Source organism: Stigmatopora argus, chromosome 19, assembly GCF_051989625.1.
Source record: "Stigmatopora argus isolate UIUO_Sarg chromosome 19, RoL_Sarg_1.0, whole genome shotgun sequence".
NCBI classification, from domain to species: Eukaryota; Metazoa; Chordata; class Actinopteri; order Syngnathiformes; family Syngnathidae; genus Stigmatopora; species Stigmatopora argus.
This window is the reverse complement of record NC_135405.1, coordinates 4,354,951-4,499,129: the sequence shown is the minus strand read 5'-3', so window position 1 is coordinate 4,499,129 and position 144,179 is coordinate 4,354,951. Positions and strand designations below refer to the sequence as shown.

Below are 144,179 nucleotides of genomic sequence, written 5' to 3'. Positions count from 1 at the left end.
ACACACAATTAAAACCATATTATTCATTGCATCACTTTCTTCCCCTTACTTATAATTTGTTTTTAATGTGTCCTGATGTATTTGAGTGTGTTTTAAGAGAGAATAAAAATAAGAGAAACATGAAACAAGGCAAAGAGACACATTATATACAAAATATGATAAGAAGCAAAGAGCCGCATTCATTTTGTCCAGGAGCCGCTTGTTCGCAACCCCTGTTCTAATTTATTGAGCAGATGCAGTTCATTATCTTGTGAATACACATGAATTAGGCGCTCTCGACTATAAGCTGCAGCATTAGAAGGAGGGCGAAAAAGTATACATTATTGTCCCTGAGCAGATCAGTTCATTATCTTGTGAATATTGTAGAAGATGCTATTTTTTGTGTGCTCTGCAATGAACAGCTAGGCTTCTTCTCTTCGCAAATTCTTTAATTCTCTCAAGTGGAAAAAAGAAGGTACAAACTTGATTCCAAGGCAATAACACAAAGTGAAAACAGAACATAGAACAATAACACAAATTAAAACACACAGACAGAACATTTAGACAATACAGACCATATCTGTCCCCAAAAATACCATACACTTCACCTAAAGCAATATAAGAGACAAAGCAATTTTAATTTTTGCTGCTGAATCATTTTAGACATTTAAAAGAGAGAAAAAAAACATTTAAAAGATTTATGATTGATGTGTTATGGTAAAAAATATTTAAGTGGATTGGTGCGGAGCTTAATATATATCTAGTAGCAGTAGTTAGATATTAGATATAAACATTTTTTTGGACAAATGTTTCGAACAGCTGCCTTCCAATTCCTGCTCAGATTATTTTCTTCGTTTGCTATTTCACACTTGGCAACGATAAATTAGTATTCAATGTAAGCAAGCATGTTTCATATTTTTCAGGAGTTGACACAAGAACAAGAATCCAATAATCATGTCAGAAAGAAAAGAAATGGTGAGGGATGTTTTAGTGGACTTGTTGTTTTGTAGTAATGAATTATTAATCACTTAATGTGGCTACTAAGAATGTACTTAGTACACTTACTATGTTTTACTATGATTGAAATGTGATCACTAAGAAATCATTGTGTATTTTAGCCACCAGTGGATTTACGTTCTCAACTGTAGGAAATTGCTCTGAAGCAGATTGCATCAATTTGTCAGTGAATGCTGTCATCTTACTGGAAACTTCAGATGACATTGAGCCAACAGAATTAATCAAACTACTGAGGGATGCTACGTTAAATATCTCATCTTTTGACATCACTGAAAATGTAACGCTGGCAAGCTTAAATTTGACCACAGGTGAGAGTTTAGCTCTGAGTTAAAATTTAAATTAATCTTAATGTTTTAGTCACTGCTGTCCATTTCATTTCAGCCTGCTATCAAAATGCTACCAGAGGATATCAATGCCATTGTGAGGATCAGTTTTCATGGTCAAGTGAGATTTGTGACACTTATGGCGCATGCGGAAATGCCAGTACACAAACCTGCAACTGCCTTAATGGAATTCCATCGGGAAATTTCTGTTCCTCAAGTAAGTGGAGCTCATATTAAAGTGTTTCATTAGTAGCTACATTTGTCATGTGAAAACGAAAGTGAAGATTTTACATTTGTTAAAAAAAGAAAGATTAGAAACATCTAGATAATAAAAACACACTTAATATGATGCCCCCTAAATACCTAGCTAAATTGGTCAGACTAACAAAATCACAAGACATTCTATCAAGTTTAGAAGAAAATGGGATGGGGTTTATACTAGGAAGCCATTGCCAAGCCATTTGAATAGTTACAGTATTTACAATACCTTGTAAGGTATACAGTACTTGTGCTTTAAAACAATACTTGGTCAATGAAATTCAGACTTCTATTCTGTCATTTTAATCTGAATATTTTCCTCAACACTGTTTTGACCAAGCGACAAATGACGTGTGGCCAATGAGCTAGATTGTTTATAAGATAAAACTCCAGTAGACTGTACGTACCTGTGTTAGATGTTTAGCAGCCACTGGCATGGGAACCAAAACAACAGCTGGCATTTTGCCCCGGAAGTGTGGCTTCAATTCCTGTAAATGGTTGCCTGTCTCTCTGTGTACCCTATTGCTGACTGGCAAACAGTCTAGAGTCTAGACTCTAGACTCTAGAGCAGGGGTCTCGAACTCAATTTACCTGGGGGCCGCTAGAGGCCGAGTCTGGGTGAGACTGGGCCGCATCAGGATTTCCACAAGAAAAGCACTGATAAAACATTCCAACGTTATCAAATATCTTTATTTTTTAACAAAAAATAATGAATTAAATAAATTAACTTAAAGATGAATAAAAAATAAATCAATCAGTAATACAAAACCAAATAATACTAATGAGCATACAGTAGATATACACTGGCTGGCTAAGTAGAGAAAATGAATTATTTTTATTCCGTTTCAAATGTCTGTATTAACAGCTCTTTAACCTTTAACTTTCTGAACTTGAATGGAACATTGAACATGAAATATTCTGAACACGGCTTCTCTTGCCTACTCCTTGCTGCTAGAGACCTGGCAGCGCTTCTTCTCACATAGTCACATTTGGCTTGAGGGAGGAAGCAGTGGAGACCCTCAGTCGAGCTTGAAGATGCTCATCAGTAAGTCTGGACCTGTACTTGGACTTATTGAAGTTCAAAGTGGAGAAGAGCTTCTCACACAAGTATGTGCTCCCAAAAAGGCACATGGTCCGCTTGAACCTTCGGGAAAGTTCAGGGAAGCTGGGGGTCAACTCTCTCAAAAATTGCCCAAGCTTGTCTGCTTCTCCACTCACCTCCCTGAACTTGGCTTTGAGTGCAGAGTTGCACTGCAGGTCAATGAGCTCCATTTGAAGCTCAGGAGGGGCATCTTGCACATCAAAGGAGAAGGGGTCCGCAAAAATTTGAAATGTGGCTTTGTGTGTCTTGAAGTCTGCAAATCTGTGATCAAATTCCTCCTGTAGCTTCGAAATGGCCTCAACATACTTCTCACCACTGAATGGTGTACCTGCATCCACGAGAGCCTTGCATGCTGGGAAATGGCAAAGGTTTGTCTGAGAGAGCTGGGCTTTCCATAACACAAGTTTAGTGCAGAATGCTCTCACGTTGTCATAGGCAGCACTGACAAGTTGCCCCTGGCCTTGTAGCTTCTTGTTCAGTACATTAAGCTCATGTGTGATATCAACAAGAAAAGCCAAGTCCATGAGCCATTTGGGATCACTTAGCACAGGATCAATCAACTCACAAATGGCGTAGCTAGCTTTGACTGCTGCATTACTGTCTTTGGTAGCCTTCTTGAAGAGATCCTGTTGCCTCAGAAGACGTGTTTTAAGACTGGCAACCTGGTTGGCTCTCTCATCTCCCTGGTATTTTTCGTACCCCTCAGCATGTCTCGTAGTACAATTACGTTTCAAATTGTATTCCTTGTGCACCGCAACTTTTTCAGTGTAAATGAGACACGTCGGGGTGCCCCTGTGTTCAACAAAGAAATATTGCACTCCCCACTTTTCTTGAAACTGTCTGTGCTCATCATCGACCTTTCTCTTCACGGCAGGCTTTGAAAGAGACATCTCTGGGGCTCTGTAATATGTTTTTCCACTTGGAATGAGTCTCGGGTTGATCTTTCACATTCAGTCGCGTGGGTTTGTGGCGCATGTGCACTTTCGCTCTCCGTTTCAATCGCGGAGATGGCTACAGACACTGACACAGGCTGGATCACGGATCATAGCGCCTCATTCAGTTCTATGCTGAGAGCAGCGGAGGAGTGTGCGCGCCGAGCGGAGTGATCGGCCTCACGGCTTCTCCTCCGCCCAGCTGATTGGAGGAATGAATGAGTGAGTGAGCGAGGCACTGGACAGCCCGGCCGATGTCCCGCCCTCCAGAGCCGTATACCTCACCGTGATTGGTTTATTCATCTCCGAACCAAAGTTCCCTCTAAGTTTTTGTTGGTCTGAGCAGAAAGACAACCTCCCTGAGCGCACTGAGTACCAGTGTGAGCGACATCATCGGTATTCGGATGATTCGCCTAAAGACGTTTCGCCGACGGACGTTTGACAGACGGACAGGTCGCCGAATGGACGTTCCACCGAACGTTCATTCGGCCGAACGGAGGTTTCGCCGAAACGGGATTCGAACGCTCGCCCCGCCGGATCGTGTGTGTACAAGTTTTTCAACCTCGGCCCGCGGGCCATATACGGCCCGTTAGGATTTTTAATCCGGCCCGCCGCCGGTGTTGTCCAAATTATAGTAAAAATCAATGTTCGTCTACCATCAATGGCAGTCCGGGAATAAGCACTCTTGGGCAGGCAGATGTAGCAGAACCGAGCCGTAAAATGACAGCAATCGGGTCAAATCCATCCTAAAACAGCATTTAATGATTAAATACAAATACTGGATGATATCGCGATGGAGGCAAAAAAACGTCTACAGACGTCCATTCGCCAAACGGCTCAAAATGCTCTCAAATTCGGTCAAATCCAGCTGAAAACAGCGTTTAATGATTAAATACAAATACTAGTATTTGTATTTAATCATTAAACTAACAAATACTAGTACGACCTGTCCGTCTGTCAAACGTCCGTCGGCGAAACGTCTTTAGGCGAATCATCCGGTCACGACATCATCATTGCTCGCTATCGGCACACCAGTATCACACCTGCCACAAGCAGGTGCATGTCAATGTTCCCTCTAATTTTTCATGTAAAACATGCTGTAAAAGAAGAAAAACATGAGTGGACAGAGCTACTGCCACTGGCTGCCACTTAAACGGCGCCATCATGGGGAAAGGGGTAAAAAAATAAAAAAATAAAAAAAAATAAAAAAAAAAAAATAATAAAATAAAAAAAAAAAAATCGATCTTTCATATTGAGACGGGGGCCGCAAATTATCGTCCCGAGGGCCGCAGTTGGCCCGCGGGCCGCAAGTTTGAGACCCCTGCTCTAGAGTGTAGTCTGCCTTTCACCTGCTGGGATAGGCTCCAGCAAAACCCCAACACCCTCGTGAGTATACACGGTACGGAAGATGGATGGAAGTAGCCCTGGCCAGCATTGCTAAAAAAGCATCAGTAAAAAATATTTGTTTTAATTTCAGATAATAACTTATTCAAATTTTAATCGTCTGGTTTGCTTGTAGAGTCGAGGGTTGTAAATATGAGACTTTTGTGGGATTTACCATTCAGTAGATCCAATGTGAATCCAGCCCAAGATGCATCCGTGCCCAAACTGTGTCTCTCTGGGATGGGAAGTTAAAAATGCAATAAAGATAACTCAGACATTGATTGCAATTTCTTCCAGGTGTATTTGATTCCAGATTTACTGACATACACACTACAAGATCCTGGCTGATATTATCTTGCCCTTGACCAGTGTAAAGTCTAGTTACAGGAAAATATCAGTACTTCCCGTCAGCTAGGCTAAGATGTATATACTCCAAAAGTGTGACATCTCAAATGCCTTCCGGTTTGATGTAAAAAAAATATGGAATTGTCTCGGGCGGTCTTGTAATGCTCCTTCCAGCCGGTCTTTCGATGTCCATATCAGGCTGTCACAATCCTCTGTCGGGTGCAGGTCACACCATCATCACCTTGGCTTTTGTTACAGCAGAAAATTCATATTTGCAAAACAATACATCACTGCATTCTTCCCCGTACAGATATGTTCTCCTCCGCATAGGCCCAAGGACCTTGATCTTTTCATCTATGGCCCTGTTAGTAATATGCAATGACACATTTTATAGACTATCTTAGATTTTGCACTTCTAAAGCTATTCTTTCTTACTGATTTTGCCTGTAATTTGCCCTTTATTTATTCTGTTAGTATTTTACTCAACTGATGACCCATTAAGCCGCCTCGTGGTGGAGAGCACGGGTCCCAGACCACCGGGCCGGGGACCGCTACCGGTCCACGAGCCACCTGGTACCGGTCCGTCAGAGAAATAAATATTAAGATTTTCAACCTCGCCGTCCGACTTGAAATGAGAAAAGCTGTTATAATAATAATAATAATAATAATAATAATAATAATAATAATAATAAATAATAATCTTATGCTTGGGACTTATTTTTTGCCGTCGTGGACGTCATCCGTGGAACATACAGCCCCCTCCACCTCAATACTTCTGTCAAAGTCATCTGTCACCCTTTGTAGGATGCGCGGTACAGATGATGAATGAATGACAGGTGACAGCTGCCTCCCCTGACTGCACGTCATTGCTTTTAAGTATACAGTAGAAATAAACTAACCTTTGACTAATATGCTAGATAAACGTCCAGATGAGCTTCTCACTGGCACTAGGCTATGTGGTTTTCACTGTAGCTAAAAAATGACAACACAGGACACTCAAAGGCGGGCACCTTACGGAGGCTCATCAAATGCCGTAAAAACTACAGGACATAAAAGTTAACACACTTACAAGGTAAAGGTGACATGTGCTGAACAACAAATAAAGTTAACCTCGTGGCCGCCTGCCGTAATTTAAGTCAGATTTGTGCATATTCTAGTGACTTTTATTAAGATGTCTTATTTATGGATATTAATCATTAAATTTCATTATGACTAGATCATTTATGGGTAGTAAAAACACACCTGCTGATAGCAAGTGTAATACTGGTGTGTGGCCATAGTAAGCACTTCTGATGTTGCTCACAGTGGTCCTCACTGCTCAGGAAAGTTGTCTGTATGCCCAGACAGATGAAAAATTAGAGGGAATATTGGTGCCAGGTTATCACATTTGACCAGGATAGCAGAAAAAGAATGAATGAATGGATGGATGGTTGGATGGATTGAATCTACTAAAGACATTGTTTTACCCCTCTCATGAGATTGTTTAATTTTTATTGCTCTTTGTTTTTCAATCCAACACAAACAGAAGGTATTATAAAAAAGAATAAAATGTTAAAGAAAATCCTAATCAATAGGTTGAATTGTAGTCTTGTGATGTCATATGTGAGATCTTGTCCCTCAAATATTTGGTTTGAATTCATCTTTGTTTTTCCATATTCTCCACAGAAGTGGTACCGTGCCCACCACAAACAGAAGGTATTTTTAAAAATAATGTGATACGCCTACTTCTCTTTAGATTGAAAACATTTTTGAGCGCTTAATACCAATCTAACAGCTAATTTTTAAAAATAGGAAAGAAACGTTAGTTAAGCTTAATGCATTCTTTTGTCTCTTTTGTTTGTCCTCTGAAATAGTCGAGATTTTCTTTTCGGTGGACACTCCTACTGATATCGAGCCATCAGAAATTGTTCATCTAATTAGGCAAGCAGTGAAAAATATCTCCGTCCCATTCGAAATTGCAGATGATTTAAAGATGAGTCGCCTGGATTTGACAACAGGTTAGTTTATACGATGCGTTTGCTGCTAAAATTGAATGGGAATAACAATCATATGTTTTTTAATCTTTCCATTCAACTTTGTGTCACCAATGTTTTCGTAGCCTGTTATTTAAACTCTCCTGAAGGACATCAATGTCAGTGTGAGGATTCCTTCGGTTTGTCTTGTGACACCTGTGATACATACGGAGCATGCAGCACAGACAATTATTCCAATTGTGACTGCATTTGTGGAATCCCTCCAATTTGGAATTTCTGTAAACCAACTCTGGGTAAGTAGTTCTTATTTAGATGTTGAAACAACAATCACGTAACTCGTTGGTTTATCCATTATTTTTTTGCACTTCTTGGATTTTGTTGGAACAGATCCTAATAGGGAAGTGCAAACTAGCCCATATTTGACCTTTTTATTTAAGATCCACTGTAGTCTTGTGATGTCAGATGTAAGATCTTGTCCCTCTACCATCGTTTATGTATTTCCTTTGACAACCTTTAGTTGGACATACCTGGAACATCACACGGGAATATATCGTACAACTAGTTTACCTTGACCATTGAGACACCTCCTCTGGATTTTTTGAGTTTTTCTTCTCAACTCATTCTATGTTAAAGAATATTAATCATTTCATTGGGCTGAGCCAAGCCACCTTGCGGCAAAACCTAATTTTGAGCCACTTTTCTCAGCAATATAGTCATTGAAAACCTTGGTTTACCAATGTTCAGAAAATATTTGGTTTGAATTTATCTTTGCTTTTCCATATTCTCCACAGAAGTGGTACCGTGCCCACCACCAACAGAAGGTAATTTTTAAAATAATGTGATACGCCTACTTCTCTTGAGATTGAAAACATTTTTGAGCGATTAATACCAATCTAAGAGCTATTTTTTTTAAAAGGAAAGAAAAGTGAGTTAAGCTTAATGCATTCTTTTGTCTCTTTTGTTTGTCCTCTGAAATAGTCGAGATTTTCTTTTCGGTGGACACTCCTACTGATATCGAGCCATCAGAAATTGTTCATCTAATTAGGCAAGCAGTGAAAAATATCTCCGTCCCATTCGAAATTGCAGATGATTTAAAGATGAGTCGCCTGGATTTGACAACAGGTTAGTTTATACGATGCGTTTGCTGCTAAAATTGTATGGGAATTACAATCATGTGTTTAAATCTTTCCATTCAACTTTGTGTCACCAATGTTTCCGTAGCCTGTTATTCAAACTCTCCTGAAGGACATCAATGTCAGTGTGAGGATTCCTTCGGTTTGTCTTGTGACACCTGTGATACATACGGAGCATGCAGCACAGACAATTATTTCAATTGTGACTGCATTCGTGGAATCCCTCCAATTTTGAATTTCTGTAAACCAACTCCGGGTAAGTAGTTCTTATTTAGATGTTGAAACTAAAATCACGTAACGCTTTGGTTTATCCATTCATTTTTTGCACTTCTTGGATTTTGTTGGAACAGATCCTAATAGGGAAGCGCAAACTGTTGGAATAATGATTCAAACCTTTTAAATCATTATTAGTAATATTTAATTAAAATAGGAAAACATCTTTCAACATAGCTGCTTGCAACTTCGAAGGAGATACCTTGTGACGTCGTCTCAGTCCACAAAGCATTCTGAATTGCAGTAACTGAATCATTGTATTTAATCGCGACATTCTTTCCGAACACCCAAAACAATGGTGTGAGGAATTGCATAATATTTTCATTATAAGGTAAACAAAGTAGTATTATAATGTAAACAAAGCTGTATTTTCAAATCTGCTGCTGGAGTCTTGTCATAACAGTCTCATTGGGTCCTGCCGGAGAAGTGCCCGAAACAATGTGTCCTCAAGCTTTGGCCTTGAGGAGACGATGATGTGGAGGAAAAATGTCCATGTTCCCATGACTGTTTATAGCCTTACTACTTATTAAAAAATGCTTACAACACATATAGAATATTCCATAATAATTCTAACATTCCCTCCTTTTACTATATGTTTGTTATTCATTTTATGACAAATCCAAAAAGAGACAGGGATATCTCCGTTGGCTGTTTTAATTTTACCCGCTTAGGCTCTACTCGTTCGGCAGGTCTGAAAAGCAGAAAACAAGATCATTTTCGCCCAATTCATCCTCGGAATTACCATGCTCCTGGAATTCACTGCTGCTTCAGCACGTTTCATCAGTAGGGGATATAATTAATGCCATTTAGAATTTGTAGGGGCAATCGCAGTGGTTATAAGTCGGCTTATCAAAGATCTTAAGCAGGGAATAATACAACACCCACATAATGTCAAAATCGTAGCAAAAAGGGCTACGGAAAATGCCACAAATTAGGCCAAATCATTATTAGTATGGCCACAAATCTGTCAAGCGGATAATATTCTACTCCAGGATGCTTTTTCATCTAGCGGTTTAGGGTCTGCAGGCCATCGTTGGCCCTGGTGTGGGACCCAGTGGGGGGCGTGTTGTTGAGTGCAACATTTTCAAACATTGCATACGCCCCCTGCTCCTTCAAGAAGCATTTCAACCGCTGCACGATCCTGGAACGCCATCAGACTAGTGGCTGCCAGTTGTTCCTTTATCGCCACAAATCCCTGTTCAGTATAATTTCCAAGTTTTTGGACATTGTAATGCAGGTAATTTATCCAATCAACATTTTTGTTTGGAGTAATTAAAAGAAAAATATACTCCCAACCTGCTGCGATCTGATTAGCCAACTTATACTCATCTGGTACGCCCCGTGGATGCCAATCGCATCAATGTATGTCGGATCACCCTCTCTCCATGCCGATCGACGCCGTCGCGAGGGGCCCGCCATCATACCGGATTTCTGTGCAGCCAATTGTATCTCCTCTACTGTAGATGGAAAAACAGACACTGGTAATAGCAGTGAGACCAAGGCACAAAGTCCTGCTGCATTTTGGCAGGCGTCGTATAATTTGTTTTGGCCGCACCACCACCATAGGTCAGAACGTGGTATCAGGGGTGCAGTCTGTTTTAGGACGTAGGCACACCACGTCACATTTATCGCTCCCAGTGCCGGACCGTGCCCTGTGAGGACTAAACAGGTAAAATGATTAAACGCGACATGTGTTGAAAAGTTAGGCTTGTCCTTCGCTGCCGTTGTAACTGGGTAGACATTATTCCATTTCATACATTTTGGGCTTACATCTTCTTTTGTCATTATCTCCTTTACACAATCAGGGGTAATTTGCGCGGGTACTACTCTTAAGAGAGGTCGGCCCCCTACATGTTATACAGGTTTGATTTATAATAGCTGCATTTTCCATCAACAACAACCAATTATTTCTTACCGCCTCCCGTTTGGGAACTCCCCGTTGCAGAAATGAATTCTCTGGTTATCTCAGATTTTAATTTTACTATGGCGGATCTGGGTGTTTCCATCTCTGACGACTTTCCCACCGTCTCCATAGACATGGTTCTCCACCTGCCCATGGACTTAGGAAAAACGTCAGACAAGGATCCACAAGTTAATTTGTCAGTCTGAATTATGATTTGTAATGCCCCCACCGTATGGGTTAATTTTATCGAAGGCCTGATGGTTTTTTTTTTTTCGCACGCGTGTGTCATCCAAGCTTGCCAATCTAGACCAGTTTCTGCAACAAGGTTTCCCCAATCTGTTTTAGGACTGTTATGTACCACACATATTCTATAAAATCCATATGTATCCTTTGCAATGGATATGTAGCTTTTGTAGCTTGACATAAGGGGGAATCGCCCGTGTTTTGGCCATATATCTGCATATAGATTGAATATATAACCTCCCCCTTTTTTGAGGCATGAAATTTACCATGACTCAAAATGGTAGCCCTCCTAGATAAGTCTTTTGTTTTTGTTTAGTCCCCCAGGTTCCCAAAATTTCCCATTGCAGAAATCAAAAAATTTCATTTGGCGAAATTCTTTTCTTTTTGTTTCTGTCCTACTCTGCCACCGCCGTCCTCGAAAGGCTTATCAGCGATTTCAGAAATATTCCACCTTGATATTAGAATATTGATATATCTTGGTAGCCAGCCAATTAAAACACAAAAGACAGACACTCATCCACGCTCGCACTCATAATCAAGGAATTTGCTTTGAGTGCTCCCCCAATCATCCATAATTTTGGTTTGTTGGAGTAAAACTGGAGTACCCAGAGAAAACCTACGAATTCTTGAGGACACCAGGAATACTCCACACTCCGGAAGGTCTGGATCCACTCCGCATTAGTAGATCCTCGAACCGCAAGATTGATGCCTGAAGAAACTAGATAATTAATGTATTAGATTCACATGCCACATATCTAAAAATAGAAATTTGTTCAATTGCCACCGCCCCTTACCCCAGTCAGTCAGCATGTAGACTGCCATGCGAGTGGCTGTGATTAACTATCTATTCGCCAATAATGCAATAACGGAAAAGTTGTGACACATTGAAACACACACACCCCCTTTTAGTATTTTAACCGTTTGTAAAGACTTTATCTCCATGTTCTGCATTAAGTTACACCCCCTTTCAACGCTATTGAATTTTGCCGATTCTAGTCAACCCATCTACTTAAAGCATTTCTCCAAGGTTGATATTTTATAACTTGGAGATGTTATTTTTAAAACATAGACATTATTTCATCACTTGTTTCACACCATGAAAGGCCCCACCTGAATTTAGATTTTTTTTGTAGATATTCCCCTTTATCTAAGCTTGTTATTGCCAATCGTTATCACCGTAACATTCAGGTGTATTAACCCCATAATTGCAATGCAGTAAGTTTTGGCTAAATTCTTAATTTGTATGCCCCTAAAGTAATAGACAGTAATAACGTCCCAATAGTCATCAATATGACCTATACCAAAGCATATTCCCCCTTTAGGCCAAACAGGGAACGCCTTTTGTGCACTTAAAGACGCTCCATGTTTCTTCTAGGGAAACTATGCCTATCCTTAACCAATTATCTTATCTACCCCAGCCAGGTTCAATTTACCTAACAATTTGGACGAATGCCATGAAATTTCTCATTTCTGCATTGTTAATTTCATGTCTGATCTCTTTAACAACCAAATAACTCTTAATACCTAAGACATAAATTGCAAATCACCCCATACTATGTTTACTTAAGATAAGAGCCATTTCTTATAGCTCCTTGTTACCACAAGAAAAATCTACAATAATTAAATGAGAGAAATCCACCTTTTACTAGGCATTTCCTAATTACAATTTTCAATGCTTAATAAAGGACCCACAAATTGTCACCAATATGCCATAATATTGTAAAAAAAATCCAATCATTTTTTTCTTAACCAGCCAATCTCCTATATTAAAGTATTTTGAACAATCCAACCATTCAAAAACAGTAATAATCTCGTTTTATCCTCCAAAAACTAGCTCTCTTCAATTAAGAGCCCTTTGAACTTCACAAAACAAAAAATAAAATAATAATAATAGTATTATTCCCAATTCCAAAGCTTTTACCAAATCAATCTTTGCCAACCAGATTTTCTATCACCTCGAAAGACATTTCTGATTAAATCCCAAAAATAAATGCGAAGATAATCGCGGAACCTTGCATCCCTTGCAGACTATGTTTTGTTCTTATTCTGAAATGTTTAAACGGAAGCGCGCCCTTAGCCGCTGACTGTGACCTTCACGCTCGCTGCAGAAGCAGCATTCTTATCTTTTGTTTACAAATTCCAAAACGCTCTCTTTTCTTTTTGTGCACAATGCTTCGCCTCCTGTGCCCAATCTGTTAACCAAAATATTCCCGCTAGCAGACGGGAACGAAACCAGGATAAGCCACAATAAGCCATTTCATTCCAGTACATTGACAGTACATTTAGTTACTATTAACAGTATGCCTAGCATTTGGAAATAACCATTTTAATTGCCATTTTACAACTTTCAGCATCACACAAAAAATTCCAATTGAATTCATTCATAAAGAATGTGATCTCTGGTTTAAAATTAGCTCAACATCCTCATGTTCAAAATCCTCATTCAAATCATTTTGAGCAGGCCTGTCTTGTTTTTAGAGACCTTTTTGTCCAGGCAATCACGCGATATATGCCCCAATTCTCCACAAACCCAGCACATAGCACTTTTGAAAACCCGATTTCTATTCTGTCCCCGTCAGCCGAGGAGGCCGCGCTATCTTTTATTTTTTCACACAACGGACCTGTTTTATCACTCTTCTTTTTTAAAACCTCTTCAGCATGGACCGCCTGATTTACGTATTGTTCAAGCGTGCCCGTAGGCCTATCTATCCAGTGTTTTTCAATCCATTCCCTGAGCGTATAATTTGAATGAGCATGCAACACATTTTTTAGCTGCTCCTGATAAAGGCTGCCCACCGCGTGGTCTTCAGCGATGCCGCTGTTGGCCTTAAAACAAGCCGTCATCCTGATTTGATATTCTGCAAAAGGCTCACCATCCCTCTGCTTAGCTCTGCTGATCACGGTATAATTAGCTTTTGTTTTAAACTTCCCCGTAACCCGATCAATCAGTTCATGCACTCTCAAATTCAAATCACGACCGTCATGACACAACGGGCCACCATCAGCTTTTGGATTCCAATCACCTCTAACAGCATGCCAATCACCTTTTAACGCGAACATCCAAATTTGCTGCGTTTCCACCCCATTCAGGTGATAAGATCTAATGTCTTCCATTTGCAAGACAAACTCCCCCACATCAACCTTATGCGACGTGATGCCTTCTACGGCCTTTTTCACGTCGTCCTGCGTCCAAGTCCTGTGAACCAGGATAGTAGGAGCCGGCTCCTTGCCCACATTAGGATTAGCAACTTCGATCATGGGATATTGTTCAATAAACACATCACTCATTGGCGGCGCCCCAGGCTGGGGAGATAGCGTTTCTCCCCATGTCTTTGACCATTCCCCCACGGGCCCTCCCGACCTGGTCAGCCGGTCGTTCATATTTGTCGGAGGGGGCCTCGGCAATATCTCCTCCTTTTTAACAACAACAACACACTTCTTCCCCACCGGGCCAGTCTCATCGTCCTGTTTTCTGTGGAATAACACAGCCTCAGTGTTTCCAGTCCCACCGTTATCAACTGATTTAACCCATCCATTACTCCGTTTCCTTGCCATCATAAACCAATAATAGGTATCATTATATCCCTCCTGCTCCATTTTGTTAAGGTTTCCCCCATGCTTAGCACGTATTTTATCCTGCAGTATCAATATCTTATGCATATTAAGCTGGCCAGCAAATCCATATTTATTTATCCATAAGTTTAGGTGTTTAACCCTTGTAGCGCTTTGATTTTCAACAATCCAATCTTTACACGGCAGACGCATCTTTGGATCGTCGTCAATAGCCGCTTTACTGTTTGCGCCACCCATTTTTGGAGTGGATTTGTGTGTATCCCCGTAGTACCTTTTTTTCAGTTTCTCCTTAGGCTTTAACAACTACGCACACACAACCAACGTCGACCACCACATTTTTATAGACCCCACCGTGTCTACCTGCTAGTGACTAGTATCCGCAGGGTTTTAAAATCGCCATCCCCAGGACGCGAGCCTTACTTCTCAAAATAAGGCCATCGCGTGTGATGCCCTTCGCGCATTTGGATCCCGTCAACAATATGCAGCCATCACACGCGGACTCGGCAGAAATGTCGATAGATGCTTACCCAGAGGATAGTCGTCAACCGATTAGAATACAGGCGCTGCTGAGAAATAATCCAGCCTGGAAAAGGGATTCTCGCCGTGCACGGTCACTCCAGATATTGAACTGCAGCGTCTGGATTCCTTATCGGTGTGTTGACCCCGGCTACTCGAAGGACCAAATGTTGGAATAATGATTCAAACCTTTTAAATAATTATTAGTAATATTTAATTAAAATAGGAAAACATCTTTCAACATAGCTGCTTACAACTTCGAAGGAGATACCTTGTGACGTCGTCTCAGTCCACAAAGCATTCTGAATTGCAGTAACTGAATCATTGTATTTAATCGCGACATTCTTTCCGAACACCCAAAACAATGGTGTGAGGAATTGCATAATATTTTCATTATAAGGTAAACAAAGTAGTATTATAATGTAAACAAAGCCGTATTTTCAAATCTGCTGCTGGAGTCTCGTCATAACAGTCTCATTGGGTCCTGCCGGAGAAGTGCCCGAAACAATGTGTCCTCGAGCTTTGGCCTTGAGGAGACGATGATGTGGAGGAAAAATGTCCATGTTCACATGACTGTTTATAGCCTTACTACTTATTAAAAAATGCTTACAACACATATAGAATATTCCATAATAATTCTAATATTTGACCTTTTTATTTAAGATCCACTGTAGTCTTGTGATGTCAGATGTAAGATCTTGTCCCTCTACGATCATTTATGTATTTCCTTTGACAACCTTTAGTTGGACATACCTGGAACATCACACGGGAATATATCGTACAACTAGTTTACCTTGACCATTGAGACACCTCCTCTGGATCTTTTGAGTTTTTCTTCTCAACTCATTCTATGTTAAAGAATATTCATCATTTCATTGGGCTGAGCCAAGCCACCTTGCAGCAAAACCTAATTTTGAGCCACTTTTCTCAGCAATATAGTCATTGAAAACCTTGGTTTACCAATGTTCAGAAAATATTTGGTTTGAATTTATCTTTGCTTTTCCATATTCTCCACAGAAGTGGTACCGTGCCCACCACCAACAGAAGGTAATTTTAAAAATAATGTGATACGCCTACTTCTCTTGAGATTGAAAACATTTTTGAACGCTTAATACCAATCTAAGAGCTATTTTTTTTTAAAAAGGAAAGAAAAGTGAGTTTAGCTTAATGCATTCTTTTGTCTCTTTTGTTTGTCCTCTGAAATAGTCGAGATTTTCTTTTCGGTGGACACTCCTACTGATATCGAGCCATCAGAAATTGTTCATCTAATTAGGCAAGCAGTGAAAAATATCTCCGTCCCATTCGAAATTGCAGATGATTTAAAGATGAGTCGCCTGGATTTGACAACAGGTTAGTTTATACGATGCGTTTGCTGCTAAAATTGTATGGGAATTACAATCATGTGTTTAAATCTTTCCATTCAACTTTGTGTCACCAATGTTTCCGTAGCCTGTTATTCAAACTCTCCTGAAGGACATCAATGTCAGTGTGAGGATTCCTTCGGTTTGTCTTGTGACACCTGTGATACATACGGAGCATGCAGCACAGACAATTATTTCAATTGTGACTGCATTCGTGGAATCCCTCCAATTTTGAATTTCTGTAAACCAACTCCAGGTAAGTAGTTCTTATTTAGATGTTGAAACTAAAATCACGTAACGCGTTGGTTTATCCATTCATTTTTTGCACTTCTTGGATTTTGTTGGAACAGATCCTAATAGGGAAGCGCAAACTAGCCCATATTTGACCTTTTTATTTAAGATCCACTGTAGTCTTGTGATGTCAGATGTAAGATCTTGTCCCTCTACCATCGTTTATGTATTTCCTTTGAGAACCTTTAGTTGGACATACCTGGAACATCACACAGGAATATATCGTACAACTAGTTTACCTTGACCATTGAGACACCTCCTCTGGATCTTTTGAGTTTTTCTTCTCAACTCATTCTATGTTAAAGAATATTAATCATTTCATTGGGCTGAGCCAAGCCACCTTGCGGCAAAACCTAATTTTGAGCCACTTTTCTCAGCAATATAGTCATTGAAAACCTTGGTTTACCAATGTTCAGAAAATATTTGGTTTGAATTTATCTTTGCTTTTCCATATTCTCCACAGAATTGGTACCATGCCCACCACCAACAGAAGGTAATTTTAAAAATAATGTGATACGCCTACTTCTCTTGAGATTGAAAACATTTTTGAATGCTTAATACCAATCTAAGAGCTATTTTTTTTTTAAAAGGAAAGAAAAGTGAGTTTAGCTTAATGCATTCTTTTGTCTCTTTTGTTTGTCCTCTGAAATAGTCGAGATTTTCTTTTCGGTGGACACTCCTACTGATATCGAGCCATCAGAAATTGTTCATCTAATTAGGCAAGCAGTGAAAAATATCTCCGTCCCATTCGAAATTGCAGATGATTTAAAGATGAGTCGCCTGGATTTGACAACAGGTTAGTTTATACGATGCGTTTGCTGCTAAAATTGTATGGGAATTACAATCATGTGTTTAAATCTTTCCATTCAACTTTGTGTCACCAATGTTTCCGTAGCCTGTTATTCAAACTATCCTGAAGGACATCAATGTCAGTGTGAGGATTCCTTCGGTTTGTCTTGTGACACCTGTGATACATACGGAGCATGCAGCACAGACAATTATTTCAATTGTGACTGCATTCGTGGAATCCCTCCAATTTTGAATTTCTGTAAACCAACTCCGGGTAAGTAGTTCTTATTTAGATGTTGAAACTAAAATCACGTAACGCGTTGGTTTATCCATTCATTTTTTGCACTTCTTGGATTTTGTTGGAACAGATCCTAATAGGGAAGCGCAAACTAGCCCATATTTGACCTTTTTATTTAAGATCCACTGTAGTCTTGTGATGTCAGATGTAAGATCTTGTCCCTCTACGATCATTTATGTATTTCCTTTGACAACCTTTAGTTGGACATACCTGGAACATCACACGGGAATATATCGTACAACTAGTTTACCTTGACCATTGAGACACCTCCTCTGGATCTTTTGAGTTTTTCTTCTCAACTCATTCTATGTTAAAGAATATTCATCATTTCATTGGGCTGAGCCAAGCCACCTTGCGGCAAAACCTAATTTTGAGCCACTTTTCTCAGCAATATAGTCATTGAAAACCTTGGTTTACCAATGTTCAGAAAATATTTGGTTTGAATTTATCTTTGCTTTTCCATATTCTCCACAGAAGTGGTACCGTGCCCACCACCAACAGAAGGTAATTTTAAAAATAATGTGATACGCTTACTTCTCTTGAGATTGAAAACATTTTTGAACGCTTAATACCAATCTAAGAGCTTTTTTTTTTTTAAAAAGGAAAGAAAAGTGAGTTTAGCTTAATGCATTCTTTTGTCTCTTTTGTTTGTCCTCTGAAATAGTCGAGATTTTCTTTTCGGTGGACACTCCTACTGATATCGAGCCATCAGAAATTGTTCATCTAATTAGGCAAGCAGTGAAAAATATCTCCGTCCCATTCGAAATTGCAGATGATTTAAAGATGAGTCGCCTGGATTTGACAACAGGTTAGTTTATACGATGCGTTTGCTGCTAAAATTGTATGGGAATTACAATCATGTGTTTAAATCTTTCCATTCAACTTTGTGTCACCAATGTTTCCATAGCCTGTTATTCAAACTCTCCTGAAGGACATCAATGTCAGTGTGAGGATTCCTTCGGTTTGTCTTGTGACACCTGTGATACACACGGAGCATGCAGCACAGACAATTATTTCAATTGTGACTGCATTCGTGGAATCCCTCCAATTTTGAATTTCTGTAAACCAACTCCGGGTAAGTAGTTCTTATTTAGATGTTGAAACAAAAATCACGTAACGCGTTGGTTTATCCATTCATTTTTTGCACTTCTTGGATTTTGTTGGAACAGATCCTAATAGGGAAGCGCAAACTAGCCCATATTTGACCTTTTTATTTAAGATCCACTGTAGTCTTGTGATGTCAGATGTAAGATCTTGTCCCTCTACCATCGTTTATGTATTTCCTTTGAGAACCTTTAGTTGGACATACCTGGAACATCACACGGGAATATATCGTACAACTAGTTTACCTTGACCATTGAGACACCTCCTCTGGATCTTTTGAGTTTTTCTTCTCAACTCATTCTATGTTAAAGAATATTAATCATTTCATTGGGCTGAGCCAAGCCACCTTGCGGCAAAACCTAATTTTGAGCCACTTTTCTCAGCAATATAGTCATTGAAAACCTTGGTTTACCAATGTTCAGAAAATATTTGGTTTGAATTTATCTTTGCTTTTCCATATTCTCCACAGAATTGGTACCATGCCCACCACCAACAGAAGGTAATTTTAAAAATAATGTGATACGCCTACTTCTCTTGAGATTGAAAACATTTTTGAATGCTTAATACCAATCTAAGAGCTATTTTTTTTTTTAAAGGAAAGAAAAGTGAGTTTAGCTTAATGCATTCTTTTGTCTCTTTTGTTTGTCCTCTGAAATAGTCGAGATTTTCTTTTCGGTGGACACTCCTACTGATATCGAGCCATCAGAAATTGTTCATCTAATTAGGCAAGCAGTGAAAAATATCTCCGTCCCATTCGAAATTGCAGATGATTTAAAGATGAGTCGCCTGGATTTGACAACAGGTTAGTTTATACGATGCGTTTGCTGCTAAAATTGTATGGGAATTACAATCATGTGTTTTAATCTTTCCATTCAACTTTGTGTCACCAATGTTTCCGTAGCCTGTTATTCAAACTATCCTGAAGGACATCAATGTCAGTGTGAGGATTCCTTCGGTTTGTCTTGTGACACCTGTGATACATACGGAGCATGCAGCACAGACAATTATTTCAATTGTGACTGCATTCGTGGAATCCCTCCAATTTTGAATTTCTGTAAACCAACTCCGGGTAAGTAGTTCTTATTTAGATGTTGAAACTAAAATCACGTAACGCGTTGGTTTATCCATTCATTTTTTGCACTTCTTGGATTTTGTTGGAACAGATCCTAATAGGGAAGCGCAAACTAGCCCATATTTGACCTTTTTATTTAAGATCCACTGTAGTCTTGTGATGTCAGATGTAAGATCTTGTCCCTCTACGATCATTTATGTATTTCCTTTGACAACCTTTAGTTGGACATACCTGGAACATCACACGGGAATATATCGTACAACTAGTTTACCTTGACCATTGAGACACCTCCTCTGGATCTTTTGAGTTTTTCTTCTCAACTCATTCTATGTTAAAGAATATTCATCATTTCATTGGGCTGAGCCAAGCCACCTTGCAGCAAAACCTAATTTTGAGCCACTTTTCTCAGCAATATAGTCATTGAAAACCTTGGTTTACCAATGTTCAGAAAATATTTGGTTTGAATTTATCTTTGCTTTTCCATATTCTCCACAGAAGTGGTACCGTGCCCACCACCAACAGAAGGTAATTTTAAAAATAATGTGATACGCTTACTTCTCTTGAGATTGAAAACATTTTTGAACGCTTAATACCAATCTAAGAGCTATTTTTTTTTAAAAAGGAAAGAAAAGTGAGTTTAGCTTAATGCATTCTTTTGTCTCTTTTGTTTGTCCTCTGAAATAGTCGAGATTTTCTTTTCGGTGGACACTCCTACTGATATCGAGCCATCAGAAATTGTTCATCTAATTAGGCAAGCAGTGAAAAATATCTCCGTCCCATTCGAAATTGCAGATGATTTAAAGATGAGTCGCCTGGATTTGACAACAGGTTAGTTTATACGATGCGTTTGCTGCTAAAATTGTATGGGAATTACAATCATGTGTTTAAATCTTTCCATTCAACTTTGTGTCACCAATGTTTCCGTAGCCTGTTATTCAAACTCTCCTGAAGGACATCAATGTCAGTGTGAGGATTCCTTCGGTTTGTCTTGTGACACCTGTGATACATACAGAGCATGCAGCACAGACAATTATTTCAATTGTGACTGCATTCGTGGAATCCCTCCAATTTTGAATTTCTGTAAACCAACTCCGGGTAAGTAGTTCTTATTTAGATGTTGAAACAAAAATCACGTAACGCGTTGGTTTATCCATTCATTTTTTGCACTTCTTGGATTTTGTTGGAACAGATCCTAATAGGGAAGTGCAAACTAGCCCATATTTGACCTTTTTATTTAAGATCCACTGTAGTCTTGTGATGTCAGATGTAAGATCTTGTCCCTCTACCATCGTTTATGTATTTCCTTTGACAACCTTTAGTTGGACATACCTGGAACATCACACTGGAATATATCGTACAACTAGTTTACCTTGACCATTGAGACACCTCCTCTGGATCTTTTGAGTTTTTCTTCTCAACTCATTCTATGTTAAAGAATATTAATCATTTCATTGGGCTGAGCCAAGCCACCTTGCGGCAAAACCTAATTTTGAGCCACTTTTCTCAGCAATATAGTCATTGAAAACCTTGGTTTACCAATGTTCAGAAAATATTTGGTTTGAATTTATCTTTGCTTTTCCATATTCTCCACAGAAGTGGTACCATGCCCACCACCAACAGAAGGTAATTTTAAAAATAATGTGATACGCCTACTTCTCTTGAGATTGAAAACATTTTTGAATGCTTAATACCAATCTAAGAGCTATTTTTTTTTTAAAAGGAAAGAAAAGTGAGTTTAGCTTAATGCATTCTTTTGTCTCTTTTGTTTGTCCTCTGAAATAGTCGAGATTTTCTTTTCGGTGGACACTCCTACTGATATCGAGCCATCAGAAATTGTTCATCTAATTAGGCAAGCAGTGAAAAATATCTCCGTCCCATTCGAAATTGCAGATGATTTAAAGATGAGTCGCCTGGATTTGACAACAGGTTAGTTTATACGATGGGTTTGCTGCTAAAATTGTATGGGAATTACAATCATGTGTTTAAATCTTTCCATTCAACTTTGTGTCACCAATGTTTCCGTAGCCTGTTATTCAAACTATCCTGAAGGACATCAATGTCAGTGTGAGGATTCCTTCGGTTTGTCTTGTGACACCTGTGATACATACGGAGCATGCAGCACAGACAATTATTTCAATTGTGACTGCATTCGTGGAATCCCTCCAATTTTGAATTTCTGTAAACCAACTCCGGGTAAGTAGTTCTTATTTAGATGTTGAAACTAAAATCACGTAACGCGTTGGTTTATCCATTCATTTTTTGCACTTCTTGGATTTTGTTGGAACAGATCCTAATAGGGAAGCGCAAACTAGCCCATATTTGACCTTTTTATTTAAGATCCACTGTAGTCTTGTGATGTCAGATGTAAGATCTTGTCCCTCTACCATCGTTTATGTATTTCCTTTGACAACCTTTAGTTGGACATACCTGGAACATCACACGGGAATATATCGTACAACTAGTTTACCTTGACCATTGAGACACCTCCTCTGGATCTTTTGAGTTTTTCTTCTCAACTCATTCTATGTTAAAGAATATTAATCATTTCATTGGGCTGAGCCAAGCCACCTTGCGGCAAAACCTAATTTTGAGCCACTTTTCTCAGCAATATAGTCATTGAAAACCTTGGTTTACCAATGTTCAGAAAATATTTGGTTTGAATTTATCTTTGCTTTTCCATATTCTCCACAGAAGTGGTACCGTGCCCACCACCAACAGAAGGTAATTTTAAAAATAATGTGATACGCCTACTTCTCTTGAGATTGAAAACATTTTTGAACGCTTAATACCAATCTAAGAGCTTTTTTTTTTTTAAAGGAAAGAAAAGTGAGTTTAGCTTAATGCATTCTTTTGTCTCTTTTGTTTGTCCTCTGAAATAGTCGAGATTTTCTTTTCGGTGGACACTCCTACTGATATCGAGCCATCAGAAATTGTTCATCTAATTAGGCAAGCAGTGAAAAATATCTCCGTCCCATTCGAAATTGCAGATGATTTAAAGATGAGTCGCCTGGATTTGACAACAGGTTAGTTTATACGATGCGTTTGCTGCTAAAATTGTATGGGAATTACAATCATGTGTTTAAATCTTTCCATTCAACTTTGTGTCACCAATGTTTCCGTAGCCTGTTATTCAAACTCTCCTGAAGGACATCAATGTCAGTGTGAGGATTCCTTCGGTTTGTCTTGTGACACCTGTGATACATACGGAGCATGCAGCACAGACAATTATTTCAATTGTGACTGCATTCGTGGAATCCCTCCAATTTTGAATTTCTGTAAACCAACTCCGGGTAAGTAGTTCTTATTTAGATGTTGAAACTAAAATCACGTAACGCGTTGGTTTATCCATTCATTTTTTGCACTTCTTGGATTTTGTTGGAACAGATCCTAATAGGGAAGCGCAAACTAGCCCATATTTGACCTTTTTATTTAAGATCCACTGTAGTCTTGTGATGTCAGATGTAAGATCTTGTCCCTCTACGATCATTTATGTATTTCCTTTGACAACCTTTAGTTGGACATACCTGGAACATCACACGGGAATATATCGTACAACTAGTTTACCTTGACCATTGAGACACCTCGTCTGGATCTTTTGAGTTTTTCTTCTCAACTCATTCTATGTTAAAGAATATTCATCATTTCATTGGGCTGAGCCAAGCCACCTTGCGGCAAATCCTAATTTTGAGCCACTTTTCTCAGCAATATAGTCATTGAAAACCTTGGTTTACCAATGTTCAGAAAATATTTGGTTTGAATTTATCTTTGCTTTTCCATATTCTCCACAGAAGTGGTACCGTGCCCACCACCAACAGAAGGTAATTTTAAAAATAATGTGATACGCCTACTTCTCTTGAGATTGAAAACATTTTTGAACGCTTAATACCAATCTAAGAGCTATTTTTTTTTTAAAAGGAAAGAAAATTGAGTTTAGCTTAATGCATTCTTTTGTCTCTTTTGTTTGTCCTCTGAAATAGTCGAGATTTTCTTTTCGGTGGACACTCCTACTGATATCGAGCCATCAGAAATTGTTCATCTAATTAGGCAAGCAGTGAAAAATATCTCCGTCCCATTCGAAATTGCAGATGATATAAAGATGAGTCGCCTGGATTTGACAACAGGTTAGTTTATACGATGCGTTTGCTGCTAAAATTGTATGAAAATTACAATCATGTGTTTAAATCTTTCCATTAAACTTTGTGTCACCAATGTTTCCGTAGCCTGTTATTCAAACTCTCCTGAAGGACATCAATGTCAGTGTGAGGATTCCTTCGGTTTGTCTTGTGACACCTGTGATACATACGGAGCATGCAGCACAGACAATTATTTCAATTGTGACTGCATTCGTGGAATCCCTCCAATTTTGAATTTCTGTAAACCAACTCTGGGTAAGTAGTTCTTATTTAGATGTTGAAACAAAAATCACGTAACGCGTTGGTTTATCCATTCATTTTTTGCACTTCTTGGATTTTGTTGGAACAGATCCTAATAGGGAAGCGCAAACTAGCCCATATTTGACCTTTTTATTTAAGATCCACTGTAGTCTTGTGATGTCAGATGTAAGATCTTGTCCCTCTACGATCATTTATGTATTTCCTTTGACAACCTTTAGTTGGACATACCTGGAACATCACACGGGAATATATCGTACAACTAGTTTACCTTGACCATTGAGACACCTCCTCTGGATCTTTTGAGTTTTTCTTCTCAACTCATTCTATGTTAAAGAATATTCATCATTTCATTGGGCTGAGCCAAGCCACCTTGCGGCAAAACCTAATTTTGAGCCACTTTTCTCAGCAATATAGTCATTGAAAACCTTGGTTTACCAATGTTCAGAAAATATTTGGTTTGAATTTATCTTTGCTTTTCCATATTCTCCACAGAAGTGGTACCATGCCCACCACCAACAGAAGGTAATTTTAAAAATAATGTGATACGCCTACTTCTCTTGAGATTGAAAACATTTTTGAACGCTTAATACCAATCTAAGAGCTATTTTTCTTTTTAAAAGGAAAGAAAAGTGAGTTTAGCTTAATGCATTCTTTTGTCTCTTTTGTTTGTCCTCTGAAATAGTCGAGATTTTCTTTTCGGTGGACACTCCTACTGATATCGAGCCATCAGAAATTGTTCATCTAATTAGGCAAGCAGTGAAAAATATCTCCGTCCCATTCGAAATTGCAGATGATTTAAAGATGAGTCGCCTGGATTTGACAACAGGTTAGTTTATACGATGCGTTTGCTGCTAAAATTGTATGGGAATTACAATCATGTGTTTAAATCTTTCCATTCAACTTTGTGTCACCAATGTTTCCATAGCCTGTTATTCAAACTCTCCTGAAGGACATCAATGTCAGTGTGAGGATTCCTTCGGTTTGTCTTGTGACACCTGTGATACATACGGAGCATGCAGCACAGACAATTATTTCAATTGTGACTGCATTCGTGGAATCCCTCCAATTTTGAATTTCTGTAAACCAACTCCGGGTAAGTAGTTCTTATTTAGATGTTGAAACAAAAATCACGTAACGCGTTGGTTTATCCATTCATTTTTTGCACTTCTTGGATTTTGTTGGAACAGATCCTAATAGGGAAGCGCAAACTAGCCCATATTTGACCTTTTTATTTAAGATCCACTGTAGTCTTGTGATGTCAGATGTAAGATCTTGTCCCTCTACCATCGTTTATGTATTTCCTTTGAGAACCTTTAGTTGGACATACCTGGAACATCACACGGGAATATATCGTACAACTAGTTTACCTTGACCATTGAGACACCTCCTCTGGATCTTTTGAGTTTTTCTTCTCAACTCATTCTATGTTAAAGAATATTAATCATTTCATTGGGCTGAGCCAAGCCACCTTGCGGCAAAACCTAATTTTGAGCCACTTTTCTCAGCAATATAGTCATTGAAAACCTTGGTTTACCAATGTTCAGAAAATATTTGGTTTGAATTTATCTTTGCTTTTCCATATTCTCCACAGAAGTGGTACCATGCCCACCACCAACAGAAGGTAATTTTAAAAATAATGTGATACGCCTACTTCTCTTGAGATTGAAAACATTTTTGAATGCTTAATACCAATCTAAGAGCTATTTTTTTTTTAAAAGGAAAGAAAAGTGAGTTTAGCTTAATGCATTCTTTTGTCTCTTTTGTTTGTCCTCTGAAATAGTCGAGATTTTCTTTTCGGTGGACACTCCTACTGATATCGAGCCATCAGAAATTGTTCATCTAATTAGGCAAGCAGTGAAAAATATCTCCGTCCCATTCGAAATTGCAGATGATTTAAAGATGAGTCGCCTGGATTTGACAACAGGTTAGTTTATACGATGGGTTTGCTGCTAAAATTGTATGGGAATTACAATCATGTGTTTAAATCTTTCCATTCAACTTTGTGTCACCAATGTTTCCGTAGCCTGTTATTCAAACTATCCTGAAGGACATCAATGTCAGTGTGAGGATTCCTTCGGTTTGTCTTGTGACACCTGTGATACATACGGAGCATGCAGCACAGACAATTATTTCAATTGTGACTGCATTCGTGGAATCCCTCCAATTTTGAATTTCTGTAAACCAACTCCGGGTAAGTAGTTCTTATTTAGATGTTGAAACTAAAATCACGTAACGCGTTGGTTTATCCATTCATTTTTTGCACTTCTTGGATTTTGTTGGAACAGATCCTAATAGGGAAGCGCAAACTAGCCCATATTTGACCTTTTTATTTAAGATCCACTGTAGTCTTGTGATGTCAGATGTAAGATCTTGTCCCTCTACCATCGTTTATGTATTTCCTTTGACAACCTTTAGTTGGACATACCTGGAACATCACACGGGAATATATCGTACAACTAGTTTACCTTGACCATTGAGACACCTCCTCTGGATCTTTTGAGTTTTTCTTCTCAACTCATTCTATGTTAAAGAATATTAATCATTTCATTGGGCTGAGCCAAGCCACCTTGCGGCAAAACCTAATTTTGAGCCACTTTTCTCAGCAATATAGTCATTGAAAACCTTGGTTTACCAATGTTCAGAAAATATTTGGTTTGAATTTATCTTTGCTTTTCCATATTCTCCACAGAAGTGGTACCGTGCCCACCACCAACAGAAGGTAATTTTAAAAATAATGTGATACGCCTACTTCTCTTGAGATTGAAAACATTTTTGAACGCTTAATACCAATCTAAGAGCTTTTTTTTTTTTAAAGGAAAGAAAAGTGAGTTTAGCTTAATGCATTCTTTTGTCTCTTTTGTTTGTCCTCTGAAATAGTCGAGATTTTCTTTTCGGTGGACACTCCTACTGATATCGAGCCATCAGAAATTGTTCATCTAATTAGGCAAGCAGTGAAAAATATCTCCGTCCCATTCGAAATTGCAGATGATTTAAAGATGAGTCGCCTGGATTTGACAACAGGTTAGTTTATACGATGCGTTTGCTGCTAAAATTGTATGGGAATTACAATCATGTGTTTAAATCTTTCCATTCAACTTTGTGTCACCAATGTTTCCGTAGCCTGTTATTCAAACTCTCCTGAAGGACATCAATGTCAGTGTGAGGATTCCTTCGGTTTGTCTTGTGACACCTGTGATACATACGGAGCATGCAGCACAGACAATTATTTCAATTGTGACTGCATTCGTGGAATCCCTCCAATTTTGAATTTCTGTAAACCAACTCCGGGTAAGTAGTTCTTATTTAGATGTTGAAACTAAAATCACGTAACGCGTTGGTTTATCCATTCATTTTTTGCACTTCTTGGATTTTGTTGGAACAGATCCTAATAGGGAAGCGCAAACTAGCCCATATTTGACCTTTTTATTTAAGATCCACTGTAGTCTTGTGATGTCAGATGTAAGATCTTGTCCCTCTACGATCATTTATGTATTTCCTTTGACAACCTTTAGTTGGACATACCTGGAACATCACACGGGAATATATCGTACAACTAGTTTACCTTGACCATTGAGACACCTCGTCTGGATCTTTTGAGTTTTTCTTCTCAACTCATTCTATGTTAAAGAATATTCATCATTTCATTGGGCTGAGCCAAGCCACCTTGCGGCAAATCCTAATTTTGAGCCACTTTTCTCAGCAATATAGTCATTGAAAACCTTGGTTTACCAATGTTCAGAAAATATTTGGTTTGAATTTATCTTTGCTTTTCCATATTCTCCACAGAAGTGGTACCGTGCCCACCACCAACAGAAGGTAATTTTAAAAATAATGTGATACGCCTACTTCTCTTGAGATTGAAAACATTTTTGAACGCTTAATACCAATCTAAGAGCTATTTTTTTTTTAAAAGGAAAGAAAATTGAGTTTAGCTTAATGCATTCTTTTGTCTCTTTTGTTTGTCCTCTGAAATAGTCGAGATTTTCTTTTCGGTGGACACTCCTACTGATATCGAGCCATCAGAAATTGTTCATCTAATTAGGCAAGCAGTGAAAAATATCTCCGTCCCATTCGAAATTGCAGATGATATAAAGATGAGTCGCCTGGATTTGACAACAGGTTAGTTTATACGATGCGTTTGCTGCTAAAATTGTATGAAAATTACAATCATGTGTTTAAATCTTTCCATTAAACTTTGTGTCACCAATGTTTCCGTAGCCTGTTATTCAAACTCTCCTGAAGGACATCAATGTCAGTGTGAGGATTCCTTCGGTTTGTCTTGTGACACCTGTGATACATACGGAGCATGCAGCACAGACAATTATTTCAATTGTGACTGCATTCGTGGAATCCCTCCAATTTTGAATTTCTGTAAACCAACTCTGGGTAAGTAGTTCTTATTTAGATGTTGAAACAAAAATCACGTAACGCGTTGGTTTATCCATTCATTTTTTGCACTTCTTGGATTTTGTTGGAACAGATCCTAATAGGGAAGCGCAAACTAGCCCATATTTGACCTTTTTATTTAAGATCCACTGTAGTCTTGTGATGTCAGATGTAAGATCTTGTCCCTCTACGATCATTTATGTATTTCCTTTGACAACCTTTAGTTGGACATACCTGGAACATCACACGGGAATATATCGTACAACTAGTTTACCTTGACCATTGAGACACCTCCTCTGGATCTTTTGAGTTTTTCTTCTCAACTCATTCTATGTTAAAGAATATTCATCATTTCATTGGGCTGAGCCAAGCCACCTTGCGGCAAAACCTAATTTTGAGCCACTTTTCTCAGCAATATAGTCATTGAAAACCTTGGTTTACCAATGTTCAGAAAATATTTGGTTTGAATTTATCTTTGCTTTTCCATATTCTCCACAGAAGTGGTACCATGCCCACCACCAACAGAAGGTAATTTTAAAAATAATGTGATACGCCTACTTCTCTTGAGATTGAAAACATTTTTGAACGCTTAATACCAATCTAAGAGCTATTTTTCTTTTTAAAAGGAAAGAAAAGTGAGTTTAGCTTAATGCATTCTTTTGTCTCTTTTGTTTGTCCTCTGAAATAGTCGAGATTTTCTTTTCGGTGGACACTCCTACTGATATCGAGCCATCAGAAATTGTTCATCTAATTAGGCAAGCAGTGAAAAATATCTCCGTCCCATTCGAAATTGCAGATGATTTAAAGATGAGTCGCCTGGATTTGACAACAGGTTAGTTTATACGATGCGTTTGCTGCTAAAATTGTATGGGAATTACAATCATGTGTTTAAATCTTTCCATTCAACTTTGTGTCACCAATGTTTCCGTAGCCTGTTATTCAAACTCTCCTGAAGGACATCAATGTCAGTGTGAGGATTCCTTCGGTTTGTCTTGTGACACCTGTGATACATACGGAGCATGCAGCACAGACAATTATTTCAATTGTGACTGCATTCGTGGAATCCCTCCAATTTTGAATTTCTGTAAACCAACTCCGGGTAAGTAGTTCTTATTTAGATGTTGAAACTAAAATCACGTAACGCGTTGGTTTATCCATTCATTTTTTGCACTTCTTGGATTTTGTTGGAACAGATCCTAATAGGGAAGCGCAAACTAGCCCATATTTGACCTTTTTATTTAAGATCCACTGTAGTCTTGTGATGTCGGATGTAAGATCTTGTCCCTCTACGATCATTTATGTATTTCCTTTGACAACCTTTAGTTGGACATACCTGGAACATCACACGGGAATATATCGTACAACTAGTTTACCTTGACCATTGAGACACCTCCTCTGGATCTTTTGAGTTTTTCTTCTCAACTCATTCTATGTTAAAGAATATTCATCATTTCATTGGGCTGAGCCAAGCCACCTTGCGGCAAAACCTAATTTTGAGCCACTTTTCTCAGCAATATAGTCATTGAAAACCTTGGTTTACCAATGTTCAGAAAATATTTGGTTTGAATTTATCTTTGCTTTTCCATATTCTCCACAGAAGTGGAACCATGCCCACCACCAACAGAAGGTAATTTTAAAAATAATGTGATACGCCTACTTCTCTTGAGATTGAAAACATTTTTGAACGCTTAATACCAATCTAAGAGCTATTTTTCTTTTTAAAAGGAAAGAAAAGTGAGTTTAGCTTAATGCATTCTTTTGTCTCTTTTGTTTGTCCTCTGAAATAGTCGAGATTTTCTTTTCGGTGGACACTCCTACTGATATCGAGCCATCAGAAATTGTTCATCTAATTAGGCAAGCAGTGAAAAATATCTCCGTCCCATTCGAAATTGCAGATGATTTAAAGATGAGTCGCCTGGATTTGACAACAGGTTAGTTTATACGATGCGTTTGCTGCTAAAATTGTATGGGAATTACAATCATGTGTTTAAATCTTTCCATTCAACTTTGTGTCACCAATGTTTCCGTAGCCTGTTATTCAAACTCTCCTGAAGGACATCAATGTCAGTGTGAGGATTCCTTCGGTTTGTCTTGTGACACCTGTGATACATACGGAGCATGCAGCACAGACAATTATTTCAATTGTGACTGCATTCGTGGAATCCCTCCAATTTTGAATTTCTGTAAACCAACTCCGGGTAAGTAGTTCTTATTTAGATGTTGAAACAAAAATCACGTAACGCGTTGGTTTATCCATTCATTTTTTGCACTTCTTGGATTTTGTTGGAACAGATCCTAATAGGAAAGTGCAAACTAGCCCATATTTGACCTTTTTATTTAAGATCCACTGTAGTCTTGTGATGTCAGATGTAAGATCTTGTCCCTCTACCATCGTTTATGTATTTCCTTTGACAACCTTTAGTTGGACATACCTGGAACATCACACGGGAATATATCGTACAACTAGTTTACCTTGACCATTGAGACACCTCCTCTGGATCTTTTGAGTTTTTCTTCTCAACTCATTCTATGTTAAAGAATATTCATCATTTCATTGGGCTGAGCCAAGCCACCTTGCGGCAAAACCTAATTTTGAGCCACTTTTCTCAGCAATATAGTCATTGAAAACCTTGGTGTTGGAATAATGATTCAAACCTTTTAAATCATTATTAGTAATATTTAATTAAAAAAGGAAATACATCTTTCAACATAGCTGCTTACAACTTCGAAGGAGATGCCTTGTGACGTCGTCTCAGTCCACAGTGCATTCTGAATTGCAGTAACTGAATCATTGTATTTAATCGCGACATTCGAAAAACTTGTTTATGTAATCAGTACCATAACACCCTCGCTGGTTAGAAAAACAACAGTGTGAGGAATGCATTATAAGGTAAACAAAGTAGTATTATAATGTAAGCAAAGCCGTATTTTCAAATCTGCTGGTGGAGTCTCGTTATAACAGTCTCATTTGGTCCTGCCGGGAGAAGTGTTCGTAACGCCGTGTCCTCCTTTTTCTTTGCCCTTGAGGAGTCGAATGTGGAGGAAAAAGTCCATCTTCCCACGACTTGATTTATAGCCTTACTACTTATTTAAAAAAATGCTTACAACACATATAGAATATTCCATAATAATTCTAACACTTGGTTTACCAATGTTCAGAAAATATTTGGTTTGAATTTATCTTTGCTTTTCCATATTCTCCACAGAAGTGGAACCATGCCCACCACCAACAGAAGGTAATTTTAAAAATAATGCAATACGCCTACTTCTCTTGAGATTGAAAACATTTTTGAACGCTTAATACCAATCTAAGAGCTATTTTTTTTTAAAAGGAAAGAAAAGTGAGTTTAGCTTAATGCATTCTTTTGTCTCTTTTGTTTGTCCTCTGAAATAGTCGAGATTTTCTTTTCGGTGGACACTCCTACTGATATCGAGCCATCAGAAATTGTTCATCTAATTAGGCAAGCAGTGAAAAATATCTCCGTCCCATTCGAAATTGCAGATGATTTAAAGATGAGTCGCCTGGATTTGACAACAGGTTAGTTTATACGATGCGTTTGCTGCTAAAATTGTATGGGAATTACAATCATGTGTTTAAATCTTTCCATTCAACTTTGTGTCACCAATGTTTCCGTAGCCTGTTATTCAAACTCTCCTGAAGGACATCAATGTCAGTGTGAGGATTCCTTCGGTTTGTCTTGTGACACCTGTGATACATACGGAGCATGCAGCACAGACAATTATTTCAATTGTGACTGCATTCGTGGAATCCCTCCAATTTTGAATTTCTGTAAACCAACTCCGGGTAAGTAGTTCTTATTTAGATGTTGAAACAAAAATCACGTAACGCGTTGGTTTATCCATTCATTTTTTGCACTTCTTGGATTTTGTTGGAACAGATCCTAATAGGGAAGTGCAAACTAGCCCATATTTGACCTTTTTATTTAAGATCCACTGTAGTCTTGTGATGTCGGATGTAAGATCTTGTCCCTCTACGATCATTTATGTATTTCCTTTGACAACCTTTAGTTGGACATACCTGGAACATCACACGGGAATATATCGTACAACTAGTTTACCTTGACCATTGAGACACCTCCTCTGGATCTTTTGAGTTTTTCTTCTCAACTCATTCTATGTTAAAGAATATTCATCATTTCATTGGGCTGAGCCAAGCCACCTTGCGGCAAAACCTAATTTTGAGCCACTTTTCTCAGCAATATAGTCATTGAAAACCTTGGTTTACCAATGTTCAGAAAATATTTGGTTTGAATTTATCTTTGCTTTTCCATATTCTCCACAGAAGTGGAACCATGCCCACCACCAACAGAAGGTAATTTTAAAAATAATGTGATACGCCTACTTCTCTTGAGATTGAAAACATTTTTGAACGCTTAATACCAATCTAAGAGCTATTTTTCTTTTTAAAAGGAAAGAAAAGTGAGTTTAGCTTAATGCATTCTTTTGTCTCTTTTGTTTGTCCTCTGAAATAGTCGAGATTTTCTTTTCGGTGGACACTCCTACTGATATCGAGCCATCAGAAATTGTTCATCTAATTAGGCAAGCAGTGAAAAATATCTCCGTCCCATTCGAAATTGCAGATGATTTAAAGATGAGTCGCCTGGATTTGACAACAGGTTAGTTTATACGATGCGTTTGCTGCTAAAATTGTATGGGAATTACAATCATGTGTTTAAATCTTTCCATTCAACTTTGTGTCACCAATGTTTCCGTAGCCTGTTATTCAAACTCTCCTGAAGGACATCAATGTCAGTGTGAGGATTCCTTCGGTTTGTCTTGTGACACCTGTGATACATACGGAGCATGCAGCACAGACAATTATTTCAATTGTGACTGCATTCGTGGAATCCCTCCAATTTTGAATTTCTGTAAACCAACTCCGGGTAAGTAGTTCTTATTTAGATGTTGAAACAAAAATCACGTAACGCGTTGGTTTATCCATTCATTTTTTGCACTTCTTGGATTTTGTTGGAACAGATCCTAATAGGAAAGTGCAAACTAGCCCATATTTGACCTTTTTATTTAAGATCCACTGTAGTCTTGTGATGTCAGATGTAAGATCTTGTCCCTCTACCATCGTTTATGTATTTCCTTTGACAACCTTTAGTTGGACATACCTGGAACATCACACGGGAATATATCGTACAACTAGTTTACCTTGACCATTGAGACACCTCCTCTGGATCTTTTGAGTTTTTCTTCTCAACTCATTCTATGTTAAAGAATATTCATCATTTCATTGGGCTGAGCCAAGCCACCTTGCGGCAAAACCTAATTTTGAGCCACTTTTCTCAGCAATATAGTCATTGAAAACCTTGGTGTTGGAATAATGATTCAAACCTTTTAAATCATTATTAGTAATATTTAATTAAAAAAGGAAATACATCTTTCAACATAGCTGCTTACAACTTCGAAGGAGATGCCTTGTGACGTCGTCTCAGTCCACAGTGCATTCTGAATTGCAGTAACTGAATCATTGTATTTAATCGCGACATTCGAAAAACTTGTTTATGTAATCAGTACCATAACACCCTCGCTGGTTAGAAAAACAACAGTGTGAGGAATGCATTATAAGGTAAACAAAGTAGTATTATAATGTAAGCAAAGCCGTATTTTCAAATCTGCTGGTGGAGTCTCGTTATAACAGTCTCATTTGGTCCTGCCGGGAGAAGTGTTCGTAACGCCGTGTCCTCCTTTTTCTTTGCCCTTGAGGAGTCGAATGTGGAGGAAAAAGTCCATCTTCCCACGACTTGATTTATAGCCTTACTACTTATTTAAAAAAATGCTTACAACACATATAGAATATTCCATAATAATTCTAACACTTGGTTTACCAATGTTCAGAAAATATTTGGTTTGAATTTATCTTTGCTTTTCCATATTCTCCACAGAAGTGGAACCATGCCCACCACCAACAGAAGGTAATTTTAAAAATAATGCAATACGCCTACTTCTCTTGAGATTGAAAACATTTTTGAACGCTTAATACCAATCTAAGAGCTATTTTTTTTTTAAAAGGAAAGAAAAGTGAGTTTAGCTTAATGCATTCTTTTGTCTCTTTTGTTTGTCCTCTGAAATAGTCGAGATTTTCTTTTCGGTGGACACTCCTACTGATATCGAGCCATCAGAAATTGTTCATCTAATTAGGCAAGCAGTGAAAAATATCTCCGTCCCATTCGAAATTGCAGATGATTTAAAGATGAGTCGCCTGGATTTGACAACAGGTTAGTTTATACGATGCGTTTGCTGCTAAAATTGTATGGGAATTACAATCATGTGTTTAAATCTTTCCATTCAACTTTGTGTCACCAATGTTTCCGTAGCCTGTTATTCAAACTCTCCTGAAGGACATCAATGTCAGTGTGAGGATTCCTTCGGTTTGTCTTGTGACACCTGTGATACATACGGAGCATGCAGCACAGACAATTATTTCAATTGTGACTGCATTCGTGGAATCCCTCCAATTTTGAATTTCTGTAAACCAACTCCGGGTAAGTAGTTCTTATTTAGATGTTGAAACTAAAATCACGTAACGCGTTGGTTTATCCATTCATTTTTTGCACTTCTTGGATTTTGTTGGAACAGATCCTAATAGGAAAGTGCAAACTAGCCCATATTTGACCTTTTTATTTAAGATCCACTGTAGTCTTGTGATGTCAGATGTAAGATCTTGTCCCTCTACCATCGTTTATGTATTTCCTTTGACAACCTTTAGTTTGACATACCTGGAACATCACACGGGAATATATCGTACAACTAGTTTACCTTGACCATTGAGACACCTCCTCTGGATCTTTTGAATTTTTCTTATCAACTCATTCTATGTTAAAGAATATTCATCATTTCATTGGGCTGAGCCAAGCCACCTTGCGGCAAAACCTAATTTTGAGCCACTTTTCTCAGCAATATAGTCATTGAAAACCTTGGTGTTGGAATAATGATTCAAACCTTTTAAATCATTATTAGTAATATTTAATTAAAAAAGGAAATACATCTTTCAACATAGCTGCTTACAACTTCGAAGGAGATGCCTTGTGACGTCGTCTCAGTCCACAGTGCATTCTGAATTGCAGTAACTGAATCATTGTATTTAATCGCGACATTCGAAAAACTTGTTTATGTAATCAGTACCATAACACCCTCGCTGGTTAGAAAAACAACAGTGTGAGGAATGCATTATAAGGTAAACAAAGTAGTATTATAATGTAAGCAAAGCCGTATTTTCAAATCTGCTGGTGGAGTCTCGTCATAACAGTCTCATTTGGTCCTGCCGGGAGAAGTGTTCGTAACGCCGTGTCCTCCTTTTTCTTTGCCCTTGAGGAGTCGAATGTGGAGGAAAAAGTCCATCTTCCCACGACTTGATTTATAGCCTTACTACTTATTTAAAAAAATGCTTACAACACATATAGAATATTCCATAATAATTCTAACACTTGGTTTACCAATGTTCAGAAAATATTTGGTTTGAATTTATCTTTGCTTTTCCATATTCTCCACAGAAGTGGAACCATGCCCACCACCAACAGAAGGTAATTTTAAAAATAATGCGATACGCCTACTTCTCTTGAGATTGAAAACATTTTTGAACGCTTAATACCAATCTAAGAGCTATTTTTTTTAAAAGGAAAGAAAAGTGAGTTTAGCTTAATGCATTCTTTTGTCTCTTTTGTTTGTCCTCTGAAATAGTCGAGATTTTCTTTTCGGTGGACACTCCTACTGATATCGAGCCATCAGAAATTGTTCATCTAATTAGGCAAGCAGTGAAAAATATCTCCGTCCCATTCGAAATTGCAGATGATTTAAAGATGAGTCGCCTGGATTTGACAACAGGTTAGTTTATACGATGCGTTTGCTGCTAAAATTGTATGGGAATTACAATCATGTGTTTAAATCTTTCCATTCAACTTTGTGTCACCAATGTTTCCGTAGCCTGTTATTCAAACTCTCCTGAAGGACATCAATGTCAGTGTGAGGATTCCTTCGGTTTGTCTTGTGACACCTGTGATACATACGGAGCATGCAGCACAGACAATTATTTCAATTGTGACTGCATTCGTGGAATCCCTCCAATTTTGAATTTCTGTAAACCAACTCCGGGTAAGTAGTTCTTATTTAGATGTTGAAACTAAAATCACGTAACACGTTGGTTTATCCATTCATTTTTTGCACTTCTTGGATTTTGTTGGAACAGATCCTAATAGGGAAGCGCAAACTAGCCCATATTTGACCTTTTTATTTAAGATCCACTGTAGTCTTGTGATGTCAGATGTAAGATCTTGTCCCTCTACGATCATTTATGTATTTCCTTTGACAACCTTTATTTGGACATACCTGGAACATCACACGGGAATATATCGTACAACAAGTTTACCTTGACCATTGAGACACCTCCTCTGGATCTTTTGAGTTTTTCTTCTCAACTCATTCTATGTTAAAGAATATTCATCATTTCATTGGGCTGAGCCAAGCCACCTTGCGGCAAAACCTAATTTTGAGCCACTTTTCTCAGCAATATAGTCATTGAAAACCTTGGTGTTGGAATAATGATTCAAACCTTTTAAATCATTATTAGTAATATTTAATTAAAAAAGGAAATACATCTTTCAACATAGCTGCTTACAACTTCGAAGGAGATGCCTTGTGACGTCGTCTCAGTCCACAGTGCATTCTGAATTGCAGTAACTGAATCATTGTATTTAATCGCGACATTCGAAAAACTTGTTTATGTAATCAGTACCATAACACCCTCGCTGGTTAGAAAAACAACAGTGTGAGGAATGCATTATAAGGTAAACAAAGTAGTATTATAATGTAAGCAAAGCCGTATTTTCAAATCTGCTGGTGGAGTCTCGTCATAACAGTCTCATTTGGTCCTGCCGGGAGAAGTGTTCGTAACGCCGTGTCCTCCTTTTTCTTTGCCCTTGAGGAGTCGAATGTGGAGGAAAAAGTCCATCTTCCCACGACTTGATTTATAGCCTTACTACTTATTTAAAATAATGCTTACAACACATATAGAATATTCCATAATAATTCTAACACTTGGTTTACCAATGTTCAGAAAATATTTGGTTTGAATTTATCTTTGCTTTTCCATATTCTCCACAGAAGTGGAACCATGCCCACCACCAACAGAAGGTAATTTTAAAAATAATGCGATACGCCTACTTCTCTTGAGATTGAAAACATTTTTGAACGCTTAATACCAATCTAAGAGCTATTTTTTTTTTAAAAGGAAAGAAAAGTGAGTTTAGCTTAATGCATTCTTTTGTCTCTTTTGTTTGTCCTCTGAAATAGTCGAGATTTTCTTTTCGGTGGACACTCCTACTGATATCGAGCCATCAGAAATTGTTCATCTAATTAGGCAAGCAGTGAAAAATATCTCCGTCCCATTCGAAATTGCAGATGATTTAAAGATGAGTCGCCTGGATTTGACAACAGGTTAGTTTATACGATGCGTTTGCTGCTAAAATTGTATGGGAATTACAATCATGTGTTTAAATCTTTCCATTCAACTTTGTGTCACCAATGTTTCCGTAGCCTGTTATTCAAACTCTCCTGAAGGACATCAATGTCAGTGTGAGGATTCCTTCGGTTTGTCTTGTGACACCTGTGATACATACGGAGCATGCAGCACAGACAATTATTTCAATTGTGACTGCATTCGTGGAATCCCTCCAATTTTGAATTTCTGTAAACCAACTCCGGGTAAGTAGTTCTTATTTAGATGTTGAAACAAAAATCACGTAACGCGTTGGTTTATCCATTCATTTTTTGCACTTCTTGGATTTTGTTGGAACAGATCCTAATAGGGAAGCGCAAACTAGCCCATATTTGACCTTTTTATTTAAGATCCACTGTAGTCTTGTGATGTCAGATGTAAGATCTTGTCCCTCTACGATCATTTATGTATTTCCTTTGACAACCTTTAGTTGGACATACCTGGAACATCACACAGGAATATATCGTACAACTAGTTTACCTTGACCATTGAGACACCTCCTCTGGATCTTTTGAGTTTTTCTTCTCAACTCATTCTATGTTAAAGAATATTCATCATTTCATTGGGCTGAGCCAAGCCACCTTGCGGCAAAACCTAATTTTGAGCCACTTTTCTCAGCAATATAGTCATTGAAAACCTTGGTTTACCAATGTTCAGAAAATATTTGGTTTGAATTTATCTTTGCTTTTCCATATTCTCCACAGAAGTGGAACCATGCCCACCACCAACAGAAGGTAATTTTAAAAATAATGCGATACGCCTACTTCTCTTGAGATTGAAAACATTTTTGAACGCTTTCTAAGAGCTATTTTTTTTAAAAGGAAAGAAAAGTGAGTTTAGCTTAATGCATTCTTTTGTCTCTTTTGTTTGTCCTCTGAAATAGTCGAGATTTTCTTTTCGGTGGACACTCCTACTGATATCGAGCCATCAGAAATTGTTCATCTAATTAGGCAAGCAGTGAAAAATATCTCCGTCCCATTCGAAATTGCAGATGATTTAAAGATGAGTCGCCTGGATTTGACAACAGGTTAGTTTATACGATGCGTTTGCTGCTAAAATTGTATGGGAATTACAATCATGTGTTTAAATCTTTCCATTCAACTTTGTGTCACCAATGTTTCCGTAGCCTGTTATTCAAACTCTCCTGAAGGACATCAATGTCAGTGTGAGGATTCCTTCGGTTTGTCTTGTGACACCTGTGATACATACGGAGCATGCAGCACAGACAATTATTTCAATTGTGACTGCATTCGTGGAATCCCTCCAATTTTGAATTTCTGTAAACCAACTCCGGGTAAGTAGTTCTTATTTAGATGTTGAAACTAAAATCACGTAACACGTTGGTTTATCCATTCATTTTTTGCACTTCTTGGATTTTGTTGGAACAGATCCTAATAGGGAAGCGCAAACTAGCCCATATTTGACCTTTTTATTTAAGATCCACTGTAGTCTTGTGATGTCAGATGTAAGATCTTGTCCCTCTACGATCATTTATGTATTTCCTTTGACAACCTTTATTTGGACATACCTGGAACATCACACGGGAATATATCGTACAACTAGTTTACCTTGACCATTGAGACACCTCCTCTGGATCTTTTGAGTTTTTCTTCTCAACTCATTCTATGTTAAAGAATATTCATCATTTCATTGGGCTGAGCCAAGCCACCTTGCGGCAAAACCTAATTTTGAGCCACTTTTCTCAGCAATATAGTCATTGAAAACCTTGGTGTTGGAATAATGATTCAAACCTTTTAAATCATTATTAGTAATATTTAATTAAAAAAGGAAATACATCTTTCAACATAGCTGCTTACAACTTCGAAGGAGATGCCTTGTGACGTCGTCTCAGTCCACAGTGCATTCTGAATTGCAGTAACTGAATCATTGTATTTAATCGCGACATTCGAAAAACTTGTTTATGTAATCAGTACCATAACACCCTCGCTGGTTAGAAAAACAACAGTGTGAGGAATGCATTATAAGGTAAACAAAGTAGTATTATAATGTAAGCAAAGCCGTATTTTCAAATCTGCTGGTGGAGTCTCGTCATAACAGTCTCATTTGGTCCTGCCGGGAGAAGTGTTCGTAACGCCGTGTCCTCCTTTTTCTTTGCCCTTGAGGAGTCGAATGTGGAGGAAAAAGTCCATCTTCCCACGACTTGATTTATAGCCTTACTACTTATTTAAAATAATGCTTACAACACATATAGAATATTCCATAATAATTCTAACACTTGGTTTACCAATGTTCAGAAAATATTTGGTTTGAATTTATCTTTGCTTTTCCATATTCTCCACAGAAGTGGAACCATGCCCACCACCAACAGAAGGTAATTTTAAAAATAATGCGATACGCCTACTTCTCTTGAGATTGAAAACATTTTTGAACGCTTAATACCAATCTAAGAGCTATTTTTTTTTAAAAGGAAAGAAAAGTGAGTTTAGCTTAATGCATTCTTTTGTCTCTTTTGTTTGTCCTCTGAAATAGTCGAGATTTTCTTTTCGGTGGACACTCCTACTGATATCGAGCCATCAGAAATTGTTCATCTAATTAGGCAAGCAGTGAAAAATATCTCCGTCCCATTCGAAATTGCAGATGATTTAAAGATGAGTCGCCTGGATTTGACAACAGGTTAGTTTATACGATGCGTTTGCTGCTAAAATTGTATGGGAATTACAATCATGTGTTTAAATCTTTCCATTCAACTTTGTGTCACCAATGTTTCCGTAGCCTGTTATTCAAACTCTCCTGAAGGACATCAATGTCAGTGTGAGGATTCCTTCGGTTTGTCTTGTGACACCTGTGATACATACGGAGCATGCAGCACAGACAATTATTTCAATTGTGACTGCATTCGTGGAATCCCTCCAATTTTGAATTTCTGTAAACCAACTCCGGGTAAGTAGTTCTTATTTAGATGTTGAAACTAAAATCACGTAACACGTTGGTTTATCCATTCATTTTTTGCACTTCTTGGATTTTGTTGGAACAGATCCTAATAGGGAAGCGCAAACTAGCCCATATTTGACCTTTTTATTTAAGATCCACTGTAGTCTTGTGATGTCAGATGTAAGATCTTGTCCCTCTACGATCATTTATGTATTTCCTTTGACAACCTTTATTTGGACATACCTGGAACATCACACGGGAATATATCGTACAACTAGTTTACCTTGACCATTGAGACACCTCCTCTGGATCTTTTGAGTTTTTCTTCTCAACTCATTCTATGTTAAAGAATATTCATCATTTCATTGGGCTGAGCCAAGCCACCTTGCGGCAAAACCTAATTTTGAGCCACTTTTCTCAGCAATATAGTCATTGAAAACCTTGGTGTTGGAATAATGATTCAAACCTTTTAAATCATTATTAGTAATATTTAATTAAAAAAGGAAATACATCTTTCAACATAGCTGCTTACAACTTCGAAGGAGATGCCTTGTGACGTCGTCTCAGTCCACAGTGCATTCTGAATTGCAGTAACTGAATCATTGTATTTAATCGCGACATTCGAAAAACTTGTTTATGTAATCAGTACCATAACACCCTCGCTGGTTAGAAAAACAACAGTGTGAGGAATGCATTATAAGGTAAACAAAGTAGTATTATAATGTAAGCAAAGCCGTATTTTCAAATCTGCTGGTGGAGTCTCGTCATAACAGTCTCATTTGGTCCTGCCGGGAGAAGCGTTCGTAACGCCGTGTCCTCCTTTTTCTTTGCCCTTGAGGAGTCGAATGTGGAGGAAAAAGTCCATCTTCCCACGACTTGATTTATAGCCTTACTACTTATTTAAAATAATGCTTACAACACATATAGAATATTCCATAATAATTCTAACACTTGGTTTACCAATGTTCAGAAAATATTTGGTTTGAATTTATCTTTGCTTTTCCATATTCTCCACAGAAGTGGAACCATGCCCACCACCAACAGAAGGTAATTTTAAAAATAATGTGATACGCCTACTTCTCTTGAGATTTAAAACATTTTTGAACGCTTAATATTAATCTAAGAGCTATTATTTTTTTAAAAGGAAAGAAAAGTGAGTTTAGCTTAATGCATTCTTTTGTCTCTTTTGTTTGTCCTCTGAAATAGTCGAGATTTTCTTTTCGGTGGACACTCCTACTGATATCGAGCCATCAGAAATTGTTCATCTAATTAGGCAAGCAGTGAAAAATATCTCCGTCCCATTCGAAATTGCAGATGATTTAAAGATGAGTCGCCTGGATTTGACAACAGGTTAGTTTATACGATGCGTTTGCTGCTAAAATTGTATGGGAATTACAATCATGTGTTTAAATCTTTCCATTCAACTTTGTGTCACCAATGTTTCCGTAGCCTGTTATTCAAACTCTCCTGAAGGACATCAATGTCAGTGTGAGGATTCCTTCGGTTTGTCTTGTGACACCTGTGATACATACGGAGCATGCAGCACAGACAATTATTTCAATTGTGACTGCATTCGTGGAATCCCTCCAATTTTGAATTTCTGTAAACCAACTCCGGGTAAGTAGTTCTTATTTAGATGTTGAAACAAAAATCACGTAACGCGTTGGTTTATCCATTCATTTTTTGCACTTCTTGGATTTTGTTGGAACAGATCCTAATAGGAAAGTGCAAACTAGCCCATATTTGACCTTTTTATTTAAGATCCACTGTAGTCTTGTGATGTCAGATGTAAGATCTTGTCCCTCTACCATCGTTTATGTATTTCCTTTGACAACCTTTAGTTGGACATACCTGGAACATCACACGGGAATATATGGTACAACTAGTTTACCTTGACCATTGAGACACCTCCTCTGGATCTTTTGAGTTTTTCTTCTCAACTCATTCTATGTTAAAGAATATTCATCATTTCATTGGGCTGAGCCAAGCCACCTTGCGGCAAAACCTAATTTTGAGCCACTTTTCTCAGCAATATAGTCATTGAAAACCTTGGTTTACCAATGTTCAGAAAATATTTGGTTTGAATTTATCTTTGCTTTTCCATATTCTCCACAGAAGTGGAACCATGCCCACCACCAACAGAAGGTAATTTTAAAAATAATGTGATACGCCTACTTCTCTTGAGATTTAAAACATTTTTGAACGCTTAATATTAATCTAAGAGCTATTATTTTTTTAAAAGGAAAGAAAAGTGAGTTTAGCTTAATGCATTCTTTTGTCTCTTTTGTTTGTCCTCTGAAATAGTCGAGATTTTCTTTTCGGTGGACACTCCTACTGATATCGAGCCATCAGAAATTGTTCATCTAATTAGGCAAGCAGTGAAAAATATCTCCGTCCCATTCGAAATTGCAGATGATTTAAAGATGAGTCGCTTGGATTTGACAACAGGTTAGTTTATACGATGCGTTTGCTGCTAAAATTGTATGGGAATTACAATCATGTGTTTAAATCTTTCCATTCAACTTTGTGTCACCAATGTTTCCGTAGCCTGTTATTCAAACTCTCCTGAAGGACATCAATGTCAGTGTGAGGATTCCTTCGGTTTGTCTTGTGACACCTGTGATACATACGGAGCATGCAGCACAGACAATTATTTCAATTGTGACTGCATTCGTGGAATCCCTCCAATTTTGAATTTCTGTAAACCAACTCCGGGTAAGTAGTTCTTATTTAGATGTTGAAACTAAAATCACGTAACGCGTTGGTTTATCCATTCATTTTTTGCACTTTTTGGATTTTGTTGGAACAGATCCTAATAGGGAAGCGCAAACTAGCCCATATTTGAACTTTTTATTTAAGATCCACTGTAGTCTTGTGATGTCAGATGTAAGATCTTGTCCCTCTACCATCGTTTATGTATTTCCTTTGACAACCTTTAGTTGGACATACCCGGAACATCACACGGGAATATATCGTACAACTAGTTTACCTTGACCATTGAGACACCTCCTCTGGATCTTTTGAGTTTTTCTTCTCAACTCATTCTATGTTAAAGAATATTCATCATTTCATTTGGCTGAGCCAAGCCACCTTGCGGCAAAACCTAATTTTGAGCCACTTTTCTCAGCAATATAGTCATTGAAAACCTTGGTTTACCAATGTTCAGAAAATATTTGGTTTGAATTTATCTTTGCTTTTCCATATTCTCCACAGAAGTGGAACCATGCCCACCACCAACAGAAGGTAATTTTAAAAATAATGTAATACGCCTACTTCTCTTGAGATTGAAAACATTTTTGAACGCTTAATACCAATCTAAGAGCTATTTTTTTTTTTAAAGGAAAGAAAAGTGAGTTTAGCTTAATGCATTCTTTTGTCTCTTTTGTTTGTCCTCTGAAATAGTCGAGATTTTCTTTTCGGTGGACACTCCTACTGATATCGAGCCATCAGAAATTGTTCATCTAATTAGGCAAGCAGTGAAAAATATCTCCGTCCCATTCGAAATTGCAGATGATTTAAAGATGAGTCGCCTGGATCTGACAACAGGTTAGTTTATACGATGCGTTTGCTGCTAAAATTGTATGGGAATTACAATCATGTGTTTAAATCTTTCCATTCAACTTTGTGTCACCAATGTTTCCGTAGCCTGTTATTCAAACTCTCCTGAAGGACATCAATGTCAGTGTGAGGATTCCTTCGGTTTGTCTTGTGACACCTGTGATACATACGGAGCATGCAGCACAGACAATTATTTCAATTGTGACTGCATTCGTGGAATCCCTCCAATTTTGAATTTCTGTAAACCAACTCCGGGTAAGTAGTTCTTATTTAGATGTTGAAACAAAAATCACGTAACGCGTTGGTTTATCCATTCATTTTTTGCACTTCTTGGATTTTGTTGGAACAGATCCTAATAGGAAAGTGCAAACCAGCCCATATTTGACCTTTTTATTTAAGATCCACTGTAGTCTTGTGATGTCAGATGTAAGATCTTGTCCCTCTACCATCGTTTATGTATTTCCTTTGACAACCTTTAGTTGGACATACCTGGAACATCACACGGGAATATATCGTACAACTAGTTTACCTTGACCATTGAGACACCTCCTCTGGATCTTTTGAGTTTTTCTTCTCAACTCATTCTATGTTAAAGAATATTCATCATTTCATTGGGCTGAGCCAAGCCACCTTGCGGCAAAACCTAATTTTGAGCCACTTTTCTCAGCAATATAGTCATTGAAAACCTTGGTTTACCAATGTTCAGAAAATATTTGGTTTGAATTTATCTTTGCTTTTCCATATTCTCCACAGAAGTGGAACCATGCCCACCACCAACAGAAGGTAATTTTAAAAATAATGCGATACGCCTACTTCTCTTGAGATTGAAAACATTTTTGAACGCTTAATACCAATCTAAGAGCTATTTTTTTTTAAAAGGAAAGAAAAGTGAGTTTATCTTAATGCATTCTTTTGTCTCTTTTGTTTGTCCTCTGAAATAGTCGAGATTTTCTTTTCGGTGGACACTCCTACTGATATCGAGCCATCAGAAATTGTTCATCTAATTAGGCAAGCAGTGAAAAATATCTCCGTCCCATTCGAAATTGCAGATGATTTAAAGATGAGTCGCCTGGATTTGACAACAGGTTAGTTTATACGATGCGTTTGCTGCTAAAATTGTATGGGAATTACAATCATGTGTTTAAATCTTTCCATTCAACTTTGTGTCACCAATGTTTCCGTAGCCTGTTATTCAAACTCTCCTGAAGGACATCAATGTCAGTGTGAGGATTCCTTCGGTTTGTCTTGTGACACCTGTGATACATACGGAGCATGCAGCACAGACAATTATTTCAATTGTGACTGCATTCGTGGAATCCCTCCAATTTTGAATTTCTGTAAACCAACTCCGGGTAAGTAGTTCTTATTTAGATGTTGAAACTAAAATCACGTAACGCGTTGGTTTATCCATTCATTTTTTGCACTTTTTGGATTTTGTTGGAACAGATCCTAATAGGGAAGCGCAAACTAGCCCATATTTGACCTTTTTATTTAAGATCCACTGTAGTCTTGTGATGTCAGATGTAAGATCTTGTCCCTCTACCATCGTTTATGTATTTCCTTTGACAACCTTTAGTTGGACATACCCGGAACATCACATGGGAATATATCGTACAACTAGTTTACCTTGACCATTGAGACACCTCCTCTGGATCTTTTGAGTTTTTCTTCTCAACTCATTCTATGTTAAAGAATATTCATCATTTCATTTGGCTGAGCCAAGCCACCTTGCGGCAAAACCTAATTTTGAGCCACTTTTCTCAGCAATATAGTCATTGAAAACCTTGGTTTACCAATGTTCAGAAAATATTTGGTTTGAATTTATCTTTGCTTTTCCATATTCTCCACAGAAGTGGAACCATGCCCACCACCAACAGAAGGTAATTTTAAAAATAATGTAATACGCCTACTTCTCTTGAGATTGAAAACATTTTTGAACGCTTAATACCAATCTAAGAGCTATTATTTTTTTAAAAGGAAAGAAAAGTGAGTTTAGCTTAATGCATTCTTTTGTCTCTTTTGTTTGTCCTCTGAAATAGTCGAGATTTTCTTTTCGGTGGACACTCCTACTGATATCGAGCCATCAGAAATTGTTCATCTAATTAGGCAAGCAGTGAAAAATATCTCCGTCCCATTCGAAATTGCAGATGATTTAAAGATGAGTCGCTTGGATTTGACAACAGGTTAGTTTATACGATGCGTTTGCTGCTAAAATTGTATGGGAATTACAATCATGTGTTTAAATCTTTCCATTCAACTTTGTGTCACCAATGTTTCCGTAGCCTGTTATTCAAACTCTCCTGAAGGACATCAATGTCAGTGTGAGGATTCCTTCGGTTTGTCTTGTGACACCTGTGATACATACGGAGCATGCAGCACAGACAATTATTTCAATTGTGACTGCATTCGTGGAATCCCTCCAATTTTGAATTTCTGTAAACCAACTCCGGGTAAGTAGTTCTTATTTAGATGTTGAAACAAAAATCACGTAACGCGTTGGTTTATCCATTCATTTTTTGCACTTCTTGGATTTTGTTGGAACAGATCCTAATAGGAAAGTGCAAACTAGCCCATATTTGACCTTTTTATTTAAGATCCACTGTAGTCTTGTGATGTCAGATGTAAGATCTTGTCCCTCTACGATCATTTATGTATTTCCTTTGACAACCTTTAGTTGGACATACCTGGAACATCACACGGGAATATATCGTACAACTAGTTTACCTTGACCATTGAGACACCTCCTCTGGATCTTTTGAGTTTTTCTTCTCAACTCATTCTATGTTAAAGAATATTCATCATTTCATTGGGCTGAGCCAAGCCACCTTGCGGCAAAACCTAATTTTGAGCCACTTTTCTCAGCAATATAGTCATTGAAAACCTTGGTTTACCAATGTTCAGAAAATATTTGGTTTGAATTTATCTTTGCTTTTCCATATTCTCCACAGAAGTGGAACCATGCCCACCACCAACAGAAGGTAATTTTAAAAATAATGCGATACGCCTACTTCTCTTGAGATTGAAAACATTTTTGAACGCTTAATACCAATCTAAGAGCTATTTTTTTTTAAAAGGAAAGAAAAGTGAGTTTAACTTAATGCATTCTTTTGTCTCTTTTGTTTGTCCTCTGAAATAGTCGAGATTTTCTTTTCGGTGGACACTCCTACTGATATCGAGCCATCAGAAATTGTTCATCTAATTAGACAAGCAGTGAAAAATATCTCCGTCCCATTCGAAATTGCAGATGATTTAAAGATGAGTCGCCTGGATTTGACAACAGGTTAGTTTATACGATGCGTTTGCTGCTAAAATTGTATGGGAATTACAATCATGTGTTTAAATCTTTCCATTCAACTTTGTGTCACCAATGTTTCCGTAGCCTGTTATTCAAACTCTCCTGAAGGACATCAATGTCAGTGTGAGGATTCCTTCGGTTTGTCTTGTGACACCTGTGATACATACGGAGCATGCAGCACAGACAATTATTTCAATTGTGACTGCATTCGTGGAATCCCTCCAATTTTGAATTTCTGTAAACCAACTCCGGGTAAGTAGTTCTTATTTAGATGTTGAAACAAAAATCACGTAACGCGTTGGTTTATCCATTCATTTTTTGCACTTCTTGGATTTTGTTGGAACAGATCCTAATAGGAAAGTGCAAACTAGCCCATATTTGACCTTTTTATTTAAGATCCACTGTAGTCTTGTGATGTCAGATGTAAGATCTTGTCCCTCTACCATCGTTTATGTATTTCCTTTGACAACCTTTAGTTGGACATACCTGGAACATCACACGGGAATATATCGTACAACTAGTTTACCTTGACCATTGAGACACCTCCTCTGGATCTTTTGAGTTTTTCTTCTCAACTCATTCTATGTTAAAGAATATTCATCATTTCATTGGGCTGAGCCAAGCCACCTTGCGGCAAAACCTAATTTTGAGCCACTTTTCTCAGCAATATAGTCATTGAAAACCTTGGTTTACCAATGTTCAGAAAATATTTGGTTTGAATTTATCTTTGCTTTTCCATATTCTCCACAGAAGTGGAACCATGCCCACCACCAACAGAAGGTAATTTTAAAAATAATGCGATACGCCTACTTCTCTTGAGATTGAAAACATTTTTGAACGCTTAATACCAATCTAAGAGCTATTTTTTTTTAAAAGGAAAGAAAAGTGAGTTTAGCTTAATGCATTCTTTTGTCTCTTTTGTTTGTCCTCTGAAATAGTCGAGATTTTCTTTTCGGTGGACACTCCTACTGATATCGAGCCATCAGAAATTGTTCATCTAATTAGGCAAGCAGTGAAAAATATCTCCGTCCCATTCGAAATTGCAGATGATTTAAAGATGAGTCGCCTGGATTTGACAACAGGTTAGTTTATACGATGCGTTTGCTGCTAAAATTGTATGGGAATTACAATCATGTGTTTAAATCTTTCCATTCAACTTTGTGTCACCAATGTTTCCGTAGCCTGTTATTCAAACTCTCCTGAAGGACATCAATGTCAGTGTGAGGATTCCTTCGGTTTGTCTTGTGACACCTGTGATACATACGGAGCATGCAGCACAGACAATTATTTCAATTGTGACTGCATTCGTGGAATCCCTCCAATTTTGAATTTCTGTAAACCAACTCCGGGTAAGTAGTTCTTATTTAGATGTTGAAACAAAAATCACGTAACGCGTTGGTTTATCCATTCATTTTTTGCACTTCTTGGATTTTGTTGGAACAGATCCTAATAGGAAAGTGCAAACTAGCCCATATTTGACCTTTTTATTTAAGATCCACTGTAGTCTTGTGATGTCAGATGTAAGATCTTGTCCCTCTACCATCGTTTATGTATTTCCTTTGACAACCTTTAGTTGGACATACCTGGAACATCACACGGGAATATATCGTACAACTAGTTTACCTTGACCATTGAGACACCTCCTCTGGATCTTTTGAGTTTTTCTTCTCAACTCATTCTATGTTAAAGAATATTCATCATTTCATTGGGCTGAGCCAAGCCACCTTGCGGCAAAACCTAATTTTGAGCCACTTTTCTCAGCAATATAGTCATTGAAAACCTTGGTTTACCAATGTTCAGAAAATATTTGGTTTGAATTTATCTTTGCTTTTCCATATTCTCCACAGAAGTGGAACCATGCCCACCACCAACAGAAGGTAATTTTAAAAATAATGCGATACGCCTACTTCTCTTGAGATTGAAAACATTTTTGAACGCTTAATACCAATCTAAGAGCTATTATTTTTTAAAAGGAAAGAAAAGTGAGTTTAGCTTAATGCATTCTTTTGTCTCTTTTGTTTGTCCTCTGAAATAGTCGAGATTTTCTTTTCGGTGGACACTCCTACTGATATCGTGCCATCAGAAATTGTTCATCTAATTAGGCAAGCAGTGAAAAATATCTCCGTCCCATTCGAAATTGCAGATGATTTAAAGATGAGTCGCTTGGATTTGACAACAGGTTAGTTTATACGATGCGTTTGCTGCTAAAATTGTATGGGAATTACAATCATGTGTTTAAATCTTTCCATTCAACTTTGTGTCACCAATGTTTCCGTAGCCTGTTATTCAAACTCTCCTGAAGGACATCAATGTCAATGTGAGGATTCCTTCGGTTTGTCTTGTGACACCTGTGATACATACGGAGCATGCAGCACAGACAATTATTTCAATTGTGACTGCATTCGTGGAATCCCTCCAATTTTGAATTTCTGTAAACCAACTCCGGGTAAGTAGTTCTTATTTAGATGTTGAAACAAAAATCACGTAACGCGTTGGTTTATCCATTCATTTTTTGCACTTCTTGGATTTTGTTGGAACAGATCCTAATAGGAAAGCGCAAACTAGCCCATATTTGACCTTTTTATTTAAGATCCACTGTAGTCTTGTGATGTCAGATGTAAGATCTTGTCCCTCTACCATCGTTTATGTATTTCCTTTGACAACCTTTAGTTGGACATACCTGGAACATCACACGGGAATATATCGTACAACTAGTTTACCTTGACCATTGAGACACCTCCTCTGGATCTTTTGAGTTTTTCTTCTCAACTCATTCTATGTTAAAGAATATTCATCATTTCATTGGGCTGAGCCAAGCCACCTTGCGGCAAAACCTAATTTTGAGCCACTTTTCTCAGCAATATAGTCATTGAAAACCTTGGTTTACCAATGTTCAGAAAATATTTGGTTTGAATTTATCTTTGATTTTCCATATTCTCCACAGAAGTGGAACCATGCCCACCACCAACAGAAGGTAATTTTAAAAATAATGCGATACGCCTACTTCTCTTGAGATTGAAAACATTTTTGAATGCTTAATACCAATCTAAGAGCTATTTTTTTTTAAAAGGAAAGAAAAGTGAGTTTAGCTTAATGCATTCTTTTGTCTCTTTTGTTTGTCCTCTGAAATAGTCGAGATTTTCTTTTCGGTGGACACTCCTACTGATATCGAGCCATCAGAAATTGTTCATCTAATTAGGCAAGCAGTGAAAAATATCTCCGTCCCATTCGAAATTGCAGATGATTTAAAGATGAGTCGCCTGGATTTGACAACAGGTTAGTTTATACGATGCGTTTGCTGCTAAAATTGTATGGGAATTACAATCATGTGTTTAAATCTTTCCATTCAACTTTGTGTCACCAATGTTTCCGTAGCCTGTTATTCAAACTCTCCTGAAGGACATCAATGTCAGTGTGAGGATTCCTTCGGTTTGTCTTGTGACACCTGTGATACATACGGAGCATGCAGCACAGACAATTATTTCAATTGTGACTGCATTCGTGGAATCCCTCCAATTTTGAATTTCTGTAAACCAACTCCGGGTAAGTAGTTCTTATTTAGATGTTGAAACAAAAATCACGTAACGCGTTGGTTTATCCATTCATTTTTTGCACTTCTTGGATTTTGTTGGAACAGATCCTAATAGGAAAGTGCAAACTAGCCCATATTTGACCTTTTTATTTAAGATCCACTGTAGTCTTGTGATGTCAGATGTAAGATCTTGTCCCTCTACCATCGTTTATGTATTTCCTTTGACAACCTTTAGTTGGACATACCTGGAACATCACACGGGAATATATCGTACAACTAGTTTACCTTGACCATTGAGACACCTCCTCTGGATCTTTTGAGTTTTTCTTCTCAACTCATTCTATGTTAAAGAATATTCATCATTTCATTGGGCTGAGCCAAGCCACCTTGCGGCAAAACCTAATTTTGAGCCACTTTTCTCAGCAATATAGTCATTGAAAACCTTGGTTTACCAATGTTCAGAAAATATTTGGTTTGAATTTATCTTTGCTTTTCCATATTCTCCACAGAAGTGGAACCATGCCCACCACCAACAGAAGGTAATTTTAAAAATAATGCGATACGCCTACTTCTCTTGAGATTGAAAACATTTTTGAACGCTTAATACCAATCTAAGAGCTATTATTTTTTAAAAGGAAAGAAAAGTGAGTTTAGCTTAATGCATTCTTTTGTCTCTTTTGTTTGTCCTCTGAAATAGTCGAGATTTTCTTTTCGGTGGACACTCCTACTGATATCGTGCCATCAGAAATTGTTCATCTAATTAGGCAAGCAGTGAAAAATATCTCCGTCCCATTCGAAATTGCAGATGATTTAAAGATGAGTCGCTTGGATTTGACAACAGGTTAGTTTATACGATGCGTTTGCTGCTAAAATTGTATGGGAATTACAATCATGTGTTTAAATCTTTCCATTCAACTTTGTGTCACCAATGTTTCCGTAGCCTGTTATTCAAACTCTCCTGAAGGACATCAATGTCAATGTGAGGATTCCTTCGGTTTGTCTTGTGACACCTGTGATACATACGGAGCATGCAGCACAGACAATTATTTCAATTGTGACTGCATTCGTGGAATCCCTCCAATTTTGAATTTCTGTAAACCAACTCCGGGTAAGTAGTTCTTATTTAGATGTTGAAACTAAAATCACGTAACGCGTTGGTTTATCCATTCATTTTTTGCACTTTTTGGATTTTGTTGGAACAGATCCTAATAGGGAAGCGCAAACTAGCCCATATTTGACCTTTTTATTTAAGATCCACTGTAGTCTTGTGATGTCAGATGTAAGATCTTGTCCCTCTACCATCGTTTATGTATTTCCTTTGACAACCTTTAGTTGGACATACCCGGAACATCACATGGGAATATATCGTACAACTAGTTTACCTTGACCATTGAGACACCTCCTCTGGATCTTTTGAGTTTTTCTTCTCAACTCATTCTATGTTAAAGAATATTCATCATTTCATTGGGCTGAGCCAAGCCACCTTGCGGCAAAACCTAATTTTGAGCCACTTTTCTCAGCAATATAGTCATTGAAAACCTTGGTTTACCAATGTTCAGAAAATATTTGGTTTGAATTTATCTTTGCTTTTCCATATTCTCCACAGAAGTGGAACCATGCCCACCACCAACAGAAGGTAATTTTAAAAATAATGCGATACGCCTACTTCTCTTGAGATTGAAAACATTTTTGAACGCTTAATACCAATCTAAGAGCTATTTTTTTTTAAAAGGAAAGAAAAGTGAGTTTAGCTTAATGCATTCTTTTGTCTCTTTTGTTTGTCCTCTGAAATAGTCGAGATTTTCTTTTCGGTGGACACTCCTACTGATATCGAGCCATCAGAAATTGTTCATCTAATTAGGCAAGCAGTGAAAAATATCTCCGTCCCATTCGAAATTGCAGATGATTTAAAGATGAGTCGCCTGGATTTGACAACAGGTTAGTTTATACGATGCGTTTGCTGCTAAAATTGTATGGGAATTACAATCATGTGTTTAAATCTTTCCATTCAACTTTGTGTCACCAATGTTTCCGTAGCCTGTTATTCAAACTCTCCTGAAGGACATCAATGTCAGTGTGAGGATTCCTTCGGTTTGTCTTGTGACACCTGTGATACATACGGAGCATGCAGCACAGACAATTATTTCAATTGTGACTGCATTCGTGGAATCCCTCCAATTTTGAATTTCTGTAAACCAACTCCGGGTAAGTAGTTCTTATTTAGATGTTGAAACAAAAATCACGTAACGCGTTGGTTTATCCATTCATTTTTTGCACTTCTTGGATTTTGTTGGAACAGATCCTAATAGGAAAGCGCAAACTAGCCCATATTTGACCTTTTTATTTAAGATCCACTGTAGTCTTGTGATGTCAGATGTAAGATCTTGTCCCTCTACCATCGTTTATGTATTTCCTTTGACAACCTTTAGTTGGACATACCTGGAACATCACACGGGAATATATCGTACAACTAGTTTACCTTGACCATTGAGACACCTCCTCTGGATCTTTTGAGTTTTTCTTCTCAACTCATTCTATGTTAAAGAATATTCATCATTTCATTGGGCTGAGCCAAGCCACCTTGCGGCAAAACCTAATTTTGAGCCACTTTTCTCAGCAATATAGTCATTGAAAACCTTGGTTTACCAATGTTCAGAAAATATTTGGTTTGAATTTATCTTTGCTTTTCCATATTCTCCACAGAAGTGGAACCATGCCCACCACCAACAGAAGGTAATTTTAAAAATAATGTGATACGCCTACTTCTCTTGAGATTGAAAACATTTTTGAATGCTTAATACCAATCTAAGAGCTATTTTTTTTTAAAAGGAAAGAAAAGTGAGTTTAGCTTAATGCATTCTTTTGTCTCTTTTGTTTGTCCTCTGAAATAGTCGAGATTTTCTTTTCGGTGGACACTCCTACTGATATCGAGCCATCAGAAATTGTTCATCTAATTAGGCAAGCAGTGAAAAATATCTCCGTCCCATTCGAAATTGCAGATGATTTAAAGATGAGTCGCCTGGATTTGACAACAGGTTAGTTTATACGATGCGTTTGCTGCTAAAATTGTATGGGAATTACAATCATGTGTTTAAATCTTTCCATTCAACTTTGTGTCACCAATGTTTCCGTAGCCTGTTATTCAAACTCTCCTGAAGGACATCAATGTCAGTGTGAGGATTCCTTCGGTTTGTCTTGTGACACCTGTGATACATACGGAGCATGCAGCACAGACAATTATTTCAATTGTGACTGCATTCGTGGAATCCCTCCAATTTTGAATTTCTGTAAACCAACTCCGGGTAAGTAGTTCTTATTTAGATGTTGAAACAAAAATCACGTAACGCGTTGGTTTATCCATTCATTTTTTGCACTTCTTGGATTTTGTTGGAACAGATCCTAATAGGAAAGTGCAAACTAGCCCATATTTGACCTTTTTATTTAAGATCCACTGTAGTCTTGTGATGTCAGATGTAAGATCTTGTCCCTCTACCATCGTTTATGTATTTCCTTTGACAACCTTTAGTTGGACATACCTGGAACATCACACGGGAATATATCGTACAACTAGTTTACCTTGACCATTGAGACACCTCCTCTGGATCTTTTGAGTTTTTCTTCTCAACTCATTCTATGTTAAAGAATATTCATCATTTCATTGGGCTGAGCCAAGCCACCTTGCGGCAAAACCTAATTTTGAGCCACTTTTCTCAGCAATATAGTCGTTGAAAACCTTGGTTTACCAATGTTCAGAAAATATTTGGTTTGAATTTATCTTTGCTTTTCCATATTCTCCACAGAAGTGGAACCATGCCCACCACCAACAGAAGGTAATTTTAAAAATAATGCGATACGCCTACTTCTCTTGAGATTGAAAACATTTTTGAACGCTTAATACCAATCTAAGAGCTATTATTTTTTAAAAGGAAAGAAAAGTGAGTTTAGCTTAATGCATTCTTTTGTCTCTTTTGTTTGTCCTCTGAAATAGTCGAGATTTTCTTTTCGGTGGACACTCCTACTGATATCGTGCCATCAGAAATTGTTCATCTAATTAGGCAAGCAGTGAAAAATATCTCCGTCCCATTCGAAATTGCAGATGATTTAAAGATGAGTCGCTTGGATTTGACAACAGGTTAGTTTATACGATGCGTTTGCTGCTAAAATTGTATGGGAATTACAATCATGTGTTTAAATCTTTCCATTCAACTTTGTGTCACCAATGTTTCCGTAGCCTGTTATTCAAACTCTCCTGAAGGACATCAATGTCAATGTGAGGATTCCTTCGGTTTGTCTTGTGACACCTGTGATACATACGGAGCATGCAGCACAGACAATTATTTCAATTGTGACTGCATTCGTGGAATCCCTCCAATTTTGAATTTCTGTAAACCAAGTAAGTAGTTCTTATATAGATGTTGAAACAACAATCATGTACAGTGTTGGTTATCCATTTATTTTTTGCACTTCTTGGATTTTGTTGGAACAGATCCTAATAGGGAAGCGCAAACTAGCCCATATTTGACCTTTTTATTTAAGATCCACTGTAGTCTTGTGATGTCAGATGTACGATCTTGTCCCTCTACCATCGTTTATGTATTTCCTTTGACAACCTTCAGTTGGACATACCTGGAACATCACACGGGAATATATCGTACAACTAGTTTACCTTGACCATTGAGACACCTCCTCTGGATCTTTTGAGTTTTTCTTCTCAACTCTTTCTATGTTAAAGAATATTCATCATTTCATTAGGCTGAGCCAAGCCACCTTGCAGCAAAACCTAATTTTGAGCCACTTTTCTCAGCAATATAGTCATTGAAAACCTCGGTTTACCAATGTTCAGAAAATATTTGGTTTGAACTTATCTTTGCTCTTCCATATTCTCCACAGAAGTGGAACCATGCCCACCACCAACAGAAGGTAATTTTAAAAATAATGTGATACGCCTACTTCTCTTGAGATTGAAAACATTTTTGAGCGCTTAATACCAATCTAAGAGCTTTTTTTTTTTTTTAAAGAAAAGTGAGTTAAGCTTAATGCATTCTTTTGTCTCTTTTGTTTTTCCTCTGAAATAGTCGAGATTTTCTTTTCGGTGGACACTCCTACTGATATCGAGCCATCAAAAATTGTTCATCTAATTAGGCAAGCAGTGAAAAATATCTCCGTCCCATTCGAAATTGCAGATGATTTAAAGATGAGTCGCCTGGATTTGACAACAGGTTAGTTTATACGATGCGTTTGCTGCTAAAATTGTATGGGAATTACAATCATATGTATTTAAATCTTTCCATTCAACTTTGTGTCACCAATGTTTCCGTAGCCTGTTATTTAAACTCTTCTGATGGACATCAATGTCAGTGTGAGGATTCCTTCGGTTTGTCTTGTGACACCTGTGATATGTACGGAAGATGCAGCACAGACAATTATTCCAACTGTGACTGCATCCAAGGAATCCCTCCAATTTTGAATTTCTGTAAACCAAGTAAGTAGTTCTTATATAGATGTTGAAACAACAATAATGTACAGCGTTGGTTCATCCATTCATTTTTTGCAGTTCTTCGATTTTGTTGGAACAGATCCTAATAGAGAAGCACAGACTAGCCCATCTTTGACCATTTTATTTAAGATCCACTGTAGTCTTGTGATTTTAGATGTGAGATATTGTCCCTCTACCATGTTTTAACCATTTCCTTTGACAACCTTCAGTTGGACATACCTGGAACATCACACTGGAATATATCGTACAACTAGTTTACCATGACCATTGAGACACCTTATCTGGATCTTTTGAGTTTTTCTTCTGAAATCATTCCATGTTAAAGAATATTCATCAATACGTCGGGCTGGGCCAAGCCACCTTGCGGCAAAACTTCTTTTTGAGCCACTTTTCTCAGCAATATAGTCATTGTAATCTTTACACAAATTCTATTACCATCAGCGTGATTAGGTAAATAGTTGGAAACATGAATTAGTTGAATGCTAAAATTTTGAATTTCTATGATACAACTCCAGGTAAGTGCCGTTCTTATATAGATGTTGTAACAACTGTGAAACCTATGGTGCATGTAGCAATTACACTCTGCAAAGTTGTGACTGCCTTGATTCAATTCCCTCAAAGGGGCATTTCTGTGAGCTCAGTACGTGCAGCTTCCCACGACCTAAAGAAAGATTTTCGTCCAGTGTTTGTTTTTGATTTTCCAATTTATATTGTGATTTACAATTTGCTTAACAGATGTTACCATCCCATGTCCACCACCCACGCCTCCACCCACGCCTCCACCCACGCCTACACCCACGCCTCCGCCTCCATCCACGCCTACACCCACGCCTCCGCCGCCATCCACGCCTCCAGACACGCCCCCAACCACGCCTCCAGCCACGCCTACAGCCACGCCTCCGAACACGCCCCCAAACACGCCTCCAAACACGCCTCCAAACACGCCTCCAACAACGCCTCCAACAACACTAACAACAATAACACCACAACTACAAAGTAAAGTATCTGTGCTATATGTAACACTTGCATTCTTTCATCTTAGATCTTAATTATAAAAACATTTACGAATCTGAGCACAATTTCAAAATTCCCCCTTATGACAATAATTACATTTTATAACCTTTTCTTGCACCATTTCCCACAGCTCCTTGTTTGCCACTCTCATCTTTCTTTTTACTTCCTTCGTTCATGTCTTATTCATGTGTACCCCTTTAAGAGAAAGCAACATTATATTTCAGTTCATCAGCTTACAAATGTTTTTTTCCTCTTGGGCAGCTTGCTATTTATATAGGCTATAGTTATCTAAAAAAAACTCTTAAGTTAACAAATGGTTATTTAGCCCATTGTTCTACATATTTACTATTGTTACCTTGACGTCGATTTGTTCTGGGTTTCTGATAAAATATAAACTTGAATGAAAGTCAGCATTTACCGAAAAGGAAACACAAGTGCTTTAAAAATAAGAGAAGGAAAAATCCTAGCAGGCAGTAGGGGACTGGGCACTTAATAAGGAACTAGCTCAAACATGTAAATTAAAAAAAATGTACACCACTGGAACTGTCACTCCTGTTAACACTTGTTAACACCCACTGGCCAATTGGCGCAAAGAGATTAAATGTAAAAATTAAATATTTAAATTCGAACCAGTTAGCCACATAATGAGAATCCATTTCTCTTCAGGGCCAAGCAAAAATTAACCATTAAAATTGATAGGAAAAAATACTGGCATTATTAGTTGTCTTGCACACCTAAAATGTCAAAGGTTATTTATTATACATATGTAGTGGTATTTAAAACAAACAAATTGCAATTTCATATTTAACACATTTTCCTTTATTTTTACATGGACAATGATGGTCTACTTAGGGTTAAATTAGCAGGCAAATATTCAAATGTATGCTTTTTGTTTTTCAGATACATTGATAGATTTGACAATAAACAGTAAATAAATTCCTCAATAACCCAAGTTACATTTATTTCAGGGAGGGAGCTGTCATTCACAATGGAGATAGACTTTGATGAATCATTCAACAATGAAAACAATGATGTTTTCCAGAGATGTTTAGGTTCTGTAAGTTATAATTTTTAAATAATTATTTCTGAGAATACTTGTAATATTTGTCATAATAATGTATTAACTATTGAAAACGTTTCTTCCTCACTGTCTCAAAAAGATCCAAATAAATTCTCAAAGACTTATCCCAGGTCTACTACCAGTGGATCGTGTGGCGTTCAGGTAAATTTCTATTCTACTTATGTACTTTTTTTTTTTATTTAAAAAAATATATTTATTATTTTTAATTTTTCCCTCTGTGTAGCCCACAACAATGTATAACAACAACATTTCGACTCATCTCATTTTCTGAACTGCTTTATCCTCACAAGGGTTGCTGGGGGTGCTGGAGCCCATCCCAGCTGACTTCGGGCCGGAGGCGGGGGACACCCTGAATTGGTGGCCAACCAATCACAGGGCACAAGGAGACAAACAACCATTCACGCTCACACTCATACTCAAACAGCCTACCATGCATGTTGCATGTCTTTGGAATGTGGGAGGAAACCGGAGTACCTGGGGAAAACCCACGCAGGCCGGGGAGAACATGCAAACACCACACAGGTGGACCGACCCGGATTTGAACCCAGTTCTCCCACTGTGAGGCCGACGCGCTAACCACTCCTCCGCCGAGCTGCCTAACAACAACATTTAAAGTCAGAATGTTTCCACATGTTTTATAACCTTTTAAATGATTTTCATCAAGGTCTGGTAGCACCATTGCTGATTTTGATATCATCGCTCCCTCAATTACTGACTCACAAGTTGACGCACTTTTAGTGGCAATATTTAATGACCTGAGGACCACATTTCCAATGGTGTTTGAGAGTAAGTATCTTTTATAATGTTCACGAAGAAACAATCTTATTACAGTGGTACCGCTACTTACAAATTCTTCTAGATACGATATCCTCAGGTTACAATTTACTGTTCTAATATACGATAACAAGATCCAAGTTACATAATCTCCCAAAACGTCAATACATTCTTGTAGCCTTTATTTTATTTTGAAATTGTTGCGGTAGCATTGTCTCCTGCTTGACAATCTCCCTACAATCTGCTTGCCTCCCATTGGCTGTCTCACAAAAACAGTTGTACATTTTTTTTGTTCTTTATTTAAAATTACTGGTGCAAATAAATTGAAAAAGGGGGCCCTGTTATCCATCCATGACTGATTTTAAACAGCAATATGGCCGTAACCCACATATCAGAGCTACGATACTAAAACAAAAGAAAGCATTGAAGCGACGACTCTTTGGTATGGCCTATTTGTACTGAAAAAAAAGGACGGATAGACTGTTACTCCTTTGAATAAACGAGGAAGAAATTGGAATAGAGTGACGTAGTCGATTATTTTTGACAAAGCAGATATTTAATGCTAAATTGTTTTTAAATTCATAATTTGAAGTTCTTTACTTGTGTTTAATAAACACATATAAACAAAGCACATGAACACATGCACGTTAATAATCCTTATGTGCATGTTTGGTTTGTCTGTTGACGTTAGCCTGGCCTTACACTTATAAACCTGCATGAATAGAAAATGTTTTTGCATGCTCATTATTCATTTTAATTTATTATTAAATCATTTTCTTATAATTTTCTTTCATTGTGTTTCTCACATCTTTCATGCAAATCTGTGACTCTAATCATTTTTAAAGGTTTTAGTTGGAATTTTTTTTTTTTAGTAGTACGTCACGAATTATTGGATTTACATAAAAAATACTGCTCTATTTACAAAAATTCCGAGTTCTGGAACCCTTTAATTTCTTAAGTACTGGTACCACTGTATGTATTTTAATATCATTTTACCCCATGGCCTTTGCTGACAAATTATGATATTATTTGTCCACCATCTCTATTTTTCCTCATTCAAGGTCGAAGAAACTTAATAATTCAACCACCTACTTTTTTTTTGGGAAGGAGCTTAACTATAACATGTGGACCACCACCTGCGGGTCTAGTGTTTGTTAAAATGTCATCAATTTGGACACTGGATGATGTTTTAATAATTGAAGACAGTGAACATGTTTTTTCAACTGATGGAGATGAAGAAGCGGAAACACTAACAATCAAGAATTTCTTTTTTTCTGACAGTGGTAAGAAATGTGCATTATGAAGGTTTGTTGTTTCAAAAATACACTTTTAATCCTTGCTAGGTAATTTTGAAGAAAAGCAACTCAACTTAAGAATTTTTACAGTTTGAAATTCATTTCCCTTTATTGTCATCTACCTTTATTAGTCGTGACAACTTAAATTTAGAAAACTTACTTTTTCACTTTACATTTATTTTTAGGACGCTATGAATGTAAACTGATTGATGGGAATTCAAGTTTTCAGCAAGACTTCACTGAAAGACTCAGTCCTTCAGAAACACCCACAATTCAGATTGTTCCGCTCCAAAGCACTATTTTTTGTGAAGTTGGGCAGCGAGTTCCTCTACGGTGTGTTGTCCAGGACACCTACCAAGTGGAGTTTACAAACACAAATAATCCAGGTAAAAATAAGCATAATCAAAAGGATATTTTGAATGTCTAAATCTATACAGATCTATAGTTGTGCTTGAAAAGATAATTGCCATTGCCAAATTGTAAAGTCCTACTGTTAAGAGTTCAAAGAGCATTAACGAATAAATTATCCATACCCACACAGGTCAACAACTATTGAAACTGTATAATAAAAATAATTTATGTATGAGTTTTCCACTGCATAGTTGTAACCAATGACATAAAGTAAGATAAGAATTGGGAGGTGACTCAATGGAAAACAGCAGTTGAGACTCATCTTCATTGTGTGACGAGTTGGAATACGAAAGTGGAGGAAGCAATTCCTGAAGATCATGATTCCAGGGAAATTTTACCATTCATTCATCATCCATACTCGCAAGGGATGTGGGGTTGCTAGAGCGTATCCCTTCGAGAGAAAGGCAGACTACACCCTAGACTAGTCGCCAGTCAGTCATAGGACATACAGAGAGCAATTGACAACCATTCGCACTCAATCATACCGCCACTGAGCGGGAATCAATCCCACTCTTATCCGCACTAAAGTCAGACGAGTGAAACACTACAACATCAGGTGCCCTGTGATTTTACCATAAAACCTCAAACCAGAGGTGGAATTACCACAACATAGTGCAAGTGTGTGAGAGAGAATGACAAGACTAAAGAGGGCGCATCTTCTGCTATATCGCTTCCAGGTAACAACTCTGGATTTCTGACCAACAGTAAAATGGAATTAAGACTGTGTTTTCGGATTTTTTCGTTTATTTTATAAAGAAAATAACTCCATGAAGTCCAATCTATCAAATTTGGTACAGTACCCCTGACGTGATGGTGGGACTTCAAAGTGACTGTAATGTTTTTAATTTACAGTATACTCTCTTGTAGTGGTAAATGTGAAACTGAGAACATTTTGCCTATTACAGCACCAGATTCTTTGTGGAGTTAATGTTATTATATAATCAAATACGGGATGTTATTCAATTCCAGAAAACAATTTTTAATTTTCTACATAACCGTATGTGAATTATTCCAGTCAGCGTTTCTTTGATTTTTTTTGTCCATGTTATTATATAATCAAATACGGGATTTTATTCAATTCCAGAAAACATTTTTTAATTTTCTACATAACCGTATATGAATTATTCCAATCAGTGTTTTTGTGATTTTTTTGTCCATATTTAGAAAGAAGCAGTGAAATTGAACGAGAGATAATCCTCACGCAGGAAATCTGTGATAATGGAGAGTTAATAGTTTCTTGTCAAGTGGTTGGCTTTCCTCAGTTCACACGGAATGCAACATTCATAATGATCCAAGTTGGTAAGTATTGAGCCAGCATTTACAAACATTTGGTAGTATATTTTATTGCTCCTCCCTGAGCGCAGGTAGCTGGTAGCTAAGTTTTTTTTAGGCTATGTACCCATGGTATGGTCACACATGGCAAAAGCTCCTAGGTCAGGGGTAGGCAAACTATTCCACAAAGGGCCACACTGAGTGCGTGTTTTCATTCCAACCTATCAAGCAGACACCTTTTCACTAATCTGGTGTCTTACAAGTGCAGTCATTGGATTGGAGTTAGGTGATTCTTGTTTCTGCAGAAACCTCATTGGTTTTACTGTCTGTGCTGGATCAGTTGGAGCAAAGACCAGGACTCGCTGTGGCCCTTGAGGACCCCTTCCTTAGGTGACGGACCAGCACAAGCATGGTTTTAATGACCCCCTTTGATAAGTAAAATAAAGGGATTGACATTTCCCTGTTCCAAACAATGGTCACCATGCTCACTCAGGACCCAGGCCAGGAGGTTAGAGCGAACGCGGGATGTTCAGGCCTGACCATAGCACCCGGGTGGACATAGGCTTTGAGGGCAATGTGCAACCATCTTTCCGTGTTTCTTATGGGAGTGGCCAAACAGGAAAAGTGCATAAAGAGATGGGTAGCAGCCAACGTGGGACCTTGGTGGTCCAATCAAAAGCTGGCTCTATGGATAGAATCTCGGTGAGCTTCCTGAGCAAGGGTTCCGGGCTCTGCCTTATGCTAAAAGCAACCTTTTTTAAGATCTACAAAATAAAAGTGAAATGAGAATTAGCTCTTTTTATGATTGTATAAATGAGTAAACTGTAAATATTGGGAAAAATGTGCCAATGAAAATACATTGTTCTATTTTGGGTAAAATCAACCAAACCTTTGAAATAGATCATTACATAATGATTATTATAGTTGACAAATTTTTAGTCACTGTCTGGTGACCAAGGGGTTAGTGCATCGGCCTCACAGTTATGAGTTCAAAGGTTCGATAGGTGGGTTCTGACCTTTATAGTTGGAGTTTGCATGTTGTCCCTGGGCTTGTGTGGGTTTTCTCTGGGTTGTCTGTGTTCTTATGTCCTGCAATTACCAGACCAAAAATTCAGGTTATCCCACACCTGGTGCCCATACTTGTGACTGCTCCGCCCATTTAGTGCTGGACCCAATCAACAGCCAAAAACAACTAAGCACACACCCACTGAAAAGTTAAAGTTTTAAGGACTGTTGTGCTATTTTGATTTACAATGTAATCTCAGGGTGGCCTGGTGCCGCAAGTGGTTAGCGCGTCGGCCTCACAGCTCTGGGGTCCTGGGTTCAAGTCCAGGTCGGTCCACCTGTGTGGATTTTGCATGTTCTCCCCCGGTTTCCTCCGGGTACTCCAATTTCCTCCCACATTCCAAAAACATGCATGGTAGGCTGATTGGACACTCTAAATTGCCCCTAGGTATAAGTGTGAGTGTGCATGGTTGTCCGTCTCCTTGTGCCCTGTGATCGGCTGGCCACCGATTCAGGGTATCCCCTGCCTCTGGCCCAGAGACAGCTGGGATTAACTCCAGCACCCCCCATGACCCTAATGAGGATAAAGTGGTTCAGAAAATGGGATGAGAGAATGTAATCTCAACAAATTACAGATTCCTATAAAATAGAATACTAGCCCCTATGCAGCTAAAATGACATTAAAGAGGGATCATAAATTACTATTTTCAAAAATCATGTTTGTGTAGAGAGAGAGTGAGAAGCTCAGTCATCTGTAGGGGACTCAAAGTCATTGCCCCTGCTCTGCTTTGAGAGGAGCAGGTTTGGGTGGCTGGAGCATCTAATAAGTGTGTCTTCTCTGCTGAGGGTATCATCATGGGAATGGCATCATAAGGAGTGTCATGGTGGCCTCTAACGCTACTGCTACCATGATTTTTCTCCAAAAAAATGTATGATGGATGTACATGTTTATCAGTGTTTTTCCTCCTTCTGCCATTCCTCATGTATATATGCTGTGTTGACAGATGATTTTATATGTGTGGCTGATCCAGACTTTGGAAATGGATTCTTGAATGACATAGGCAGAGCTTCATGTGAAATAAATGAGGCAGGAGAGAAAACTGCTACTTGCAGAGAAAGTGGAGAATGGGAAGATCGAGAAGACACCTGCATCCTGCAGAGGATTTTTGACCTACTTGTCCAGTCTGCGGTGAGCTAAATGACATATTTTGTCAGGCAACTGAAACTGCAAGAAAAGTTGAAGTGATTAGAGAGGCATTTTCTAATTATAGGTTGTCTGGATTTACATAAAATCAAGGCAAGAAAAAAAAATCAAAATTTGTGGTATTTAATGGGTCATTCCATAATTGAATGGAAGCTCAGTTAGGCTCCAACACTCACGCAAGTTTTGTGAGGATAAGCAAAATGGAAAATGAACCAATTCCATATTTGGTTGACACTTTCTGAATAAAGTTACTCGTCTTACTAGACCAAATCTAAAAAAAAGTCCTTGGGGAGTCCCCCTCGTCGACGTTTGTATACATTTTAACATCCTCATTTTGCTTTAAGTTGTACACCTCTGTTATACCTCTGGTTAGCTGCTTGTGCATAGTAATGAGGCAGTAATGGTTCATCTTTCAAAATGTAGTAGCGGTCAATACAACATATCCAGTTTGGGTTTTGCCCATTCCATTTATTCTTAGATGACATGTCAACATAAAGAATTTTGCCATACTCAGAGGTTGAGATTGATGTTTCCCTCCAGTCCAAGGCGTGTTGGCTTCTCTTTGTTTAGTCTAACCGAGGTTTTCAGGAGTAAAGCTTTTATTTCGTTGCAAGCAAGTATGAAGCTAAAATGGTGAGCGAAGCAAGTTTTATAGTAAGGCCAACCGTATTCTTTGTTGCAAGCAAATGTATGATAATATGAAATAAAAATCCTAACAGTCAGCTTTTCCAAAAGAATGACGACCCCCTGCGACCCTTGTGAGGATGAATGGTACAGAAACTATTTTTTTTATTTACAGAAAAGAGTCTGTCCTTTGGATGAGCAAAAACAGCTAGATAAATTGGCTAGCTTCTATTCCTGAAGAAAAAGTAAACATTAGTTCAAATTTGCAAGTGTATTATGCCAAATATTGTAAATCTTAAACAATGTATTTAATAAAAACTTTATCATTGATCTGTAAGCTTTTGATATCTTATCATGGCTATTACTATATCTAATAGATCTATTGATGAATTAATTCAATATTGTAATATGAATATAGAATAACATATAATCTATATAGACCAGTCTCGGGTGTAGTCTGCCTTTCGCCCAAAGTCAGGTGGGATAGGCTCTAGCAACCCCTGCCCACCCTTATGAGGATATGCGGTAATGGAAGATGAAGGAATTTAATATGAATATGACAGAACAATATTTTTGAAGTCAAAATATGCTCCAATGCTGTAATGACCAATATGTGAGCCATTCCACCAATCCCCGTGTCAAAATGATGTGTCTATTTTATCACAAAAGTATAGTATTAGTTATTTACAAATAAATGTTTCCCTCATAAACATTCACTTCAAGATTTGCGTCCTAAAAACACAAAAGGCAATCCAACATAAATTGTTTCTTTGATTATTGTCTTAAATTGTTTGATTTTTGAGTTGAGTTGAAGCTTTTAGTTTGGAGTCATTGGCTCACATTTGGAGTATACAAAATTGGGCTTGTGGAAAATTTTGATATACAACATCTGACTTGGATTTTAAGGTTTGGTTTTGAAACATCATGATCATGTTCCATGTATAGGTTGTAACCTTTTTTTTACTGAACATTCAGTTTCAGAATAATAGGACTTTACCACCATTCCTGCAAGAACTCCGCAACACCACTGTTGATCTATCTCAGGAAGTTGCTGAATCCCCTAACAACATTGAGGCCATTGTAAGAATACTCGATAATGTGGCAAACTTAGTAACAGATTCCTCCATCGACATAAATCCGGACTCTATGGAGGTATGAGCATATGTCAATAATTCACCAAACAATAACTGTCAAGATAAATAATGACTGTTTTTCTTTTTCCCATTTTACATTTTGGCGTAAATTTTAGAACATCCTATTCACCACTGATGTCCTGACCAGAAATGAGGCAAGGGATTCATGGGAGATTCTGAATATCCAAGCTGTCATTGAGGTTTTCGGAACAAGAACTGTAATTCCCAAAAATGAGAGTACCAGCTCATTATTATTGTTTGCCCTTGAGGGTTTAACAAGTCGTCTTATCAATGACTCTATTACAATTGAAACACCTTTGATTCTCTTGAACAAAACAACATTCAACAACAGCTTCAACGGAGATTTTAATTCTTCAGTGGAGATAGATATAGAGGGATCTAATGGAGCAACAATCCTCACTGTGATAACCTTTGAATCCTTGGACAATGTACTTCCTCCAAGAGATGAGAACAACTCTACAGGCCAGGTCATCAATGGGAGAGTAGCACTTGTCCAGTCTGACAACCCCGTCGACAACATCACGTTTACATTCGACATTGTAAATGACAATCTCGGGAACCCTCAGTGTGTGTTTTGGAACTTTTCCCTCTTTGAAGGCCTCGGAGGATGGGATGGTGAAGGCTGTTTTCTTGTTGTAAGAGAGGATGAAATGGTCACATGTCGGTGTGACCACCTGACCTCATTTTCAATTCTGATGTCACCTAATGTCCCAAACAGCCGAGTGTTGGATTTCATAACTTACATCGGCGTTAGTATTTCCATGGCGTCCTTAGTTGTATGCCTTATTATTGAAGCGTTTATATGGAAAAAAGTTAGAAAGAGCACCACTTCACACTTGCGTCATGTTTCCATTGTTAACATTGCATTGTCTCTCTTGATTGCAAACATTTGGTTCATTATTGGTGCAAGTATCTCTGAGGGAGAAAAAAGGAATCCACAGGCATGCACTGCTGCTACCTTTTTCATCCACTTCTTTTACTTGGCCCTGTTTTTCTGGATGTTGGCATCTGCCTTGTTACTATTCTACCGCTCAGTTAGCGTCTTTGGTGGAGGACTTTCTAAAAACACTATGTTAGCTATTGGATTCTGTCTGGGCTATGGGGCCCCACTGCTTATTGCAGTCATTACTATAGCTGTAACTGCCCCGAACAATGCTTACATTCGAGAAAATGTCATCTGCTGGCTCAATTGGGACCAGTCAAGAGCTCTGCTGGCATTTGTGATCCCGGCACTGCTCATTGTGTTCATAAACATTATAATCCTAATTGTGGTAATAGTTAAAATACTGCATAGCCGGGGGATGACAAGCGCTACACAACAAGATGAGAAGTATGTTCTGGTGGTCATCATTCGGAGCTTGGCTATCCTCACACCGTTTTTTGGAATAACTTGGAGTCTTGGAGTAGGAATCCTAATTGACCCAACTAATCTAGGAATCCACATTACCTTCTCCCTCTTCAATTCTCTTCAGGTGAGTGAGACTGTCTTCTATTTACAGTGTATATTTGAACATGTTTACCTTTGTGTATCATTGTCATGTATTGTTTGTTTAACATATTTTACAATCATGGGTTTTCATTTCATCAAGTTAACCAATCTCCCCTATGGTCAATATTCTTTGAACAAACAATAGACTTTAACAAAATTGTATTAAACCCATATATTTGATTCTTCAACATCCAGTTTGTAGCAAAGGATTAAAAACAGAGATTGAAATCACCTTTTTTTCATAAGTAAAATATATTAATATATTAAAACCAGAAAACATCCAGCCAATTTTGTTGATTCTCATTAGCTAGATCCCTATGCAACCTCCCTGTATTTAATTCATAAAGCAATGAAAAAACAAAGGGATTGATATTAGTTAGTCTGGCTGCCACAGTCATGCAGTGTGTACGTGGCTGTGCCTTGAGCCCTGCAATTGGCTTTCAACAAATTCAGAAGTGTGTCCTGACTACTGCCCATTGTAGGATAGGCTTCAGCCTCCCTGCAATGCTTTTGAGTGACTTGGAAAAAATATTCAATGAAAAAAATAAACCTCAACTTTCTGCATTTTTAATTTAAAATGGGCCGCATTTTATCCATTCTGGTTTTTATTTACCAAAATCTGCCAAAAAATGCTAAGGTCTGGTTTGCTACATTGTTCCTTTTTAAATATATATTTTCTGTTTTGTTCTCTCTTCACATAGGGTTTTTTCATCTTGGTTTTTGGAACACTGTTAGACAAAAAGGTATGTTGTACCACCTACCCCACCTCCACACAGAAAAATGCTTTTTTATGTCCTGTTCTCAGAAAACAGAAAAGGGTTTTGGGGGACAGAAAGATAGGAAGAATGAACAGAAGAACAAAGAGACATTTTTTGGGGATATGTAAAAGTGATAGCTAGCTCAATTTTTACTTTGTTTTTTAAATAATGCAGATCAGTATGAGTATTTAAAGAACATGAAGCATATAAATCACAATGATTGGATCCTTCCAGTCACAAAATTGTCATAGTTTTGTTGTTGAATTTTCCTCAGATAGCCTTCGTTGTGCTTTGGCAACATATTTTGACAAAAGAGTATACGTAGCAGTTACAAATCATGTCAAATGACATAAAAGATTCATCTACATCAGGGGTGGCCAACTCCGTTCTGTTTTCCATATATCCCTCCAACACATCTGAATCGGTCGGTATCAAGCTTCTGTACAGCTTGCTGATGAGTTGATCATTTAATTCAGGTGTGGTAGAGGGGGGAGATATGAAAAACAGACTGGATAGGGGCTCTTTAGGACCCGAGTTGGCCATACCTGATCTACATATAGTTTTGTAGAATTGCGTGCTAATTTGTGTGCACTCATTTTTTTTCAGGTCCGTTCAGAAATTTCGGTCTTCAGATCATCTCAAACTTCTGGAAGCGGAACAAGGGTAAGAACAACATTCATACTTTGTGAGATGACATTCTTTTTTCCAAAATTTGTTTTAATTTATGGTTTTCATAAATTATTTCAGACCACGAGTACTGGAAACTCCTCATCGAGTGGATGGCAAATTTTTAGAAACTTTGGAAGACGAGGTAAATTAAGGAGGTTCTTACATTTTACCATATTTTTATCTATTTATCCATCTGTTTGTTACTAATTACAAATAGCTGATACTGTACTGTCATGGCAAAAAAAAGTGAAAAAGACAACCCACTGATTAGAGTAGGCTATATCCTCAAAACATGACATGTGGCCAGGTAAATCTAAAGATTATATAGAATAAAGGATATATGTATTCGGCCCAATTTTACATTTCTCTAACCTGCCTTTTTTTCAATGATTGTTTTTCAGGTGGTAACAATCAGTCATCTGATGTCTCAGCATCATCATATCAAGCGATCAACACTTGAGAACCACTGTAGACATCTCTGCTCAGGTTGACCATGCCAAAAGAAAATGCCCCCCTCCTCCAAAAAATTAAATCAGATAAAACATGAAGGTGTAAATATTACAGGCTGTATCACGCTAACATTTAATATGTAATTTTAATACTACTATCCTCTTGTCTACTAAATATAAGTCAGATCATTTAAGCACATTTAACAAAAGGAATATTGCCTTATTATACTATATATACATGATTGCAGGCAAAGCTATGAACAAAGACGGGATTGAGTGGCAAAAATATTGTATAGGTGATTATACATAGAATCTTTATCACTTAGAATTTGGTAAATTAACTTTGATATTCTGCTGACTGCTCCTAGGAAGCATGTTTGCAACGCATGTAATGATGTCTAAATATCCAGTTCTTTCAAATTATGAACCAAAGTTTTAACCCTGAGTATATAGTTTTGTCATTTTGGTTGGTGACATAATATTGATAAATCTCTGATTTTAGTGTTGTTCGTTCACTAATAAACATTTTTCAACTTAAAATGTTACAATTTGTTACGATTGTTCTTCAAGTTAGTTATAGGGCAGCTAACAAATTTATTTTAAACAGTCATAACTATTTTTAAGATCTAAAATTGATACACTTGCATTATAAATGTTATAAATCATTATAAGTACTTTACAATATATTTATGACACATGTTTATAGAATACAAGGTCATACACATTAGTATGTCATTAGAGCGCCTCTAGCTTTGATTTTGGCACATATTCGCTGTGGCATTTTTTCGATAGGATTCTGCAATTTAATGTCCCAAGATTTCCAAGCAGTGCTGCATTAATTTTTCACTGAGACATGGCATTGGTGATGATAAAATAAGACTGTTTCAATTTGCTCGGATGCATAAAGACAACAAAGGGCACCGAAATGAAGCTGTTCAACATCAAAGGAATGCCTTTGCAAGCAGCTGTGAGGGGTTGTATATATTAACCGAGGCTGTCGGCACCACACTTAGATCCTGATGAGACCTTAACAATAATTCACCCCAGCTTAATGGGAGTTTGTCCAAGTCCTTGAAGGGGAGCCCCCTTTCAGCCATGTACAGTTTTGCGTTCAAGATGAAAGAGTTTGTGTAGGCTTTCGTGATCCAGGCTTTCTGGTGGGTCATCAGGTACACAAGCAGCAAGGCTTTGTTCTGAGTTGTACTAAGTTCATTTTGTCTTCTTGTGGCCATGTCTGGTCTATACACTATTTGCGATATTCGAGGGATTACTGAACTCGCCTGACTAAGCGTGAGATCGAAACATGTCAGGTGACAAAGCGACCTAAAAAACACCATTGTCTATTACAAATGAATTGGTCAAAACGTAGGCTTTGTTCTTGACCATTAAAGTATGAGGACGGTCGAACTTGTTGATTAAGGCTGGCTTTACCATGAAGCCAGCCAGCAGCATCCCCACACATGATTAGTATGATCCGTACATTCAGTTCATCTTTGAATAAGAATGTCCAAGAAGGACCCCTTTTCCAAAAAAAATGCTCTGGGAGATAACCATTCTCTTCAGTTATGTTAGGCAACGCTTCCCCTATGTATTGTGGTGCTGCCTGTTGCAAGCGGGGCCGGATCGCGGGGCAGACCTCGTCGGCCGAATAATCATCATTTTTCTTCTGCAGTGAAATTCTTATTCGGTGGGTCATTCTTCTTCTGCAGTTAAATTCTTCTTTGGCGCTGATTGCGGGGTCCTGACTTTCACCATTTTTCATCTCCCGTCTTTTGGTTGCGATTTCAACGTGAATTTTGACATTTCTATGAACTTTTTTATACTTAATATAAAATCCACGATCTACTGAAGAAGCCTTATTCTCAGGCGATCTACCAGTATGGCCTTGGAGATCTACCGGTCAATCGCAATCGACATAATGAGCGCCCCTGGTCTAGGGTTTAGTCCCCCTTTCACCCAATGTCAGCTGGGATAGGTTCCAGCACCCTACAACCCTGACAAGATTAAGTGATGCTGAAAATGAATGATTAAATTTAAGACGTAATTATCAATGTAGATATTAAAATATATTTAAATTATGGATGGATCCAATCCAATGGTGATTGCCTTTGATAACTCTTCATCATTATCCTAAAATGGGCAAGGCATATGTTGTGTATCTGAGCAATAGCAAGCCTTTGAACACTTTGATAGCAGGACACTTCTTTTTACTCGCAGCATTTTTCACTTGCACTTTCTTGGGTGAAAATGATGAAAAGCAAAGAATAAAGCTGTATTAAGAGAAACTAAAGACACAATGTGTTAGACCTAAGGGACAAAACTCTATTAAAATTCTGGATGCTCAGTGATTATTTACCTTTAGGGGATATTTAAATATTTGAGAGTTCATGTTTCCTAACTTCAAATTTCTTTTGTATTCAGAGACAACATTTTCCCATTTAGGCCTTTCATAACCTGAATAGTTTTAATGTAGAGACATTTGTGGAGAGAGTTTACCACTGGATGTAGATTTTTTAACAGTAATGTGTCTGAGGTGCCTCGTGGTGTAGAGGTTCACTCGCCTGACTTCAGTGCAAGCAGGAGTGGGCTCAATTCCTGCTGGTGGCAGTATGATTGGGAGTGCGGATGGTTGTTTGTCTCTCTGTGTGCCCTATGACTGACTGGCAACCAGTCTAGGGTGTAGTCTGTCTTTCGCCCAAAGACAGCTGGGTTAGGCTCCAGCAACCCTTGCAACCCTTTTGGGGATGGGCGGTATGGAAGATGAATGAAGGATTAATGTGTCTGCTATAATTCTTGAGTGCCAATTTACACGTACAATAATTTCTTCTTCCTTGTTCCTGGTTCCTTGAAAACACACTTTTTGTAGGGTTTACCATTTAAAAAGAGGAATAGGAGAAAAAACTAAAACTAACAGTTAGGATTACACAAACACTGAAAAACACTTAATTGAACAGCTCATGTGTTCATTTTGGCACCTTAATTAATTTATTTCAAGCAATAATCAAACCAAGCTAGAATAATACATTCCAATAGTTTCGCTTTAGTAAGTTGAAAACAAAATGGGAGTGGTTACTGACAGGTTGGGAAATATTTGCTTTTTAGTATCCGGGTGTGGAGCTTTTTAAATATCAGATGCTCTAATTTTGTCCATTGTCAAAATGTTCAAAAGTGTGAGTCTGTGACAGCGAATGGGTGATTTACCCCAGGTTTTTGTAATATCTGGAAAAAAGTACCCTTATGCTTTAAAACAAGGGCTGGATGAACTGGATAAAGGAATGGATACTCCCAAAGACTTCATTTTTCACCTACTGAATAGAACCGGAAGAACAGTGACATTTTTGTCCGTGTCTTTCATCCTCTGCCTGGTGTAGGGAAAAACAATTGTCTGTGTATTACCGGTTTTAATAGGGAGTACAAATGTGTTACTTTGAATGGAAAATCTTAAGAAAAATCATGGCACGTGGTATTTCTGAGATACTCTATGAATGAAAGCCACATTATTAGGGTCAATATTATAAGGAATTATTTCATCCAGGTATGGTTGTTTTCTTTCTGCCAGCATCAACATCAATAAGCATCACAGTTGCAAATAGTCAGCACAGGCACTATATTTTGTATCTTCATTTAGGACGTAACACATCTAGGCACTGTATATATGATATTTGGCGCGCTCAGTCTCCCTCTATTTTATATTCTTTCTTCGGTGCTGAGAGATGAAGCAGTGCCCTGAATTTTGCCATTTTTTATTAACTTGGGCCATTAGCTTGGTTAGTGGAGTCAAATTCCAACACCTTCGCAGTTGTGTTCATTGTTCTTCCCAACACTTTTTTTCTTTTTCAAAATAACACCGCTATCATAATTCTCGAGGAAAAAAATACAATGCAGCTATACTGTTAACACTGAGAAAGCTGCAGAAAGCAACATACTAACTTTCTCTCATGTAATTATCCTATCAGTCGTTGAAAACAATGACTATAAAGCTTTGCTCAATAAATATTTCCCCAACACCATACACCTTACACGCCCTGTTTGACATCATGGTCAAATTATGCTATTTGTTCACAAGATTACTTTGACCTGGTGTCTCCACATTCTTTGATCAACCCTGCACTGGTATTATTTAAACATAGTGCAACATGTGTTAGGTGTGGCATGGCATGAGAATGATATTTTGTTTTGGCACCGTCTGCAAAAATAGGGCTCATGAATCTTATATGAATAGTAATACAGATGCTCCCCTACTTACGAACATACGACTTACGAACAACGGTACATACGAACATGTCTGCAAATTGCACTTATGTCGAAAAATGTTCGTAAGTTCGATTTTGTATTTTTTTCCGAGTAGTGCTTCTTTCTCAGCTCACCCAGCATCTACCTTCTTCGTTGCAATGCGGAAGTGCATGAACGTATCTCCAGTGCGCAAAGAACCTTTTCATTTGTATCATTAAATATCTCGTGCATCCATTATTGAATATGGTTGGTAAAAAGCGAAAGGCTTCTATTGAGGGAGTTGCAAGGAAGAGGCAAGCCATTTCATTTGAAACGAGTGGCAATAATAACGAAGCTTGATGCGCGTGAGAGTGGTGAGCGTTTCACGGGCATACAACTTGAATCGTTCGACCGTCAGTACCATTTATAAACAGAAAGATCGAGCAGCAGGACCCAAATATTGAACGTTGCACAAAGTTTGCAAATCAATTGAATGATGCCATACAGTGCTACCGCATCATTTATGATGAAAAAAAGAAGAAAACTGTGCAATCGTCGTTAGATCGCTTCTTTCGGCCAGTTTCTAATACATAAATCTCTCTCTCTCTCTCTCTCTCTCTCTCTCTCTACAGTGCTGTACATATTCTCCATTTTATTAAATGTTTTTTTCAGTACAAACCAATGTGTGTTACTTATACAAGCCTTAAACATACAAATGCACTTATATAAACCTTCAATATACTTATATAGGCCTTAAACATAAATTATAATACAAAATATAGCACTGAATCAACTTACAAACAAATTCAACTTATGAACAATCGCTCGGAACCTAACTCGTTCGTAAGTAGGGGAGCGTCTGTATTATATATATATATATATATATATATATATATATATATATATATATATATATATATATATATATACATACATATACATATACACACATATATACATATATATGTGTATGTATATATATGTATGTATATATATACATATATATAAGTATATATATGCATGTACATATATATATATATATATATATATATATATATATATATATATATACATACATAGACATATACATACCAAAATTAGGATTCAATAATGTAAAGGCCATCATGTATTTTGTGGAAAAGAACTGCTGAAGGTAAAGTGAAATTGAAAGTAAATTTGATTACTGACTGCCAACAGCCCAGAAAATCTCGTCAAACAACTATTGGATGTGTTAAGTCTCTCTTGGTCATACTGCTTTTTTTTCAGGGATTTGATTTGATTAACTTTGTGCACCGAAACTGGGATACTGGTGAAATGAATTCCTAAATTTGTGTGGATTATTAACTATTTTATGTAATTTTCAACAATTATTCAGTTTGGCTTTTCTTTTACGTAACATGTGCACTTCTGTCACAAAGCCTGTGCAATCAATGCTATCTTCATAAAGTCATGTTTGTTTAATGATAGCCTCACAAGTATCATGGGGGTGCTGGAGCCTACCGCAGCTAACATAAAACCAAAGGTGGACTACACCCTGAAATGGTGATCAGCCACAAAGGTCCTCAGAAGGGCCAATGTGCAGAACCCCTTCCAATGACTCCAAAAAAAGGAGGGACAGTGGGTACACTGAGCTGCTGTTTGGTGAGTAAGCACAAACAACAATCAAATCAGGCTCATAGGCAGAGGTATCCTACCCTCTTGTTTACCGGCTCCTATATTCTTGTGGCATCAATGTTCTTTTATTAAACTGGTGGCAATGTTACATTAATGATTTTTTGTCTTGGTCTTTTATTTTTGAAGACTCTTTCTTTTAGAGACTTTTCTATTATTTAATTGGTGTGTAGAAATCCATGATAGCGGGACTTTACATTCGTATGTAACCAGTCAACTGGTTTGGGCTCCAACAATTTTCACATGCCATAAAAGAGCTGCATTACAAGACAACCTAATTTTAATGAATGTGATTTTGGGACCAACCAAACCTGTCAGACTCATACGTAACAAACTATTTAAAATGTGAGTTTCTGATTTGGTGCACTTAGACGATGAAAGAACGGCTTCATCAATGCAAGAGGTAAAACACCTTCTTTCCTCTTTTATATGTTTGTTGTTATTTGTTATTTTACATGACCTTTTCAGGAAAGTCACCTTCCATCTTAGATTTAGAATTGTTGTGTGCTTCGTCCCAAAAAAAGAAATGCAAGACATTTATGGAGTTTTAAGATTCAAAATCTTAACTTTATATTTATTTTTATTTTTCTCTGTTAATATCACTAGAGGTACTTTCTTCTTGCCTTTTTGTGTCAAATACGCACTTTTTTAGGTGCGTGTCTTGAGACATACATTTTGTGTCAAATACGCACTTTTTTAGGTGCGTGTCTTGAGACATACATTTTAACTGAACACCCTAACATGTCAAAGGCTGTAAATGTTTGCTCGTCTCTTAAAGTCAACTGGTTTGGGCTCCAACAAATTATACTTACATTGCAGAAAAAGCCAAAATAAAACATGGTTTTTACATGCGTATTTAACACAAAAAGGCAAGAAGAAAGTACCTCTAGTGCTATTAACAGAGAAAAATAAAAATAGATATAGAGATATAGAGATATATAGAGATATAGAGATATAGAGATATAGAGATATAGAGATAGAGAGATAGAGAGATAGACAGAGATACAGAGAGATAGCGATATAGCGATATAGAGATATAGAGATGTAGAGATAAAGAGATATAGAGATATAGAGATAATAGATATATAGATATATAGATATAGATATATCGGCCTTGGGAAAATGGGAAACATTTCTAATATATTCCCTCAATAGTCCCTGAAAAGTAAATTCACTTCCTCTATCCAGTATTTTTTTTTTAATTGTCGTGGTAGAGTTGCTTTCCTATTGGCTATCTTGTAACACCTCACTGGCCTACCATCGGTTAGAAAGAAGCCGGAACCAATGTTAGTGTGTTGTAGGCGGAGTGGCAACCGGTTCTAACGGGGGAATGGCGCCGGTCCGAAAAAGCCACGCTCCAGGTGGATGCTAGAGCCAGCCCGAAATGCGGTAGAAGAATAAAGAGAATTTTGGAATATGCACACACAAAAATGTTCAAAACAGCATACAGTTGTGGTCAAAGGTTTACATACACTTGTGAAGAACATAATGTCATGGCTCTTTTGAGTTTCCAGTTATTTCTACAACTCAGATTTTTCTCTGATAGAGTGATTGGAACAGATACTTCTTTGTCACAAAAAACATTCATGACGTTTGGTTCTTTTATGACTTTATTATGGGTGAACAGAAAAAGGTGATCAAATCTGCTTGGTCAAAAATATACATAGAGCAGTGCTAATATTTGGTAACATGTCCCTTGGCCATTTTCACTTCAATTAGGCGCTTTTGGTAGCCATCTGCAAGCTTCTGGTTGAATCTTTGACCACTCCTCTTGACAGAATTGGTGCAGTTCAGTTAAATTTGATGGCTTTCTGACATAAACTTGTTTCTTCAGAATTGTCCACAAGTTCTCAATGGGGTTTAAGTCAGGACTTTGGGAAGGCCATTCGAAAACCTTAATTCTAGCCTGATTTAGCCATTCCATTACCACTTTTGATGTGTGTTTGGGGTCATTGTTATGTTGGAACACCCAACTGCGCCCAAGACCCAATCTTCGGGCTGATGACTTTAGGTTATCTGGAAGAATTTGAAGGTAATCCTCCTTCTTCATTATCCCATTTACACTCTGTAAAGCACAGTGGCGGGGCGTCAGGGCCTTCAAGGCCTTCTCTGCTGGCCTAAGAAATATCTGAATCATATTATATTTTGTCCATCAATACTTATTATTCCAAATGGTCTGTTAGCTTCCTTTCATTGCTTTTCCCCCTGGTTGCACTGCTTCCAGATGTGTGTTTTCATATTGAAGCATTTAACCAATCACATTTCAGCCATTATTTGTTGCCAGATCAGTTCTGCCTCAAAGCCTTCACAATCAGTTCTTGCGGGGTCTGCTGCATTAAACAAGACTGTTGCTTTTAACCAATCAGATTTCGAGTTGGCAACCCCACAATGATTTTTCATAGGCTTTAACATTTTGCTGGCTGGGTCATGTCATTGCTTTCACAAACTATGATTGGCTAGTAGGCGGGCCAAAGCAGCCAGAGATCGCAAACTCCACCCACTTGGCCGACAGTGGCAAAAACAAATGAATTCTGTTGCAGATTTCTCTCACAAAGCTATTTTCCAGACGGACTTTTCAAAAAAAAAAGGACATTATTAAGAAAGGGCGGTCAACTCCGAAGCTAGCAAGCCTGTTACAGCAAGGAATATGGTGTGTGCGGCACTTTCAGTGTGCTAACTTAGCTCCACAAGCAAATAGTATAATGTTGTTTTGATTTAAAGCCATTTTCAAAACGGACTATGCCAGAAATATGACAGGACAGGCTCGAATTTCATCATTAGCTTCGATGGCGATAGGAAAGAAGGAAGAAAGAAAGGAGGATGGATATTGTGTAAAAAGGATTTTTGGTGAGTAAAATATGGCCATATTCCTAAATAATATTTCAATTGTGGGCCAAGTTCTGATATCTGAAAAGCTACAGTGTTTGTATTTAAGCTCCAGTGTTTGTATTTAATCACAAAATGCTGCTAGGAAGTGGATTTTACCCCAGTTTAATTTTTGGCGTTTCACCATTGACGTCCATCGCTGTCTTTTCCCGGGAAAAATCACCCCCCTGGCCTGGTTGTAATGTCTCAAAAGCTCCAGCATTTGTATTCAATCAATAAATGATGCTAGGAAGTGGATTTTACCTCATTTTAGTGCATTTTTTGTCATTTCACGTATGGACGTATCGACGTTCATCGCTGTCTTTTTACCGGGGAAATGATACTCCGGGCCCGGTTCTGATGTCTAAAAAGCTCCAGTATTTGTATTTAATCAATAAATGCTGTGTTCGGCTGGATTTTACCCCATTTTCGGGCAATGTTTGCCCGTACGCCATTGACGTTCATCGCTGTCTTTTCCCGGGAAAATCACCCCCTGGCCTGGTTTTAATGTCTGAAAAGCTCCAGTATTTGTATCTAATCATGAAATGCTGCTAGGAAGTGGATTTTACCCAATTTTTGTGCATTAATTTATTGATGATTTTTTATGTGTCGCAGCTGTAGCTGCAGTAGAGGTTTTATAGCCATAAAATATTTTTTGAGGGTTGGATTGATACGTTGAAGGCGCTACCAGAAAATGCACCGCCCGCCACTGATATATATATATATATATATACCAAAATTAGGATTCAATAATGTAAAGGCCACCACATATATATATACATACATATATATACACACATACATATATACACATACATATACATATTCATATATACATATATACATATATACACATACATATATATACATATATATATATATATACATACACACACATATATATAATATTACTATTCATATAAGATTCATGAGCCCTATTTTTGCAGACGGTGCCAAAACAAAACATCATTCTCATGTCATGCCACACCTAACACATGTTGCACTGTAACATTAAATAATACCTGTGCAGGGTTGATCAAAGAATGTGGAGACACCAGGTCAAAGTAATCTTGTAAACAAATAGCATAATTTGACCATGATGTCAAAGAGGGCGTGTAAGGTGTATGGTGATGGGGAGAGATTTATTGAGCAAAGCTTTATAGTCATTGTTTTCAATGACTGATAGGATAATTACATGAGAGAAAGTTAGCATGTTGCTTTCTGCAGCTTTCTCAGTGTTAACAGTATAGCTGCATTGTATTTTTTACCTCGAGAATTATGATAGCGGTGCTATTTTGAAAAAGAAAAAAGTGTTGGGAAGAACAATGAACACAAGCTGCGAAGGTGGTGTTGGAATTTGACTCCACTAACCAGGCTAATGGCCCAAGTTTATAAAAAATAGCAAAATTCAGGGCACTGCTTCATATCTCAGCACCGAAGAAAGAATATAAAATAGAGGGAGAATGAGCGCGCCAAATATCATATATACAGTGGTTAGATGTGTTACGTCCTAAATGAAGATACAAAATATAGTGTGCCTGTGCTGACTATTTGCAACTGTGATGTTTATTGATGTTGATGCTGGCAGAAAGAAAACAACCATACCTGGATGAAATAATTCCTTATAATATTGACCCTAATAATGTGGCTTTGATTCATAGAGTATCTCAGAAATACCACGTGCCATGATTTTTCTTAAGATTTTCCATTCAAAGTAACACATTTGTACTCCCTATTAAAACCGGTAATACACAGACAATTGTTTTTCCCTACACCAGGCAGAGGATGAAAGACACGGACAAAAATGTCACTGTTCTTCCGGTTCTATTCAGTAGGTGAAAAATTAAGTCTTTGGGAGTATCCATTCCTTTATCCAGTTCATCCAGCCCTTGTTTTAAAGCATAAGGGTACTTTTTTCCAGATATTACAAAAACCTGGGGTAAATCACCCATTCGCTGTCACAGACTCACACTTTTGAACATTTTGACAATGGACAAAAATAGAGCACCTGATATTTAAAAAGCTCCACACCCGGATACTAAAAAGCAAATATTTCCCAACCTGACAGTAACCACTCCCATTTTGTTTTCAATTTACTAAAGCGAAACTATTGGAATGTATTATTCTAGCTTGGTTTGATTATTGCTTGAAATAAATTAATTAAGGTGCCAAAATGAACACATGAGCTGTTCAATTAAGTGTTTTTCAGTGTTTGTGTAATCCTAACTGTTAGTTTTAGTTTTTTCTCCTATTCCTCTTTTTAAATGGTAAACCCTACAAAAAGTGTGTTTTCAAGGAACCAGGAACAAGGAAGAAGAAATTATTGTACGTGTAAATTGGCACTCAAGAATTATAGCAGACACATTAATCCTTCATTCATCTTCCATACCGCCCATCCCCAAAAGGGTTGCAAGGGTTGCTGGAGCCTAACCCAGCTGTCTTTGGGCGAAAGACAGACTACACCCTAGACTGGTTGCCAGTCAGTCGTAGGGCACACAGAGAGACAAACAACCATCCGCACTCCCAATCATACTGCCACCAGCAGGAATTGAGCCCACTCCTGCTTGCACTGAAGTCAGGCGAGTGAACCTCTACTCTACACCACGAGGCACCTCAGACACATTACTGTTAAAAAATCTACATCCAGTGGTAAACTCTCTCCACAAATGTCTCTACATTAAAACTATTCAGGTTATGAAAGGCCTAAATGGGAAAATGTTGTCTCTGAATACAAAAGAAATTTGAAGTTAGGAAACATGAACTCTCAAATATTTAAATATCCCCTAAAGGTAAATAATCACTGAGCATCCAGAATTTTAATAGAGTTTTGTCCCTTAGGTCTAACACATTGTGTCTTTAGTTTCTCTTAATACAGCTTTATTTTTTGCTTTTCATCATTTTCACCCAAGAAAGTGCAAGTGAAAAATGCTGCGAGTAAAAAGAAGTGTCCTGCTATCAAAGTGTTCAAAGGCTTGCTATTGCTCAGATACACAACATATGCCTTGCCCATTTTAGGATAATGATGAAGAGTTATCAAAGACAATCACCATTGGATTGGATCCATCCATAATTTACAAATATATTTTAAATCACCCCCTGGCCTGGTTGTAATGTCTCAAAAGCTCCAGTATTTGTATTCAATCAATAAATGATGCTAGGAAGTGGATTTTACCTAATTTTAGTATTTTAGTGCATTTTTTATCATTTCACGTATGGACGTATCGACGTTCATCGCTGTCTTTTTACCGGGGAAATGATACTCCGGGCCCGGTTCTGATGTCTAAAAAGCTCCAGTATTTGTATTTAATCAATAAATGCTCTTTTGGGCTGGATTTTACCCCATTTTTGGGCAATGTTTGCCCGTACGCCATTGACGTTCATCGCTGTCTTTTCCCGGGAAAATCACCCCCTGGCCTGGTTTTAATGTCTGAAAAGCTCCAGTATTTGTATTTAATCATGAAATGCTGCTAGGAAGTGGATTTTACCCCATTTTTGTGCATTAATTTATTGATTATTTTTTATGTGTTGCAGCTGTAGCTGCAGTAGAGGTTTTACAGCCATAAAATAGTTTTTGAGGGTTGGATTGATACATTGAAGGTGCTACCAGAAAATGCACCGCCCACCACTGGTAAAGCACCAGTTCCATTGGCAGAGAAACAGCCCCACAGCATAATACTACCACCACCGTGCTTGACGGTAGGCATGGTGTACTTGGGGTTAAAGGCCTCATCTTTTCTCCTCCAAACATATTGCTGGGCATTGTGGCCAAACAGGTCGATTTTTGTTTCGTCTGACCACAGAACTTTCCTCCAGAAGGTCTTATCTTTGTCCATGTGTTCAGCAGAAAACTTCAGTTGAGCCTTAAAGTGCCGCTTTTGGAGCAAGGGCTTCCTTCTTGCACGGCAGCCTCTCAGTCCATGGAAATGCAAAACACGACTGTGGACACTGACAAATGTGTTCCAGCAGCTTCTAATTCTTGGCAGATCTACTTTTTGGTGATTCTCGGTTGAATCTTCACCCTCCTGACCAATTTTCTCTCAGCAGCAGGTGATAGCTTGCGTTTTCTTCCTGATCGTGGCAGTGACAAAACAGTGCCATGCACTTTATACTTACAAACAATTGTTTGCACTGTTGCTCTTGGGACCTGCAGCTGCTTTGAAATGGCTCCAAGTGACTTTCCTGACTTGTTCAAGTCAAGGATTTGCTTTTTCAGATCCATCCTGAGCTCCTTTGACTTTCCCATTGTAGCGTTGGGGGCGTTTGCATCCAATGAGCCCTATTTAAATGGCCTCAGAGAAGTCACCAGCTGTAGTCACTCATCACTCACAAGAAGTTAAGAGGCCATGCTATCAAGCTCATTTCACTGACACAACTTTCTAAGTCACCAAAATTGCTAATTTGTGTTGCTGTATGTATATTTTTGACCCAGCAGATTTGATCACTTTTTCTGTTAACCCATAATAACGTCATAAAAGAACCAAACTTCATGAATGTTTTTTGTGACAAAGAAGTATCTGTTCCAATCACTCTATCAGAGAAAAAGCTAGAAATAACTGGAAACTCAAGAGAGCCATGACATTATGTTCTTCACAAGTGTATATAAACTTTTGACCACAACTGTGCATAAAAGTAGCAAAAAAAGTTCTGGGTGTTAAAATTGTGATGTCAATTTCTCTTTACAGTGGAGATGAAATCACTGAAGGCAATTCGATTCATTGTTCTTTTTTTGGCAGCATACATCCTTTTTCAGAATCAGGTAATGCAGTATTCAAACTTTTTTTTCAAGCTAACAATATAATACAATGTAGAAAAACAGATTTCTAATTATTTTTAAACAAACAAGCATGAAGGGAAAATGAGACAGACATCTAAATATTTTTTTAAAATGTATTTAAGGGGTTAAAAAACAACCATTATGTTTTTGTGATAACATGCTTTTATACTTTCCAGGAGCTAGCAGATAAAACAATAACCAACAGTCATCGCATAATAAAAAGGGAATGTAAGGCATCTTTTTTGGTCTCGTCTACGGTGCAGCATATTTAGTCATCACTGTGCTCAAACAAGAATTGTGTTCCTTAATTGGTACGGTGACTGCAAAGCATGATAATTGCAATGTGTCTCTGTTCTGGATTTCAGTTTTGGAAAATTGTTCCCCAACAAATTGCTCCACAACTTCAGTGGACATTTTCGTCTTGGTAAACGATATCGACCCATTTATGCTCCCTGAAATAGTGAGGAGTTTTAGCGCAAATGATTTCCAAATAGACAACTTGCTTGTTGTGGAGGAGCTAAATTTGACCACAGGTGAGAGTTTTGGTCTTAAAGTCGTAGTTACTTCATTTTAACTCATTGACTTCCGACTCAGTTTACTATGGACGGCTGTGATCATTCAGTGTCAATCTCATTTTTAATTGGAAGGGACTGGGAGCCAATGATTACTGCCAATTATACCAGTTCTAATATATTGGACATCTATTTAAAGCAATTAATTATCAATAGCAGCAAAATAGTTGATGTGATGTTTTTAGTTAATTCATTTTTTCATGCCACCGTGTCTATTTCTTTACAGTCTGCTATCCATTGCCTAATGAAGCACAACAGTGTCATTGTGAGGATGAGTTAATATGGTCAGAAGACATTTGTGAGATTTATGGTCGATGTACCAATCTAAATTCACAAAATTGCAGTTGCATAAATGGAATACCAAGAGGCGAACACTGTGTACCATGTAAGTGCAGCTTGTTTGAGGCCAATTCATTAAAACTATGTAGAATCCCATTAACAGATTGCCAGGAGAACCTAGCCCAAATTGTGTTTCATGTTTCCAATTACATTATTAGTTACTGTAGACCAGGGGTCTCGAACTCAATTTACCTGGGGGCCGCTAGAGGCCGAGTCTGGGTGAGACTGGGCCGCATCAGGATTTCCACAAGAAAAGCACTGATAAAACATTCCAACGTTATCAAATACCTTTATTTTTTAACAAAAAATAATGAATTAAATAAATTAACTTAAAGATGAATAAAAAATAAATCAATCAGTAATATAAAACCAAATAATACTAATGAGCATACAGTAGATATACACTGGCTGGCTAAGTAGAGAAAATGAATTATTTTTATTCCGTTTCAAATGTCTGTATTAACAGCTCTTTAACCTTTAACTTTCTGAACTTGAATGGAATATTCTGAACACGGCTTCTTTTGCCTACTCCTTGCTGCTAGAGACCTGGCAGCGCTTCTTCTCACATAGTCACATTTGGCTTGAGGGAGGAAGCAGTGGAGACCCTCAGTAGAGCTTGAAGATGCTCATCAGTAAGTCTGGACCTGTACTTGGACTTATTGAAGTTCAAGGTGGAGAAGAGCTTCTCACACAAGTATGTGCTCCCAAAAAGGCACATGGTCCGCTTGAACCTTCGGGAAAGTTCAGGGAAGCTGGGGGTCAACTCTCTCAAAAATTGCCCAAGCTTGTCTGCTTCTCCACTCACCTCCCTGAACTTGGCTTTGAGTGCAGAGTTGCACTGCAGGTCAATGAGCTCCATTTGAAGCTCAGGAGGGGCATCTTGCACATCAAAGGAGAAGGGGTCCGCAAAAATTTGAAATGTGGCTTTGTGTGTCTTGAAGTCTGCAAATCTGTGATCAAATTCCTCCTGTAGCTTCGAAATGGCCTCAACATACTTCTCACCACTGAATGGTGTGCCTGCATCCACGAGAGCCTTGCATGCTGGGAAATGGCAAAGGTTTGTCTGAGAGAGCTGGGCTTTCCATAACACAAGTTTAGTGCAGAATGCTCTCACGTTGTCATAGGCAGCACTGACAAGTTGCCCCTGGCCTTGTAGCTTCTTGTTCAGTACATTAAGCTCATGTGTGATATCAACAAGAAAAGCCAAGTCCATGAGCCATTTGGGATCACTTAGCACAGGATCAATCAACTCACAAACGGCGTAGCTAGCTTTGACTGCTGCATTACTGTCTTTGGTAGCCTTCTTGAAGAGATCCTGTTGCCTCAGAAGACGTGTTTTAAGACTGGCAACCTGGTTGGCTCTCTCATCTCCCTGGTATTTTTCGTACTCCACAGCATGTCTCGTAGTACAATTACGTTTCAAATTGTATTCCTTGTGCACCGCAACTTTTTCAGTGTAAATGAGACACGTCGGGGTGCCCCTGTGTTCAACAAAGAAATATTGCACTCCCCACTTTTCTTGAAACTGTCTGTGCTCATCACCGACCTTTCTCTTCACGGCAGGCTTTGAAAGAGACATCTCTGGGGCTCTGTAATATGTTTTTCCACTTGGAATGAGTCTCGGGTTGATCTTTCACATTCAGTCGCGCGGGTTTGTGGCGCATGTGCACTTTCGCTCTCCGTTTCAATCGCGGAGATGGCTACAGACACTGACACAGGCTGGATCACGGATCATAGCGCCTCATTCAGTTGTATGCTGAGAGCAGCGGAGGAGTGTGCGCGCCGAGCGGAGTGATCGGCCTCACGGCTTCTCCTCCGCCCAGCTGATTGGAGGAATGAATGAGTGAGTGAGCGAGGCACTGGACAGCCCGGCCGATGTCCCGCCCTCCAGAGCCGTATACCTCACCGTGATTGGTTCATTCAGCTCCGAACCAAAGTTCCCTCTAATTTTTTGTTGGTCTGAGCAGAAAGACAACCTCCCCGAGCGCACTGAGTACCAGTGTGAGCGACATGATCGGTACTCGGATGATTCGCCTAAAGACGTTTCGCCGACGGACGTTTGACAGACGGGCAGGTCGCCGAATGGACGTTCCACCGAACGTTCATTCGGCCGAACGGAGGTTCCGCCGAAACGGGATTCGAACGCTCGCCCCGCCGGATCGTGTGTGTACAAGTTTTTCAACCTCGGCCCGCGGGCCATATACGGCCCGTTAGGATTTTTAATCCGGCCCGCCGCCGGTGTTGTCCAAATTATAGTAAAAATCAATGTTCGTCTACCATCAATGGCAGCCCGGGAATAAGCACTCTTGGGCGGGCATGGCAGTCCAGGAATAAGCACTCTTGGGCAGGCAGATGTAGCAGAACCGAGCCGTAAAATGACAGCAATCGGGTGAAATCCATCCTAAAACAGCATTTAATGATTAAATACAAATACTGGATGATATCGCGATGGAGGCAAAAAAACGTCTATAAACGTCCATTCGCCAAACGGCTCAAAATGCTCTCAAATTCGGTCAAATCCAGCTGAAAACAGCGTTTAATGATTAAATACAAATACTAGTATTTGTATTTAATCATTAAACTAACAAATACTAGTACGACCTGTCCGTCTGTCAAACGTCCGTCGGCGAAACGTCTTTAGGCGAATCATCCGGTCACGACATCATCATTGCTCGCTATCGGCACACCAGTATCACACCTGCCACAAGCAGGTGCATGTCAATGTTCCCTCTAATTTTTCATGTAAAACATGCTGTAAAACAAGAAAAACATGAGTGGACAGAGCTACTGCCACTGGCTGCCACTTAAACGGCGCCATCATGGGGAAAGGGGTAAAAAAAAAAAAAAAAAAAAAAAAAAATTAAAAAAAAAAAAAAATTGATCTTTCATATTAAGACGGGGGCCGCAAATTATCGTCCCGCGGGCCGCAGTTGGCCCGCGGGCCGCATGTTTGAGACCCCTGCTGTAGACGGACAAAAGTGAATCTTTGCTGTGTACAGCTGGCCCTCAATAAGATGTTCTATTTTGAAGGGGGGGAAAAATTGGGTTCTTCAACGTTTAGACACGTTTCTCCGCCGTTCTATTTTCTAAAGGATTATAATAGAGTTTTAATTTTAAAACATTCACTAGCTGCAGTTATGTGCATGAAATGGGCTCTGAAAAAGCAAGATATACCAGACACGCTAGTGCTAGCCACATATATACATTCATGCGCCTCTGCTTGTCTTACTGTATTACTTCTTATTTGTGTGTTCTTTGCAGATATCCCCATACCTCAAACAATAGGTACTGTTGTTCTTTTTCTCTTTCTTAAAATTACCATTCTGAATACCACTTCTGTATCACTCGGGCAAGATTACATGCCTAAGAAGTGAGAAAGGTTTAGTGTGTTTTTTAGAATGTTTTGTTTTATCTTGAAACAGTAGTATTCGTGATATTGTCTCACTCCAAGTTGTAAATGCCAATGGACAGCAGTATAAAATCATCCAACAACAACATAATATTTTAGATGGCTACCTAATGGGGTTTCCCAAACCCACTAACCAAACCTTTTGAACTTACTAAAAGTGATCTCGTTTTCAAAATAATCTTTTTCTTCTTTGATTTAATGATGCCTAAAAGTGCGAATTAGAACAGGTGGTGATTTTGAAACAAATAGAAAGATGTTTTTCCATTGTAATATACTATTTTTTGTGTTTTATCAGAGGGTGGGAACTGATTAATTTGCATTTAGTTCATTTCTATGGGAAAATTTGATCTGAGATACGAGTACATTGACATACGAGCTCAGTCCCCGACTGCATTAAGCTCGTATCTCAAGGTATTGCTGTATCTTGTTAGAAGAAATCTTCATGAAATCTTCAACACAATTGATGATTTTATACTGACAGTCTTAAACCCAGATAAGCGTTAGTGTAAAATAATTTATGTTGTCATGTCTTCTCTCCTCCTGTTCTGCTTTAGTTGAAGTTGTCATCATGGTGGAAACTGCAACAGTAACTCAGCCATTAGAGATAGTTAACACAATGAGGGATGCTGTGGAAAATATCTTCTTGCCATTGGAGTTATCAAATAAATTGACAATGACAAGTTGGAATTTGACCACAGGTGAGAATTTCTGTCTCTTTATTTGTGTCTTTGCTTTTAAATAGGATAGTAATAAGCATTGTGTCACCAATATGTTTAGCCTGCTATCAAAACTCCATTGGAAGTCATCAGTGTCAGTGTGAGGATTTGTTTGAATGGCCATGTGACTTCTGTGACGTTTATGATGAATGCAACAATGCCAGTACACGCTGTGGTTGCATCGGCGGAATTCCTCCATTTGAGCAGTTATGTGGACCAATTTCAAGTAAGTGAATTAGATTTAAAACTGTGCATATAACTAGGAATGCCCAAATTTTCTATGGTTAGACTTCCTGTCTCTGGCCACTGCAGATTCACCAAGGTGTTTCATGACTAGGTATAAGGCCAAGCACCTCCAGCATATCCTAGGTGTGCACTGGTGGATGATGTATGCAATTATGCACAAATAAAAATGTGTCAGGAAGGGATTTTTCATTAAATTCATTTGATTTATTTCAAAACTTGTGAAGCTATAACTACTGTCAACAGTGCAGTTGTGGTGGGTTTCATTCATAAATGAAGATTAAATACAGTCAAATAAGTGCAAGTTACGACCAGTTGCAGAATCAGAACTCTTATAACTTCAGAAAAGATCACAGGGAAATAAATTCTTCACCAAGCACAAATCTGTAACACTTAAAAGGATCTGCAACGACTATAAGAACTTGTAGTTGTTGAAAAATTAATGATAGCATTCAATGTACTAATACTTTGATACAAAATTTGTAAAATCAGTTTAATTAGTAGGTCGCCGTTTTTTGTTGACGTCGCACTCTCGGGAGTGACTTAATGATTAGTGATTACAGTGGTACATCTACAGGTATGGAGCAGAGCTATTCTACCAAGAGCAAACAAGTTGTATCATCACCCCCAGCGTGCATTGTGTGCATAAAACATGGCGTCTCTGAAAGTCAAAGAAAATATGTTCTGAAAATTATGGATATTTAAACCAAGAGGAAATATTTCAAAAAAATGTTGTACAAGATAACAATTGTGGCTTAAAAGGGCGTAAACGTCTTCATAGCGGTGGCTCCTTTTAACAAGAGGATAGAAAACTATAATCTCACAATCCACATGGAATCTCACTGGAAAAATTGTGACCGTCTGAAAATATTAAAAACCTTTGAACGTCTGCCAATATTTCCTCTTGCTGAATTTTATATATTCAGCATTGGTCGAATTTGAGAATTTGGAAGACACTGGTTTTATTTTGGGTCAAACAATAATTGAATTTCTCATTTTTTGCTTCACAGCTATTTTACCATGTCGAGATCCAGTAACAACCACAGAAGGTATTGTACTGTTTTTTAAATAAGTGACTACCTTTGTGAGTCATTATTCAGAAAGAATGCTAAAGTTATTTTAGAACACTGTCTTTGTCAGGCTGATGCTTATGCCTCCAAGTGATGGTTCTATAGCTTTATTGGCACACTGTTATTTCCACGGAACTGCTCCACTATTCATCTGCACCACAAAAGAGAAAACGAGCTGCAGTAGTGTAAACTAGTAAATCAGAATTGTTAAATAATATTGACATTGTCCAATAATGATAATTAAAAATAAAATACACTTCCAATGTTTTCAGTTTTAAACATACTATTAATCACATTGTTTTCTTTTCTTCTGTTATGCTCTGTAGCATCTAAGGTATAAAGCTAAACAACCATTGGAAAAATGTATCACCAGGATGTATTTACTATAAAAACAAAGTTATTATTTTTGGGAGGAAACATTTATATAAATTAATTCCGTTAAATTCAAGACTTTATACTTATCACAACTTCCTGAAAAGAAAGAAATCTAAATTTATCTACAGTATAGATTATGCACGTAATTGTTTTTTTTTTTTTGCTGCTCAGACTGAAATCGAGCTCAAGGTGGTATGAGCAGAACTTTAATACAGAAACTATATTAAACCCTTGATGTTCACAACGACTTTAGTGCAGCCATTTTTCCTGAAGAAAAGTAACAAAGATAAGCTTTCTTTTGGGCAGCAATGAAAACATTCGACTTCTGGTCTTGGAAAAATGTTGTTGTTTACTTCATCATATGCTGCTTGCCACATTAGCACTTCCAAATTTGGGTGCTGCTGACCTGAGACGTTTGAGCTCATTCAACATTTTGGTGTTTCAAAAGCTTTTTGCTATCTTTACTTCTATGCCAAGCCAATCACATCTATCAGGCTAACCTTGGAAGCTGGTTGTAAATATTTGAGTGATGGGTAACACTGAGTGTCATATTGTATTTAGTAGTGGGCTGTGGTCCTTCTCTAGTACATATTGTTCAAAGTCATATGCTGCCTATCTTTCGTTCACCAAGCAGAGGTACCAAAAAATCTCTCTCAAAGAGCCAACCTTTTCGACACCTCAAAAACAAAAGATTTGACCGCATTGTCCTTTTTTGTTGTGGATTTTCCACATGGTTATTTTGTGAAATTTAGCTAGAATTGTCAAAAAAATCTTTGAAACATTTCATAATATTTCATTTCATGTTTTCTAACTCAGGTCCAGTTACGCAGAGAATAACAGGTGAATCAGTTACAACAATTTTTTTCAGTGAAAAAATTATTTGTATATGTATACTGACAAGTTTTCACTTCATTTTAGAGCGGGTATCATTTACATTGGATATTGATTTTGATGAATCATACAACAGCATAGATAATGAAGTTAACATGGCCTTTTCACGTTCCGTAAGTTAAAATTTTAATGATTCCTTCAAGGAGTGCTGATGATTGCTGATATTAATACATCTGTTGAACCCCACATTTTGATGTGCTCACCTTCTCAAACAGATGACAACACAAGCTGAGATCCACATTGCAGGATTACAATCTGTAACACTTTTGGGTTTCAGGTATATTTAATTTTCTAAAATACAAATTCTTCCAAATTTTCATAAAAGTTTTACACATTTTTAAGTTTTTATTTCATTACTGAATGAAAATGACAACACATTTGGCCGAATTATTGTGCCAGGAATGACTAATTTTAAAAAGACAAAAATGAAAAGAGAAGCATCATTAAACCTTTTTTAATGTTGGTACTATCAAGGTCCTACATAATCTGTTTTGAAATGTTTTTACAAAGCGCTGGTAGCACAATTGGTGCTTTTGAAATTGTTGCAAATACTACAATTCAAGATGAAGATGTTGAAGCACTTCTAACGGGAATGTTTAATGACCTGAAGAACTTGTTTCCTGTGGTGTTTGAGAGTAAGTAGCTGTGTTCCCATAAAAATTGAGACACTTTAATGCCATATCACCTTAATTTACTCTTTATCTGTTTGTTTTCAACCAAAGGCCGCACAAGGTTATTATTTGAACCACGTCCTGTATTTTTTGGAGAGACTTTAAATGTGACATGTGGTCCACCACCAAGAGACCTAGACTTAAGTATCACTTCGACAATTTGGACTCTTGATGATGTTGTAATAAATGAAGATGGTCAACACACATTTTCACAAGAAAATGGAATGGAAACACTTACAATCAACAATTTCTTTTTCACTGATGATGGTAAGAAACATTTGAAATATCTATAGGTCAATTTTAAAAATCCTTGCAAAATTTCCGCTGCTCATAAATTAGAGAACAGCAACAATATTTGAAAAAAAATGCTTTATTGTCACTTACTGGAATAGTTGGGGATAGAATTTTCTTTCTCTTTCTTTCTTCTTCCCTTGTCCGAGGTTGGGTCGCGGGGGTAGCAGCTTTAGCAGGGAAGGCCAGACTTCCCTCTCCCCAGCCACTTCATCCAGCTCTTCTGGGAAGATCTCAAGGCATTCCTCGGGCCAGACAGAAAACACTGTAAATGCTGCACCAATCTGCCTGTCGATCTCCCGTTCCAATTTGCTTCACTTGTGAACAAGACCCCAAGATACTTAAAATCATCCACTTGGGGAAGGACCTCATCCCTGATCCACAGAGGGCATGCCACTTTTTTCCAACTAAGGACCATAGTCTCAGATTTCGAGGTGCTGATTCTCATCCCGAGCACTTCACACTCGTTTGCAAATGATAAAGCCAACAGAACCACATCAACTGCAAAAAGCAGGGATGCAACACTGAGGTCACCAAAGTGGACCCCTCAACTCCACAACAGTGCCTAGATATTTGGTCCATAAAAGTTGTGTAGAAACAGAACTACTGCCATCTACGCGGACCAGATTCCGACACCGGTCATACAGGGACCGGACCCCATGTATCATGCACTCGGGTACCCCATACTCACGGAGTAGTCCCCACAAAACTCCGGAGAACACGGTCGAATGCCATCCGCAAAGGACATATAGACTGATTTGGTGAAGTCCCATGGCCCCCCAAGAACCCTGGTGAAGTTATCGAGCTGATTCATTGGTTCAGGACCAGGACAAAAACCACACTGCTCCTCCTAAAAATTTCCTTGAAGTCCCCGGGAAGTCATTCTCCATGCCCTCAACAAATTCCCATGTGCTTGTTTTTGCTTCAGAGACCACCAGAACTGAGTGCGGCTTGACCAGCTAGTACTTGTCAGCTGCCTCCAGAGTCTATCAGCCAAAAAAGCCTGATAGGACTCCTTCAGCCTGATGGCACCACTTACCGGCAGTGTAGATCAGTGGGTTCTGGGGTTGCCACCACGACAGCCACCGATGGTTATCGGTTGACACCCCTCTTTTCACCCAACTGTCCAAGAAATGTGGCCGCAAGTCTGATAACACGACTAAAAAGTCGATCATCGAACTGCGGCCTGCGGTGTCCTGGTGCCACGTGCCCATAAGGACATCCTTAAGATGGAACATGTTGTTCGTTATTGACAATTCACGACGAGCACAGAAGTCCAACAATGGAACACCGCTCGTGTTCTAATAAGGGGGATCAATCTTCCCAATCACGTTCTTCCAGGTCTCACTGTCATTCTCCATGTGAGCATTGAAGTCCTCTAGCAGAATGAGGTAGTCCCCAGGAAGGGCACTTCCATCTCCCCACCCGTAGGTGAAGGGATGCTATGCTCTCGTTTACCGGGGTGAACTAAAGCACCGAGCCGGGGGCCAATGAGTATGCCCACACCTGCTTGTCGCCTCTCACCATAGGCGACTCCAGTGTGGAATAGTGTCCAACCCCCCTCCAGAGGTGTGGTACCAGAGCCCGAACTGTGCATAGAGGTGAGCCCGACTCCATCGAGCTGGAACTTGTTAACCTCACGGTCTATCTCAAGCCCCTTTCCATCTAGGGGGTGGCATTCCATAGCCGAGAGCCAGTTTTTTTCCAGCCAGAGATCGGACCACGAAGGACCCCTTCTTTGGTTGCCACCCAAATGTCTGCCCACCCAAACTTTTTGATGTTCATCTTATAGGAAGGGGTAGTTTTGTTATTCACAAAACAATGTTCTTTCAGGATTCTATGAATGTAGCCTGTTTGATGGGGAATCAAGTTTCCGGAGTAACTCCAGGAACCGTTTGCTTCATTTTGAAACACCAAGAATTATACTGGATCCCCTTCAAGATAATCTCTTATGTGAAGTTGGGCAGCAAGTGTCGGTCCAGTGTTCTGTCCAAGCTCCCTACGAGGTGGTGTTTGAAGGAGACCCACAAGCAGGTAAAAATTAAAGAGAAATACCGTAATTACTCGAATATAACACGCAGATTTTTGCTATATAATTAATTCCAATAGTTGGGGGTGCGTGTTATAATCAATAACTAATTTTTTTTTTTTTTTTTTTTTGTGTCTTGTTACATGGCCCTTAGCCTAGTGCTTTTTCTTGCCAAATAAATTGAATTGAAATTGAATTGAATAAAATAAATTACAAATTTTCGATCGAAAAAAGCATTGTCAAACTCACTTTGACGCACGGATTTTACGTCATCTCGTAGAGCCGACGCACGGATTTTACGTCATCTCGTGAAGCCGACGCACGGATTTTACGTCATCTCGTAAAGCCGAGACCACCACTGCCCCCCTCTAGCCTCGTACCCGTCTCAGTTCACCCTCTCTCAGTTCAGTGTTATAATCAATAACTAAAATAAATTACAAATTTTCGATCGAAAAAAGCATTGTCAAACTCACTTTGACGCACGGATTTTACGTCATCTCGTAAAGCCAATCGGATGATGTGTTGTGGGAGGAAGAGGAAGTGGATGAAGGAAGCGTGGACGTTGATAGGATTCTCAACGAAGAGATGTATGAGAGGACAGACAAAGAGAGAGAGGAACTCTTCATTTGAAGGATTCTAATGAATAAATTTGTTTGAACAAAACAATCGTGAAACGAAGAAAAAAAGGTAAGATTTCTGATTTTCGTCAGCGGGAAATTTTAGGTGCGCACTATATTCGAGTACTGCGTTTTTCCAGATTTTTTGGGCCCAAAATTACATGCGTGTTATTTTCGAGTGCGCGTTATATTCGAGTAATTACGGTACTTTTTTTCTTAATTTAAATTTTGTCTTCAGTATGATAGTTTTACAAATCTATAATGTTGAGGCAATTGTTGTTAACTGAGCACTGTTTGGATTTCAAGTGAATTTGTTAATCTGTTGAAGAGGTAGCAAATCTCATATCTGAAAATGTCCCCCACAAAATCAATAGAAAAATATAACAGTATCGACCAATCTATCATACAATAGTTGTCATGGATAACACACTAAAGTCCTGCATGTCACGCACTGCAGGCGTGCAGACGTGTAAACAGGGGGCCTGGACCTAAACACAGGGGAACAGGGTGGCCGGGACACTGGTATCAACGGGTTTTAATTAAAGAGACCAAAAACAAAGTGCAAACAAAAGCCGGGAATCCCAAATTACAAAAATTGGAACAAAATAATCAAACATGCCTGGGACGCACACCTAATATTGACGTGACATTGACAAGGGGGTCTTAAATTCACAGATATGAGTTAACGAGACATAGAGAACCGTTGGGTGACAGAAAATTACACAGGAAAAAAGTCAAGACTAAATCAAAAGTTCATGAATCTAACACTGCACACAGAGAAAAAAAAGCTAAAACATGTATGATCTTTTTGTCACAGTGAAGGTTGAATAGAAATGTTCTTGACCTTGCAAGTCCTTGGAGGTCCTACGAGAAAAATGAAAAAAATCTGAATGGCCATTCTTATTGATAATCTATCATTAAGAGGATTGCTTGATAGTGAACGCATGGGGATATTATTGGAGTGCTAAGAAGCAAGAAGCACGACATTTTATAAATTTCACAAATTGAAAGAGAAATTCATTCTGTTTAATTTGATTTTCAAATGATGACATGTTCACATTTTTGTGTTCTGTTTTTGTTACTCTTCAAACCAGGTCAAACAATTGAAAGTCTGACCCCAATAACACAGGCAGACTGTGATAACCAAGAATTAAATATCATTTGTGAAACCATTAATTTCCCTCAATTTCGACGGACTGCAACATTTTTGTTGTTCACAAATCGTAAGTACTGAGCCTCAAATGACAACATCAAATAAATAGTGAACCCCCTCCCCAAAACCAGTAATCACATGTGCGCACACCAAATTGCTGAGGTAAACATTTTAGTATTGTCTTTTCAGGTCAATTCACGTGTGTTGATGATCCAGAATTTGGAAATGGATTTTTAAATAGCACGGGTAGAGCTTCTTGTGAAGAAAATGAGGTTGGACAAAAAACTGCCATTTGCAGAGAGAATGGAGAATGGGAAGATCGGGACGACAACTGCACCCTTCAAATTCTTGTGGAATTACTTTTACAGTCTCAAGTGAGATCAATTACACTCCCCACCCCACACACATTAAAAAATATCTACTGCAAAGATTATTGAACTTCTACGAGAAAAAATTGGAACAATATTTCCATAAATGGGATGTTTGCACTCTGATCAAAGCATTAACAAGCCCATCCTTTAATACAGTGCGCTTATATAGTAAAGAATAAAAATCTGAAAACATTGAATGGACTTTATTGAGTTCAAGTGTTTCAACCGTTTTTATACATAACACAATGCATTTATTGTTTATAATATTGGTTTCCTCCCAAATTTCAGTTTTTGAATGAAACCACTTTACCAGAGTTCCTGGAAGAACTGAGTAATGCCACCACCACACTGAGTGAAGAAGTGACTGAATCTCAAAACAACATTGGCGCCATTGTTACAATTCTTGACAATGTTGCATCCTTTGTAACAACATCTGATGTTGAGATAATCCAGGAGTCAATGGAGGTATGTCCTTTTTTCATTTCACCACAGCCTTTTGAACAAATGTATTAACTGTTTGTCTTTCTTTTTTTTGTTATTCAGGATGTCCTTCTAACCACAAGCGTCCTTACCTTAGATAACGCAATAGATGCATGGAACAATCTTAACCGTGAAGCTATCATTGAAATCTTGGGACAAAGAATCATTACCCCTAGAAATGAGAGTGTAAGCTCACTATTGCTGTTTGCTCTTGAGGGTATAACTAGTAGACTGAGCAATGCCTCTTTTAACATCGAAACACCATTGATACTCTTGAACAAAACCTCATTCATAAACAATTTCAACGCAGATTTTAATTCTACAGTGGAGATAGATATTCAAGGGACCAATGGACCAACAAACCTCACAGTGATAACCTTTGAATCCTTGGACAATGTACTTCCTCCAAGAGATGAGAACAACGCTACAGGCAGGGTCATAAATGGGAGAGTTGTACTTGTTCAGTCTGACAACAATATCAACAACATCTCATTCAATTTTGACATCATAAATGAGACTCTTGAAAGACCTCAGTGTGTCTTTTGGAACTTTTCCCTCTTCGAAGGTCTTGGAGGATGGGACGATGAAGGCTGTGAGCTCATTGTAATAGAGAATGATGCAGTCACATGTCAGTGTGACCATCTGACTTCATTTTCCATTTTAATGTCACCTCATGCTCCAAACAGCCTTGTGTTGGATTACATCACCTACATCGGGGTCGGAATTTCCATTTTGTCTTTAATTATATGCCTCTGCATTGAGGCTGCAATATGGAGAAAAGTTAGCAACAGCCGTACAGCACACTTGCGACATATTTGCATTGTTAATATTGCCTTGTCTCTCCTAATTGCAAACATCTGGTTCATTGTTGGTGCAGGTGTCTCTGCAGGAATGAGAAGCAATCCACGTGTATGCACTGCTGTTACCTTTTTCATCCATCTCTTTTACTTAGCCCTCTTTTTTTGGATGTTAAATTTTGGCTTGTTGTTGTTCTATTACATAGTCAATGTGTTTGGGAGGGATTCTAAAAGCACCATGTTGGCTATTGGATTCAGTCTTGGCTATGGAGCCCCATTGCTCATTGCAACGATTACTATAGCCGTAACTGCACCGGTCAATTCTTATATTCAGGAAACCGCAGTCTGTTGGCTCAATTGGAGCAGGTCCATGGCGCTCCTGGCATTTGTTATCCCAGCATTGCTCATTGTGTTCATAAATCTTATAATCCTATTTGTGATGATAGTTAAACTAATCTCGAGACGAGGACTGTCAGTTCGTCAGGAAAATGATGAAAAAGATTTTGTTGGCGTCCTTGCTCGGACCGTGGCCATTCTTACACCATTTTTTGGAATAACATGGAGTCTTGGCGTGGGAACCCTAACTGACCCTGAAAATCTTGGACTGCATGCTACGTTTGCCCTCTTTAATTCTCTACAGGTAAGATTTTCTCTACAGGGGATGTATTGGTCTTTCCTTTGGAGATAATCACTTCCTCCAATAAAGGGTGTATGATAGTTTTATGTGGGAATATTTAGCCAGCTAATACTTAAACTGTTAATAATCAGTCAATCAAGTCCACATTAGCAGTGTGATGTCTCTTCTGTTTTTTGCTGTTGGCTTTTTGCAGCAAACAAGCAAACTAAATTTGACAACTTAAAGACAAGGACTGGAAAGAATGACCAAATAAATCTCCTCGAATAAAAGTGAATTTCATTACACTTTTTTTGTAAAAATGCAGGTATAAAAATCTTAAAACAAGTCAGTTTAAAGTACACTCAGAATAAAAGTACCTTTGTTTGAACTTTTAGGTATTATTCGATGCTGGTTAATACTCCCTTTATAGGGTTCCATGCTTAAATGTTTCTTGAAAGGGTCGTTTGTAAAAACAAAAACAACAAAAACAAAAAACAAAACGAAATTGTGCAATGAGGAACAAATTGATTTGAATCGATTCAAATATCAGAATTTTCTGAATAAACATGGCTATTGAGACAACATACTGTAAACACGTGGAACTGATTGAACTTTTTAATTACATGATGACATCATCTAACCTGTGATACTCCTGTTTTGATATCTTTTCTCTGGGTTTACACAGGGTTTATTTATACTGGTTTTCGGAACACTCTTGGACAATAAGGTATGTGCCTCTACCAAAATTAAATAATAGAGTGGAAAAAAATAAGTCTTTGAATACGAGTCCATTGGATTGTCTGAAACAAAGTCATGTTTGTCCCTCTAAAAATAAATTTCAAGGTAGTTTCACTTGGACAAGATTTTGCTAATTTGTGTGCATTGCTATTTTCAGGTTCGCTCAGAAATGTCGCAAATGATCACTCAAACCAGTGTAAGTGTGACGAGTAATACCAAAATCCATCTATTTTTTTGTTAGCAGCTCATGTATCTTTTCTTGAATGACCTACTAACATGTAATTATATAAATTCTTTCAGACTACCAATACTGGAAGTTCAAGCCAGTCAAAGATTTTGAATCTCTTTGGAAAAAAAGGTATTATAACTTCACTGCCTTTGCTATCTGAAAATAGATTTATAAATGTTCTTTTTCAAGCATCATGCAGGTGAGCCTTATAAATGAATTTTTCAAACAAATCAATCATTTAGGTGAAGAAATTGATTAGAATCAGTTCATGGAGTCCTTAATTCCTTTTCTCAGTTCCCCTAAACTGACAACTCTACAAACCTAACAATTCTAGTTTTTGACATAGTTAAAAAGAATTACCATATTTTCTCACATATTGACCGCCTCCACGTATAAGCCGTACCCTTAAATCTGCTTTAAAATAGTTGAATATTACTATTTATATCGTATAAGACACCCCCTGATTAACAATTTTCACCTCCATATTCATGGTTTTAATAGGGGGTACAAATGTGTGAAGGGAAAATCTTAAGAAAAATCATCACATGTGGTATTTCTGAGATACTGTGTGAATCGAAAGGATCGTCTGCTGGTCTTGCCTGCACATGGGCGAATTAAAAAAGCAAGTCACATCAGCAGTACAATCAGCAAGTGTGTCCGTAGGGGTCTAATTTTCACCAAGTCTGGGTGCAATAATAGCACATTACGCAGTTATCAAGGCTGAGATTTTAATGATCGACTGTAAGACCTTTGATTAGCCTTAACAACTATTGGGATGTGCTGACATGGTAAACACTACAGACACATGTATCAGTCTGCCAGTCAGCATGTTTAACTACGGTAAGATGGAGGCGCCCTGAGCGAGCAATGGCAGGCAGAAGCAAATGAGGTTTTTTTTTACGTTTTACGCAAGATACGTTTTTTTTCTTGAATTTCCTTTAAAGACGTCCAAATAAATTTTGTTTAGCGTTTTATCTGTTTATCTTTTCTCTATTTTGAAGTAAAAGACCATATTGGCCGCATTGTATTTCTTGCATTATGCCGTTTCGTCTCTGTCACCTCGAAGTTTCGTGAATGTCTAGTCTAATTTGTGCACATATAAGCCTTACCCTTGATTTGGTCATCATACTTTTGAGCTACAAATACGGCATATATGCGAGAAAATACGGTACCAATGCCATCCCTTCCTTGCTGGCTTTGAGCCCAACAAAACCTTGCACTATTTGCACAATAATTAGGTAAAGCTCCGCATTAACCGGTCCGTTACAGGATAGTTGTTCTGTTTTTGTTTGCTGATAAATTGTCATTCCTATATATTTCCTCACACAACCATCTTATAACAAAATATTATTTAAGAATACTGTCCTACAAATAAAATAGAGTAAATTAGCAAATTTTAACAGCCCATGCACAACAAGATAAAGTATGGGTGTAATTCAGGATTACTCTTAGTAATAAATGTTCTTACACATAATAGTGATTGTTGTTGTTGTTGTTTTGCTCATACGTGTAACGCACCAGTACCCTCTTCTACATATGAAATGCTCACGTGCAGATCAAATCCTCTTCTGCTCACATATGAAATGATCTTACATGCACGCCAAATGCTCTTACAAGAATGCCAGATGCTCTTAGACGCTCTTGAAACGCTTTGATATGCCTGTCAAATATTCTTAATTATAATATACTTATTTCTCCTCAGTCCTTTTTATTCAGCGTAAAAAACTTAAACAACAGATTGACTGCTAGTCAGTCTTATAGCACTACCAATCGCGCTCATATCGTCACTGACCAGTAAACTACTACACCATCAGTGACTTGTAACCAAATTATGACAAGAACAAAAGAACAAAGCCACCCACAATGTAATCACAGCAACCGGGATGGATTATATTGTATTCAGTTGTGCTTGTATATAAGATGGCCTTTGAAACAATGTGTTTGTTGAATAAGTCTGTTGGTGTTTATTTTTTGTAGGTCCTAAGAACGTTTCCAACGCTACAAATTCATCTCGTGCTGCCAACTCTCAATGACCAGTGTGACAGTTCGGCTCTGGCTTTTCAAGCAACAAATTTGATCTGAATACTACTTAAGTATTAAGATAAGCAGTCACATGAATGCTGGAGTACTTTATTACTTGTGCTACTCTGACATATTCACATTGTTGAACTAATATAACAGAAGCTATTGTTACTCATATTCCGAAAGATGTGGGTATTGTATTATACTGAAATTGTTGTACATATTTTTTACTCCTACCATAATTTAGGTGTAACTAAAACCACTTGTTCTATGTAGAAATGGGTTTCTGGACAAGAAAATGTATTCATGTTTTCACCATTTGATCGTAACTTCTATGGTGCTTTTTCTTTGCTACATCATTATTATTTTTTAATCCATTGTGCCTTCTTGTCTTCCATTGTCATTGTCATACACATTGGTAAAAAAACTGAGGGAATACCTTCGGGTGCATATTTTTAGAATGCACACTACCAGTATTCGTTCCTATTACAAATCGAACACTATTTTCAAATTTCATGAGACTACAGGACAAAGCATGTCCCTTCTGTTTAGTTATTAACTTACTTAACTTACTCATTTGAGCATTGAACACCATGCTTATTAATCTCATCATATCTCATTTTCTGAACCCCTTTATCCTCACTACGGTCGTGGGGGGTGCTGAAGCCTATCCCAGCTGACTTCGGGCCAGAGGCCATACCATGAATGGGTGGCCAGACAATCGCAGGGCACAACGAACAAACAACCATTCACACTCACACATATACCTAGGGGCAATTTAGACCACACATGTCTTTGGAATGTGGGAGGAAACCAGAGTACCTGGAGAAAACCCACGCAGGCCCGGGGAGACCATGCAAACTCCACACAGGTGGACCGACCTAGATTTGAACCCAGGTCCTGCACTGAGTACGACACACTAACCACTCAGTTGCCGGGCCGCCCTTGATTATTAATCCAAAACTCAAAATTCAGTTCATAGATGTTTCTGTTAAGGCTGAACAATAATAGTGCTTGATTTGACAAAAATGGAGTTTTTTCACGTCTATAAAAACATGCACACAGAAGTATGAATATTGAAAAATGGTCTCTGTTGGTGTCAAGTCATTTTCTCCTTTAGTTAGCTCATTCTGCAAAAGCACACCTTGTGTCAGTTACAGGGTAAGGCAGGTAGGTGGATGCGCCTGTCACCCAATCACAGGCCAAGCACCAGACCGGTCGAGCTGCAACAGGTGTGACTCGTCATCATTAATGACCTACTTAACCCAGCCAGAGTTTGACCATGTCGTTGGATTGTCTTCATCAGTTTAGTGTCAGTCCCTTCTTGCGTTACTTCTTTGCTGTATGTTCCCAATTATTGTAATTTATTTTTCCTCTGAAAGTATATTTAGTTTGTACATGCTCAGTGCCTTAACTCCTGCATTTGGGTCCATCCTTTGCTTCTTCTCATTCACATGACACGCACAGAGTAATTGTTTCAGATTCCCTTGCCAGATGATCTACTATACATGCACACACAAAATGATTTGAAAGTCTCTGTGTCACTGCATACAATAAGATTCTATTATACAGATCGTAGGCTGTATAAAATACTGATACACTGAAAACTCGTGTGGGAGGCGAGGGTAGTGATGGCACTGGAGTGACAGCAGAATGGCCACCTGATTATCAAGCAACTCACTGGACTGAACAGGAAATTGCAGTTGAATAAAGTAGCTTTAAATTGCGCTGTGAGAAAGAGTGCTTCAACATGGAAAACATGGACTCAGATCGAAGTTGTATCCATGTCGGTCAAATTGTGGAGTTTATACGTTTCTCCCACATTCCAATGACATGCACGGTGGGCTGGTTGGACACTCTAAATTGCCCCTAGGAATGAGTGTGAGTGTGAATGAATAAAAAAATAACACTTTTGGGAAAATGTAGCCACAGAAAATGATCGAGCTTTATTTGAGCCTGATTTAGCAAACAATTATGTCCATCAATTCATTTTCCGTACTGCACATCCTCGTAAGGGTTGCTAAAGCCTGTCCCGGCTGACTTTGGACTGAAAGCAAACATCACTCCTATAGACTGGTCGCCAGTCAGCTGTAGGACACACAGAGAGATAGACAACCACTCACGATCACACTGCTACCAAGTGGGAATTGAACCCAGCCTGCCTACAACAAAGTCACGCGGAAGAACCACTACACCATTGGGTGGGCCAGAAAAATATGATGCGTTGGAAAAGTAAAGATGGACTGCTGTGTGACATGTCATGAAACATGCAAATTAATAATGTTGCTTCAGTATGAGGGTCATAGTACAGATTCCCCCCACCTCATTGATTTATTCAAATTTGGATGCAAGGGGAATTCAGTGTATATTCCTCCTTGCTGGTTAGCGCTGAAAGGTGAGCATTGTCTCTCAATAGGCTTATATTTTGTCATGGGTGGCGCTCCTACAATTTAAGTGCATGCTAAAATGGTTGTAGTTTTTGTAATTACACTGACATGCTGGAAATCTGTAGGAGAGAAAATGTGTGTGGACGTATTCCAAAAGGCAAAAACAAAACAAAAAATTGAATTGGGTACAGTACTGTTTAATACTTCAGATGGTAGTGTTTGTGTAGATTATATAAAATATGAATAAGGTACATTAGTTCAAATAAAGGGTTCTTTAAAATTGAGTTGAGAAAGGTTCATCGAGTCAACATTAATGACTTGTGTAAAGAGGCCTACCTTTCCCTTATATTTATTCACTCATTCATTCATCTTCTGAACCGCTTAATCCTCACTAGGGTCGCGGGGGGTGCTGGAGCCTATCAGAGGTGGCCAGCCGATCGCAGGGCACGAGGAGATGGACAACCAGTTACTCTCACATTCATACCTTGGGCCAATTTAGAGTATCCAATCAGCCTACCATGCATGTCTTTGGAATGTGGGAGGAAACCGGAGTACCCAGAGAAAACCCATGAAGCTACAGTCGTAATGTTTTTATAGGATGCTACAAATAATATATATATATATATATATATATATATATATATATATATATATATATATATATATAGATAGATAGATAGATAGATAGATAGATAGATAGATAGATAGATAGATAGATAGATAGATAGATAGATAGATAGATAGATAGATAGATAGATATGATACAAACTGAATTAAGGTTGATCTAATCTATATGTATATTTTATATATATATTATTTGCTTACCCTTATGTGGATATTCTTGTATGATGGAATTTTTGTGATTGAAAGATTGTACATCCTGAATGCAAGTGTCTTTTGTAATAGTATTGTAAATCACAATAATAATAATAATAATAATAATAATAGTAGTAGTAGTAGTAGTAGAAGTCCTAGTAATGGGATTAAAATACAAACATGTTCTCTGTCCACAAACACTGAGGTCAATTCAAACTTTGTGGTTTCACAGTTGTGGACAGGAGTGAATGAAGTACTGTTATACAGTAATAGGCAGTAAACCAAATTACTGTAATACTAAACTTGATGTGGGCTTCGTTTACATGCTTCAGTGGAAAATTATGGATGGACTAAAGACTGTGCTTTGTGTGGGTGGCATGAACTGAGAAGAAAGTCAACATTTATTTCTGCAATCCTCAGTCTGAGGTCACTGCTTATTGAAATATTCTGACTTTTAATACATTTATTTTGTAGGCTTGGAACAGAATGTTTCCCACACTTTTTCCGTTTCTGATTGGAATGTCATGCATATACCATCAGGTAATAATACTCACATTTTATTTCATGAATGTTCTTGGTATTGACTCTAACATCAACTTGCAGCTAACCAAAAGTCTGTGTAAATATTGCAAATAACAATGTCAGGATTAATATTAAAAAAGGTGAAAAAGATGTTTTCTGCTGATACTCTAATTTCTTATCAAACATTTTTGCCTTGCGTTACAGCTTTCTTTAACTTTGAGGGTTTACGATAATATGGAGTAAAAAAATTAAGTGTATTATGTGTTTTAGGTAAAAGTTCAGATTTAAATGGACAGGCAACAACTATTATAAATTACCTTCATGTTCAAAGCATTTAATGTTTACGATTTCAGATTTGATAGAGGATAAAATATAATTTAAACACATAAATACATACAGTTTTTGAGCATAACCATTTCATGACATCACTTATACCCACACACATACATAATGATGGACCCAATCACTGGTACATACGTTTGATAATGATTATTAATTACATCATAAGGAAGGGTGGACATCCTTAGACTCTCACATTTGACTGGCTAAAATAGTAACAGGATTGATAAAATGTCTGCACCGCTGTCAGGGAGACACTTACTGGAAAAACTGGCTTTTATTTACATTTTTCTCCGCTATTGAAGATAAGAAAATTATTATTTGATCTAGTAATTGTTATTTCTCTTGTGATGCTCTTGATAGTGTACTCTCTAATTGTCGGTTCTTGTGATTTTCAGGGTTATGGTGTTGGTACGTATGTATATAATTGTAGCATCGCAATTTTCTTTTACTCATTTTCTGATCATACTACACTGTGAGTATCAAACAGCACGAGTGACGTTACATTATTTCAAATTTCAAGTTACCTTTTTTTACCCTAATTCACTTCCACAACACTTTGATCGATGGGTTGAATAATGGCTCTCTAGACAACATTATTGATCAATTTTTGCATATACAGTGGTACCTCGAGATACGAGCTTAATTCGTTCCGGGACTGAGCTCGTATGTCGATTTACTCGTATCTCAAATGAACGTTTCCCATAGAAATGAACCAAAAACAAATTAATTCGTTCCAACCCTCTGAAAAAACACCAAAAACAGGATATTGGATTGGAAAAAAACATTTTTATTTGTTCTAATTCGCCATCTATTAACAAAGTGACAAATAACTAGTGGTTTAATAGTACTAAAATGTATTTAATAGTACTAAAATTAGACGGATTTCGAGGAAGGGAGAGAGAGAGAGAGCAACAGAGAGAGGGGAGGGGATTTTTTGCATGGCAACGCGCTCGTAACATAACACAAACAAATTTAAATGAACTTGGATTACGATGCAGACACACTCAAAAATAAGTTTAATCTAACCTTACACTAAACTTAATTCTAATTTTGTTTTAAATTTTGATACCTTTCTTCTCCTGGGTTGGCTCTATTTGCCCCGCCTCCACCCTGACTTTTAGATGCAACCTATTGAGGGTTGTTTGCTTTTGTCTACCCTTCAAAATATTCCCAAAATGATGCACACTAATGTCCTCACAATAGTATAACGCACGGCCACTTGGCTACGAGAAGTAGTATATACGCCATTCGCACTGACCAACGGGGGATAAAAACCACTGAAAAAAATGCAACGCTCCGCCCAGTGCTCGTAGAGACATTACACGAGGGAGTTGCGACCAGAGAGACATTACTCAAGTTAGTTGCAGGGAGAGAGACAGTGCCCATGATGTTCTTATGAGCAGCCTCTTGCGTCCGCTCTATGCTCGTATATCAAAATTTGTCTCGTATCTTAAGATAAATATTTGCCCGAAATTTTACTCGTATGTCGGGCACTCGTATGTCGAGGTACCACTGTAATTTATCAATATCAAAGTCCAAAGATGCAACTAATATTTCTTTCTGGACAGACTACATCGCTGAAGTTTTGATGGAAAGTGATGCCACTCTGAATGTGGATCTGATCATGTCTTTGTTGAATAAAACAACAAATCATTACAATGTGACCCTTCAAGATATTGAAGTGGTGGCCGGTAAAGTCCATCACAGCAATTATTAACATCTTATGTTTCATTTATTACACAGTAAAGTCTTCACAAACGCAGACTGTGTTTTTTTTCTCGTGTTTTTTTAGAGTGTATAAATGTTGGAGAGGAATATTCTTGCAACTGTTCTGAAGGATACATTTGGAGCAAGGAAGTTTGCCATAATTTAAGATGCTGTAATGAAACTTCATGCAAACACAATGTGTTGACTTTCAAATCAGTCTGCGTTGCCGTAGGTAAGGTAAAAGTTTGTATTACGTCATTATCAATAAATGGACCTTTTTCATAAGGGTGACTATTTTTTTTTGTCTTTTTAGGTGAATTCACTTGCGTTAATGATCCAGAATTTGGAAATGGATGTTTAAATTATACGGCCAGAGCTTCATGTAGTCAAAATGAGGTGGGAGGAAAATATGCCATTTGCCGAGAAAGTGGAGAATGGGAATATCAGGATGACAACTGCACCCTCCAAACAATTGTCGACCTACTTGAAGAATCTGAGGTGAGGCTACTTTTTTCCCATCCTCACACAAAGTTAAAAGCCCAACTACAATAAAACAACGTTCTCTTTTCGTGCACCCATTAAGTCAAGAAGTTAGTACAGTGCACACACAATAGGATTTAAAAATCTGCTAAGATTATGCTGGTTTTGTCTGAGTTGGATTATTTAAATAGTCTGTAGTATAGATACTTCAACCCTTGGGGCAGTTTAACATTTGATGCACACCCATACTCCTGGAGACCCTTTTTGCTCCCTTTTAATTCTAATGTTACATAATTGACACATTAATACAGTGAAATCTCGTTACTATGCCTCTCTCGCTATAATGCCACTTTTGCTCGGTCCTGACAAAATTCAATACAAAATGAACCTTCAACACTTCATATCTTTTAAGTAACTTCAGTCCTCTAAGTAGTAATGTTTTTATTTTTTGTTCTTTTTAATTTTTATTAGCAGTTGCATTGCATTTTGTCAATGAATAAAAAATGTTTGTTTTAGTACTGTTTCAATTTTATCATTCATTTTGATGCAATGGCAATTCATTAAAAATAATAATACAAACATAACTGCATCTAAACACAGAACATTGAGAACTAAACAAGAAAATTAACAAAGTAACACATAACTAGTGGTTTAATAGTAATAAAATGTGTTAAATAGAAGTAAAATTAGACGCATTTCGCGGAGGGTAGAGACAGCGACATACATGGAGGCGGGGGGTGTTCGGGGGCACTTTATCCACGGCACTCGTAAACGAACAAACACATTTAAATTAACTTGGATTAATATATACAGACACACTCAAACATATGCTTAATGTAACTTTACACAAAAGTGAATTCTAATTTTATTTCATTTTTTTTTAACTTTCGTTCTGGGCGGGTTAGCTGTTTGCCACGCCTCCACCCTCATGTTCGCTATCGTTGGGCTGTTTGCTGTTGTATTCCCTTCAAAATATTCCGAAAATGATGCACACAAATGTCCTCACAATAGGATAACACACGACTACTTGCCAACGAGAAGTAGTCTTGAATGAGCGATCACGGGAGCTAACAGGCTAAGGAAGGAATAACAGCCTACCCACGTAATGATTGTGGGTAATGAAGTTTTATTCTGAGAAAGGGTGCCATTGCCTATGGGTGTTGTGTGCACGAATATACTTCATTACCCAGAAAGCCCTCTTTTTGCCCGCGCATGCGCGTTGTGCGTTTCCTGGTCGAAACTCGTCTGAATAAATCGTTCAGTGCTCGTAGATATCTGTTATACACGAAAGAGATGCGGCAAAAAAGACAGTGCGCTACAATGATAAACAGCCTCTCATGTCTTGGCCACCTGGCTTTCTCGCATCTTGACATTTTGTGCCATTTGCTATCGGTGTTGTGTGCACGAGTATACAGTGGTACCTCGACATACGATCGTAATCGGTTACGAGACTGAGATCGTATGACGAGATTCTCGTAACTCGAGCGGACGTTTTCCATTGAAATGAATGGAAAACAAATTAATTCGTTCCAGCCCTCTGAAAAAACACCAAAAACAGGATATTGGATTGGAAAAAATGTTGTATTTCTTCTAATTCGCCATCTATTAACAAAGTAACACATAACTAGTGGTTTAATAGTAATAAAATGTGTTTAATAGAAGTATAGAATGTAACTTTACACAAAAGTGAATTCTAATTTTGTTTCATTTTTTTTTTAACCTTCGTTCTGGGCGGGTTAGCTGTTGGTCGCATCTCGAAATTTTAATCGTATCGTGGGCGAATTATTCGATCGAAATTTTCATCGTACCTCGAGCATGTCGTAGGTAGAGCTGATCGTAGGTCGAGGTACCACTGTATTCTAAAGTGTGTGGCTTCAGGTTTTTTTTTACCTAGGTCTACAATGTCTTGTGTGTCTTGTATCTGTATAGCTACTGCAACTAAGAAATTTCCCGAACACGGGATGAAATAAAGTTCTAACCTTACCCAACCTAACCTAATTGGGTTTGCTAGGGGAGAAAAATGGTCCCATGGATGGGAGTGTGCAATTAATGAAAATGACCCAGTATTTGTAATGGCTTCAAGTAAATGTGAAGACTTTTGAAAGTGCAGCTTCTTAGAATCTATGTTAAAAAAAATGGGAAGGAAAATGATCAAAAATGCCATAGATGTTCCAAAGATGCCAAAAGGTTAAGGCATGCATTGGTTGTAACATTTGATTTCCACCCTAAATTTCAGAATTTGACTGAAACGACTTTTCCGAAGTTGCTGGCTGAACTCAGCAATACCACTAACACCTCGAGTCAGCAAGTAACTGAATCTCCAAACAACATTAAAGCCATTGTTGAAATTCTTGAAAATGTAGCAACTTTTATGAAAACATCTGAAATCCTGATAAATCAGGATCATATTGCGGTAAGCTCTTCTTTCTCATTTAAATGTTGAAGCAAGTATAATGAGTTTTTCCCTCTACCCCATATCCCCTTTTCCCTTTTTAAGTTTAACTGTTTAAACCAAAATTTTGGATTGTTTATATTTCTTTTCTTTCCTTTTAATTCAGCGTGTTCTCTCAACCACAAGTGTTCTCATCATGGATAATGCAAGAGCATCATGGGATACTCTTAACCGTCAAGCCGTCATTGCAACCTTTGGACAAAGAACCCGCACTCCTAGAAAGGAGAGTTTAAGCTCACTATTGCTGTTTTCTCTTGAGTGTATAACGAGTAGACTGAGTAATGCATCTTTTAACATCGAAACGCCATTGATTATCTTGAACAAAACTTCAATGACAACCAGTTTTCATGAGGATTTTAATTCTACAATAGAGATAAACATACAAGGCTCCAATGGACCAGCAAATCTCACCTTGATAACCTTTGAATCCTTGGACAATGTACTTCCTCCAAGAGATGAGAACAACGCTACAGGCAGGGTCATAAATGGGAGAGTCGTACTTGTTCAGTCTGACAACAACCTCAACAACATCTCATTTAAGTTTGACATCATAAATGAGTCTCTGGAAAGACCTCAGTGTGTATTTTGGAACTTTACCCTTTTCGATGGTCTTGGAGGATGGGACAATGAAGGCTGCAAGCTTGTTATCCAAGTAAATGAGTTGGTTACATGTCAGTGTGACCATTTAACCTCATTTTCCATACTAATGTCACCTCATGCTCCAAACGACCTTGTGTTGAATTACATCACCAACATCGGGATCAGCATTTCCATTTTTTTTTTAGTTATATGCCTCTGCATTGAGACACTTGTATGGAGACAAGTTAGCAAGAGCAACACATCACACTTGCGCCATATTTCCATTGTTAACATTGCATTGTGTCTCCTGATTGCAAACCTTTGTTTCATTATTGGTGTCGGAAGGACAAGCAATCTACAGGTGTGCACTGGGGTTACCTTTATCACCCATTTCTTTTACCTAGCCCTCTTTTTTTGGATGTTCAATTATGGCTTGTTGCTGCTTTATTACACATTCACTGTCTTTGAGGCTATTTCTAAGAGCACCATGTTAGCCATTGGATTTTGTCTCGGCTATGGGGCCCCACTGATTATCGCAACGATTACGATAGTCGTGAATGCCCCTCTTAAGTCTTATATTCAGCAAGATGGCTGCTGGCTTAACTGGAATGAGTCCAAAGCGCTCCTGGCATTTGTGAGCCCATCATTGCTCATTGTGTGTATTAATTTTTTAATCCTAATTCTAGTGATAGCTAAACTACTCCAGAGACGGAAAAACCCAAGTCATGTACAAGGGGATGAGAAGAATGTCATTGGTTTCCTTGCTCGGACCGTGGCCATTCTCACTCCATTTTTTGGAATAACGTGGACTCTTGGAGTGGGAACCTTAAGTGACTCTCAAAATTGGACGCTTCATGCTATGTTTGCCCTCTTTAATTCCCTACAGGTAAGTTTCTGATGCTATAATAATACATAGTATTATGTCGTTAATTAGAATTGTAATTGTCCTCTCTGTTTTTGTTGATTCTCAGCTGGTCAGATTATCGCAAATGTTTCAATTGCCGTTAATTAAGGATTTGTAATAGTTATGTGCTAATGTTAAACTTCACCAGTTTCAGTTTTTACGTTTGAGTTTAAATCCTTTGCATCTTGGGTTTATTGTGCATCTGGATAATTGTTAAAATAGACATACGCTACTCAGTTTAGTTTTGAATAGTGTTAATTTTTCTATTAATAATTATTAGCGCACAATCTGTATGGCCGTAGATATCTTTACGTGAGAGAGATGCGGCGAGAAAGACAGTGCGCTGTTATCATAAGCAGCCTCTCGACGACTCAACTAGCAGTCGTATGCTCGCATTTCACATTTCTTGTATGTTAGGGCACTCGTATGCCAAGGTATTCCTGTATTCTATTTCAAATCAAAACTAAATTAATATTTTTATCTGCACAAAAAGAATTTTTTTGCAAGCATTGCCGGTGAACCTAAAGGTAGGTATGTGAGATGTGCGTAGCATATTTTTAAACTGTCTTTTTTTCCACAATTTGGCTCGTCCTGTGACTTTTTTTATTTTTATTTTTTAAAGTGACACTAATGTGAAAGGTGTTTTAGGCGTGCTCCCAGCTTCCACAGACTCTTTTGATGTATGTATGTGTATATATATATATATGTATATGTATATGTATATGTATATATATGTATATGTGTATATGTATGTATATGTATATATATATATATATATATATATATATATATATATATATATATATATATATATATATATATATATATATAAAATCAGTGGCAGGTCGTGCATTTCACACCTAGGCCTTCAGTAGTGCTATGTCTGAATCAATCCAACCCTCAATAACTATTTTATGGCTATCAAACGTTTACTGCAGCTACACGTGTGACACATAAAAAAGAAAGGAAGAAAAAAACATCTATAATAACCTGGGCGGCCCGGCGACTGAGTGGTTAGCATGTCGGCCTCACAGTAGGGGTCCTGGGTTCGAAGCCAGGCCGGTCCACCTGTGTGGAGTTTGCATGTTCTCCCCGGGCCTGCGTGGGTTTTCTCCGGGTACTCTGGTTTCCCACACATTCCAAAAACATACATGGTAGGTTAATTTGACACTCTAAATTGCCCCTAAGTATGAATGTGAGTGTGACTGGTTGTCTGTCTCCTTGTGCCCTGCGATCTGCTGTCCACCGATTCCGGGTGTCCCCCGCCTCTGGCCTGAAGTCAGCTGGGATAGGGTCCAGCACCCCCCACGACCTTTGTGAGGATAAGCAGTTTAGAAAAAGAATGAATGAAAAAATGAATATTTGGACTGCAATTATCTGAACATTTAAATAACTGGTAAAAGGTTAGGTTTTCACAAACTTGGATAGCATGTTCTTCACTATTTTATCATTATTAATATAAAGTATCATGTTTGTCTCCCCCCAGAAAAAAATATTATACTGCATAAATATTTATATTTTATTTCTTCCTCTCATTGAACATTGTATTGATTGGTTCAATATTTTACTCTGGTGTGACTTGTTATCTAAAAAAATCTGTTTTGGGGTGATTTTGCGTATGTAGAAGTGTCCTTTAATAGTTGGAAAGATAACGTTTAAACTGTTAATTATCAATTAACCTATAAAACTCTGACTATTCTCTGTCTTCACTTAGGGGTTGTTCATATTAATTTTTGGAACACTCTTGGACAAAAAGGTATGTGGCTGTAATATGAATGACAATATTTTTGAAGCACTTTGAAGCAATCTGACTCACCTTCCACATAATGTCGTAACATTCTGACCAATTACTATTTTTGTCCGTGCTTGGTCTGAAAAAGGTAATAATTAAGCAATATCCAGTAAATCCATGTGGTTGTGAAGTAGCCATGCAGTTAAATGTGGAGACAAAGACAACAGTTTGGTGTGATAAACACACCTGAGCAATGTTCCCTCTAATTTTTTGTTTGTCTGGGCAGAAAGACAACCTCCCTGAGCACACCGAGTACCATCATTGCTCGCTATGGGCACACACCAGTAGCAGGTGTATGTCTACTACACATAAATGATTTAGTAATAATGAAATTTAATGATTAATATCTATGAATGGGCGGCCCGGCGGATGTGTGGTTCGCGCGTCGGCCTCACAGCAAAAAAAAAAAAAAAGGGATTTTATTTTGTGCGCTCCATATGTTTTGATGTGCGCAGAGAAGATGAGAGTAGTGCGCAATTGCGCACGCACGCAGTTTAGAGGGAACATTGCACCTGAGCCATACCCAGATGATCTTCATTGTTTTATCAGTAATTGTCACTGGAAGTTTATCTATAAGAGTCATCCCCTCATATATATGAAAATACTACTCATTTGTGTACATTTGAATTTTCAGGTTTGGTCAGAAATTTTGAACCACATGTCAAACCTCTACAAGTGAGAAAAAGGTAAGCAAAATCAATGCATATTTTCTTAGGAGCTCAAATAACTTTTCTCCAATAATGTATTAACATTAGATTATTTCAATTCTTTTAGATCATCACTCCTAACTCAACTCAGTGGAAATTTTGGAAGAACATTGGGAAGAAAGGTAATAATAACTCCAATCTGTCTATTGTCCATGACCAAGAGTGTTGGCAATTCTGCCATGCGATTAACATGCAAATAATCCAGTAATTAGATTGTACACAAATAGACAAACACCTAAACTGATGATCACATTTTTAAAAATAATAATTCCAATACGTGCGGCCGGGGTGAGCAGTGGTTAGCGCGTTGGACTCACAGTTCTGGGGATTTAAAATTGTGTAAGATGCCCATTGCAAAGGTTATTAATAGTTTGTATTTTGGTCTGTGTTTCTTCCAGATATTCATGACCTGTCATCTAACCCTTCTGAATCATCTCATGCTGCCATCCGTCGATGATGAGAGTTGCTTTTTTGCTCACACTGAATACAAAACAAACTTTCCTAACAAGCCTTTACATTAGAATTAAAATGTTTAAATAATTCTACTATTTATAATAACTAGAGCTGTACCGATGCCAATAAACACTTACTTTGACACTTGTGGGTGTAGTGTGCTTTGAAAACCACAAGGTGGTGGACAAGATGCGTAAATATGAGAAGAGGGCGTACTGTAATTCCGCTTTGTGGACATATGGCTAAGCATTTTTGATGTAAAATACGTTAATTTCCTTTTTACAGAGTTAATGAACTTCAATACGTCTGTGAAATGAAACACGAGGACATATGTTTTATTCATTAACACAGACTGGAAGGTGTCGCTACAAGACGAGGTGGCCGAGTGGTTAAGGCGATGGACTGCTAATCCATTGTGCTCTGCACGCGTGGGTTCGAATCCCATCCTCGTCGATATCTTTTGCCAAATGTCATGGTGAATTGCTCAGGTCCTTGCCGGCTAATCATTATAATTTTGCCACACATTGGTGTGAAAACACAGGAGGGAAAAATGGGGGATATAAAAGAAAGATGCCCGTATTAGTAATACGTACTTTTATAGCATCAAGACCACAAAACTCACGACTATTCTACGTCATCTTCAAAACATAGACAATGACAGTTGGGAGGACAAACCACCTCTTGGAGCGCGGTAATCAAGCCACCATCTTTTCCACTTTCAATGTGGTGGTTACGCCTACTATTGTAGACGCAGCCGAGTTAATTAAGCGCATGCGCAGCAACCATTCCCTTTGGAAGGCCTTTCACACGCTGACGTCGACGAGGTAAGGAATACAGCAATTCACTGGCCTAAATGCGTTTTTATCACGCTATCTGGAAATTTTTCAGCAATCAATTGAGCCCAAAACGCCAACAAATATTACGTTTGCGCTTCTTTTTCTCACCGGCTGTGTGCCGTATGTTACTAGTTAACATTAGCGTTAGTGTCACGATTTGACTTGAATAGTATGTTGTCCGTTTTCTCTCCATGATTGAGTCGTGTGGCAATGCTTTAAATTTAATCAAACAACGCCGAGTCATCAACCGACAGTTTGCTGGGTAAATGCTCACTCTAGAATGACATCCAGAGGCACAGCTTAGTTTGTAATAATAGTTTTCGGCTGCGAGTGCTAAACACCTCTTGCTGATTTGTAATTGTTCTGTTTTTACAAAAAAATCCCTAATGCAAAACTGTTAAGGCAACTTTCTCCTAGCGGTTAACGTCAGTCTGTATATTTAATCGCCGTATACAAAACTATTAAGCCAACTTTCTCCTAGTTCACCGGTGTCAAAGCGGCGGCACGGGGGCCAAATCTGGCCCGCCGCGTCATTTTCTGTGGCCCGAGAAAGTAAATCATGAGTGCCGACTTTCTGTTAGGATCAAATTCAAATGAAGATTATACATGTATATTATATTTCCTCATTTTCCCCTTTTTAAATCAATAATTGTATTTTTTTAATCCATTTTGTTCCTTTTGTGTTTTTAGTTCAAAAAGCATTTAGTAATAAATATATTTAAAAAAATCTGTTTTCCACTCTAATATTGAACATATTCCCAAAAATATTTTGTTTCCTTTTGAAATGAAAAACAAATTATTATAAGATATTTTCCCTCATGAAGAAAAAAAAAAGCTCAAACAAACATTTTTTTAGATCTATAAAAACTGAATATTTAGGGCTTTTGATAGTTTTTTTAATCCAATTTAAATAGAAAAAATATCAAAATATTATTTCAAAAATGGTCCGGCCCACGTGAAATCGAGTTGACGTTATTGTGACCCCCGAACCAACCCGAGTTTGACACCCTTGTCCTAGCTGTTAACGTCAGTCTGTATATTTAATCGCCTTGTCTGGAAAAGCAAAAATAGCACTTGGCACTCGCTAACTAATTTTCATTCTTTATCTTGATCATTTATTAAATTTCTTGTAAGATTTCTCTATCCCGTAATTGTTTGGCAACACCCAAATAACTTGGTTAAATCAAGTTTTCCCTGTTTAGCATCAAGATAAAACTACTTCCCCCAAAAAACAACTAAGCCTATCTGTTGAATCTCCAGGCTCTATATATGCTTTTTTGTGCATTTTCCCTGTTTAGCACCAAGATGCAGCTCTTCTAGCATGCCTAGAGGACTCTTGAGGTTATAGAAGAGGAGCCTGGGCCAGATGAAGGTAAAACTACACCCCCCAAAAAAGTAGAATCTCCATTCTATATATTCTAACTTTTGCTATTTTTTGCATGCAACAGGCCTGAGAGACCTTCCTTGCAAGTTGCCCACTTGAATCCAATGGTGTGTCTGTACTTCTAAATAAAAGCCTAAATCATCATGGTGATGTTTATTTCACTGGCCATTCATTTCCACAGCTCTTTGACTAAATCTTTAAAGGTAAGAAGGATCTCAGTTAATGTTAGAGCAGGAATTCTAAGTATTCATTCCCAATTTTATTTTCTAAGTGTATATACCCCCAGTTTTATTTTCCCATTTTTTTCCAATTTTATTTTCTAAGTGTTTATTCCCCCAGTTTTTTTTAAATGTTATTTATTAAATGTATATAGTCCAATTTTATTTTCTAAGTGTTTATTCCCCCAGTTTTTTTAAATTTTATTTATTATATGTATATAGTCCCATTTTATTTTCTAAGTGTTTATTCCCCCAGTTTTTTTTAAATTTTATTTATATGTATATACTCCCATTTTATTTTCTCAGTATTCCCCCAGCTTTTTTAAAATTTTATATATACCCCTAATTTTTTTTCGAATTGTATTTATATACTCCAAATTTTTTTCTAAGTGTATTTCCACTAGTTTTCCCTTTTATTCCCAGTGTTTATTTATGTGTATATGTACTCCCATTTTATTTATTATATACCCCCAATTTTTTTTCAAATTTTATTTATATACTCCCATTTTATTTTCTCCCCCAGCTTTTTTTAAATTCTTATTTATTATATGTATATACCCTTAATTTTTTTCTAAGTGTTTATTCCACTAGTTTTTAATTTTATTTGTGTTTATTAACCATTTTTTAATTTTTATTTTCCAAGTGTATGTTACAAAAATTAATTGCAAGTGTAAAATTGTTTTGAGAAACTTTAACTAAAAGTTCTTGTCTACAGGTGGACAAACCAGAGAAAAGACTTCAACACTTCAATGTAATGCCAACTAAGCATGCTAAAGTTGAAATGTTTACCTGTAAATAAAAAAATTTAAACTTGCATTGTTACCTGCATTTTTTTGTTAGATAAAGACACATTTAAAAACTTTTATTTTGAAAAACTTCAGAGATTTTCAAATGGATGAAGAAACTCTCCTTGGCACCAGGTGGAAATCTGGAAAAAAAGGGGGTCAATACAAAGTAAAACACCATTCACAAGGTCTTATCTTTTATTTTGAAAAACTTCACTGATAGGTTTTCGCGTAACCACCAGCACCGAGAAAAGGTGGGTGCCTCAGCCTATCTGTACATAGGCAGGAAACCTTGTCCCCCCCCTGTGGAATTCTGGAAAACAAAAAAGGGGGTCAATACACAAAGTTAAGTAAAAAAAACATTCACAAGGTCTTACCTTTTATTTTGGGGGTACATAGGCAGGAAACCTTGTCAAATTCTGGAAAACATAAAAAAGGGGTCAAGGCACAATAGATTAAATTACATAAAAAGAAATACAGACTATGGCCTAATTAAGTCAAATTTAACTAAAGAAAACTCATACATTTAGCTTTTTTTCTATAAAACATCAAAAGAAGGCAATATTAGACACTCCTGGTGGTCTGGTTTTCTTTTTGTCTGCTGCAGAAAGACTAAAAAATGATCCGAGTCTTTAAACACCCCTATCCAGTCTATTTTTCATGTTTTCCTCCACAAACAAATAATCAGCATCTTGATGTGGTGGAAATATAGAAAACACACTGGACAGGGGCCCACAAGGTACAAATTACATGAAACTAAATCCTACTTCTGCCTTGAGTTTTTCAGTCAATTTCAAATCCATTCTTTCTTAATAAGATAAATATCCAATAAGCTTCTGTTTTTCTCTTCTTATGCCAAGGAAAAAAATGTTTAAATTAAGCAAAAATTACACCTGCACTATTGCTGAATAAATGTCTCACTTGGGTTTTGTCCAAACCACATTTAAAACTAAAAACGAAACAGTCCAAGCCCTGAGGTCTTAAAGAAAGTTAACAGGGTAAAAGTATAATCTATTTGAGTGCACAGTTCCACTACATGGCAGATTTTTTTGTACCAATTACCAATTTCGTCATACGCAGTTATCTGGGTATGATGACAATTAGGCTTTTGTCGAGTCAATGATGATGACAAAGCCTATGTTTGATTATTATTTGTAAGTTCAGAAAGATGTGAAACTCACAAGCGGAAGCTACTCTTACACTTGCCACTATAGTATTTTTTTTTCAAATTAAATTCAATAGGGATGACCCTACTTTAGTTTTTCATTTATCGCAGCCATGTCTGGTCTACATTAACCGCGATAATCGAGGGATTACCGTTTATTCTTTACACGTCTACTAATGACATTTGTGTGGGTGATTTATCCACAGGTTTTTGCTATTTAAAAAACACCAATCTAGTTAGTGTTTTCATTCAAAAGTTGAATGTATCATGATGAAAAACGAGCCAATTGCGCAAAACCTTGAATACTGAACGCTGACGTTTAAATATTACACGGATAGAGAAAATCAGAACTATTTAAAAATGACTCACTTTGTTATGGCGTCAACAAGACTTTCTGGTCGTTTTGGCCACATTCTTGATGTTCCCCAGCAGTCTGTGCTCGTTGAGGGACTGAAACACACAATGGAATAATTTCTTTTTAAACAAAGAGGGATCGGTAACGCAATGTAGCCAATTTGTTTGCAAACATTTTGCTGTCTGCACACACATGGGGGCTACATCACGTCAACGAATCATGCTCTTATCACTCTTAAGACGAGAACTGGGGCTTCGAAATCCCCAAATGACAACATACCGAATGTGCTGCATCGTCCTGTGAGAAGTTTGTCAGGCTTTCTTTGGCAAATCGTCACTTTTGAGCTGCTCTGCAGTGCACGCCCGTGCTGCCTCCTAGCTTATCAGCCATTTTGGGTTTGACGTCGGCTATTTGAACTCTGACCTCGGCCACGCCTCTTAAAAATGGACACACAAAAAATAGAAATTGTTTTCATAATAACGTTCGTTAGTCAGTGTGTGTGTGTGGGGGGCTGTAAATTCTTTTTGGTTGGACTTTAATACTTAGGAAAAAATACTTTGTTTTCATAATAACACGCATTAGTCAGTGGGTGGGGCGGGGGCGGGGGCGGGGCTGTAAATACGTGTTGATTGGGCATTCATACTTAAAAAAACACATTGTTTTCATCATAACATGCATTAGTTAGTGGGGGGAGCTGTAAATATTTTTGGGTTGGGCTTTAATCCTTTAAAATACAGTATTGCACATTATGAACATTGTGATGACATGCACTTTAGTGTTTGTTTTTTTTACTTCTAGACATTTAATGACAAGGCAAAGTGTGGCCAATTCGTGGTGTAGAGGTTCGATCACCTGACTGCAGTGTGGGCAGGCAGGGTTCGAATCTCGGTGGATGATGAACCATTTTGCCATTAAAAAAGACTAAGTCATTCAGTATTTCCTTAAATAAAAGCACCAAATGACCATGTATAGGCGGGCTGCCTCATGATGTAGTGCAGGGGTAGGGAACCTATGGCTCTTTTGATGGGTGCATCTGGCTCTTTGCTAACCTGTGAGCTAAAATCTGGAAATTGCTGGTGACAGAACTGAGATATTACATCTAGAACTGCTTTAATCTTCATTTTTTGCAGTAGACTCTTATGGAATGCATCCTCTCATTGATTAGCAGCAGCATAAGATTCTTTTAAAAATTATTCATTTTTTCCACTTTAAAAGTGGTGAAATTACTAAAAAAAATGGAAAAGGAACTCATTTACATGTATGTATTTTGACTCTTAAATTTGTAGTATGGCTCACAAGGAATAACATTGGAAAATATGAATTGTTTGTGGCTCTCTTCGTCAAAAAGGTTCCCGACCCCTGATGTAGTGGGTCGGTCACCTGCCTGCCATGTGGGAGGCGAGGGTTCACATCCCGTGTGGCCAATTCGTGGCGTAGAGGTTCGTTCACCTAACTGCCGTGTGGGCAGGCAGGGTTCGAATCTTGGTGGACGATGAACCATTTTGCCATTAAAAAAGACTAAGTCATTCAGTATTTCCTTAAATAAAAGCACCAAATGACCATGTATAGGCGGGCCGCCTCAAGGTGTAGTGGGTCAGTCACCTGCCTGCCATGTGGGAGGTGAGGGTTCACATCCTGGTGTCGCCAGTCAGCCTTTAATTTAATGAAAAAAGGATTACCCATTTACTGAACTACATAGTGTAGTGATCAGTCAAACAAGAGCAGGATTTGAACCCCAGTTGCCCACATGGCAGTCAGGTGAACAAACCTCCACGCCACATATTGGCCACACTTTACTTTGTCATTATTGGAAGGTCTTGACTACAAATATATAGAAACAACTAAGGGAAAATGTTTCCCAAGTGGGATTCAAACCCCAGCCTCCCACATGGCAGACAGGTGAGTGAACCTCTACGCCACGAATTGGCCACACTACTTTGTCATTATTGGAAGGTCTTGACTACAAATATATAGAAACAACTAACGGAAAATGTTTCCCAACTGGGATTCAAACCCCAGCCTCCCACATGGCAGTCAGGTGAATGAACCTCTACGCCACAAATTGGCCACACTTTACTTTGTCATTATTGGAAAGTCTTGACTACACACAGTTGTTTTTATTTAAGGGAAAAATGATTACCAACTGGGATTTGAACCCTGTCCGCCCACGTGTGTCGCACCTGCAGCTGCAGTAAACGTTTGATAGCGATAAAATAGTTATTGAGGGTTGGATTGATTCACATAGCACTACTGAAGGCCTAGGTGTGAAATGCACGACCCGCCACTGATATATATATATACATATATCAAAAGAGTCAGTGATAACCGTGATTTAATATTGATTGTATGACAGTTCACAGAAATTACAACAGGTACTATACAATGAGTTTCAATTGTAAAAGTGAATTCACCCACTGATGAAGATTTGATTAGTTCCAAGGGGAAAACAATTGCACTGCATTCATGTTGACTAGAATTTTTCCAGCATTTCCATTTCGCACTGCTACCGTCCATCGGTACCAAATGGGGACAAAAATGTGATGGGCATACAGCACAAGTGAAATATATTACAGTGTGTACCCAGTATGAGTTTTAGATTCAACTGGGGTCTTTGACAATATGATCAGCCACATTTAAATGAGGTCAATATGATGATGATTCCTGTTGATAAAACTTTGATGAGAACCACTTTATATTGTTAATATAGGCGATATAGTTTAAAATTTGTGGGACTCAAAAATAAAACAAGCAAAGTTATGAGTTCCTGGGGTTCGTCCGATTGCTGAAATTACATGAATAGATTAATTGATGTACAGACTTGCACAATTTAAGCATTTAAACATATTCGAAAACAAAAAAATGTGTACAAGAATGTTGACCTTGACCTGAACATGTAAACATGGCCATTCTCTGGTGAATCTTCATATGCAATTGTATCGACAGGTTTTGGAGGAATAACACCCGACATTATTTGTAGTGTTAAATATTAACAGCAGTTTTACATCAATTCAAGGTGTAGCATGATTTAAGTATTTAATGTAAGGCAATTGTGATGCATCAAGAGTAGTATAAAGAAACTTTTTTAACCTACATCATTTGAGTTGCCCTTAATTGTATGCTTTAAAATGTATCTGAAGAAAATATATCAAATGAATAAATAAGATTTTTGATTAATAGGGACAGAATCTAAAAACTAACCAAGCTTTTTTATTGGTTTCCTATTTGATTAGTAGACTAAAAGATGTTTTATCAAAAAAATACCTATAATAGTGGCCTAACATGGCTGTTATAATGCAACCTTTAAAATTAAACTATTGATTCTGTTTGTCCACTAATTAATTGACATAAATGCAAAATTAATTGTGTTAGTTTTCTTGGAGTGCATCTTTAAATGAATACAAAAGTGACTCAAATCATTTGAGCCAGAGGATCAAAATAAATGTGAGGTGGTTTACAAAGACTAAGTTGATGACATTTAGGTTTATATAATGAATACACATATTTGGGCTATACAATGAGCTTTTAGATGACCATAACTAGTTGAAGCAATCATGATGGTAATGTTATATTAAAATACACAATACATTCTAGTAGGGCTGTTCAATATGGAAAAAAATATCATATGGTCAATTTTTTAAAATCACAATATCACACTATATTTTTGCTGGAATGTAAACATATGTAATTACAGATTTATACATGTACTTTTAAGGCTTCTGTACATAGTGCTACCATAATTTCATTGTAATAAATGAATTAATATGACTATTGGAACAAATTGTTGTTTGAGTGGATTACATCTTGCTTCTTTTTATTGGATTATTCTCCCGGTTGGCAAGAAGAGCCATCCTGAGGCCCATTGGTGGTACTACCAGGGTATATGAACTCCCATCAATGTAGCAAATACGTGCAAATTGTGCGCCAACTGTTGGCCAAAATATTTTGTCAATAGACGTTAAATGACATTTTAGCGATTTATATCACCATATTGTACAGCGCTACATTCTATCATAAAAGGAAAAGAAGAGACGATTATTTGGGTGGCTATCGGATGCTAGTGATGCATGAGAAGATTAAATTTAGGAAACAGTACAGCCTGTGTCCTTCTGAGGCTTCAAATCAGGTTCCTTCATTGGTTTCACTTCTTCCTCTTTAGGTTTCCCCTGGAAAAACAACAACAACAAATACCATTGTTAAAAACAATTGATAAAGCTGGCACCCTACTATATTATTTTGTTTTTAAAATAATGTTTTCTGTATCTTGCTCAAATAACACTCCAACCCACGCCATTCTGGTTGGAACAACCATTTTACCTCCTGAGGTAGTTTGAGTTAAAGAATAGAATAGAAAAAGATATGAAGTTTATAGGAAAATATAGGTGAGTAAAAGTGAGTGGACTTTCTGGACGTTGACCATTCAGAGTGCTCTTAAATATCCCTTATCTTTCTAATTTGTGATCAGCACACAACCAGTTAGGTCAAAGAGCAATTGTATTTCACTCTAACTGGTTGTCACCCATTGGCAGGAACAGAAGATAAAAATAATTTTCCATAAGCAGGGATGGGAATATTACAGTGGCGGGCCGTTAGGGCCTTCTCTGCTGGCCTAAGAAATATCTGAATCATATATTATATTTTGTCCATCAATACTTATGAAATAATTCCAAATTGTCTGTTAGCTTCCTTTAATTGCTTTTCCCCCTGGTTGCACTGCTTCCATATGTATGTTTTCATATTGAAGCATTTAACCAATCACATTTCAGCCATTATTTGTTGCCAGGGTCAGAAATTTGCCTCAAGGCCTTCACAATCACTTCTGCAGGCTCTGCTGCATTAAACAAGCATCGACAAGACTGTTGCTTTAACCAATCAGATTTCGAGTTGGCAACACCACAATGTATTGTCGCGGGCGGAGGGATACGTCATTGCCTTGTCGCAGGCGGAGGGATACGTCATCGCTTTCACCAACTATGAGGCTAGTCATTAGCCAGAGCTACCAAACTGTATTTGGAGCGGGCTGCACAAGCTAATATATTGTTGTGTTGATTTAAAGCCATTTTCAAGACGGACTATGCCAGAAATACGACAGGACAGGCTCCACTTTCAGCATTAGCTTCGATGGCCACATAAAAGAAGGAAGAAAGAAAGGAGGATGGATATTGTGTACAGTTAAAAAGGATTTTTGGTGAGTAAAATATGGCTATATTCCCAAATAATATTTCAATTGTGGGCCAAGTTCTGATATCTGAAAAGCTCCAGTGGTTGTATTTAATCACTAAATGCTGCTAGGAAGTGGATTTTACCCCATTTTAGTGCAATTTTTGCCGTTTCGCGTATGGACGTATATGGAGGTATCGACGTTCATTGTTGTCTTTTTCCCGGGGAAATGATACTCCGGGCCCGGTTCTGATGTCTAAAAAGCTCCAGTATTTGTATTTAATCAATAAATTCTGTTTTCGGCTGGATTTTACCCCATTTTCGGCCAATGTTTGCCGGTACGCCATTGACGTCCATCGCTGTCTTTTCCCGGGAAAATCACCCCCCGGCCCGGTTGTAATGTCTGAAAAGCTCCAGTATTTGTATTTAATCATTAAATGCTGGTAGGAAGTGGATTTTACCCGTTGAAGGCGCTACGAGAAAATGCACGGACCGCCACTGGAACATTATATTGCTTTGTGGGACTATTAGCCCGCTGTGTTTATACACTTGAAGGCAGACATTGTCAAAGTTATTATACATTTAAGACATTGACTGTGTATGGACCTTAAGTGAAGCCAGTGATCCTTCCAATACTTTGAGTATTACTTAATTTCTTTTTGGAATAAGTTTGGTTGTCGACCACTTCTGCGAAATTTCCCAATGGTTCCAGGTTTCAAATTTTTGTGCATAACAGCGCGGACCATTGTTCGCTGAAGATGTTAAGTTCTATGTACTGTACAATGTATCTACCGTATTTTCTCGCACATAATCCACCCCCACGTATAAACCGCACCCTTAAAATTGCCTTAAAATGGTTGAATTTTAAAATTTCTCGCGTATAAGCCGCCCCTGATTCACAATTTTCACCTTCATATTCATGGTTTTAATAGGGAGTACAAATGTGTTACTTTGAAGGGAATATCTTAAGAAATATCATCGCACGTGGTATTTCTGAGATACAGTATGGATCAAAAGCACATTATTAGGGTCAATATCCTACGAAAGTTAGTAATTCATCCAGTAATGGTTGTTTTCTTACTGCAAAATAGAAAATAACTAACAAATAGTAAATGTTAATTTGCTGAGATCTACTGGTGAAAGAGTATAGCAAGTGTTGTGCACATATAAGCCGTACCCTTGATTCAGTCATCATTTTTTTTGTTACAAATACGGTTAATATGCGAGAAAATACGGTAATCTTGACAGATTTGTAGTCTAATCTAGGTATAATCAATACACTTTTCATTACCGTTTTACATAAGAGCAATTATGGCTAGAAGGTTATTCCTTTATTATTATTAGGAACCGAATTTTGTTAATAATTACTTGCATCTTCGTTGTTAAAACTCAGCGCATGATCCAAAATGTTTAGTTATCACACTAAAACATGTCAAATTTGAAAACAGGCACAAAACATTAAAAAGGCAAATACGTTTTCACGCTCCTCGATAAATCTAAACTTGGTTCAATGGATTTGACAAAGATTATCATTATATTGATAGGAAAATCGGCAAAGAATTAACATTCCTTTAATTGCTTCAAAAAAAATTCTTTGAAATAAGTTATCATACCTTGTCATTTTTGGCGCCTCTGGTCAGGTCAAAGGAGGCATAAACTTCAGGGGTACACAACTCACTGGGGGGTGGCAACTCAAAGGGTATTGGCTCGGCCAGGCCATAGCTTGCCTTTAACTCCAACTGGGGTGGTTCAGTCGGCACCTTGTGAAAGTATCTGAAAAATAAGAGACTCAATAAACTTTATGACCAATAAAACTATACATCATAATACATTGTAAATCATTTATATTTTTATGTTCGTTTTAACATGACATTTTCTTGACAAAATTGTCACTTTTATATTTTTATATTTTTCATCCTTGCGTTTAAAGTAGTAGCCATTTGGAAACCCAATGTAATTTATCAAAGCTGGGGATTGATGTCTGACACTGAGAAAAAACAACACTAGAAGACTTATTTGAAATTCTAAGTGCCTTGGACAGACTAGAGGGCTTAGAGAACAATACCTGTAAATACAATGGAACACACTTTTACTTCTAGTTTAATTTTAAATAATGTCCCATTATTTTAGGAAATATATATTCAAAATGATTTGCTGAGAACCTTAATTCAAAGATTAATCTCAACGTTTTCTATGCTGGTGTAAATTTTCTGGAGTAGGATTTCTGGATTTACAATTTCATTACAGTAGTACTTACTGTTACTACTACTTTATTTTCTCTATTTCTTCTGTCACGTACTGTTCTGCGTGATCTCCAAATGGCTACTACTTTAAACGCAAGGGTAAAATGGAAAAATATAAAAAATTGGCAGCACATTGTAGTACGTACTTGTATTTAGAAATATGTCCATATGTTGCTTACCCCAAATGTTTTTCCCAAATAATATTGCCCACCCAACATTTCTAGAAAAGTACAATTCACATATTCTCAACTATTGTAGGACACTTTTTGTATTGGGTTCACTACTCGTTTATGTTCACATTTGCTTTAATGTGCTCTACTTGTGTTTTGAATTGCATAGTTTGGGTTTAACTCACATGAAGCCATTTTCCCTTTGGCACTTCTCCAGCGTATTCTTAATGAAGCCACCCAATTTGAGGAAGAAAAGCTGTTCAGATGGTTTCGCCGTCGAGCCCGGGCCTTTGGTGTGACGATACTCCTTGCACAGCTCCTCGGCACGTGAATAAGCTTAAAAAATATAATCATGTTAATTCAATAAGGAACAAGTAATGGCTAGTAATGTGAGGGTTAGTTATTATGTGAACTTTTACAGACAAATTTGAGAACCATCAAACCTATTGAATGTACAGACGCTCCCTACTTACGAACGAGTTACATTCCGAGCGATTGTTCGTAGGTGAATTTGTTCGTAAGTTGTTTCAGTGCTATATTTTGTATTATAATTTATGTTTAAGGCCTATATAAGTATATTGAAGGTTTATATAAGTGCATTTGTATGTTTAAGGCTTGTATAAGTAACCTGCAATGGTTTGTACTGAAAAAACCTTTAATAAAATGGAGAGAATATGTACAGTACTGTATATATACTACCGACGGTCGAACGATTCAAGTTTTATGCCCGTGCAACGCTCACCATTTTCTCACCCGCATCAAGCTTCTTTATTATTGCCACTTTCGTTTCAAATGAAATGGCTTGCCTCTTCCTTGCACTACCACCCTCACTAAGAAGCCTTTCGCTTTTCACCAACCATATTGAATAATGGATGCACGAGATATTTAATGATAAAAATGAAAAAAGTTCTTTGCGTACTGGAGATACGTTCACACACTTACGCACTGCAACGAACTGGGCAGAGGAAGGTGATGCTGGGTGAGCTCTCACAGCGCCAGGCGTCGGTATTAGCGGCGGAAAGAGGCACTACTCGGAAAAAGGCGCGCAATACAAAGTCTAACTTACAGCATCTCTTTCCGAACATTTTTGACATATGCCATATGCGCAGACATGTTCGTATGTACCGTTGTTCGTAACCCGAATGTTCGTAAGTAGGGGAGCGTCTCTACTAACAAAAAGTCTTCCCCAAACACAGGTCCGCCAGAAAAAATATTTTAAATTTCATGCACACTAAGTACCTTCAACGTTTAAGTATGGAGATCATGGCAGATCAGAAAGACAGTCTGCAACTCAATCATGCCGTGAATATAAACTGGGTCAGTTTGGCAGGAACCCACCCAATCATTCAACACTGCTGCAGTTACACACGCATACACTCAAGCGCTCTTTACACAACAAATGAGTGTCAGCCGACAGGGAGTAAGCTGCGTTTCCAGAGTTCAAAATGTCCCTGCTCCACCTCCACCCAGCTCAGCTGATCCTCCTCTAGGTAGTAGCAATCCACACACCAAAGCATCTACATCGAAATGTCTACTGTCTATAGTTCAAATGATACTGAACTATGAATCTTAAGACATATTTTCCAGCCTAAACCCGTTGTTTAAAAAAAAATCCCAAAAGCATGTCAAGACAAATACCTTTTTCTGCTTCTTGGAGAGATCGTATCGCCTCACCACACTTATCATTCCCCAGCAGTGTCTGTCCATGATAGCAGTACGCCTGTAAATACACATCAGAAAAAATACTTGATAAGATCATAATGCTGTTGAAGAGATCAAACAATATATGTGCCCCTTAAATGCAAACATCACTTACATAAGCCATGTAGAAAAAGGCTTTCAGCTGGAAATATTTCCTCCACTTGCTGCTGCACTCAGGCTCCAAAGTGTTCAGAGTGTGGTCTGAAGACAGAAGCAGAAGGTTTTAGCAGCTCGGGGTTTAACACAGTGCACTACAGTAATACCTCGATATATGAGTGCCCCGACATACGAGCAGTTTGAGATACGAGTAAAATTACGAGCAAATATTTATCTTGAGATACGAGACACATTTTGATATACGAGCATACAGCGGACGCGAGGAGCTGCTCATAAGAACATCATGGGCACGGTCTTTACCGTCGCAACTCCCTCGTGTAATGTCTCTACGAGCACTGGGCGGAGCGTTTCATTTTTTTCAGTGTTTTTCCCCCCGTTAATCAGTGCAGAATGGCGGAGCTTGCTCGATAATACAAGAGGAGTATATACTACTTCTCGTTGTCAAGTGGTCGTGCATTATCCTATAGTGAGGACATTTGTGTGCATCATTTTCGTAATATTTTGAAGGGAAGACAATAGAAAACAACCCTCGATAGGCTCCTTTTAGCTGCTGCTGGAAGTCAGGGTGGAGGTGGGGCAAAGAGAGCCAACCCGGGAGAAGAAAGGTATAAAAATGTGAAACAAAATTAGAATTAAGTTTAGTGTAAGGTTAGATTACATTTATTTTTCAGTGTGTATTGTAATCCAAGTTCATTTAAATTTGTTTATGTTATGTTACGAGCACGTTGCTGTGCAAAAAGTCTCTTTCTCTCTCCCCTCCGCAAAATCTGTCTAATTTTAGTACTATTAAAAATCATTGCCACTAGTTATTTGTTACTCTGTCAATAGATGGCGAATTAGAACAAATAAAAATGCTTTTTCCAATCCAATATCCTGTTTTGGTTTTTTTTTCAGAGAGTTGGAACGATTTAATTTGTTTTTAGTTCATTTCTCGGGGAAACGTTCATTTGAGATACGAGTAAATCGACATACAAGCTCACTCCCGGAACGCATTAAGCTCATATCTCGAGGTACCACTATAGTGGCTATTTGAAGGTGATAGCAACCAGGTCAGATTGCAAGTAGCGAATTCCAATGTCTAATTGATGCTCATTGAAAATACATTGAATAAAACGCAAACTTAATCAAATTTTTCAACCCCCGATCCACTGTAGTACTGCCAAGATCATGGTTTTAATGATTTACTTTACAATACACACTGTCCTAAACCATTTCAAAATTGCTGATTTTAACTCCTCTTCATTTCAAATGCTCACCAGCTTTCTGATAAAAGTCTGCTGTCTCGGATGCCAACGCCGCAATAATTGAAGAGCTGTGCTTCAGTTCAATGGCTCTGGCAATTGTCACTGTGGATCAACAAGAATTTTCATATTCTCAATGATATGAGGCACTTAAAAGGAGAAAATGATAATCCAACATGGAGATGGAAGAGGCTACCTTCCTGAGCTTCTGCCTGAGCCTGGATGATGTAGGTGTCAATCACTCTGGGATCCAGATCTCTACCTTTTTCTGCAGGGGTGATGAGACGAGGGATGTGGACCTCCTGTAGGAAAATAAGTATTGTTTTATCCAGTTCTTTGTAGGGAACTCCCTATCACATGTTTTTGGACCTACTGTATTTTCTTGCATATTGACCGCCTCTGCGCATAAGCCGTACCCTTAAAATGTCCTTAAAATCATTGAATGTTACAATTTCTCTGATATAAGACGCCCCCTGATTCAGTTTTCACCTCCATATTCGTGGTTTTAATAGGGAGTACAAATGTGTTACTTTGAAGGGAAAATCTTGAGAAAAATCATTGCATGTAGTAAAGACGCTCCCCTACTTACGAACATATGAGTTGCGAACAACGGTACATAAGAACATGTCTGTGCATATGGCATATGTCAAAAAATGTTCGGAAAGAGATGCTGTAAGTTAGATTTTGTATTGCGCGCCTTTTTCCGAGTAGGGCTTCTTTCCGCCGCTAATACCGACGCCTGGCGCTATGAGAGCTCACCCAGCATCCACCTTCCTCTGCCCAGTTCGTTGCAGTGCGTAAGTGCGTGAACGTATCTCCAGTGCGCAAAAAACTTTTTTCATTTTTATCATTAAATATCTCGTGCATCCATTATTCAATATGGTTGGTGAAAAGCGAGAGGCTTCAAGTGAGGGTGGTAGTGCAAGGAAGAGGCAAGCCATTTCATTTGAAACGAAAATGGCAATAATAAAGAAGCTTGATGCGGGTGAGAAAATGGTGATCGTTGCACGGGCATACAACTTGAATCGTTCGACCGTCGGTAGTATGTATACAGTACTGTACGTATTCTCTCCATTTTATGAAATGTTTTTTTTCAGTGCAAACCAATGCAGGTTACTTATACAAGCCTTAAACATACAAATTCACTTATATAAACCTTCAATATACTTATATAGGCCTTAATCCTAAATTATAATACAAAATATAGCACTGAAGCAACTTACGAACAAATTCACCTAAGAACAATCGCTCGGAACGTAACTCGTTCGTAAGTAGGGGAGCGTCTGTATTTCTGAGATACTGTATGAATCGAAAGGATCGTCTGCTGGATTTCCAAAAGAGTGTTGCCGCCTCGTGGATGAACTCAAAAAGGAAGTCACGTAACGATCTAGTTTTGTTATACCATCCTTAATCACCAAGTCTCTCGATGCAGTAAAAGCATGAGATACACAGGTATCAAGGCTGAAATTTTAATGATTGACCCTGTTGGAATAATCATTATTATAAATGTGTTTGCAATGCTTACTTAGGAATAGAAAGCCTTATTATAAACATGCTTACTATATTAATCAATATATTTGCTTATTAGGAATAGTAATGCTCATCCTGAATGTGTAACAATATTAAACAATATATATATATGTGTTGAACGCTGTGCTTTTATGTTAGAGTTATTGGCATTAATAAAAGCCATTTTAATGCATGCCTTGCTAAAGTAAGGACTGGGGTTCACATCAAGAGGACAGGGAATGGCCATGGGCATGGAGAGGTCTCAAAACAATTGCTCTTGGGAACTGCGAACTGTTTTCGGCTTCGGAAGATGGTCTCACAACAAGCGCTCTTGGGAACCATGGAATGTTTTGGAAAGCACCTCTTCACTGAAGGGTTCGCATCGAAACTCGCTTGGGAAGATTCGACAGGACCTACAATTGTTTTGATAACTGTGCAAAATTGTTGTGAGACTCTACGAATGTTTAGACTTCTGTGGGGCATGGCGTTAAAACCTTATGAATAAATTAGCGAAACGGACTTCGAGTTGTTAGAATGATCTTGACCGGACACGAGGGTGGATGTATTCTCTTCTTGCAAGAATTAAATGGAGATGTGACTACAGATGCCTTTTTTATGGAAAGCTGAATTTGGAAATACCTAAGGAACATTGGATGAACCTAACAGACCGCAAGACCTTCGATCAACTATTGGGCTGTGCTGACATGGTAAACACTACAAACACATGTATCAAGGCTATTCGCATCTAGCCAGTCAGAGCATGTTTAACTACCGGTAAAAGGTAACATGGCGGCGCCCTGAGCGAGCAATGGCAGGAACAAGTGAGTTTTTTCACGTTTTATGCAAGATACAGTTTGGGTTTTTTCTTGAATTTCATTCCTAGACGTCAAAATAAATTTAGTTTAGTGTTTTATCTGTTCATCTTTTCTCTATTTTGAAATAAATGACCATCTCGGTCGCATTGTCTTGCGTTATGGCGTTTCGTCTTTGTCACCTTGAAGTTTCGTGCATCTTTGTGATTATTTATTTAAAAAAATACTAAATACAATAATTCTTAAAAAAGGCAAGGTTATATTTAACCTATGCCGTGCGATATAACAAGACATCTAAAGTATATTTGCACTTTTTATTACACATTACATATCCACATATCAATTTAAAAAAAAACATGATTAGTATGTTTTTTGTAATATTTGTGTATCACACTGTGTGACACCATTTACCCACAATATTACCAGCGCCATTGACAATGATCGAGTATCACATAATTTATAAATTGTCACTTGGTATCTGTTACCTTGAGAGCTTTGAAGATTCCAGCAGCAACTTTCAGGCTACGGTGGACATCTTTTGCTTCATCCTCTGAAACACTGCCAAACACAAAAATATCTCATTTACAACTACATCTTAACTCCATACGTATAACATTTTTAGACAATTCAATAAATAAATACTTTTCTTTTCCAGCAAGTCTCGAGGCAAACTTAGTGTACCAGAGTCCCACGTTAAATGCCATGGAGATTAGCTCGAACACTGCATCCTGTTGGGCACTAGGAGGGCATGGAAAAAAGGGCATGTTAAAACAAAATTAACTTTAAGGGTGACTTTGCAAGTCCAAACGTTACAGTGCCTGTGGCTCACTTGAATTTTACTAAAAGGTGAGCTCAGATTGAATTCTTGTCTGTTCTGAACTGTTTTATGTATTAAAAAATTGTCACAATTAGTCAGTAAACTGGGTATGGTTTGTATATATGTGCTTTGTGATTGTATTGCATTTATCACATAATTCAATATACAGTGGTACCTCGAGATACGAGCTTAATTCGTTCCGGGACTGAGCTCGTATGTCGATATTCTCGTAACTCGAACGAACGTTTCCCATTGAAATGAGCTAAAAACAAATTAATTCGTTCCAACCCTCTGAAAAAACACCAAAAACAGGATATTGGATTGGAAAAAAATGTTTTATTTCTTCTAATCGCCATCTATTAACAAAGTAACACATAACTAGTGGTTTAATATTACTAAAATATGTTTAATAGAACTAAAGTTAGACAGATTTCGCGGAGGCTAGAGAGAGAAGGACATAGGGGGGCGAGCGGGGGAGACTTTTTGCACCGGTGAATCGTAATATAACATAAACAAATTTAAATGAACTTGGATTACGACACAGACACTCACAAATAAATTTAATCTAACCTTACACTAAACTTAATTCTAATTTTGTTTTACATTTTTATACCTTCCCCTGGCCGGGTTGGCTGTTTGCCCCGCCTCCACCCTCACGTTAACTATCGTGATGATGATGGGCTGTTTGCTGTTGTATTTCCTTCAACATATTCTGAAAATGATGCACACAAATGTCCTCACAATAGGATAACGCACGACCACTTGCCAACAAGAAGTAGTCTTGAATGAGCGATCGCTCCGCCAACGGGAGCTAACAGGCTAAGGGGGGAAAAAAACACTGAAAAAATGCAACGCTCCGCCCAGTGCTCGCAGAGACATTAAAAAGAGGGAGTTGCGACCAGAAATATGATGTTCTTATGAGCAAGTAATATATACTCCTCGTATTAGCGATCGCTCTGGCATTCGCGCTGAGTGACGGAAAAAAACACTGAAAAAATGCAACGCTCCGCCCAGTGCTCGTAGATATCTGTTATACACGAAAGAGAGGCGGCAAAAAAGACTGTGCGCTACAATGATAAAACGACTCTCATGTCTTGGCCACCTGGATTTCTCGTATCTCAAAATGTTTCTCGTATCTAGAGAGAATTATTTGCTCGAAATTTTACTCGTATCTCGAAATGCTCGTATGTCGGGGTGCTCGTGTGTCGAGGTACTACTGTACTGACGATGTGATGTCACAACAGGCCTTATTATTCTATCCACTATTTGATTCTTGTGCCCCAACAGCCAATCACAGCAGAGTTTAAATTTGAATAATATATATAAATGGCGGCCCGGTGAACGACTGGTTAGCGCATCGGCCTCACAGTGCTGGGGTCGAGGGTTCAATTCCAGGTTCTAACTATGTGGGGTTAGGATGTTCTTTCTAGGCTAGCGTGGGTTTTCTCCAGGTAATCCGGTTTCCTCCCACATCTCAACAACATGCATGGCAGGATCGTAGAACATTCTGAATTGACCCTAGGTATTAGTGTGAGGGTGTATAGTTGTCCATCTCCTTGTGTCCTGTGACTGTCTGGCCACCAATTCCATGTATGCCTTGCCTGGTGCTCATAGTTATCTGGGATAGGCTCCAGCACCCCCCACGACCCTTGTGAGGAAAAGCAATTCAGAAAACAAAAGTGTAAATGTATATAAATGTAAAATCGGGTTCAGTTAGACACATGAAAACAACCAAATGAAATAACTTGAAAAATATATATATTTTTTTCTAGCAGACATGATAAAATGATATCCAAGTTTTAGAAAAAAGGCACTGTTTTTGTCCATTGTGTGACATACTGTAATCTGTTGATTTCAGTCAAGTATTGTTAATTTCAGCAAAACATTAATTTGTTAAATTGTCTGTGATGGATCAGCTGGAAAAAGAGCGATCCTTGTTTTGGACATTGCGACTTAAACAATTAATATTTACCTTGGTGTATTTCCTTGTAAAGTATCAGTCCATTTGAAGTTCTGGATATACCTCATCTTGTTCTCTTGTGTCGTTCCATCCATGGAAACAGTAAAGCCTGTTTTATTACAATCAAAAAGAACATAAATAAATTCAAGATCAATGTAATTTACACATAATCCAGAATACTAAGGGGTAAGAATTTAGTAAAACATTGTAGTATCTGACAACAGTAATCCCTCGATTATCGCGTCTTCACTTATTACGAATTCAGGACTTTTTTTTAAAGTTGGTAAAAAAGTGAAAACACGCTGAAACTCGTAAGCGGAAGCCACTCTTGCTACTAGGACTCAGCACTGAAAGAAAAAAAAGTTATAATAGTGGTGACCCTACTTCGCAATTTTTAGATTATCGCGGCCATGTCTGGTCTACATTAACTGCAATATTCGAGGGATTACTGTAATATGTGACCAAACACAGTCAAATAAGTCACAGTGATCCATTTTTCAAAATTGAGGTTATGGCATAATCAAAAGGTTTCTCAGCTTTTCAAGGACATAAAAAACACAACAGTAAAATAGATCATCTCTTAGAAGTTCCAACATATTTGAGTTGTCCATGAATCTTGATGTTCCAAAATTAGGAGAAAAGCGACACTCAAATTGACACTTACAGTAATCCCTCAATGATCACGGCTTCACTTATCGCGAATTCACTACTTAGAGATTTTTTCCGCTATTAATTATTATTAATATTTTTTAAAGTTCAAAAAATGTGAAAATCCACGCTTAAACTCATAAGCGGAAGACACTTGCTAGGACTCAGCACTGAAGGAAAAAAACAAGTATAATAGGGGTTACCCTACTTTGTGATTATTTGATGATCGCAGCCATGTCTGGTCCATATTAGCCGCAATATTCGAGGTTTTACTGTTTAATGTTTCCAGTTGTGAGGCTGGACAAGCGCCAAATTTTCCAAATAAAGTCATGACTTACTGGATAACACTTTATTGTATGTTACTAACATAATTTTTTTTTTTTTGAATTTAATTTCACTTGTAAAATGTATTCCAAAACTGTGTCCATGAGCCTGACCAATAACCAAGATTCTTTGTTTGAGTGATGATCAAGTTTTTGTTGTTGTTGTTGTTGCTTATTGTAAATATAAGCTGAACCACAAGTGCTTTGGTAATATTCAGATTTACGAAATTTTAGGAGAAAGAGTCCTAAAAGTACAAGAACAAAACTTTGATGACAATGACTTTATATTATAAATATATGTTATAGCCACAGAGCTATAACAGCCAAGACAAACCGACTCAAGGACAGTTTCTTCCCTAGGGCTGTCACCATACTCAGCTCGAGTTCTGTACCTAGGACCTAATCGAAACTTATTTTGCGTGTTGAGTTTGAGTGTTAAGACCTACCGTATGCATGCATGTACATCTATGTCTATGTATGTATATATGTGCTAATATGTGTATGTGTGTATGTATATGTATGGGTGTATGTACATGTATGTGTGTGTATATATGTTTATATATATATATATATATATAGATGTATATATGTTTATATATATATGTTTATATATATAGATGTATATATATGTATATATGTTTATATATATATATATATATATATATGTATATGTATATAGGTGTATAGGTGTGTATATATATATATATATATATATATATATATATGTATATAGGTGTATAGGTGTATATATATATATATATACACATATATATACACACACACATATATATATATATATATATATATATATATATATATATATATATATACATATACTTCAGAGACACACTTAATTATTTATATATTTATTCATGTATTTATTTATTAACTTACTTATTACCCATCTATTTATGTCTAAAATGCCTTTCCTATTTCTGCATCCTCACCCTCTTGCTACTGTGACAACGAAATTTCCCGAATACGGGATGACTAAAGTTATCCAATCCAATTACTACTACTACTTATCCTCCTAACTACCAGTAGTTCAAATTTGTCCTCTGTAGAGTACATTGGTAAACCTAAATTTCTCCCACCCAGTGCATCCAATCGCATTAAATCCTTTTGTGCTCTATAGAGGACATTCAGAGCTTTCCAATGATACCAAATTTCCTCTGCAGTATTCCAATTACTTCATAGATTGGGGAATTTCAAAATAAATGTGATTGGACAACATTTTTTATCCTGGTAGTCAGTAGGATATACTTCTGAAATATTATTTTGACCACTTATTTATCAATTACTATTTAGTGATTATTTATTATCATTACTATATATTGATTTTCTATGTGTTTGTTTATTGTTGAGTCCATAGACTGACTCTGCTGACTTCCCTTGGACTACTTATTTATTTATTTCTGATTTATTGATTATTATTTTTCTGTTTGTTTTTATTTGTGCACTACATAGTGAAAGCTTTAAATCTCATTATACTTGTATAATGACAATAAAAGCATTCAATTTAATTCTATAAATATAGGTGACAGAGTTTTAAATGAGTGGATTTTCAGCGGATGTTGTGCTTTGAGATCTTTGCATTGCGTAAATTGTGCCGAAGCTCAAAAACGGGTGGGAATCGCTGTTATAATGTGTAACAACTGACATTGCAGGTGGGAGAAGTACGCATCCGTTGCGTTTTTCATCATCTCTGCATTGCAGGTTACATCGGTGAAGATTTCCAGCAGCCTTGCCCTCATGGATCTTAGGTCACTAGGTTTGGTGAATAGAAAACAATTAAAAAAACAATTTACAATATAAATGTGTGGTTAATAAGAGTGTTTAGCACACTATCAGGAGATATGATAAACTTTGGTTTGAGATTAAACAGACAAGGTATCAAGTAAAAAGTCTAGACTACCAGATTTTAGACATACTTGCAGATTTTATTGGCAGTGGGGCTCCCTGCAACGCCATAAAAATTGAAGGAAACAGGCGCTGTTGCCTTCAGTGGGTTTCGGTGAAACCAGTGCGCCATATTTTGGGCGAGGGCAGGTCTAAAATGGCAAAATGAAGCATCAACAAAACAGGTTGATCCACGTGTTATGCACTAATATTAGATTGGGGAATTTTGCTCGTGTTGTCATCTGTTTCGATGACGTGCGAGCTAAAATGCTTGTCGCTAACAGTCAATTCAGTTGCTTTTTCGTTGCGCAAAAACACAACTGCCTCAAATACAGTGGTTTTACGACTAAACATTTTACACAAAGTCGATGTCTTAGCGACTTAACATTTTACATAGTCGATATTTTCCGAAAGAAACAAAATTATATTACGTAAGCTACCAACACAAATGACGACAGCTAATAGTAACGTTATAGAGGCATATTGACCGATTCTTTACGTCAACAAGTGAGTAACAAAAAATGATACATTGAACGCTTACCAATATAGTTGTGACTTTAGTTATTTTGGGTGGCGATCGTGTTAGCAGAAATCACTTCCGGAAATAAACAAGGAATGCGCGTTGACCAATGAAAACCCAAGAGTAAATAGTCACGTGGGAAAAATCCAGGAAGTATATCTCATAGACATCTATATATATGTAGTTAGATGTCCGATGCGCAAAGAGAAATCACTTCCGGAAATAAACAGGGAATGCGCGTTGACCAATGAAAACCCAAGAGTAAATAGTCACGTGCGAAAAATCCAGGAAGTATATCGAATAGACATCTCCTATATATATGGTTAGATGTCCGATGCGCAAGGTGAACCAACAAAACCAAAAATCACACTCGTCGATCATTTTACATCGGAGTTATTCGCTAAACAAACGCGTCTAAGGAGAGTATAATGTATATTTTGAAATTGCAATAAATTGCTCAATGTTCACCCTATTTTCAAACAGCGAGGTTTATTATTAATGTCTGAATGGCGGTAATTTTGCCGTATAGTTAAGAATATAAATAACAGTTCACAATCATTTTTGCAAATCTGCCAAGAGTTCATCGGATATTCTGATCTCAGCTCATTTTCTGAATCGCTTTAGCCTCACTAGGGTCGCAGGGGGTGCCGGAGCCTATCCCAGCTGACTTTGAGCGAGAGCCAGGGGACACTGAATTGGTGGACAGCCAATCACAGGGCACAAAGAGACAAACAACCATTCACGGTCAGTTTCATACCTAAGGGCAATTTAGATTGCCCAATCAGCCTACCATGCATGCCTTTGGAATGTGGGGGGAAACCAGAGTACCCGGAGAAAACCCACACTGGCATGGGGAGAACATGCAAACTCCACACAGGTGGACCGACCTCGATTTGAACCCAGGTCCCCCACTGTGAGGATTAACAAAAATTTGCATACATTAACGATCAACAAAAAGTTACATTTTCCATGAAATGTCACTTTTTGCAGAGAAATGTAAGAATTTTGAAGGATAAAAAGTAATTTAAAAAATGAATCAATGAACTACAGAATGTTAAACACTGGTACTCTTTCAATCCATTTAATCAGACTAAAAAAAAGAAATAAGCAATCCTGCATTTGGAGAAAAATGACCAACAAACGCCAAGACGTAATGAAAAAATGGCACATTACCACAATCACACGAATGTTTACTGTCATTCGTCATACAATGGATTTAAAGTATATTGCATGTACGGTATACTTTTTTTCAGGAATGATAATTTGAATTGACAACCTTAAAATTCTTTATTACTGGACCATCTTGGATTTCTCCTGCATAATAAACAATATTTCACCATAAATTTAAAATTGCTTTCATTCGCACTGCCCAAGGCACCAAAAAAACTAAAGGCACTTTTGGATATTTGGATATAAAATTGCTTAACTTCTCAGTTGTATTTTGACAATTGCCCTTAAACACGATTCCAAAAGTACATTATCTTTTAGGGTTTTAAAAGTAAACACCCAGGAACATAAAAATCAATAACACAAGCTCACATTGTTGCAATCAGTGATGAAACATGGAGGGCATTGGGTCCAGTGAATAACCTGGACTACAGTCTGCTGGCACAGGATCAACTGAATTTAGTAACTACACTTCTATGAATCAGTTCAACCTTTCAATGTGTGCCTTTTTACCTCCACTTGGATTGGTACCATCAAAAGCACATAGATAAACTTAACATTTCATTGAAACAGTGCAAAACATGTCACACATGAAAGAAACATGCTGTTAATCATGAAAATAAAAACAATACAAATCTTCAAGAAAATCATGGCTTGTTAAAACATAATACTCCCATCTTCTATTCTACTTCCCTGAACTGGACACTAGACAAACAGATGAAGTTAATCATCCACACGTTATTTAGTCTTTGGCAACAGCGCATCATTTGTGACGTTTGTCAAAAGAGCAATGCACGAAGAGAATACAGCATGCTTGGACTCGATTTGCTTGTGATTTGGGGTGGATAAATCCTTCTAAACATGAAAAACACTTGTTAAATATTCTTAAACCCTGACTGGTAAATATATTTCTTGGGAAAATGTGCAACACATACAAACATACCTTATTTTCTCGCATATAAGCCGGCCCGTATATAAGTCGCATCCTTGAAATTGCCTTAAAAATCGATGAATTTTACAATTTCTCGCACATAGCCAGCCATCTGATTCACAATTTTCACCTCTATATTCATGGTTTTAATTGAGAGTACAAATGTGTTACTTTGAAAGGAAAATCTTAAGAAAAAGTCTCGCACATGGTATTTCTGAGATACTGTATGAGTCAAAAGCACATAATCCACCCCCACGTATAAACCGCACCCTTAAAATTGCCTTAAAATTGTTAAAATTTAAAATTTCTCGCGTATAAGCCACCCCTGATTCACAATTTTCACCTTCATATTCATGGTTTTAATGGGGGTACCCGTGTGAAGGGAAAATCTTAAGAAAAATCATCGCACATGGTATTTCTGAGATACTGTATGGATCAAAAGCACATTAGGGTCAATATCATTAGGAAGTTAGTAATTCATCCAGTAATGTTTTTTTTTTTACTGCAAAACAGAAAATAACCAACAAATAGTAAATGTTAATTTGCTGATGAAAAAGAGCATAGCAACGCCGTACGTCTTGTCTGCTTATAAGCCGTACTCAGTCATACATTTTTTTTTGTTACAAATACGGCTTATATGCGAGAAAATACTGTATATATGACACTGCTTACAAACGTTTCGCATAGTTATTGCAAAGAACATGGTCTCTGACATCCCCCCAGCCGCCATTATTTGTGGCTTTCTTATGGGTGGGTGCTTCAGAAGAAGTCAGGACAAGAGAAGAAGGGAAAAGGCTATCTTTTGCCAACTTAAGTGCCTCCTCGACCCTCTGTGAGGCCCATTCTGGCCTGCAGTTTTGCTTGTGGTCCAGCCCGCAGTCCCCGGTGCGAAGAACCCTCGAACCCTGAGCCGCAAGCACTTTTAAAGGCTTTGAAATGCAGTTACCAGAGAGATGCTGCATAGTCCAGTCCCAGTTGTAATCATCATAAGTGCAAAAGTCGTTACTGCAGGCCATCATCTTATAGTACACCTCTCTAGAGATGGCCATGCCTATGCTGTGTTTTATGGACATCCACCCAGTGGTCGATAGCTTGTTAGAAAATGTGGAGAATCCTTTAAAGTCATTCTGGTTTCCTAGAGATAGTATGTCACAATCCAGGCAGCTGTTCTCCTTAAACGAAACCATTGATTTATAGAGATGAAAAAAGTCTGGTAAAAGGTAGTTTTCCTCGTCCAGAAATATTACAAATCCAATGTAGCCCTGCATGGTCTGCACTCGCTCCCATACAAAGTGCAACTTCCACCACCAGTGATGTTTACTTTGAGTAACGATGGCTTCTCTATAGTGTCCATAAGTATCCGGGTGATCTGCGTTGATACATCCTAATTTAACGGCATCGTCTTTGGTTATATCCCGTGGGCAGTCTAGTGGATTCTGTCCAGGAAACTCTTTGGGATACAGCTGAGTGCTGAATGGGAAATAAATTTGCAGTACCTTGCAGAAAGTGATCCCTTGAACAATGGCGTTGATTTCCTCTGAGAAGTAGTCGTGGCTGAAGATGATAAGGAAACGGTGAACCTCTGCTACTTTCTCCAGAGACTTGATGAGAAGTTGGAGGTATTCTGGTCTGTTGTGGACCTGCACAACCAGCACCAGTTCAGGCTCTCCTGGAAAGGACTCCGCATTTAAAACATGCTGCTTAAAATTGGATCTGTAGACAGATGCTCCCAGTTTTGCCAGCGATCCAGAGAAGTCAAACTTGACTAAGTCACTTGAGATTATGCCCTTATCAACCTGGTTCTCTGAATCTGACAGCACACTAGTGGAAACCAACACAGTCCAAACGATGAAAGAAATACCCAAAAGCACGAGCAGATTCTTTTTAGCCAACCTAAACCTCATTTTGGATAGGTTAGAACAGCAAACCTTTGGACTTTCCAACTGCAGATCACATTATCTGGACATTCCTCTTCTCTAGCGTCGTGTGTTCTGGTTTCAATAACTTCCCGAAAGTCCTATTTCCGTTCCTTTTAACACCGCGCAGACGTTCACAAACGTTGTCGATTTCTTTTAAAGCCTGTGAGAGGGACGGAGGATGAAGTATTTCTTAAGAGTTGGATCGATTTCGTGGTCGATCGTTGTTTTAAAGTTACCTTGGATGTGGTGTGGAAGTTGTCAGCGTGCGCTGCTTGTAACAGGAAGGCGGGTGGAGGAGTAGAAACGCAACCTGGAAGGGATTCATGATATAAAATCACGCCTCTGACGTTTGGCCACTTTGTACACGTCAGCAGTTAGACGCGTGATAATTCAGGTTTGTTATACGAGGACTTTCCGATAAGCAAATGGGGCTCGTGGTTGCGTCACTGCCGCACATTTGGTGTTTTTTTTTTTTTTGCTGTGATACTTTGCAAAAGTACGGAAGTATACTAGTAATGGTTTTTTTGCGTTCACATTAAAAATAAAAATAAAAATGAAAAGCAATGAGCGTTTTTATAATTAATTTATTTTTGGGGTTGTTTTTTTCATTCATTATTTTTTTGTATTTTTTAATTGTTTTTACTTCATTTTCTAGTTAATTTATTTTTTAGGTTTGTGTTGTTGAATTATTTCTTCTTTTTTGATTAATTATTTTTCATAAGTCCGTTTTTCCAAATAAAATATTTTCAGGGGGTATTTTTTTCAATTGTTTTTTTTCTTCATTTTCAAATTAATGTATTTTTAAGGGTTGTGTTGTTGAATTATTATTTTTTTTCATTAATTATTTTTTGAAAACTCAGTTTTTCTAAAACTATTTCTGAGGGGTATTTTTTGAATTGTTTTTTCTTCATTTTGAAATTTATTTATTATTTAGATTTGTGTTGTTGAATTATTTCTTCTTTTTTTCATTAATTATTTTTTGAAAACTCAGTTTTTCTAAATAATTTATTTTTGGAGGGTATTTTTCAATTGTTTTTTTCTTCATTTTCAAATTAATTATTTTTTAGGGTTGTGTTGTTGAATTTTTTTCTATATTTTTTTTCATTAATTGTTTTTTGAAAACTCAGTTTTTCTACATAATTTATTTTCTGGGGGTATTTTTCAATTGTTTTTTTTCTTCATTTTCAAAATTATTATTTTTTAGGGTTGTGCTGTTGAATTTTTTTTCTTTAATTTTCAAATTAATTTATTTTTGGTGTTGTTGTTTTTTTAAATTCTTAATTTTTCAAATTAATTTATTTTTGGGGTTGTTGTTTTTTTAAATTAATTATTTTTGAAAACTCGACTTCATTCATTCATTCATTTTCTGAACCGCTTTATCCTCACTTGGGTCGCAAATGTCTAAGCACGTGCCTGATAATAAATATAAAATTTAAAATATCAGCTATGAAAATTTGGTGTACATTTCGAAGCTCATTTACCAAGATAAATTTAATTTAACTGCGTTTGAAACTGTCACTCTTACAGAGCTCATTTTATCCACTAGATGGTAGCAACGAGCAGTTTTGCAAACGGCCTGTAATCCCACTTCAGAAGGTTGTTCACTATGTTAGTTGTCTTTATTTGTATAAAATGCTGTATTGATTATTAGTACACGTCTCCCGTTCCAGTACCCCTAGGGACCCTTGTGAGGATAAGCGGTTCAGAAAAGGAATGAATGAATGAATAAAATGATGCTTATGAAAGAATAAAATTCCTTAACACATTTTAGGAATTTGTTATTACAACAAAACCATGTTGTCTGTTTCAAGAAACGTTTTTTTTTCTGTGTATTCTATGTATTTTGTGTATTTCTGTTTTACAACTGAC

General features: G+C 37.7%; 5 protein-coding genes, 2 long non-coding RNA genes and 1 other non-coding gene across 8 annotated transcripts; 5 read left to right on the top strand and 3 right to left on the bottom strand.

The window, feature by feature from the left end:
- Positions 1 to 60,878: 60,878 nt before the first annotated feature.
- On the top strand, positions 60,879 to 70,681 carry LOC144064943 (adhesion G-protein coupled receptor F1-like). The gene is made up of 10 exons (XM_077587853.1): positions 60,879 to 61,094; positions 61,292 to 61,492; positions 62,682 to 62,816; positions 64,799 to 64,983; positions 66,598 to 66,774; positions 66,872 to 68,248; positions 68,967 to 69,008; positions 69,630 to 69,686; positions 69,771 to 69,834; positions 70,094 to 70,681. The coding sequence occupies exons 1-10, from the start codon at positions 60,971 to 60,973 to the stop codon at positions 70,150 to 70,152; spliced, it is 2,421 nt and encodes an 806-aa protein (XP_077443979.1). The 5' UTR covers positions 60,879 to 60,970; the 3' UTR covers positions 70,153 to 70,681.
- Positions 70,682 to 76,414: 5,733 nt separating this feature from the next.
- Positions 76,415 to 102,381, top strand: LOC144064980 (adhesion G protein-coupled receptor F5-like). The gene is made up of 23 exons (XM_077587904.1): positions 76,415 to 76,427; positions 83,572 to 83,645; positions 83,840 to 83,891; positions 84,029 to 84,196; positions 84,462 to 84,620; positions 87,836 to 87,859; positions 88,538 to 88,681; positions 88,761 to 88,925; positions 89,953 to 89,991; positions 91,204 to 91,227; positions 91,306 to 91,391; positions 91,494 to 91,555; positions 91,789 to 91,913; positions 92,001 to 92,216; positions 94,074 to 94,274; positions 95,981 to 96,109; positions 96,229 to 96,413; positions 96,699 to 96,875; positions 96,954 to 98,327; positions 98,989 to 99,030; positions 99,199 to 99,237; positions 99,342 to 99,399; positions 101,248 to 102,381. The coding sequence occupies exons 2-23, from the start codon at positions 83,577 to 83,579 to the stop codon at positions 101,301 to 101,303; spliced, it is 3,594 nt and encodes a 1,197-aa protein (XP_077444030.1). The 5' UTR covers positions 76,415 to 76,427; positions 83,572 to 83,576; the 3' UTR covers positions 101,304 to 102,381.
- A 2,592-nt stretch (positions 102,382 to 104,973) lies between these two features.
- On the top strand, positions 104,974 to 114,482 carry LOC144064810 (adhesion G-protein coupled receptor F1-like). Its single transcript, XM_077587623.1, has 11 exons — positions 104,974 to 105,035; positions 105,755 to 105,767; positions 106,928 to 107,050; positions 107,152 to 107,298; positions 107,380 to 107,564; positions 109,783 to 109,959; positions 110,105 to 111,463; positions 113,196 to 113,237; positions 113,908 to 113,959; positions 114,048 to 114,102; positions 114,379 to 114,482. The coding sequence occupies exons 1-9, from the start codon at positions 104,982 to 104,984 to the stop codon at positions 113,950 to 113,952; spliced, it is 2,145 nt and encodes a 714-aa protein (XP_077443749.1). The 5' UTR covers positions 104,974 to 104,981; the 3' UTR covers positions 113,953 to 113,959; positions 114,048 to 114,102; positions 114,379 to 114,482.
- Positions 114,483 to 114,804: 322 nt separating this feature from the next.
- trnas-gcu (transfer RNA serine (anticodon GCU)) lies at positions 114,805 to 114,886 on the top strand. The gene has a single exon. It is a non-coding gene; the product is annotated as a tRNA-Ser (tRNA).
- A 146-nt stretch (positions 114,887 to 115,032) lies between these two features.
- LOC144064947 (uncharacterized) lies at positions 115,033 to 116,795 on the top strand. The gene is made up of 3 exons (XR_013296930.1): positions 115,033 to 115,257; positions 116,568 to 116,641; positions 116,718 to 116,795. It is a non-coding gene; the product is annotated as an uncharacterized LOC144064947 (long non-coding RNA).
- Positions 116,796 to 117,836: 1,041 nt separating this feature from the next.
- Positions 117,837 to 119,589, bottom strand: LOC144064790 (uncharacterized). The gene is made up of 4 exons (XR_013296894.1): positions 119,456 to 119,589; positions 119,191 to 119,271; positions 118,034 to 118,075; positions 117,837 to 117,969 (listed from the first exon to the last, which is right to left on the bottom strand). It is a non-coding gene; the product is annotated as an uncharacterized LOC144064790 (long non-coding RNA).
- Positions 119,590 to 121,491: 1,902 nt separating this feature from the next.
- On the bottom strand, positions 121,492 to 138,466 carry brox (BRO1 domain and CAAX motif containing). The gene is made up of 13 exons (XM_077587734.1): positions 138,315 to 138,466; positions 137,806 to 137,925; positions 137,535 to 137,641; positions 134,916 to 135,012; positions 132,769 to 132,864; positions 132,612 to 132,684; positions 130,002 to 130,107; positions 129,821 to 129,910; positions 128,563 to 128,648; positions 128,385 to 128,466; positions 126,932 to 127,082; positions 125,947 to 126,106; positions 121,492 to 123,339 (listed from the first exon to the last, which is right to left on the bottom strand). The coding sequence occupies exons 2-13, from the start codon at positions 137,904 to 137,906 to the stop codon at positions 123,256 to 123,258; spliced, it is 1,233 nt and encodes a 410-aa protein (XP_077443860.1). The 5' UTR covers positions 137,907 to 137,925; positions 138,315 to 138,466; the 3' UTR covers positions 121,492 to 123,255.
- Positions 138,467 to 140,937: 2,471 nt separating this feature from the next.
- Positions 140,938 to 142,665, bottom strand: LOC144064639 (alpha-1,6-mannosyl-glycoprotein 2-beta-N-acetylglucosaminyltransferase). Its single transcript, XM_077587326.1, has 2 exons — positions 142,547 to 142,665; positions 140,938 to 142,470 (listed from the first exon to the last, which is right to left on the bottom strand). The coding sequence occupies exon 2, from the start codon at positions 142,293 to 142,295 to the stop codon at positions 141,060 to 141,062; it is 1,236 nt and encodes a 411-aa protein (XP_077443452.1). The 5' UTR covers positions 142,296 to 142,470; positions 142,547 to 142,665; the 3' UTR covers positions 140,938 to 141,059.
- Between the last annotated feature and the right edge of the window lie 1,514 nt (positions 142,666 to 144,179).

Bases quoted from the DNA above. Each gene is read 5' to 3' on its own strand.
- LOC144064943 (XM_077587853.1), top strand. From the start codon at position 60,971: ATGTCATCAATTTGGACACTGGATGATGTTTTAATAATTGAAGACAGT. The intron at 64,984-66,597 runs GTGAGCTAAATG...CTGAACATTCAG, and splicing joins ACCTACTTGTCCAGTCTGCG to TTTCAGAATAATAGGACTTT. The intron at 68,249-68,966 runs GTGAGTGAGACT...CTCTTCACATAG, and splicing joins CCCTCTTCAATTCTCTTCAG to GGTTTTTTCATCTTGGTTTT.
- LOC144064980 (XM_077587904.1), top strand. From the start codon at position 83,577: ATGAAATCACTGAAGGCAATTCGATTCATTGTTCTTTTTTTGGCAGCA. The intron at 83,646-83,839 runs GTAATGCAGTAT...TATACTTTCCAG, and splicing joins ACATCCTTTTTCAGAATCAG to GAGCTAGCAGATAAAACAAT. The intron at 83,892-84,028 runs GTAAGGCATCTT...TCTGGATTTCAG, and splicing joins TCGCATAATAAAAAGGGAAT to TTTTGGAAAATTGTTCCCCA.
- LOC144064810 (XM_077587623.1), top strand. From the start codon at position 104,982: ATGTTTCCCACACTTTTTCCGTTTCTGATTGGAATGTCATGCATATAC. The intron at 107,051-107,151 runs GTAAAGTCCATC...GTGTTTTTTTAG, and splicing joins AGATATTGAAGTGGTGGCCG to AGTGTATAAATGTTGGAGAG. The intron at 107,565-109,782 runs GTGAGGCTACTT...CCTAAATTTCAG, and splicing joins ACCTACTTGAAGAATCTGAG to AATTTGACTGAAACGACTTT.
- brox (XM_077587734.1), bottom strand. From the start codon at position 137,906: ATGGCGCACTGGTTTCACCGAAACCCACTGAAGGCAACAGCGCCTGTT. The intron at 126,107-126,931 runs GTGAGTTAAACC...CTTATTTTTCAG, and splicing joins CAAAGGGAAAATGGCTTCAT to ATACTTTCACAAGGTGCCGA. The intron at 123,340-125,946 runs GTATGATAACTT...TTGTTTTTCCAG, and splicing joins GAGGCGCCAAAAATGACAAG to GGGAAACCTAAAGAGGAAGA.
- LOC144064639 (XM_077587326.1), bottom strand. From the start codon at position 142,295: ATGAGGTTTAGGTTGGCTAAAAAGAATCTGCTCGTGCTTTTGGGTATT.